The sequence below is a fragment of the Peromyscus eremicus genome, chromosome 9 (genome assembly GCF_949786415.1).
Source record: "Peromyscus eremicus chromosome 9, PerEre_H2_v1, whole genome shotgun sequence".
NCBI lineage: Eukaryota > Metazoa > Chordata > Mammalia > Rodentia > Cricetidae > Peromyscus > Peromyscus eremicus.
In genome coordinates, this window is record NC_081425.1 from 75772620 (window position 1) to 75895267 (window position 122648).

General features: G+C 40.9%; 4 protein-coding genes and 2 long non-coding RNA genes across 10 annotated transcripts; 3 read left to right on the forward strand and 3 right to left on the reverse strand.

Annotated features, from left to right (window-relative positions):
• The first annotated feature begins 18949 nt into the window (after nucleotides 1-18949).
• LOC131919512 (glucosamine 6-phosphate N-acetyltransferase) lies at nucleotides 18950-31565 on the forward strand. 5 transcript variants are annotated; one of them, XM_059273771.1, is made up of 6 exons: nucleotides 18952-19183; nucleotides 23882-24049; nucleotides 25410-25472; nucleotides 27261-27388; nucleotides 28210-28271; nucleotides 30767-31565. In XM_059273771.1, exons 2-6 carry the CDS (start codon nucleotides 23896-23898, stop codon nucleotides 30912-30914), a joined length of 555 nt encoding a protein of 184 aa, XP_059129754.1. In that variant the 5' UTR covers nucleotides 18952-19183; nucleotides 23882-23895; the 3' UTR covers nucleotides 30915-31565. The 5 variants fall into 5 exon arrangements, with proteins under 5 accessions (XP_059129756.1, XP_059129754.1, XP_059129753.1 ...); XM_059273770.1 differs by having other exon boundaries at nucleotides 18952-19173; XM_059273769.1 differs by having other exon boundaries at nucleotides 18953-19178.
• Nucleotides 31566-35951: 4386 nt separating this feature from the next.
• On the reverse strand, nucleotides 35952-38387 carry LOC131920095 (uncharacterized). Its single transcript, XR_009381502.1, has 2 exons — nucleotides 38242-38387; nucleotides 35952-36142 (listed from the first exon to the last, which is right to left on the reverse strand). It is a non-coding gene; the product is annotated as an uncharacterized LOC131920095 (long non-coding RNA).
• Nucleotides 38388-45807: 7420 nt separating this feature from the next.
• On the forward strand, nucleotides 45808-58120 carry LOC131919513 (glucosamine 6-phosphate N-acetyltransferase-like). The gene is made up of 6 exons (XM_059273774.1): nucleotides 45808-45861; nucleotides 50434-50601; nucleotides 51979-52041; nucleotides 54097-54224; nucleotides 55108-55169; nucleotides 57725-58120. Exons 2-6 carry the CDS (start codon nucleotides 50448-50450, stop codon nucleotides 57870-57872), a joined length of 555 nt encoding a protein of 184 aa, XP_059129757.1. The 5' UTR covers nucleotides 45808-45861; nucleotides 50434-50447; the 3' UTR covers nucleotides 57873-58120.
• Nucleotides 58121-59741: 1621 nt separating this feature from the next.
• Styx (serine/threonine/tyrosine interacting protein) lies at nucleotides 59742-94651 on the reverse strand. The gene is made up of 11 exons (XM_059273776.1): nucleotides 94274-94651; nucleotides 84777-84809; nucleotides 83743-83796; nucleotides 79687-79784; nucleotides 75290-75350; nucleotides 74768-74804; nucleotides 74159-74198; nucleotides 74034-74084; nucleotides 71535-71607; nucleotides 67376-67469; nucleotides 59742-63094 (listed from the first exon to the last, which is right to left on the reverse strand). The coding sequence occupies exons 1-11, from the start codon at nucleotides 94328-94330 to the stop codon at nucleotides 63021-63023; spliced, it is 672 nt and encodes a 223-aa protein (XP_059129759.1). The 5' UTR covers nucleotides 94331-94651; the 3' UTR covers nucleotides 59742-63020.
• Nucleotides 94652-94786: 135 nt separating this feature from the next.
• Nucleotides 94787-111229, forward strand: LOC131919516 (uncharacterized). The gene is made up of 2 exons (XR_009381272.1): nucleotides 94787-95354; nucleotides 110838-111229. It is a non-coding gene; the product is annotated as an uncharacterized LOC131919516 (long non-coding RNA).
• On the reverse strand, nucleotides 96656-119198 carry Psmc6 (proteasome 26S subunit, ATPase 6). Its single transcript, XM_059273777.1, has 14 exons — nucleotides 119046-119198; nucleotides 118296-118375; nucleotides 118167-118206; nucleotides 117513-117565; nucleotides 113974-114041; nucleotides 113606-113720; nucleotides 111288-111375; nucleotides 108523-108584; nucleotides 108315-108438; nucleotides 107872-107933; nucleotides 105307-105427; nucleotides 105103-105183; nucleotides 99382-99453; nucleotides 96656-97140 (listed from the first exon to the last, which is right to left on the reverse strand). Exons 1-14 carry the CDS (start codon nucleotides 119170-119172, stop codon nucleotides 97022-97024), a joined length of 1212 nt encoding a protein of 403 aa, XP_059129760.1. The 5' UTR covers nucleotides 119173-119198; the 3' UTR covers nucleotides 96656-97021.
• Between the last annotated feature and the right edge of the window lie 3450 nt (nucleotides 119199-122648).

Here is a 122648-nt window from a genome sequence, read left to right on the forward strand (position 1 = left end):
ACACCTTCAATCCCAGCACTGGGGAGGCAGAGGCAGGTGGATCTCTGTGAGTTCAAGGCCAGCCTGGTCTACAGAGTGAGTTCCAGGACAGCCAGAGCTACACAGAGAAACACTGGCTTGAAAAACAAAAAACAAAAAACAAAAGAAAAAGTCAATTCTCTTGGGAGAGGTAGACCAGGATGCAGGTTGGATGAGGCTTTGGTAAGAGCATCATTTGTTCCTGTCAGAATCTGGCCTCCGTTACCCAAGTACTTTTCCCTCTGGACCATGATGCGGTCACTAACTAAAATACTAACTTGGTCTAGGATTATAGCACAGTGGTTATCCAGCAAACGTAAGAACCTGGGTTCAGTCCACTAAAACAAAACCAAACAACAAAATATTTCACTTTTGTTGAAGTTTTTGACCCAAACAATAAAGCGTGCTTTCAGATTAGCATGTTCTATGGTTCAGAAGTTTAATCATGTCCTTCCACAGATCCATGCGCAGAAGGCTTAGTCCCCAGCTTGATAGTGTTGGGAGATAGTGACAAGCTTTAAGAAGCTGGCCCTCCTGATCAGAGAGGGGAATGGTGAAAACAGGAAGTAGAAACTGGTTAGGCAGTTTAGGGTAGAAAAGACCCCAAAGAGAAGCAACCAGTTTTCTTCTTGGCTCAAAGGTTGTGTGAGACCAAAACAGGGAAAACATACCATGCAGGTTAAGGGTTTGCAATTAAGACAATCAAGAATAAGCTCCTGCTTGTCCTGTGTTTGTCTGACTCTTCTGCACAGATGTGCTCGATCCTGTGGGCGGGAGGTCCGTGGGCAGGAAATGCGTCAGGATGTGTGCTTCCCCTGATGGATGTGGTGGGAGGTCCGTGGGCAGGAAATGCGTCAGGATGTGTGCTTGCCCCTGATGGATGTGGCGGGAGGTACGTAGGCAGGAACTATGCCACCCTGATTAGACTGAAGGGAAATATGGTAGCCCCATGGCTTTGCCTTTTTAAGTCCCTTAAGAAACATGACTCATGCTGGGCGGTGGTGGCACACGCCTTTAATGCCAGCACTTGGGAGGCAGAGCCAGGCGGATCTCTGTGAGTTCTAGGCCAGCCTGGTCTACAGAGCTTGATCCAGGATGGGTACCAAAATTACACAGAGAAATCCTGTTTTGAAAAAACAAAAACAACAACAACAACAAAAAAAAAACAACCCAAAAAACCATAACTTAGGGCCATTTCCTGGGAACCCCAGGATGGTCCTGGCCAGAGCCCATCCTCTTGGCTAGTATTTAATTACAGCTTGCTTCAAAATTTGGCTTAAAATTGTGGCAGTCGTCTTATTCTCCCCCTGTGGGATTAACACCAGAAATGTCCTTGGGCCACTTAGCAGCCTGTTCCTCTCCACAGGCCAGAGATGCCAGAACTGTTTAGGGGCTCTGATCTCTGATCTGGTCCCTAAATGACTTTAGAGCAATCAGACCTCTTTATAAGGGGTAGAACAACAGTAAAGGCCCATAAAGAAAAAAAAAAAAAAAAAAAAAAAAGCTCCTGGGGGGCTGGAGAGATGGGTCAGTGGTTAAGAGCATTGGCTGTTTGTCTAGAGGACCCAAGTTCCATTTCCAGCACCCACATGGCAGCTCACAACTGCCTGTAAGTCCAGTTCCAAAGGATTTGACATCCTCACACAGACATACATGCAGGCAAAATACCAATGAACATAAAATAAGAATAAATAAATCATTAAAAAAAAAATCTGGTGATGGTGGCACAAGCCTTTAATCCCAGCACTCTGGAGGTAGAGGCAGGTGGATCTCTGTGAGTTTGAGGCCAGCCTGGTCTACAGATCTATTTCTGGGACAGCCAGGGCTACACAGAGAAACTCCCTCTCAAAAAAAAATCAAGAAAGAAATGACCAGGTACTCTGGTCAAGACAATAGAGTACCTGGCCTAGGTAGAGGCCTAAGATTCCCATTTGGGCCAGGTCAATCACCTGGGCAAAGGACCACCCTTAGGAAGGCAGGTTCACCTTAAGTCAAGCTAAAGAGATGGGCGGAATAATTATCCCTTTAATAAGACACTGCACTTCCCTGGATTCCCACCTTCAGTTCAGCTTCACTGAGTGCAACTGGCCTAAGAGTGCCCAGTTAACTTCTCTATCTATGCTCTCACATGCTTTTCCTAACTAGACTCTGGGCCTCCTCAACATTTTAGCCTCACTGTCTCTCTAAAGCTCCCCACCATATGACTACTCATCTACCAGCTATCACCTCCATGACATGGCTTTTTTCCTCTCCTCCAGTCTTCTTCCCCAGCAGCTGCCGAGATTTACAGCCTGCCTGCCCTGTTTTTTTTTTAAATTTTATTTTGTTTTGTTTTGTTTCTTTTAAACACTAACAAAATTCCCCTCAAGCTTCAGAAGAAAATGAGGAGGAGGAAGAGGAAAGGCCTCGTAGCACAATGTCCCTGGGTCTAAGGAATGTAGAACAGAGGAGTCTAGAATAGCTCTCAGGGGATCCTTTGGTGGTCCTTCCTGAGAGTTAGGAGAGGAGTGAGCCAGGCTCACTCAGCTTTCTCTGGCTTAGATTTAGCAACATTACTTCTTCTTTCTATGTGTAGGATACCTCTACTGTCTAAACTTTGAGCATCCCAAATTGTGAGTTAAATAAACTTCTTTTTCCTCATCAGTACCCTGCCTAGCGTGCTTTATGAAACTCATGAAAACCGACTAATACACATGTCTTCAAAATATTTTAAATACTTCTAGAGTAGACTATAAATGTCAGGACAATCTGCCCTTTGTCTATTCCTGTCACGACTGTAGTCACAGTGAGACTGTGTAGTAGCATTCCACATATGTTTACTGAATGATTTAATTCTTCAGACAGCTATTCCTCTCTGGAGAGAGAAGGGGTCACCAACAGAGCGCACAGTGCCTCGAAACAAGTACTCTTTGATTCACACAGTTATGACCTAAGATAGTGCTAGCAATCAGAGACTCAATCAGAATATGAACTCGGCAATACTTGAAGACATAAATAAGGTTTAAGAAAGAGAGAGAAACAGAGAGAGGGGGAGGGAGGGAGAGAGAAAGAGAGGAAGAAAGAGAAAAGCAGGGAGTTCACACTCTCACCGGCATGCTCTGCCACACTGCTGCTCCCCATTCTACCTTCGGCTGTGGGTCTAAGGGGACGTGTCTATGACCAAGGGCTGAGGTAAGGGGGAAAAAAAGCCAAGCTTCCTGAGTGGAGGTGTCACAAGCAGCTGGCTAAGGATTCTTTTCCTCTATTCAGGTAGAAATCACAAACAGGGGAAAAAGATGTTACTTAGTGTTCCAGGCTTCACGCTGGGTGCCAGGAGCTTGTGAGCTAGGCTTACAAACCCCAAGGAATACAGCACTAGGGTACAAGGGCCACGGGCCTGTTCCAGGTGTTAAAAGCCAGAGACTAGCCATCTAGGTTTGAAGAAAGGCCAATTTGAAGCCAGCCTGGGACACAGGGGACACACTCCAAAAATAAGGAAGAGAGCTGGAGAGATGGTTAAGAGCAAAGTTGTCCTTGCAATGGACCCAGGTTTGATTCACCACAATGTAAAGTTCAGTGGCATTAAGTCATCATATGGTTGTGCGACTGTCACACATCTACACCTAGAGCTTTTTGTCTTTCCTCGTGCTGAAGCAGAGGACTGGAGAGAATAAAGCTATGCAGAGAAAGAGCTCCCAAATCTATACGGAGACTTCTTAGTCTCTGACTAAATAGCAGTCTTTGCAGTCCTCAAGTGAAATTCTGTGAGCTTGAGCACGGAAAGCAGACAGATGTTGGAGGAGAGCACACGGAGGGCCGCGAGGGCTCCAGATTCCATCCAGCCCGAGGAGAGGCTGCATGGAGCCATAGAGCCTTCAGGAGAAAGTTTATAGAGGCAGTCCAGCTCTGCTGCAGTAAAGGCAATTCCAGCTGTCTGCAACCGAGCTTAAACAGCAACTTTGTGGCCAAAACACAGTAGCACAGGCCTGTAGTCACAACACTCAGAGGCTCAAGTGGGGAGATCACAGGTTTTAGGGCAGTCTGGGCTACACAGCAATATCCTGCTCAATTAAGAAACAGTAACTAAAAACCAATCTTCAAAATTGTCCAGATGACCCACAACTAACCTAACTACTAACCTGTATGTTAAAAAAAAAAAAAAAGCCTTCAAAATTCCATGAGAAAACAAAGTAAAAATATTCAACAGTGTAACCCTTATAAGGTCGACTATCCAGCACAAAACTACTAGAACCATAAAAAGATCTTAAAATTATAAATATGCAAAGATGTGTGTGTGTGTGTCACACACACACACACACACACACACACACACACACGTGTTTATGGGTGTGTATACGTAAGCATATACTTTTTCTTTATTTGAGACAGGGTCTCACATAGCACAGGCTGTCCTCAAACTTGACATGTAACTGAGGATGACCTTGAGTTCCTAAGTCTCCCCTGTCCCGCTTCCGAGCATTGGGAGTGTAACTGTGAACCGCCATACCTGGCTAAAGTCATGTGTTCTTAATATTTAATAATATGTAAGGTATAATGCTCAACTATGTAGTTATATTCCTTTTCCACGTTGGCTCACCGTTAGTACTAATGCCATCAAATAAGAAATGACACTTAGTTCAAGACAGTACGAGGCATTAATGATGTAGAAAAGTACGTGGACCCAAAGTGTATTTTATGCTTGAAATGCGAAAGGGACATCAAGATGCGTTGTGATCCTCCTTGTTTTAAGTTTTAAATGATGAGTTATAGAGGTGACACAGAGCTACCCTTCCGGATGACCCCAGTTCAGTTCCTCGCACCCCCAGATCAGGCAGGTCACAATTGCAGTACCTCCAGCTCCAGGGGATCTGATATTTTCTTCTAGTCTCTGTAGGCCTCCATACTTACATGGCATACACTCACACAGACACATACGCGAGCATATAAATAAAAATATTCTTAAGAAATGTAAATGAGACATCTCCCACTAAAGGATAGATTTTAGGTCAAAAGCCCCAGAAAGTATCCAAGTGCTTAAAAACCTTCTGGATGTGACTATGTTAAAAAAACATTTCCTGCTGTTTGTGGTGGCACGTACCTGCAATCTCAATTGGTAGGCTGAGACAGGAGGATGGCTGGGAGTTCAAGACCAGCCTGAATTGCGTACTGAGTTTGAAGTCAGTCTGATCTGCATGAAACCCTGTCTCAAAAAATAAACCAGACCCCCCAGTAAACAAATGATGAGAAACGTTCTCTCTAATCTTGTATTATAAAATCCTCTATTAATATTTATCTGTGTCATTAACCTCAGCACTCAGAGGAGGAGTCAACAAGATCAGGAGGTCAAGGTCATCCTCAGCCATAGCAACTTTGAAGCTAGCCTGGGCTGTATAAGACCCTGTCTCCACCCCAGAATCACCCCTCCCCCGCCCCCCCAAAAAACTAGTGGATTTCCATTCCCAATTGCTCTTGTAGGTTGCTGTACTACCCCCGCCCCTCCTACAGTGAGATGTCAGAAGCTACTCAGAGCTGAACAGTGCTTCTCAAACCTGTCCTGGAACACTCTCAGCTTTGTGTAGAAATTGATCAGGAATGCAGATTCCTAGACTTCATCCTTCTGAATCCAGAACTCTGGGATTGAGTACCTCGGTCTGCATTTTACTAAGCCCTAAAGAAAATACTGATGCCGGGTGGTGGTGCCACATGACTTTAATCCCAGCACTCAGGAGGCAGAGGCAGGCAGATCTCTGTAAGTTTGAGGTCAGCCTGGTCTACAGAGTGAGTTCCAGGACAGGCACCAAAGCTACACAGACAAACCCTGTCTCGAAAAGAAAGAAAAGAAAAGAAGAGATAAGAAAAGAAAAGAAAAGAAAAGAAAAGAAAAGAAAAGAAAAGAAAAGAAAAGAAAAGCTGGTTAGAAACCAGCCAAGCTAAGGCCAGGCATTTATAATTAAGAATAAGCCTCGGTGTGATTTATTTGGGAGCTGGGTGGTGGGCCCCCAAAGACCAAAGGCCAAAGAGCAAAAGAGTAGGAGAAACAACCAGCACCACCACACCCGGCCTTTTATGTCAGATCTGGAGATCTGAAAACAGGCCCTCGTGTTTGCAACCACACGCGCTCTTGCTGGCCGAGCCGGCTCCTTGGTACCTACGTTCTGCTTTGTTTTATCTGAACCAGGGTCTCACTGTGCAGCCAGGCTGGCCTGAGGCTGGGAGCCATCCTCCTCCCCAGCTCCCCAGCGCTGGGACGACAGGTGTGTACCACCACACTCAGCTTCTATCTGTCTGCATTTGTTGAATTACGCACTAAGTGATTCTATGACCCACTTCAAAATAAAATCAATATATTGGCTGAGGAGAGATTTACGAATCTTAATCCTTTCTTCCAAGAGGCATCATTGGCAAAGGGCCTTGGTTTGGAGGTTGCTTCTTGTGCTTTTGTTTTTTTGTTTGTTTGTTTGTTTTGTTTTTTCCGGACCTGATTTTGAAACCCACTCAGTTATTTTACTGCGTTGTGGACTTGGCCAAGTTTCTTGGTTTGGTGAGTCTCAGCGTGGGCACTAATGTGATCAATATAACAAAGGGGACTTTGTGTGGGCCAAGCACCATCTAAATCTGCCCTGTGCAACTGCCATGGCAACTGTTCTTCTATGGACCCCTGTGCGCTCTGCTACCCATTACTACCAATTATGAGCTGGCTGGTGGGGAAAGGGAGCCTGATACAGACCATCCAACTATAGTACCTACAAGGGAGAGCTAATTCGCTTTAAACATTTTCTAGTAGGTGAGTTTTGAGTGTTCAGGTACAGAAGTTCAAGGGCTTCCTTTCTGTCAGGCTTCTTGAGGAGAGTCCCGAGAGACTAGCTCCATCAAGCCGTTTCCTGTGGTTCTTCCGTCTTAGGTCTGACTCCCCTTTCTTACACTGATCCTTGCATGAGCTCTTCTGAGTAGAGCACATCAGCCTCTTGCCTAGGCTATGCTAGGGAAAACCTTAACTAAAACTGGAACCTGTTAATCTCACTGAAAACAGGCTGCAGCTGATGCCACAGGCCAGGCAGATCTCTGTGAGTTCGAGGCCAGCCTGGTCTACAGAGCGAGATCCAGGACAGGCACCAAAACTACAGAGAGAAACCCTGTTTCAAAAAACAAAAAACAAACAAACAAACAAAAAAGAATCAAATTACCACAGAATGTGCTCCTACTGTCTGTCTCTCAGGAAATCCTGAGACCTGTATGAGTTTCCATGCCATGGGTGGAGGACAAAGACCAAATACTCTACACAGCAGCTTTCAGTTTCACAGGTTTCACATCCTTGGATTAAAACAAACACAAGTTAGAAAGGTTTTGAGGGGCTGGAGAGATGGCTCAGTGGTTAAGAGCACTGACTGCTCTTCCAGAGGTCCTGAGTTCAATTCCCAGCAACCACATGGTGGCTCACAACCACTTGCAATTAGATCTGATGCCCTCTTCTGGCCTGCAAGGATACATGCAGGCAGAACACTGTATACATAATAAATAAATAAACCTTTAAAAAAAATGTTTTGAGACAGTGTGTCTGAGAGCCAGCCAGCTGGCTCAGCAGATACAGGCATTTATGGTGCAAGCCGGGAGACCAGGTAAAGGTGGATGGAGAGAATGGACCCCACAAATTCGTCCTCTGATCCTGCATGCACACTCACATACATCATGCATACAAATACAGTAACAATAAATAAAATTTTAAAGTAATTTGGAATTGTCTGTACTAAATATACACAGACTTCTGGTCATTGTTCTGTAAATGGTATTATATAGCAAATAGTCACAACATTTGCATTTTGTTAGGTATCATCGGTACTCTTAGTGATTTGAAATATACTAGTGAAATAAGTTGTGCAAATACAACCGTATGCAAATACAAGGGAGTTGGTTACTTACGGATTTGGCATTTTTTTTAACTGCATTGACTTATTTTGTGTGTGTCTCTGTGTGTGTGTGTTTATGTGGTGACCAGAGGAGACAACCTATGAGAGTCGGTTCTCTCATCCACCATGTGGGTCCCAGGGATTGAACTCAGGTTGTCAGGCTTAGTGGCAGGTGCCTTTACCCACTGAGCCATCTCACTGGCCATGATTTTGGCATCTTAGGTGAGTCCTGGAACCAATGTCCCTAGGATACCAAGGTTTTTTTGTTTTTGTTTTTTTGGTTTTTTTTTGGTTTTTTTGTTTGTTTGTTTGTTTGTTTGTTTTTTGTGTGTGTGTGTGTGGAGGGGGGGTTTCTTTTTTTTTTTTTTTTTTTTTGAGACAGGGCCTCATTATGTAGCCCAGGCTGGCCTCACAGTTGTGATCCTTCTGCCTCTGTCTCCCTAGTGCAGGGATTGCTCTGTAACTGCATGTCTGACTATACAGATTTAAATTGAGAAGTAGGAATCCTCCAGGTTTGATCATCACTTTCAGTATCATTCTGTCTTTTGAGTTATGCTGATTATGGTGGTGCACACCTGTAACCCCAAGCTTGGGGGTGGGGGGCGAGGCAGTAAGACCTTTAGTATGAGGTTGTCATGTACTGCACAGGGAATCTGAGACCAACCTGGGCTAGGTAATGATGCTGTCTCAAAAAAAAAAAAATTCCTGTCTGACTCCAATGCCATAATACTTTTCCTCTGTGTGTTATATGCATCTGTTTGTATGTGTGTGTATGTTTGTGTTTGTGTATTATGTGATATATGTGTGCTTGTGTGTATGTCTGTGTGTTTGTGTGTATGTGTGTGTGGTATATGTGTATATGGTATAGGTGTGTGTTTGTGTGTGTTATGTATTTGTGTGTGGTGTATGTATGTGTGTGTGGTGTGTGTGTGTGGTGTGTGTGTGTGTGTGTGTGTGTGTGTGTGTGTGTGGTTAGTCGGCTGGCTAATGATTTTGGATTTTCAAAGGCTTAGCATTAATGTTGGCTCAGTACTGGTTATGATTGCCCTGTTAGTGTTCATGGCATCATATTGCAGAAGAAAGACATACATGTCTATGTCTATGTGTCTGGCCTGTCCCTCTTTTAAAGTGACCAGGACTCCGCCATGGGACTCTACCAGAGGCCCTTTCTAATCTGAATCACTTTCTATAGGCCTCACCTAGAAACACCGGGGCTGGAGTAGGTGTGACTCCATTAACAGCAGAAGGTCAAGGAGACAGATCATACTCAGTCTACGGCTGCCCGTTACAAATCAGGTGGGATCTGTTTGGAGTTCCTACTTCGTTTGATTGTTCTCTTCTTCTCCCTCCTCCTCCTCCTCCTCCTCCTCCTCCTCCTCCTCCTCCTCCTCCAGCTCCTCCAGTGTCATGAGGTTCAACCTGTGGGCATCACTCCTACATTATCCCCATCCCTTCATGCTGGGGATGAAGCCAGGCCCTCACACATGCGAACAGACATTTTTACGCTAAGCTACGTGCACCCTGCCTTCCACATCTGTTTTAACACAGCTGCTCAACAAGTGGTGTCTTCCTCCAGACACTGTTTTAGTTGTATTACTAATGGCGACAAGCATGTCTGTGACAGGAGTTCTTCCTCACTAAGTGACCATCCTGTCACCATTGCGTGATCTTTCCACGACACTCCCTGTGCATCTGGGTGTTACTCCACAATGTAGTCAGCTCAGTGTGAGCCAAGCAAACGCCTGGGGCCCAGCCCAGGCTGATCTCATTCTCTGCCTCAGTCATTGCCTTTTAGCTCTTGAGCCTCTGAGTCATTTTAGCCAAATATGATGGAAATTACCAAAATGTTGATGTGCTGTAGCTGATTTCTATGACAACAGAAATCAATTCACGTAAGAACATTTTTAAGTAGAAGAATCATAAATATGTGATATAGATATGATAGGATGAAAGGGTAGATTATTGAATCTACTTTTAAAGAACAACTTGTTTAGAAGTGTTTTACATTGCTATAGATTTCAATTTATTGATACAAATTTAGAGTTGATTTTGTTATACTGTATATATATTTCTACTCTCGTTTGCAGTATTATGTTTATGTATCTCATTTAGATTGTAATGGACAATTAAGAAATACAGATTAACAATTAGTCTTCTATGATAGTCAAACTTATAGTCATGTTAAGTTTTCAAGGAATACATAGATACAATTCAATTAGGTAGGTAATCTTTAAATACTTCAAAGACCTACAGAATATGGCATTTAAAATGTTTTTAAAAATTTAGACTTTCTGGCCGGGCGGTGGTGGCGCACGCCTTTAATCCCAGCACTCGGGAGGCAGAGCCAGGCGGATCTCTTTGAGTTCGAGGCCAGCCTGGGCTACCAAGTGAGTTCCAGGAAAGGCGCAAAAGCTACACAGAGAAACCCTGTCTCGAAAAAACCAAAAAAAAAAAAAAAAAAAAATTTAGACTTTCTGGACAATGAGACATGTCTGCTCCTGGCAGCACCGATTTACTTCAGAGAGGAGGATGGGCATTGAAGATACTCTATATGGAGTTTAACTTCTTCTTGGCAAAAATAGCCATTTGGGCAAGAAACTGTTCTTACCTGGACTGCTTGATTGACTGGACATGCAGGACCCATAGGAAGGTGACCACTGAACTTTGCTAGGCAAAATGGTCCTTCAGGTTCCTGCTTCGCAGAGGAAACTGCCAGACATTCTACAGGACACAGAGAAAAATAACTGGGAGACTCTAGACCTATGGGCTGAAGACAGATGCCCCAACTTTACAAAGGAACTTTGGATAACTGTCCAGGCTGCTGGCTGTCTCTCTCTACTCTTGCAAGACTCTTGAAAGTTGCTTGCATCCTTCTCCCATTTCTCAGGTGGTATTATATCCTTCTGAGGTCTTTGATGTAGTTGAAGACTAGATAGTTATTATTTCCTTAGATATGAAACCTTAGACTCACAAATATAGGATAGATAGGATATCGTCTTTAATTTTGCCAAATACAAATATACTAGACATTATAAATAGACTAGATATTGTAACTGTAATTCTTGCTTGATAATTGTTTTGTTATATGTAATTTTACTATGTGAAAGTTAAAACTTACCTTTTTGAAAAAAAAAAGAAAAGGGGAAGTGCTGTGGATATTGCTCTGTATAAATAAAATGCTGATTGGCCAGTAGCCAGGCAAGAAGTATAGGCAGGACAAGCAGAGAAGAGAATTCTGGAAACAGGAAGGCTGAGTCAAGGAGCCGCCGCCAGCTGCCGCCATGACAAGCAACATGTAAAGATACCAGTAAGCCACAAGCCATGTGGCAACTTATAGATTAATAGAAATGGGCTAATTTAAGATAGAAGAACTAGATAGCAAGAAGCCTGCCACGGCCATACAGTTTGCAAGCAATATGAGTCTCTGTGTGTTTACTCAGTTGGGTCTGAGCAGGATTGGCAGGTGAGAGATTTGTCCTGACTGTGGGCCAGGCAGGACTGGAGAAAACTTCAGCTACAAATATGTGACTAAGAAAAGTTTCTGAGCTGGAAGTGGTGGCGCATGCCTTTAGTCCCAGCATTTGGGAGGCAGAGGCAGTCAGATCTCTGTGAGTTCAAGGCCAGCTTGGTCTACAAAGCAAGTTCCAGGACAGCCAGGACTCTGTTACACAGAGAAACCCTTCCCCGAAAAAACAAAAACCAAAAACAAACAACAAAAAAAGAATACACCTTTATACTCTATGGTTGCACATAGGATTAAAAGAGAGGAAAAGTGCATGTGAGCTGGGGTATAGCCTGAGATCAGGGTCTGAAGAACCTAGCATTGACCTTGACAATAGGCACCAGTCATATGTTAATGGAGGGCCACAAGTTTCTCTTGCCCGAGATAAGGAGAATGACTGCTTTAGCAAGCAGGAACTTTGCTCAAGCCCCCTAGGGAATGGAGACCCTTATCTAAATGCCTGACCTTGAGAAAAGGACTTCTGTAACATGAATTGCTAAATGGTCTTATTAATAAAAAAATTCAGAACCAGATATTGGGGTGAAAGCTGAAAGATCAGAGGAATAGAACAAACCATCCACAAGTTCTTACCACTAGGAAATCCTCAGCCCAAGAGAGCTGCTTCCTGTATACTCATGCCTATATTGTTTGCACATGCGCAGCTCGGGGTCTTGCGTCTTACATCATCAAGGCGCGCTGACGACTACGTATACAAGGCGTGGTCACACAACCTGCACCTTAAACCCCACACTCTCTCTGCTCTCTTTCCTCTGCTCCCTTCTCCCCCCACCCCACCATCATTCTCTCTCTCCAGGCCTGGCTCTCCTCTCTCCCCTCCCCCCTTTCCCTCCTAATAAAGCTCTGAAAACTAACACTGGGTTCTGTTGTGACCGTGACCTTTCCACGCGGTAATCAGCACTGCAAACAGCGCCGTTTATCACCCTTTCATAATATACCTTTCTGCACCCTGCCATCTTACTTCTTCTCTCTGCCCAGCTACACCCTTTCTCTTTCCTCTCAGCTCTATCACTTCCTGTCTCATCCATACCTCTATGGTTAACTAGTGCTGGGATTAAAGGCATGTGCTACCACTGCCTGACTTCTATGTTTAATATAGTGGCTGTCTTTTTTTTCTGATCCCCAGGCAAGCTTTTTTGTTAGAGCACAAATAAAATATCACCACGTTTCCCCTTTCTTTTTTGTCTAAAGCAGGGTGGGGGGTAGTTATAACTAATATAAGAAACACTATATACAATAAGTACAATAACTATATACAATATATACAGGCAATAAATACATCAACAATGCCTAGTCTATTTGCATTTGACAAATTCAGTGAAAATATTCCATTATCTATCCTATCTTGGTGAGTCCAAAATGTACCTAATTCACTTTCTATTCTAACTTCTATTACCAACCAAAAATTATCTTTTGATGTCTTTCAAACTTATATACTTTATACCTCTTTAGTGAGTTTCCTTTTTGAATTTGTTAATAAGGAAAACTATAACGATCTAATCTTCAACTCTCTCAAAGACCCAAAAAGGAAATAATATTACCTAGTTAAACAGGAAGTGCAGACAAGTGACTTCTAAGAAATGCAAACAACGACAGAAACAGCTGGATGCCTGGACAGTCACCCAATTTTTCTCTGCACATTGGGGCATCATCGTCAGCCTATAGGCTTAGCATATCTGACAGACTCATCTGTGAAGCAGGATTTTCTAAAGAGCTTTCTTACCTTGTTTTGGGAATCAGCAGTCCTTTCTTTTGTGTCCTGCTTGTCCATTTTGGACAATATACTGTCAGCAGTTGAGGCAAGGGCATTTTCTTGCCCAATGGCTAACTTTTGCCACAAAGAAAGTAAACTCCATAAGGAGTTTCTTCAATGCCCATCATCTTCTCTGAAGTAGATTGGTACTGACAGGAGCCGACATGTCTCATTGTCATAAAAAAAAATCTATGTTATTAAAACATCTTAAATGGCATATTCTGCAGATCTCTGAAGTGTTTGAAGATGATCTGTATAAAATATATCTCTGCTTGACCTTGAAAACATGTTTAATATGACTAAAAGTTTGATTGTAATGACTACTTTCATTTTCTTATATCCTAATTAATTGGTAATAATAACTTTTAAGGACTAGCAAATTGCATTACATTGTTAAATGAAATATATAGATACAATACCTTGAACAAGATTAGAAACATATGTACAGTATTTTCTAACAAAATCGATCTCAAATTTGTATCAATATACATAATTTGTATACAATATACAAAAATTCAATCCAATGTAAAATATTTAAAATTAGTAGTTGCCTTTTAAAAGTAGATTCAATAATCTACCTTTTTTTTATCTTATCATATCCATAGTCTCTTTTTTCTTTTTAGAGTAGATTCAATAATCTACCCTTTACTCATCACTTCTATATCTGGGGAACAGACACTATACTACAATGTCTTTTAATAGGTTTTCTATACCTCAATATGTAGGTTTCTCCACCGACACAGTAAGCCAGATCAAGCCAAACTGAAAAAGTAAAAGAATAGGCTTTATTTTGAGCAAAGCAACTCCTGGGTGAGTTCTCCAGTCCCAAAGGTCAAGGCGGGAGAAGAGGCAGTAAAAGTCATATGCTCAAACTAAAGCAGGGAGCTTAAATACCCTGTAGGTGAGGGGGTGACAACATGTCCTCCATTAACTGGGTTTGTGTCCAAGTATGGTATGCTTTTAGGTGGGTTCTTGGGTGGCTGGCAACTTCAGAGGAGGAGCTGCCACAGCCACCAAGAATGTCGACCTGGGCTTTTGGGGCCTTTGCTATGTTGGAGATTTTCTGAGAGGATGGGGTTTGGAGAGAGAGAGGTAGGGCTTTCTGGATAAAGCAAGAATGAGATGTTGATTTCCAGCCAAACATCCTGACCTTTTTGGGTATATAGGCACCAGTTCAAATCTGGTTACTTCCTGTTGGCATGGGACAACATGGGGAAGGGAGTCAGGAGTTGGTGGGCTGCCCCGGCCAGCAGGGCTTCAATAGGAACTCGACTACCCTAAGGACAGAATGATAGGGACAGGAGACACAAAAGGAATACACCAAGACAAGATTCTGATCAAGGTGCAACTTTATTTTTCTCCAGGAGAGTTTATATAGTTCCTGCAGGGTAGGGGGAGCAGGAAGCTGTTATCTGCATAGGGTGGGGCAAGCTAACAGGATGTTTATGTAGGATGTTTACAGGGTGAAAGGTCAAGGGCTCTGACTCAATGTCCTGTTGCTAGGCAACCTGACTGTAAGATAATCTAGTTCCCTGTCTTATGGGGGTCTGTATTTTTCCACTAACTAGAGATTCTGTCTTTGTCCCTGACAGTGGGCTAGCACTCAGCAGGAGATATGGGTGAAGAAGCATCTGGTTAACTGCTATCCTGGAGACCTCAGGTACACCATTACAGAGTACAACAGTTTTCGGTATGACTTAGTTTACCAAACTAGCTACAAATTTACAATGTTAGTAAAAGCAAGGAGGTTAGACATGCATTGGTCTTTGTTAGCCTGAATAGACCTTAGGTGGAGAGACCCTTTGCCAGACTGTTTAGGTCACCCTCTTGCTGAATTATAAGATAGGAATACCTCAGTCTCTGGTGTTCAGCTGTAATCCTAAGTTTTTATTTCAAGAAAGAAGACAGAGCACAACCATAATTTATAGAAGGCAAAACCAAGTTTCAACAGTGTAAACAATTCAGTGTCTCTAAAATCAATACCAAGTGGATTACTCTTATGTTACAAAATCTGGCTGCCAGCAAGATACATCCATTTATATGAATGCAGGAGGGACAGCTTTATTACCTCATTAAACTACTCTTGTTTTAAATCCTATCTTTTATAAACTTTACTCTCAGGACAGGACAGGAATTATCATATGGGAATCCATCCTAATCCAAAATATCCTGGAGATCTGTTGTCTCCTTGGTAGGCCCATTCCATGTGGTCACTTTTAATCAAGATGGTGGTGAAATCACACAGCATCCCTCTTCTCCAAACCTAGTCAAAATGGTGACTGCCTATGTAGCTGTACTTAACTAAGGTGGTAGCAAACCCACTTCCTCCAGAAATAGATTTCTGGGGGTTGGAGAGTTGCTTTGCTCAAAACAAACCTGTTCCTTTACTTTTTCAATTTAACTTGATGTGGCTTACTGTGTCAGCTGAGAAACCTACATGGCAAGGTACAGAAAACCTATTCCTTTTGTGCCGAAACACAGGAGGAATTGAGTCTTCTCTGCCAGCCCCTCCTATCCTTTCCCCTCCCTTGCTATTAGCAGTTCAGCTCTTGAAGAGACCAATCAGGTGTTTTGGACAGGCACAGTAACACAGTTTCATATAGTTAAACAAATACAGCATAAAAGAATGCAACACATCTTTGCGTTATTAAATAAATGTCCCACAGCATAAACAAAGTAACACATCTTAAATTAATATTCTACAACACACCATCATCTGGCTTATTATTTTTTATTAAACCATAACATTTATTGCCTCCTAATAGAAAATAACATTTAAAGTGTTTCATTTCTGATCTATTCACAATCTAACAAAGTCTATGAAGGAAACCTTAACAAATGTTCTTTATATTACGCCAGTACTATGACACTTGACATGGAGAGGGCTCAGCAAGTAGTCAGCAGGTAAATGACTGTATTGGCATTGGGGAGGTGTCCATGGTATATTATATGTTTGGGAAAAAAGGAGAAAGCTTGGCATACAGTTTACATATATGTGTCATCCTGAGTGAAAGAGGAGGGAGAAGATTGTAAAAGACATTGAAGGGCTTGCAAATGTTCTATTGCCCATGCGCTAGTAGTTTTGGGCAAAGCTATCCTTTCTAATTACGGCCAGTCAATTGTGAGTGGAATCTCAGCTATGGGTTAGGTTAGTAAAAGTCTACCCGGGATTTTTCTAGTCTCTTTTTATTAAAGACATCATGTATTTCTGAGTCTTCTTATGCATGAATGGCACCTGCCATGAGCCTGGGCCCCTACGGGATTGCACAGAGAAATTACTCAGCTATTCTGTTAAGACATGCAGTTAACAAAGACCTAAAGTGCTGTCACACTGGAGTTTGGGTAGATGTTCATTGTTTCACCATACTGTAGTTTATTCTCTCCACACACAAATATACATACACAAACTAGCATTTCAAGCACATATTATGGGCCAGGAGATATGTTGAACATTTCACATGTATTATTAAACCCTTACAGTGCCAGATGAGGTGGCAGATACACCCCACTTATGAATAAATTTGTTCAAGGCCACAAGTGTAGGCACACTTATCTGTCCTGCCAGCCTGCTCCCAAACAACCACACAAAGACTTATTAATAATTACAAGTGCTCGGTTGATAGCTTAGGCTTATTACTAACTAGCTCTTTCGACTTAAATTCACCCATTTTTTTTTTTTTATCTATGTTCTATCATGTGGCAGCACATTTTTTTTAGCACAGAATGTTCATCTGCTTCCTCTGGTCCAACTGCTGATTCTGCCCTCCTTTCTAGCATTCTCTCAGTCTGGCTCTCCAGCCTAATCTCTTTCTGCCTAGCTATTGGCCAGTTGGCCCTTTATTAAACCAATGAGAACAAAACATCTTTATAGTGTATGAAAGGATTATTCCACAGTACGTAAGTTAAATGGAAACAAGATAAAGGAAACCCAAGAAATCTGAAGAAATATCTACAAAGCTGTTAACATAATCCTAACTCTGCAGGTGAGTTATAGGGACAGATGACTTCTTATCTTGCATTTCTTTAATGTTTCAAAGTTTTGAATAAGCAATAAAAACTCTTAAATATTTTAATGAGTTCAGAGATGGAAGTCAAGTGGACTTTTAGTATATTCTAGACATTTCCTCCTCATCTTGTGTATGTGTATGTGTATGTGTGTGTGTGTGAGAGAGAGAGACAGAGACAGAGACAGAGAGACAGAGAGAGACTGGGTCTCTCTATAAATCTCTGGCTGTCCTGGAACTCACTAAATAGACCAGGCTAGCCTCAAAGTCACAGAGATCTATCTGCCTCTGCTACTCTAGTGCTGGAATTAAAGGCCCACACCACCATACCAGGTTTTGTTTTTGTTTTAAAGACGGCACAGGTAGCCAAGGCCTATCTTCTCAAACAATAACAACAACAAAAACCCCTTAAATTTAAATCTCAAAATAAGAGGAAATACAATTGTGGTTGATAATCTGTCGTGCTCTTTGAAGCTATGCCTTGAGAATAAATACCTTATAATTTTAACAAAAGTTACCCGCTGTGTGACTTTGTAAAATACTTAGGGTTTCCAGATCTCTGCTACCTCACTTGTCACATGGTACTGAGGAAAAACACTTCGGAGGTGGGAGCCCACAGAAGTGTCGTCTTTTTCTCATTATCAGGTTTTCTCAGCTTCCCCAGTCCTGACATTACAGGCCAAGCGCTCTGGGGACTGCACACCATAAAATGGTCACTGCAGTGGCCTGGCCTCCACAGCCCCCTTCACTGTCTGGAGAACCCAGTGCAACCTCTTCCCTAGAGTGAGCTGAAATGCTCCTGATGTGGCCAAGAGCTGCAGTGCAGAGCCCACCATGCTCACCCTAAAAAATACGAGGGAGCCAGGCATGGTGGCACAAACGGTTTTGTTGTTGTTGTTTTTGTTTTTTTGGTTTTTGGAGACAGGGTTTCTCTGTGTAGCTTTGTGCCTTTCCTGGATCTCGCGCTGTAGACCAGGCTGGCCTCGAACTCACAAAGATCCGCCTGCCTCTGCCTCCGGAGTGCTGGGATTAAAGGCATGCGCCACCACTGCCCAGGTGGCACACACGTTTAATCCCAGCATTTGGGAGGCAGAGAAGGCCCAGTCAACCCTGGTCTAGATATAGTAAGTTTCAGGCCAGCCATAGATACGTAGAAAGACCCTGTCTCAAAAAAAAAAAAAAGGAGAAAGAAATAAAAGAACAGTCTAGACGAGGTTGGATGAGTGGTACCAACTCAAGTTTCTAGAAGACAAGAGCCATGTCTCAGACATTTGGCAATCAGAGACCATGATCCCTAGTGAGCAACCTTAGTCCTGATTAATGGACTACATGTGAGTGGAGAGGACAGAGGGGACTAGCCTTGGGGCTCTGAGAATCAAAAGAACCCACAGTGGTCATCGCAATACGCTGCTTATACTCTTACGAATTCATTTTCAGATTAGGAGTGAGGGTGATGGTGGCACAAGGGCGCATTTAGCCAAGGACACGCCTGGAAGGTAAACTAGCACTGCAAGCTTTGTCCTGGTCCTTGCCTCACAGCCCGGAATCACCTAAAAGGCCCCGGAGCCCCGCCCCGCCCCGGAGCCCCGCCCCGCCCCGTCCCCAAAGCCACCGCGAACTCTGTTGTGCCTCGGAGTCACGCCCCGGAGCCCCGCCTCGTGCCCCAGAGCCCCGCCCCTTGCCCCAGAGCCCCGCCCCATCCCATAGTAGTGCGTTGCCTCCCGGAGCCCCGCCCCCTTACCCGGAGCCCCGCCCCTTGCCCCCGGAGCCCCCGAGTGGAGTGCGTGGCTCGGCCTCCGCGTGCGCAGGCGGTGCGTGAGGGCGGGGCAGGACGGAGGCGTTGATCCGGCCACGTTTGGCCCGGCCGTTCCGGCAGCGGCTCGAGGGGGGGTGGTATACAAAAGGGGGTGGTGCTGGCGCTGCAGCCGGATCCGGATGCGGCGCTGTGACCGGCGTGGAGACTGACGCGCCTGGAGGGGAACGTGGATCGCTTCGGTGCGGTGAGGTGACCTGGGGCTGGGACGGGAGGAAGGGCGGGCTTGGGACCGCCTTGAGGCTGCAGACCCCGAGTCCGGGGCGCCCCTGCCCAGGAGCCTGGCTCCTATGCATGGTGGCCCGCGGTCCGGCCGGGCAGGGTCCTGGAGGGCCTAGAGACCGGAGTGTCCGTGGCGTGGGACTTGGGGACTGTGCAGCCTTCGCTCTGAAAGAGCGCTAACCCTGAGTTCCCTTTTACCGGTCCAGCGGTCAGAGCGGCTGAAGAGTCCAGCTCTAAAGAACCCCTGCGCAGACTGTATGGAGCCTGGGGTGAGGGACCTGGGACTTGTACCCCTAGAAACACTGTGTGATTTCTATTGTGTGCAGGAACTAATGTTTATGTAAGGCGAACACAAAATTTGTTCATGTAAAAATACATGGGGTTTCGTTTTGTTGGGATAATCAGCCCTTAATTATTAATCCAAGCATGGGTCTCAGGAAATTGAGGTATTTTAAGGCAGGATTCGTATGGTAGAAACAGATACCATGTTGCAAAGATTGTCATCTGTTGAGTTTTCTGCTGTAGAACTCAATGGGACAAACGAGAGGACCCTCATCACAGGCCGCTCATTTGACCTTCAGGCTGGTCTTGGGAACTCTGTGCTCCAACTATCCAACTAGATTGGAGATAAAAAGATGGTGTAGATCAAATACACTATCGGGAAATACTTCATGCGTTGAAGACACTTGAGAGCTTTCTACCTACCGGTCACCCATCACAGAGAGTTTGATATGGCTGTAGATCATGTTTAGAAATTTGTAAATCTTGGTCTTCAATGTTCACTACTTGTTGCTCCGTTTTGTCTTTCTAGAAGCAGCTGCTTCCCATTTGTATCCAATCTCATTCAGAGGCTGGAAAGCCAAACTTGAAATAGTCTCTAAAATGTATTCAGTTGGGGAAAAAAATAACCCCTCGGTACTATTATAAATATAGTTTGTTGTATGACACTTGTGTTGTCACTAGTGGTAATGTGGCAGTCTTTTTTCTTTGTGCCTTTCTGAAATTTGATTGCTAAACGAGACCTTACGTCATTCATTATTCATTGACTAGAGACTTACCAGACTAGGGCCAAGGCGGTACTCGTGCCTTGTAAATGAACTCTTATTTAGCAGTCACACAAAACGAGTAGGGGGACAGTGCTTTGAATTAGAGTTTACATTTTGTATATTTCTATTCATATAACTAAACTTTAGTTAGCTGGTGATGAATCTTTAAGTGCTCAAGAATGAAGGTTTCATGTAGCCAGGGCTAGCCTTAAATTTGCTCCACCCAGTTCCCGGGTGTAGGGTGGGTGTGGGGATATCTTTAAAAAGAATTTTCCATGTTTACTCCAGTTTCCTTGGTGAGTTTTTGTGTGTGTGTGTGTGTGTGTGTGTGTGTGTGTGTTGTTCTTTGAGGTAGGTGTCACTGTGGTAGCCCTGCTGGCCTTCACCTCCCAGTGTCCATGCCCCAGCCTCCCTAGTACTGGGTCACAGGTATCTGCCACCTCACCTGAATTTTTATTAGATTGTAATGAGGCATGACCTCTGTCAGCATATCTGTATGACTAGGAAGATGGGATTTAGAAAACCTCAAAGAGGAAGAAGCCTGTTTTAAAAGGAGTTTGATTGTTCCTAGATCTTTTGGGTTTAACTGGACCAATGGCTGTCCTCCTCTACTTAGTGATGGGTGCTAGAAACTGATTTAAGGTGCTTCAGGGGTCTGGTATGGTGGGACACTCCTGTACCCTCAACGTGGTGGCTGAGAGGGTAGATCGTTTGCAGTGCAAGACTGAGGACCAGAATTCCTTGACTGATTGCCAGAACCCATGTAAAGAAGTAGGGTGGGCTGGGAATGACAGCACCAGGAGACAGAGAATCCGCTGAGTAAACTGGCTATTTACACCAACCTAAAAAGTGAGTTTGGGGAGAGAGCTGGTTTCAGTATACAAAGTGGAGAGTGATCGAGGACACCTGATCAGCCGTGGGCCGACACGCTCACAGGCATACATGTGCACATGTACCCAACACACATGCAAACATGCCTACACATGAGCACACATACAGCAGAGTGGGAAGGCAACCTAAGCTACATGATGAATCCCTCTTCATAGAAAGTGATGATCATGTGGTTTGTTTAGTTCTTTCTTCATCATTTATGTGGCTTCCTTGTAGATAATGTGCTTCCTCACCCACTGACTTTGGTCATGGGTGGCTCCAAATCACCATGCCTATCACAAGTTGCCTTTTCTGCTTGCTCCTTGAGCTCTGACCTTTGCCAGGAGGGTAGCTTATCTAAAATGGCCTTTCAGCATGGGTGGTAACTGGCTTAGCAAAGGATAAAGGGAGGCGGGGAGTGGGGGCCACGGGGGGAAGGGCCACAGGAAGATCTGCAGAGTGGGGTCACGGGGGGGAGGGCCACGGGGAGAACTGCAGAGTGGGGCTGCGGGGGAAGGGACACGGCATGCATGCCTTCCCTGCAGGCCCACCCCCTAAGAATCTCCATGTGTTAGTTACCTGGGAGCTGCATATTTAACTTTGGGATGATACGAGCTAGGCAGTTTAGTGAGAGTGTAGCTTTATCTGGGAGCCTTCAAGACATTTCTTTTGGAAATCAACTATTGATAACCCTTTGGGGATCTGGTGTCTATCACCTCTTGCCTTCCCTTTCCCAACATCGTTCCTCATCCCCTTCCCTGGGCACCACCAGGGTTTTACTATTTGAAGAGCGTTCAGGGGAACACAAATGTAGCTGCCTCTGTATTGTAAACACCTTAAAACAACCCGATAGTTATTTCTTGGTGCCTGGACAATGGGTTCTTATTTCTATCCAGAACACTTTTTTTTTTTTTCTTTTGGTTTGGTTTTTTGAGACAGGGTTTCTCTGTGTCCCTGGCTGTCCTGGAACTTAACTCTGTAGACCAGGCTGGCCTTGAACTCACAGAGATCCGCCTGGCTCTGCCTCCCTAGTGCCGGGTCTTTCCAGAATACTTTTATTACACTTTTAATTAGTCTGAAATTCTCTTTCCAAAATAGAGATCCTAAGCCCTGGTCTGACTCTTGTACGGCAATGGCTTGAGGAAGGAACTATACTAGCCTAGTAGTTAAGGAGGTGACATCCTTCTGCCTCAGTGATGTAACTTGTGGTAATGTGCAGAATCAAAGGAAGAGCTAGCTCACTGTTAGAAATAGCAAGCATTAAACCGAGTAGCCTCCACACTGGCACCTGTAAAGCCATCTGCTGCCTTGTTATTCCTATTGACCCAGGAGCCTTGAGCAAGCTCCTGTCTACTTCTGGTCTGTTTATTTTGTCCTAGGGATAAATCAGGATACATATTTTATTGTTGTTAAAGAATGAACAAATATAAAGTATTCACCAAATTAATATTACATGTTTTTATGATTATGCACAGAATAGAATAATCTATTTAAAGAAATGTACAGGAAACTGAAACTATTAACTAGTTAAAATTTATTATGACTTCATAAATTTTTTTTTGAGACAAGGTTTCATTGGTCTTATGTGTGTTTTGAGACAGTAATCCACAACATACCTAGATTGGCCTAAAGTACTTCTTCATTCGGTGCCTGAAATTCTGGGATTACAAGCATGCTCCACTCTGTCTGGTACACGCGCACACACACACACACACACACACACACACACACACACACACACACTGGTTATTCTTAAAATGTTTAGAAGCAGCTAACATAGGATTTTTAGAGCTGTCATGAAAACAAAATGCAGACACTCAGTATCTGTCATAGCTAAAGACAAATACTACTGTGACTGCAGAGAATAATGAAGTCATTTGAATAACTGCTCAGTTATCTTGTTCGTGGTTCACATAACAGAAACAAGTCACATTCCTATACTCTAGTGGGTCTTTAGTGCAGGGATACCACATGATTTCCGAGCCTAGTAATAAAATGCAGGATTGGAATTGTGCAAACACGAGTCCACAAGATGTCAGTGTCACACTAGAGCACTGGTTCTCAACCTTCCTAAAGCTGCGACCTTTTAACACAGTTCTTCATGCTGTGGTTACCCCGACCACAAAATTACTTTTGTTCTACCTCATAACTGTAATTTTGCTCCTGTATGAATCGTAATGTAAGTCTCTGGAATACAGGGTACAGGCTTGTCTGGTATGTGACCCCTATGAAAGTGTCACCTGGCTCCCCACAGGTTGAGAACCACTGCACTAGTACCACCAGTTCACAGGGATAAAATGTCTCCAGTGACCTGGAGTTTTAAAGTTTTCTTCTTGTTCAACTCTTTTTTTTTTTTTTTTGGTTTTTCGAGACAGGGTTTCTCTGTGTGAGACAGGGTTTCTCTGTGTAGCTTTGCGCCTCTCCTGGAACTCACTTGGTAGCCCAGGCTGGCCTCGAATGCACAGAGATCCGCCTGGCTCTGCCTCCCGAGTGCTGGGATTAAAGGCGTGCGCTACCACCGCCCGGCTTTGTTCAACTTCTTATTCACCCATTATTTTCACCCTTAGTTTCTGCCCATTTTTCATCTGACAGTAAAATTGTTTTTTCTACATGTTTACAGTTGTAGTCTAGGTAGCTAAAGTAAAGTAGCTCATATAATGGTATAGAATCCACTTATATGAAATTAACTTCCTTATCCAGCACACGTTTTCTTTACTAATAAAGCCTTTTAACATTTGAAATTTTATTTTAGACTTTACTGGGAAGATGAAACCCGATGAAACACCTATGTTTGACCCAAGTCTGCTCAAAGAAGTGGACTGGAGTCAGAATACAGCTACATTTTCTCCAGCCATTTCTCCAGTGAATCCTGGAGAAGGCTTGGTTTTGAGGCCTCTTTGTACTGGCGACTTGAATAAAGGTATGGGCCCAACTTTAGTTTGCAAACCTGACTAGAAATCCATGCTTTCTTCCTAAGCCTGATGCTAACTTAGAGTACTTGATTTTGTCCTTGGAATGACTGGAGCACTCAGGTGTAATAGTTATGTATCATGGAGGCAGGAATACGCCTATGATGTATTTAAAATAACTAAATACAGTAGTGCTCCTTCCAAAAGGATGCCTCCAAAACAAAAATGAAGTTATACTGTCTAAACACATGGAAAAGAGTTTTCTCCAAGAAGCTAGATATGCAGAAATAACATTCACAGACAAATTGAAGGAGTTTTATCTACTCCAATGTAATTCTTTAATATCTAAATTATCATAATGAAAAAATCAACATTTTACCCGACTATTTTCTTCTTCAGAGGTATTTGAGGAAAGTAACTTCGGTTAGAATTACTGCATGTTGAAAAACTAAGACTCAGGGCTGGAGAGATGGCTCAGAGGTTAAAAGCACCGACTGCTCTTCAAGAGGTCCTGAGTTCAATTCCCAGCACCCACATGGTGGCTCACAACCATCTGTAATGAGATCTGACACCCTTTTCTGTGTACATAATAAATCTAAGAAAAAATAAAATATAAAAAAAGAAAAAAATTATGACTCAGAGTTCTAAATGTACTTTTAGCATTATCATTAATTTTTTTTTTTTTTTTTTTTTTTAAGACAGGGTCTATTTAGCCCTGGCTATCCTGGAACTCTCTATATAGACCAGGTTGGTCTTGAACTCAGAGATCTGCCTGCCTTCTGCCTCCCGAGTGCTGGGATTAAACACATGCACCACTATGCCTCGGCTGCATTAACATTAGTAAAATTAGAAATTTAGAAAGCTGTCTCAACATGTTATATCAGTTACATTGTAGCTTACAAATGATATTCGGTGGAGGTGAGAATCCTGCACTTCAAGTGTTAAGGAAAATGGGGTATCCCTTACATAAAACTTTAATAGCAATGAACAATGTACATGCTGGTTCTTTAACTATTGATAGTAAGGTCTGCATTATTCTAAAATCTCATGCAGGCAAATATTGTTGAGGGCTGTCATTTGCTTTCTGATTATAAAAAGAATAGGTTGCAGTTTAAATTTTTAAAATAATGCAATATGTACTTGTATGAAAATGCCCTTATCTAATACAGTAATATGTGCAATGAATGCACACTGCAGACTAAAAATTTGCATGTTTAATTAACAAAAACTTGATTAAGGATTATAATGGAAACATGATTATGGAGTTTTGAAAAAGTAATTTCCTTTAACCTACTCAGTGAACATTTTACTTCTTTGCATATTTTAATCTTTCTTTTGCTTTTCTCTTGACTTGAAATGTTTGAAAACTAGGTTTTTTTAAGTTACTGAGTCAGTTGACAGAGACTGGTGTCGTCAGCCCTGAGCAGTTCATGAGTAAGTACCACGGGGTACCTTGTCTGTATGGTTAGAACTCTGTTCAGTACCCACTTATTCAAAGAGCTGAAAGTTATGAACTAGCAATCCTCATTTATAGAATCCAAATGTTTGAACAATACCTTGATAGTTACTGGGGGACCACTTTAGGGTTATTTTCCTTTTACTGTGGTTATCTCCTTCTGTGTGGTTATGTTAAGCAGAGAAATTTTCATTATGAAATTAAAAACAAAAAAAACAAACTTCAGTGTTTATGTTCTGGCAGCAAAAGACATGGCTCAGTGGGTAAGAGCTCTGACTGCTCTTTAGAGGACCTGGTTTCAACTCCAAGTACCCATATGGCAGCTCACAACTGTCTAACTCCAAGATCTGACACCCTCACACAGATACACATGCAGGCAAAATACCAAATGCAATTAACTACAAAAAAAAATTGTGTTCCTATGCTTTTGTTCTTCAGTGTTTAAAGGTTTGTTGTTGTTGTTGCTTTTATATTGGATTAGGGTTGGCAGGTGTCTTAGAGTTAGTCTAACAATCCCCTTTCTGCTTTGAGACATGAGAAAATGGGTTCCCAGAGAGAAGCCTTCCCAAGATCACAGTTAATCACTGGCAGGGACAGCTGAAACCCTCTTACTTTCTCTTCTTCCTTTAACACAGCCTGTTCCCATTTTCTAGTTTTGCCCTTCCTTTAGTAGGTAACTTCTCCAACCAGGCTGAGTGAAGGTTGACATCTACTTTTACTGTCTAGTTTTCTTCATTGAATTTTTTTTTTCCTACTTCAGACCTATATAGTGTGAGACTTTGAAACTGAACAGTATCTGAGAACTACAAAACTTGGCCTTTAAACTCCTGGGGTTTGCATACATATCAGATTAGATGAAAATTATAGTTTTTTCAGCAATATAAAGTGCTAAACATTATTTGCAGGAACACAGCTTTGCTTTTATTTGTTGTATAACTTTGGAAAAACTGCTTAAGTGGGGACATATCTGTGTTATCTTTGTAAGGTGCTTTCAAAGCAAACAAAGATCCTATTTCTAAAAGAACAAATATGTAATCCTGAAACATTGGAAAAACGGAAAACTGTTTTGTCAAAATATTTTGAAGCCAAGACTATGAATGTGGATATAACAGGCTCATGTAAAAACCTGTAGCTATGTTCTTTGAGGATCTTTGAGTGTTAGTTTTAAATAAATGTAAATTAAATTGGCAGATGTTGACATTTTAATTAGTCCCAGAACTGGCTACATGTACAACTTATCTGTAATACAGTGTTTTTCACCTAAAAGACCCAAGTCTTACTTTGCTAGTAGATTTTATGTGTGTGTTTCTGGGCACAGAGGCAAGCTCTCCCTCTGGGTTCCATCTCCATGATGTAACAACAGATGACTTTAAATGTGTGGACCATTCAGTGCTAATTGTTGGTATTTCAACTCCTTGGTATTTTAAATAACATAGTAGCTTTACGAGTTTAAACTGGCCAGGTGTAGCGGCACATACTTTTAATTCCAGCGCTTGGGAGGCAGAGGCAGGTGGATCTCTTTGAGTTTGAGACCAGTCTGGCCTACACATTGAATTTTAAAATAGCCAGAGGGACATAGTGACACCCTGTCTCAATAAACAAATATCTTATGTTCGATTTACTTCACTTGATTTGTATTAAAAAAAAAAAAAAGTGGAAACTAAAGCCCTATGGCAAAATGGCTTTACTATTCAAAGACAAAGTCAGACACGCCTGGAGCTTTCCTTGACTATCCACCATCTAACACTTTTTTGACATTTCCACAGACTCTTTTGAGCACATGAAGAAGTCTGGGGATTACTATGTTACAGTTGTGGAAGATGTGACCCTAGGACAAATTGTTGCTACAGCAACTCTGATCATAGAACATAAATTTATCCATTCATGTGCTAAGGTATGTGCTTACATTAATGCCTACAAGTAAAGTGCTCAGATGATTTCTAATGAAACCAGCTTAGAAGCTTCATTAGAAAAAATCTTAATTTTTTCTTGCTGGAATTCTTCATCAGAAGACACTTTCCTGAAGTTTCTGTGAGTTACAAATCCAATGAAAATCAGATAGATGAGCTACTGAGATGACTCAAGGGGTTAAGGTCCTGCTGAGTCGAACTACCCAAGTTCCATCCCTGGGACCCACATGGTGGAGAGAGAGAAGTATTACAAGGTGTAGTCTGACCTCCACAGACGCCCCAAGCCACAAACACACACATGCTCTCTGAATGTAGGAAAAAAGGAACATTTAGAAATGTACTCTGGTCAGGTGTGGTGGGGCACGCCTCTAGTCCCAGCACTCAGGAGGCAGAAGCAGGTGGATCTCTGAGTTCATGGCCAGCCTGGTCTATAGAGTGAGTTCCAGGGCAGCTCGGGCTACACAGAGAAACTCTGTCACCCAAAACCGTTGAGAGAGAGGGAGACAGAGACAGAGACAGAGAGAGGTGTGTCTGTAGGTTATGGGTTTTGATTTCTGCATTGAAATTAGTAAATTGTTAGTAAGCAACGTTGGCTATACTATGTTTATGACAAGATTTCATTATGGTGATTAGGATTGGAACTTTAAACAGTACAACAGAGGTTGGGGATATAGCTAAAAATGATTGAGGCACACCTGACTTTCCTGTTTTCTCCATGATAAAGACTATAATTATAACTGGTACTTGTTGCCTTAGTGATAAACAGGCTGAACGCTCATCCTGTCCCACTATGATTTTTTTGTAGAGGGGAAGAATAGAAGACGTCGTTGTTAGTCACGAGTGCAGAGGGAAGCAGCTCGGCAAACTGTGAGTAAGCACCTGGAACCCTGGAAGACAGGACGGCCTGTTTGGTCTCTTGGCAAGAAAAGTATTTCATGAGGTTTTCCTGGTTGTTATTAATGACCTTTGGTTTCTGAACTCATTCTCACTCCATATCTTAGACTGAATTTAATGAAATTTTAATATAGTGTCATTAGTTTTTACGGGCCTCCCCCCCCCCCCCCCCACGAGTTTGAGAATTGAAAACATATTCCATTTACCAGACTAGCAAGTAATCGAACTGTGTTCTACCACGGAGTTATGTTATTAGTAGCCCCCACTTCCACACCATTTTGTTGTAGAGACAAGGTTTATCTATGTAGTCCTGGTTGTCCTGGAACTCACTCTGTGGACCAGGCTGACCTCGAACTCAAAGAGATCTGCCTGCCTCTGCTTCACACTGTGGGGATTAACAGTGTGTACCACCACGCCTGGCTTTTTTCTCTTTTTGAGACAAGGGCCTCATTAAGTTCAGCATGGCTATGAACTTGTGATCCTCCTGCCTCAGCCTCTGGAGTAGTGGAGAATAGGCCTGGCTTATGGAAAGTAAACTCTTATAACTTTTAGTGACAAGATCTGTCTAAATGCACACACAACAGGAGAAAACCCCTTAGTTAGCACCTTTGGTGTATTTAATTTCTTACAGCAGTTAGATCATTATGTTTCTTTTTGGTTTTTCAGATCAGGGTTTCTCTGTGTAGCCCTGTCTGTCCTGGAATTCACTGTGTAGACAAGGCTGGCCTCATCAGTGATCCACCTGTTTCTGCCTCCTGAGTGCTTGTGTTAAAGGGGTGCACCATCATGGCCCACCTTAGATTACATATTTATGCAGGATTCTTATTCCTTGGGCTTTGTAAGATGATTTCTGAATAGTACGTCCACATATTATTCAGACTAATCAAGTTTATATGACCCACATTTTCAAAAATCAGCTTTTAAGATGATTAATGAAGCTCGGCATGGTGGCATACCTTTAATCCCAGCTCATAAGGGGCAGAGGCAGGCATATCTCTGTGAGTTAACCTGGTCTACGTAGCCAGTTCCAGGCCAGCCAAGGCTATACAATCAGACTGTTTCAAGACTATAGCTATTACTTACTCATATTATGTGAACATGGCAAGTGTTTAGTTGGATACATTTAGAACAAAGGCACCCCACCTGCAACCTTACAGTGTTCCATAAGGAATTCAGGACATTCTGCATGTTAGACAAACCTGACCACTGAGCTCCATCCCCTGCCCCGGCACAAACGTATTTTAGGGTTTGTCTTTTGACATAAGCTCTGGTTTGCTATAGTAGAAGACAGGCTTCGATTCCAGACCTTTTGCCTTCAGCTCTTAGGTGCTGTTACAGGTGTAACACCACAGCCAGTTAGAGGCCTTTCATAAAAATAATGCAGGCTATCGTTCTCACAATTTGGTAGTCTTTAGGATTTAAAAAAAAAAAAAAAAGTATTTTTTTTTTTATTTTTTATTTTTTGGCAGTGTTCAGGTTCTCCAATCCCAGTACAGAGGATTGAACCTAGAACTTCACACACATGCTTGGCAAGCACTCCATCACTGCTGCTTTCTCAGCCCTTGGTATTTTTATACCCGAGTCTCTGAGTCTGTGCTTGTCTCAAACATGCTGTGTTGTTAGTTCAGCTGGCCTTGCTTGAACTCACAGCAATCCTCTTGCTTCAGCCTCTCAAATAGTGGAATCACAAGTGTGCCACTCACTATTCCTATGCTCACGTGTGAACTTTTAAAAATTGTTTTCCTTGAGCGGGTATTTCACCTGCATATATATCTGTGCATCACTTATGTTCCCGGTATCTCAGAAGCCAGACGGCAGCATTAGAAGCCCTGAGACAGGTGTTACAAATGGTTGCTGGGAACCAAATCGGGGGTCAGATCCTGGAGCAGCCAGTGTTCTTAGTTTAATGCCAAGTCAGCTCTCTGCCCTGCATGTGAATTTTTTTAAATTTTATGCATATAGGTGTTTTGCCTGCATGTATGTCTGTGTACCACTTGTATGTCTGGTACCTATGTAGGCCAGGAAGCCAGAAGAGGGTAAAAGATGTCACCTGGAAATGGAGATACTATTAGTAGCTATATAGGTACTAGGAATTGAACCCGTCTTCTGGAAAATCATCTCTCCAGCCAATCATACATAAAAATGTTCAGAGGCTGGCTAGATGGGCTAGAGGATGACCACACTTGCAGTGATTCCTAGAGCCCATCTAAGGGAGAGCTGCACAACGGACCCCCACAATGCACTGGAGCCCTCCTCCCATACAGAGGTGTAGACTGAGTTAGTTAATAGGCTGGGCACTGTGTCTCAAACAAAATAGAAATGCTTCAGGAATTTAAATGCTTGTCAACTTCATCATTTGATACTTAAAGGAGTACTTAATAAATACTAGTTTTATTTGTATATAACACTAATCTGTAGCATCATCAAGGCCCATTTTGGTTCCCAAACTTCCTTTTTTAAAATTTTAGGTTATTATCAACTCTCACTTTGCTAAGCAAGAAGCTGAACTGTTACAAGATCACCCTTGAATGTCTACCACAAAACGTCGGCTTCTACAAAAAGTTTGACTATACAGTATCTGAAGAAAAGTACATGTGTCTGAGGAACCAAAAGTAAAGACCACCATCAAGATGATGCTCAAAGGCTTTCCTGTTCATTTTTGTTGCTGCAGCCAGTGAACTCCATACTTGCTAGACTGGAGAACCACTGTAGTGTGCAATGTAGTAGTGACAAGAGCATGCCTGTGGCTGCTGGGACTTGCTCTGAGTTAAGAGTACAAATGATCACAAAGGGGATGATTTTTAACCAAAGGAATATATTTTCAACTTGAATCTTTTCTTGCATTGTATTTTTCTAAAGTTTATCTTCATTTTTGATCGTCAAGAATATGGGCAGTAAGAGTTATGTCTGCTCTGTGCTGCTCATTTTTAAATATATGTATATATATATTGAATAAGGCTGTTTCTTATCACATAAAATTATTTTTGTCTCATACATCTAAGCAGACTTAAGGGTGCACCGTTTCTCACATTACAGGGAGTCAGATACATCTGTTGTTATAACCAGATACATATCTACACATGTAAACATGGTTGAACCTAATACCACACACAACGTGGACAGTCTTTTAAAGAAACAAGAGAAATGAAAACTGACAAGGTACAACAGTTTAAGTAACTATTTTACTAACTGTTTGTAGAGTTCTGTGCAGACACTGCCCACCCACCTGTCTCACCTGTCACATGATGTTAGAATCATCCAAGGGCAGATCTTTTTTTTTTTTTTTTTTTTTTTTTTTTTTTTTTTTTTGGGTTTTTCGAGACAGGGTTTCTCTGTGTAGCTTTGCGCCTTTCCTGGAACTCACTTGGTAGCCCAGGCTGGCCTCGAACTCACAGAGATCCGCCTGGCTCTGCCTCCCAAGTGCTGGGATTAAAGGCGTGCGCCACCACCGCCCGGCTCCAAGGGCAGATCTTGAGACCGGGGTTCATTTCTTCAGTGAGTGAGCAGCTCTCAGTGGGGTACTTTTACCCTGGTTTATCATGGCCATCTGAAGCCTCTGAGTCACAAAAAAACGTATGGTACTTCCTTTGTTACATCCTTAAAATAACAGTAGCTTTTCTATTTAATGTGATTAGAATGGTACTGTTATTCTGATCACTGTCCTGTTTTATTTATTGTAATGATTTTTTAAAGTAGAAGAAATAGATACTTTATTAACAATGGTTCTAATCTTTTGCATTCCATGTAATTACATTAAACTTGTTTATATGAATAGTTTCTCATGTTAGAATCTTGTCTTGTGTTTTCTTGTTTGTTGAGACAGGGTAATCTGTAACCCAGGCTAGCAGGAACTCACCACGCAGTAGAAGATAGAGCCTTGAACTCCCAAGCACGTTCCAAGAGCTGGTATTACAGGCATGCACCACCATGATCGGCTTGAGTCGCTGAGGTTAAGACATGGCTCAAAACAGCCTAATTAGTTTTTAGTATTTTGGGGGTTACTTCAATTGGATTTGGATTTCCCTCTAATCATTAGGTTGATTTTCCAAAATAGAAATACTTTGTCTGCAGACTTTATCTCTGACAGTTAGTTCAGCGAACTAAGTGACCGGTCACTAATGAAAGTAACAGTTTTGTCTTCAGAAATCCTGTAACCTTGACAGGGCTTCATTAAGTTTTACCCATGTCAAATAAGCCTCCCCCAAAGTGAAAATTGAGTACCTTACTCTATTGCTTACCTTTAAACTCTGGGGTAAAACCATCTACTATGTTAGTATTTCAACAATCCCATGGAGTCTTTGAGGTCTTCTCTTAATCCCCCTTCACAGAAACAGTTGTATTATGTCACCGACTGAAAACAGTTTCAATATTAAATGTTCACTCACCCTTCTTAATATGTGGGAGTAAAGCTGGGTTACTTTTACCCAGAAGACAAAGAAGTTTTGAGGCATAAGGAGTATGAATGAGCTTCTCAATCATCTGTTGAGGTACAATGGCACAACAGTTTTAATACAACCACCAGTCTTCACAAAATAATTTTAATACTTTGTGCCCAGGCTAGCAGCATCTTGCATCTGTGACATTCCTATACATACAGAAGCATTTCATCTGAGTACAAATGTTAAAAGCAGAGTAATGTAAACCATTGCCTATACAGAGGTAAAGAGACACTGTATGTTATTTTTCTTGAGTCATTTTTTGCTGCATAGTAAATTGCAATTACATGTCAGTATCACGTTACTGATTGAGAAAACACTTTGAACTGTGAGGTATGGCAGCTCCCTGTGAGAGAGCTTAACGTGTAAACCTGAATATTTTGAGTGATTTTTTTTTTCTTTAGCTGCCATGAATGGGAAAGACAAAGAATATCCAGCACTCAAGACTCTAGAAACTTATTTTCCTAATTAAAAAAATAAATAAAATCCTTGAGTAAGTCTCAGCTATTTCCTATCATTTCCTTATTGGAGTGTTGTTAAATGGACAAAGATAACGTAAATACTGAAGTGAAGCTATGCTTTAGGCTCATGGATTAAACCAGTTTAAAAAAAAAAATCCGTCAGGTAACTGCTCATTTACTTTACATCAAATTGAGATCCTAATATATACATCTCAACTTCATAATTCAAGATTGCACTTAAAAACTTCTAATTAGTTTGAATTACCATAGTAATTAAACAATCAGGAACCTTATGTTTTCTTACAAAGGACATGCTTAGCATTTTCTGACATTTCTTCTAGACTCAGATTAAGCACAACCCCATACCCCTGCAAATGAATTTTCTGCTCTACTAGTGGTTGAAAGTTCGTAGCAAAGCTATCACACTTGAACATTCCTACCACAGAGTTGGTACAAGTCAACATCTACTAGACAAGAAATTAACAGGAATCAGTGAAACTAAGAGAAGACCCACCCCCACTCCAAAGTTTCCAGTATCTATCTCAAAACTTTCAAAATGAGGATAATGAAGTTCCCTATGTTTTGATAAAAATGTACTTTTAATTCTGAACCCAGATGACTAATTTACTGCTGAAACTGGGTGGACATTCATTATTCAGTTCTAGAGAATACGACATGATTGGTTAAGTTTATCACAGTTGGCTGTTACAAAACATCACTGGAAACGGAACCTAAGACAGCTACTTAGTAAACACAGTGGAAGAAAACAAGAAACTTGCAGGCTTCTTAGGAAAGAAGGAACCTCACTGTTCACATCAACTGTGCTCAACATGATGGCAGTCCCGAGTGTCTGAGACTATCTCCAGTATATCGTGTTGGATAGGCACTTCACGTGAGAACATAAAAATGACTGGTTAGAAAAATGGAAGATTACCAGCTACAAATGACTATCAATAGCCTACTCTGTAATTTTGGCCAGACTCCTAAAGAAGAGTATGTATTTTTATGAAACTTAAGAATATTTCAAATGTCTCATCTTGAAAAGTCATTTTATACGGAGATTACTTTAAGCACAATTTCTGTTCAATGAGTCATAGATTATGAGTTGACTGCAAGAGAGATCTTTTGTTGACCTGTCCAGTGATGGTGAGTACATAGGAAGTTTTGAACGCTGAATGTAATCCTGACTCCACTAGCCCAGCACACCAGTGACACAACAGAATAGTGGATCCCAATGCTGGTTTTGGAGGGAAAGGTGAGAGATGGGATGCAAACTCCGAAGAGGAATTACCTCTAGTTAACAGTAACTCTGGTTTATAGTCAGGCTCCCACTGTGCAGGACAGAGCCTTCTCTGTATTGTTACAGTAACTAAGTCTGACAGGCTGCCTGCACAGTGCCTCATGGTACCCTGGAAATGGACAGCTCTCATTCCCAACAGGAAAGCACCTCGAGAGAGGACTGAGAAATGTCAACTATAAAGGAGCTGTGTTTGTGCTACCCTAAAGTCATCAGATACAAAAAGTTAAAAACACTTCTCTCTTCTGCACATCACACTTAAAATAGCAAAATGGGGTTTGTAGAACAACTCTTATACATATAGATTAAAAACATGGAAAACTAAAGAGCCATAAAGTTACTTAGCTAATGCAAATTATGGGGTAAACTTGAATGAATTTAAGAACAAGTCAAAACAGTAATTTATAATACCCTGAAGCCATCCACAAACTGCTTTATCCAATGAATCTCCTAAGCAAAGCTGTCAGCTGAACAACCTCACAGAAGCAAGACAATGTGAAATGAAGAAATAAATGTCTCCTTCCAAATCATTGACTTTCTTCAAGCTTCACAGATTCAGTTTAATTTATGGTTTAAAAACAGATTACAGAAAATGTTAGCTTTTCACTGCTCTAGATACTAATTTAGAGGTCATGAGGATTTAATTGTTGATTCAAGGCACTTTTCTTTTGGGGGTTTCATATTGAAGAAACAGTGCTACATTGGTTTGGTTTCTTAAGAGTCTATTTTGAACCATTTTGGACAAAGGTAAAAAGGGCTAGGCAACTCTGAAAAGACCAAGTCAACATTTGGCTTAAACAAACAACAAAAAGAAAAAAATGGAGATGGAAATAGAACACTACCCTTATATTTGAGTATCTGGTTTTGGAAAGTAAGACCTCTTTCTTCGATCATTACAACTTTTTTTTCTTGTTTAGAATAAGAAAGGCAATTGGAAAGGAAGTATTCATTGGATTAGTAATGTAGTTGATGAAAGTCATGATTTAAAAATAAAGGGCTAAGAAATTTCAAAAAATGGTAATTAAGTTACTGAATTATATTAAAAAATGTGAAAGAGTTCTACATTTTGTTAATGTTTCTGTAAGAGGCTCCATCAGAAAAGTGAACTGTGAAATTACTTTAAATGTAATATATATAACTCAAAATGAGTTTTTAGGAAACATTATAGGAACATTTAGGAAATTTGTTATAAATTATCCAACATTTATAAACAAGTCCCCCTAACTTGCATTTTGCTCTAAGTAAATAACTTTATATCATACAAATAAATTTCAAGTATGAAAAGTGCATTATTGCAATAATACGTCTTTGCAAGTTAAAAATTCTTGGTTTACGATAAAACCGTAAAGTGGTTTTTTGTTTTGTTTTGTTTGTAAAGTAAACCCATCACCCATCATCGCCATCTACTGTAGAAGTCCACCATCTTAAAGTGTTGCTCAACAAGTTGCAGAGAAACATGTCTGGAAGCAACATATAATTGAAAAGAAACTATTTGTGTTTTTACCACTTTACAATTATCACTAGGATTCTCTCCTTTCCAAAAAGAAATTCACATCCGTGGATCAGTCCTCAGAGGTCAGCCATTCTGTGCTGCTGCCACTTGCATGTTTCCAAAATCATCCTCTTCCTCATGTGTTCTCTTCAAACTACCTAAAGTTTACCGAATGATACAAAAGAAAGGCAAAACTTACATGAGTTCATTTCAGACTACAGGCAGCAAAAAATCTGTTCTTTCACTAAGTGATACAGTACAAGTGTTACCAAAATTTCATGCTTGAATTTAGGGCAAACTTTAGTCAATTCTTTATGTTGCATCATGAAGTAAAGTTACATTAGCAACTTAATGTCTAAGGTATTGCACATAATAAACATCAGTTTTAAAATAGCATGAAAAGTAGAACTTTTCAAGAGTGAGTGATACATTAAATCTGCTTATCACCAACTTTATGCTGTTGAGGCAACATAAACATGTCGTAGGACAGCACATCTAGTAGGTGAGTTTGTGTACATATGATTTTTAGTTATAATTTCCTGTTCACACAGTTGCTGTTATGAAGAAAAGCAGTTGAAGATATTTTTCTGCTAAAGCTGTGGCTTTCTCATCCAGACTGATGGGTTGGAGCAAAGAAAGTATATAGATCTGATTGATTTCCTACACCAGAGACCACTGTACAGAAACATCCCACAACGAAAGAAAATTATCTCTACATGCCTGTAGTTACATTCAGAAAAGGGTCTCGCTGGATGGTGGTGGCACAGGCCTTTAATCCCAGTACTTGGGAGGCAGAGACAGGTGGATCTCTGAGTTCAAGTCCAGCCTGGTCTACAGAGCGAGATCCAGGACAGGCGCAAAGCTACAAAGAGAAACCCTGTCTCAGAAAGAGAGAGAGAGGGAGAGAGAGAGAGAGAGAGAGAGAGAGAGAGAGAGAGAGAGAGAGAGAGAGAAAGGGGGTCTCCTGGAGGGAAACCTGAAGGAACAGTTAAACTGGGAGTCAACTGTGCTCTGTGACTAACGACAGCATGGCTGTAGATTTAGAGTTGTGCTAAATCATAATATAATTCAGACTGCAAATTCAACCACGTGATTGCTACACTAGAAGATTAATAAAGATGTAAATATGGCATCAATAGAGTAAAAGTGGAAAGAAACTCCTAAAGCTAAATACAGGTGATAGGAGTTTCAGGCGCAGTGATGCACTTCTCCAGGACTCCCCGACTACGGGTTGGAGAAGAGTGCACTAACCCTGCCTAATTTGAGGAGATGGCATCTAAGCTGTGTGGAAGAACAGCGAAGATGAATCTTAACGCACAGTAAGAAAACCACTGCAGGAGACCATCCATTTAGTTTTTTGGAGGGTAGACACAAAGAGGAGCAATGAAACACAAACTGAAAAGCCAGAAGGGCTTTTACTACATAGGGGAACCTTTGCTACCTGTGGCTCTGCATAAGAACCATTAGATCTCCCAGTTTACACTTCTTTGAGAACAGTCAATGAAGTCTTGGCCAAACCAAAACATCATTACAAGTAAGAAAATAAATTTGACTACAAAGTACAGAATATACCAGGATAATCTGGCTCAGAGGCTCGTGTTGACCTAACTAGCCTTTGTTTAAAGTACTATTTGGAAGGAAGTGTGCTTTAAAGGTTCGGGCAAACATTACAGTGTTGAAACAGTGATTGGAGAGACGGTCAAGATTAAAGAGTCAAGGATAACTGGGAAGCTGAGGCCAAGAAAGGAGCATCTGGCCTGAATGGTGCATTCTCGACTTGTGCTTAAATGCCAGCTCAACAATAGGCCCATAACCTGCTCTAATCTTACAAGAACTGTTACAAATGAGCAGTAAGAACTTGGAAAAGAAGATAAAAAGTTGAGAGTTTGCTTAGACTGTTAACTATGAAATAAGTGGATCAGAGGAGAGAGCAAAGGAGTAGGTGGGTATGGTGGTACACACCTTTAATTCTAGCACTTGGAAGATAGAGGCAGTTCTCTGCTGTACCATGTGGGTCCAAGAGATACATGCTCTTCAAACGGCTATTATAATTGTCTCTGCGTTATAGTTTATGCACATCAGAGGTACATACACTGTTTATTCACTAGACAGCTAATCCTTTGAAACTGTAAATAGTTGGTTCAGCGTTTCTAAACATCTCAGATTGCTCAGTAGTACATTGAATGTTTATCAGATGCTTTTCTACTCCCCACCAGTACCTTTCTCTTCAATCTTCTGAAAAAGAAAACACCCTTACCTGTGGTACCAGAATGAACAGATAAGGACCTTTCTATCTGGAGTGGTGACATCATCTGTATTGTTAATTTTGCTAAGTAGATGGCTTCGTATTCCTAAAAAAAATACCTTAATTAGTTCAGATATACATTTATATTTTTAAATACCCAAACAATGGTTAATGTGGACATTTGTATTCTTAGTTTACAGCCAAAAGGGCTGGTACCATAGTCTCACAAACGGAATGAAGTATGGTGATATTTTATTTGTATGTTAATAAATAAAAGTGCCTGGGGGTCAGAGCTACTAGCAAGCCATAGCAGAAGTCTGGCGGTGGTAGCACACGCCCTTAATCCCAATCACATGACAGGCAGATCTCTGTGTGTTCAAGGACACCACCAGCATGGAGACACATGCCTTTAATCTCAACACCAACCATAGAGACCTGGAGGTCTGTACAGACAGGCAGTGTCGAGGAGGTCATATGGTTGGGCTTACAACCAATGAGAAGGCAGAACAGAAAGTCAATGAAAAGACAGACACACAGGAAGTAGGTCTCTTTCAGAGGGGAAGAACGGCAGCGGCAGCAGTGAGGGGTAAGAAAGGGTTTTAGTCTCAGCTCTTAGCTACTGCTCTGACCTCTTGGGCTTTTAACTCTGCATTTGGCTCTGTGTTTCTTATTCAGTAAGACCGTTACATCCACAATGAAGGTTCACAATTCCTACCTGGTAACTGTCAAAAGGTTACTGATAATTAGAAATTCAATAGTGCCAATAGCTCACTGCCAGACAGAATGGATCTTCTGCCACTGGGGCATTAGCTATAATGGTCTAATTCTATGTTAAAATAGTACAAAGGGTAGAGGGACCTAAACTTAAATCTGTAATCTTATTAAATGGTTCTAAGAATCAACAAAAACAAAATTCTCCTTTCCTAGTTTTCTTTGAACATACTTTCCCACAGGGACTTCAAATTCTTTGAAATAGGGGATCACTCCTTCCTTCTGCAGTCTTCACCCAACACCTCTGAGAGCAGACCACTGGGATCTTCCTTTGTTAGTTTTATTTCCTCATCCTTTGTATGCCTGAGTGCCCTAGTGTTCTGCCTTTGAAATGGTTTTTTTTGTTTGTTTGTTTGCTTGTTTGTTTTGGAGGCAGAGTCGCAAAGAACCCTGGCTGACTTCCAATGTGCCATTTGGTTGAGACTGGCCTTGATCTTCTGACCCTCTTTTCCTGGACTTACAGGTGTATGAGCATGGCAAATGCAACTACATCAAACGCTCCTTTACCCTGCTACTGGAATCTGAACCTGAAGCCCTGTCCATGCCAGCAAGCTAGGTCAGAAGCAGGCTACCACTAGCTATATTCCCGTCTTAACTCTTCATCCACTCCTTACACACAGGAGTCTGTCTCCTGAATACATGTGTGTAACTGTGTACTTCCTCTCTATTCTTTCTAACCTTGATAGAATCAAATTCTCAGAGGCTAGGATAGGAGTGTAGCACTTGTCTAGCATGTACAAGGTTATTAGTTTAATGCTCTGCAACAGAAAACCAAGTAAAAAAGAAAACAAAAAAACAAAACCCCAACTCTTGATTTTACTCTGCAAATCACCCCTTGTTTCCTCTCTAACAGTGATGAGCCATCTTGGAGTTGTTCAATCAAAAGACAGATTCATCTTTATCCTCACACCCTCAGAACCTATATCCATCAAGTATCAAGTCCTGCCAGCTAGCAATGCTTTCCAATAAACCCAGTAGCTCATCTGTTTTTCCTCTGCTACCACTTTTGTTTAAACCAATCTTTTTGTATTTATTATTTTTGTCTATATGTACATGCATGTGGCAGCATACTTGCTACAGCACACATGTGGAGGATAGAGTACCAATGTGTGGAGCTGGTTCTCTTTTACCTTTACAGGGATGAGTAGATGGCAGTGCAAAAATACAGGCAACAACATAAAGACCTATATGACAACATCAGAACCTAGTGATTCTACACCCACAAGACCTGAACATACCAACGCAGAAGAAATCAATCCTAAAAATGACTTTAAGAAGATGATAGAGGCCCTTAAAGAGGAAATGAAGAATTCTTTTAAAGAAATGGAAGAAAAAAAAACAAACAAAAAATTGGAAGAAATGAAAGAAAGCCAAGAATTAAACAGGAGAAGGAAACAGCTCAAGATGTGAAAATTGAAATCAAGACAATAAAGAGGACACAAACTGATGGAATGCTGGAAATAGAAAATCTGACTAAACGAACAGGAACTACAGATGTGAGCATAACCAACAGAATGCAAGAGATGGAACAGAGAATCTCTGACGTTGAAGACACAATAGAGAAAATAGATTGTCAGTCAAAGAAAACGCTAAAGCCAAAAAAGTCGTAACACAAAACATCCAGGAAATTTGGGACACTATGAAAAGTCCAAACCTAAGAATAATAGGGATAGAAGAAGGAGAAGAATACCAACTCAAAGGCACAGAAAATATATTCAATGAAATCATAGAAGAAAACTTTCCCAAACCTAAAGAAAGAAATACCTATGAAGATACAAGAAGCTTACATAGACTGGATCCAAAAAAAAAAAAAGTTCCCTTACCACATAATAATCAAAACACTAGGCCGGGCTGTGGTGGTGCACAACTTTAATCCCAGCACTCGGGAGGCAGAGGCAGGAGGATCTCTGTATCTCTGTGAGTTCGAGGCCAGCCTGGTCTACAAAGTGAGTTCCAGGAAAGGTGCAAAACTACACAGAGAAACCCTGTCTCAAAAAACCAAAAACCAAAACAAAAACAAAAAACAAAAAACAAAAACAAACACTAAACATACAGAACAAAAAAAAAATTAAGAGTCACAAAGAAAAAGGCCAAGTGACATATCATGGCAGACCCATCAGAATAACACCAGACTTCTCAATAGAGACTATGAAAGCTAGAAGGTCCTGGACAAACGTTATGTAGATACTCCGAGACCACGGATGCCAACCCAGACTATTATTCCCAGCAAAACTCTCAATCACCATAGACAGAGTAAACAAAATATTCCATGATAAAACCAGATTAAAACAATACCTGTCTACAAATCCAGCCCTACAGAAAACACTAGAAGGAAAAATCCAACCTAAGGAAATTAAACACATCCATGAAAACTCAGGCTATAGAAAATCCCACACCAACAAATACCAAAGAAGGGAAACACAACACTTCCACCAAAAAATAACAGGAATTATGAATCACTGGTCATTAATATCCATCAACATCAATGGTCTCAACTCACCTATAAAAAGACACAGGCTAAAAGAATAAGAAAATAGGATCCATCCTTCTGATGCATACAAGAAACACACCTAAACTTCAAAGACAGACACTACCTCAGAGTAAAAGGCTGGGAAAAGCCTTTTTTTTTTTCCATCAAATGGACTTAAGAAGCAAGCTGGTGTAGCTATCCCAATATCTAATAAAACAGACTTGAAACTAAAATCAATCGAAAGAGATTGGGAAGGACATTACATATTTATCACAGGGAAAATCCACCAAGATGAAGTCTCAATTCTGAACACTTATACCCCAAATACAAAGGCACCCACATCTGTAAAAGAACCATTACTAAAGCTTAAATTGCACATCAAACCCTACACACTAGTAGTGGGACATTTCAACACACCACTCTCACCAATGGACAGATCTACCAGACTGAAACTTAACAGAGAAATAAAGGACCTAACAGATGTTATGACTCAAATGGACTTAATAGATATCTACAGAACATTCCACCCTAACACAAAAGAATATACCTTCTTCTTAGCACCCCATGGAACAGTCTCAAAAATTGACCACATGCTCGGTCACAAAGCAAATCTCAACAGATACAAAAACATTGGAATAACCTCCTGTATTTTATCGGACCACTATGCCTTAAAGTTAGATTTCAACAACAACAAAAACTATAGAAAGCCTACAATCTCATGGAAGCTGAATAATGCCCACCTAAAACACCAGTGGTCAAGGAAGAAATAAAGAAAGAAATTAAAGGTTTCCTAGAATTCAATGAAAATGAAAGTACAACATACCCAAACTTATGGGACACTATGAAAGCAGTGCTAAGAGGAAAATTCATAGCACTAAATGCCCACATAAAGAAGTTGGAGAAATCTCACCATAGTGACTTAACAGCACACCTGAAAGCTCTAGAACAAAAAGAAACAAACTCACCCAGGAGGAATAGATGCCAGGAAATAATCAAATTGAGGGCTAAAATCAATGAAATAGAAACCAAGAGAACAATACAAAGAATCAATGAAACAAAGAATTGGTTTTTGAAAAAAAAATCAACAAGACAGACAAACTCTTATCCAAACTAACCAAAAGGCAGAGAGAGAGCACCCAAATTAACAAAATCAGAAATGAAAAGGGAGACACAACAACAGACACTGAGGAAATCCAGAGAATCATCAGGTCATACTTCAAAAACCTGTACTCCCCAAAATTGGAAAATCTGAAAGAAATGAACAATTTTTTGGATAGGTAACACATACCAACGTTAAATCAAGACCAGATAAAGTATTTAAATAGACCAATAAACCCTATGGAAATAGAAATAGTCATTAAAATTCTCCCAACCAAAAAGGCCATGACCAGATGGTTTCAGTGCAGAATTCTATCAGATTTTCAAAGAAGAGCTAATACCAATACTCTTCAAATTGTTCCACACAATAGAAACAGAAGGAACATTACCAAACTCTTTTCATGAGGCTACAGTTTACCCTGATACCCAAACCACACAAAGATGTAACAAAAAGAATTACAGACCAGTCTCCCTCATGAACATTGATGTAAAAATACTCAACAAAATATTGGCAAACTGAATCCAAGAACATATCAAAAAAAGTATTCACCATGACCAAGTAGATTTCATCCCAGGGATGCAAGGATGGTTCAGCATAGGAAAATCTGTCAATGTAATACACCATATAAACAAACTGAAAGAAAAAAAAAACATATGATCATCTCATTAGATGCTGAAAAATCCTTTGACAAAATCCAACACCCTTTTATGATAAAGGTCTTAGAGAGACTATGAATACAATGAACATACCTAAACATAAAGGCAATTTACAGCAAGCCAACAGTCAACATCAAATTAAATGGAGAGAAACTCAAAGAGATTCCACTAAAATCAGGAACAAGACAAGGCTGTCCACTCTCTCCATATTTATTCGATACAGTACTTGAAGTTCTAGCCAGAGCAATAAGACAACAAAAGGAGATCAAAGGGATAGAAATTTGAAAGGAAGAAGTCAAACTTTTGCTATTTGCAGACGATATGATAGTATACATAAGTGACCCCAAAAATTCTACCAGGGAACTCCTACAGCTGATAAACTCCTTCAGTAAAGTGGCAGGATACAAGATCAACTCAAAAAAGTCAGTAGTCCTCCTATACACAAATGATAAAAGGGCTGAGAAAGAAATCAGAGAAACATCATCCTTTAGCCACAAATAATATAAAATACCTTGGGGTAACACTAACTAAACAAGTGAAGGACCTGTATGATAAGAACTTTAAGTCTCTAAAGAAAGAAATTGAAGAAGATATCAGAAAATGAAAGATCTTCCATGATCATGGATAGGTAAGATTAACATAGTAAAAACGGCAATCTTACTAAAAGCAGTCTACAGATTCACTGCAATCCCCATCAAAATACCAACACAATTCTTCACAGACCTGGAAAGAACGATACTCAACTTCATATGGAAAAACAAAAAACCCAGGATAGCTAAAAAGAATCCTGTACAATAAAGCAACCTCTGGAGGCATCACCATCCCTGACCTCAAGCTCCACTATAGAGCTATAGTAATAAAAACAGCTTGGTAGTGGCATAAAAACCGACATACAGACCAATGGAATCGAATTGAAGACCCTGACATTAATCCACCCACATATGAACACCTGATTTTTGACAAAGAAGCCAAAACTATACAAAGGAAAAAAGAAAGTATCTTCAACAAATGGTGCTGGCATAACTGGATGTCAACATGTAAAAGATTGCAAATAGATCCATATCTGTCGCCATGCACAAAAGTCAAGTCCAAGTGGATCAAAGACCTCAACATAAATCCAGCTACACTGAACTTGGTAAAAGAGAAACTAGGAAGTACTCTTGAACATACTGGCACAGGAGATCACTTCCTAAATATAACACCAGTAGCATAGACACTGAGAGCAACAATTAATAAATGGGACTTCTTGAAACTGAAAAGCTTTTGTAGGGCAAAAGACACAGTCAATAAGACAAAAAGACAGCCTACAGAATGGGTGAAGACCTTCACCAACTCCACATCTGACAGAGGACTGATTCTCCAAAGTATATAAAGAACTCAAGAAACTAGACATCAAAATACTGAACAATCCAATTAAAAAATGAGCTATAGAGCTAAACAGAGAATTCTCAAAAGAAGAATCTCAAATGGATGAAAGACATTTAAGGAAATGCTCAACATTCTTAGTCATCAGAGAAATGCAAATCAAAACGACTCTGAGATACCACCTTACACCTGTCAGAATGGCCATGATCAAAATCACTGAAGACAGCTTATATTGGAGAGGATGCGGAGCAAAGGAAACACTCCTCTACTGTTGGTGGGAGTGCAAACTTGTACAACCACTGTGGAAATCAGTATGGCGGTTTCTCAGAAAACTGGGAATCGATCTACCTCAAGACCCAGCCATACCACTCTTGGGCATATACCCAAGGAATGCTCAATCATAGCACAAAGATACATGCTCAACTGTGTTCATAGCAGCATTATTCATAATAGCCAGAACCTGGAAACATCCTAGATGCCTGGTCAACTGAAGAATGTATTAAGAAAATGTGGTACATATACACATTGGAGTACTACTCAGCAGAGAAAAACAATGACATCATGAAACTTGCAGGCAAATGGATGGAACTAGAAAATATCATCCTGAGTGAGGTAACCCAGACTCAGAAGGACAAACATGGTATGTACTCACTCATAAGTGGATACTAGATGTAAAGCAAAGGACAATCAGACTGCAACCCACAGGTCCAGGGAAGCTACATAGCAAGGGGGACGTCCCTAGGATGACTGTGGCTTTTAATAAGTTTTGGTTTTACTCAATCACTATTTCACATCAATCACATTTACTCAATCACATTTCACTATTAGGACAAGAATTTGTACTGTATCAAGGTGATGATAGGAAAAAAAAAAAAAAAAAAAAAAAAAAAGAAGACTTGCCTGGAAGGTAAACTGACACCTCAAGCCTTGCCCTGGTCCTTGCCCCAGACCTCAGAGTCGCCTAAGCGCCCCGGAGCCCCACCCCATCCAACTCTCTTGCGCCTCGGAGCCTTAGTGGAGTGTGTGGCTTGCACTGTGCATGTGCAGCCTGTGTGTGAAGGCGGGGCGGGGCTGAGGCGTTGGTCGGGCCACCTTTGGCCCCACCGTTCTGGCTGCAGCTCAGAGGTAGGGTGTGTACAGGGGTGGGGGTGGGGTGGGGGGTTAAGGTACAAAAGAGGGTGGTGCTGGCGCTGCAGCCGCATCCAGATGCAGCACTGTGACCAGCTTGGAGACTGACGTGCCAGGAGGGGAACGTGGATCGCTTCGGTGCGGTGAGGTGACCTGGGGCTGGGACGGGAGGAAGGGCGGGCTTGGGACCGCCCTGAGGCTGCAGACCCCGGAGGCCGGGACGCCCCTGCCCAGGAGCCTGGCTCCTATGCATGGTGGCCCGCGGTCCGGCCGGGCAGGGTCCTGGAGGGCCTAGAGACCGGAGTGTCCGTGGCGTGGGACTTGGGGACTCTGCCGCCTTCGCTCTGAAAGAGCGCTAACCCTGAGTTCCCTTTTACCGGTCCAGCGGTCAGAGCGGCTGAAGAGTCCAGCTCTAAAGAACCCCTGCGCAGACTGTATGGAGCCTGGGGTGAGGGACCTGGGACTTGTACCCCTAGAAACACTGTGTGATTTCTATTGTGTGCAGGAACTAATGTTTATGTAAGGCGAACACAAAATTTGTTCATGTAAAAATACATGGGGTTTCGTTTTGTTGGGATAATCAGCCCTTAATTAATCCAAGCATGGGTCTCAGGAAATTGAGGTATTTTAAGGCAGGATTCGTATGGTAGAAACAGATACCATGATGCAAAGATTGTCATCTGTTTAGTTTTCTGCTGTAGAACTCAATGGGACAAACGAGAGGACCCTCATCACAGGCTGTCACTCATTTGACCTTCAGGCTGGTCTTGGGAACTCTGTGCTCCAACTATCCAACTAGATTGGAGATAAAAAGATGGTGTAGATCAAATACACTATCGGGAAATACTTCATGCGTTGAAGACACTTGAGAGCTTTCTACCTACCGGTCACCCATCACAGAGAGTTTGATATGGCTGTAGATCATGTTTAGAAATTTGTAAATCTTGGTCTTCAATGCTCACTACTTGTTGCTCCGTTTTGTCTTTCTAGAAGCAGCTGCTTCCCATTTGTATCCAATCTCATTCAGAGGCTGGAAAGCCAAAATTGAAATAGTCTCTAAAATGTATTCAGTTGGGGAAAAAAAAAACCCTCGGTACTATTATATAGTTTGTTGTGTGACACTTGTGTTGTCACTAGTGGCATTGTGGCAGTCTTTTTTCTTTGTGACTTTCTGAAATGATTGATAAATGAGACCTTACATCTTTCATTCATTCATTGACTAGAGACTTACCAGACTAGGGCAAAGGCGGTACTCGTGCCTTGTAAATGAACTCTTATTTAGCAGTCACACAAAACGAGTAGGGGGACAGTGCTTTGAATTAGAGTTTACATTTTGTGTATTTCTATTCATATAACCAAACTTTAGTTAGCTGGTGATGAATCTTTAAGTGCTCAAGAATGAAGGTTTCATGTACAGGGCTAGCCTTAAATTTGCCCCACCCAATTCCCGGGTGTAGGGTGGGTGTGGGGATATCTTAAAACCAGCTTTAAAAAGAATTTTCCATGTTTACTCCAGTTTCCTTGGTGAGTTTTCGTGTGTGTGTGTGTGTGTGTGTGTGTGTGTGTGTGTGTGTGTGTGTGTGTTGTTCTTTGAGGTAGGTGTCACTGTGGTAGCCCTGCTGGCCTTGACCTCCCAGTGTCCATGCCCCAGCCTCCCTAGTACTGGGTCACAGGTATCTGCCACCTCACCTGAATTTTTATTAGATTGTAATGAGGCATGACCTCTGTCAGCATATCTGTATGACTAGGAAGATAGGCTTCTTCCTCTTTGAGGTTTTCTAAATCCTGTTTTAAAAGGAGTTTGACTGTTCCTAGATCTTTTGGGTTTAACTGGACCAATGGCTGTCCTCCTCTACTTAGTGATGGGTGCTAGAAACTGATTTAAGGTGCTTCAGGGGTCTGGTATGGTGGGACACTTCTGTACTCTCAACGTGATCAACGTGGGGAAAATGGAGACAGAATCAGGAGTTGGAGGTAGGCCGGGGAGGTGGCTGAGAGGGTAGATCGTTTGCAGTGCAAGACTGAGGACCAGAATTCCTTGACTGATTGCCAGAACCCATGTAAAGAAGTAGGGTGGGCTGGGAATGACAGCACCAGGAGACAGAGAAATGCGCTGAGTAAACTGGCTATTTACACCAACCTAAAAAGTGAGTTTGGGGAGAGAACTGGTTTCAGTATACAAAGTGGAGAGTGATCGAGGACACCTGATCAGCCGTGGGCCTCCACATTCACAGGCATACATGTGCACATGTACCCAACACACATGCAAACATGCCTACACCATGAGCACACATACAGCAGAGTGGGAAGGCAACCTAAGCTACATGATGAATCCCTCTTCCTAGAAAGTGATGATCATGTGGTTTGTTTAGTTCTTTCTTCATCATTTATGTGGCTTCCTTGTAGATAATGTGCTTCCTCACCCACTGACTTTGGACATGGGTGGCTCCAAATCACCATGCCTATCACAAGTTGCCTTTTCTGCTTGCTCCTTGAGCTCTGACCTTTGCCAGGAGGGTAGCTTATCTAAAATGGCCTTTCAGCATGGGTGGTAACTGGCTTAGCAAAGGATAAAGGGAGGCGGGGAGTGGGGGCCACGGGGGAGAACTGCAGAGTGGGGCTGCGGGGGAAGGGACAGGGCATGCATGCCTTCCCTGCAGGCCCACCCCCTAAGAATCTCCATGTGTTAGTTACCTGGGAGCTGCGTATTTAACTTTGAGATGATACGAGCTAGGCAGTTTAGTGAGAGTGTAGCTTTATCTGGGAGCCTTCAAGACATTTCTTTTGGAAATCAACTATTGATAACCCTTTGGGGATCTGGTGTCTATCACCTCTTGCCTTCCCTTTCCCAACATCGTTCCTCATCCCCTTCCCTGGGCACCACCAGGGTTTTACTATTTGAAGAGCGTTCAGGGGAACACAAATGTAGCTGCCTCTGTATTGTAAACACCTTAAAACAACCCGATAGTTATTTCTTGGTGCCTGGACAATGGGTTCTTATTTCTATCCAGAACACTTTTTTTTTTTTTTTTCTTTTGGTTTGGTTTTTGAGACAGGGTTTCTCTGTGTAGCTTTGCGCATTTTCCTGAACTCACTTGGTAGCCCAGGTTGGCCTCGAACTCACAGAGATCCGCCTGGCTCTGCCTCCCTAGTGCTGGGTCTTTCCAGAATACTTTTATTACACTTTTAATTAGTCTGAAATTCTCTTTCCAAAATAGAGATCCTAAGCCCTGGTCTGACTCTTGTACGGCAATGGCTTGAGGAAGGAACTATACTAGCCTAGTAGTTAAGGAGGTGACATCCTTCTGCCTCAGTGATGTAACTTGTGGTAATGTGCAGAATCAAAGGAAGAGCTAGCTCACTGTTAGAAATAGCAAGCATTAAACCGAGTAGCCTCCACACTGGCACCTGTAAAGCCATCTGTTGTCTTGTTATTCCTATTGACCCAGGAGCCTTGAGCAAGCTCCTGTCTACTTCTGGTCTGTTTATTTTGTCCTGGGGATAAATCAGGATACATATTTTATTGTTGTTAAAGAATGAACAAATATAAAGTATTCACCAAATTAATATTACATGTTTTTATGATTATGCACAGAATAGAATAATCTATTTAAAGACATGTACAGGAAACTGAAACTATTAACTAGTTAAAATTTATTATGACTTCATAAATTTTTTTTTGAGACAGGGTTTCAGGGTTTCATATCACATTGGTCTTATGTGTGTTTTGAGACAGTAATCCACAACATACCTAGATTGGTATGAACACTTGTTCATTTGGTCCCTGAAATTCTGGGATTACAAGCATGCTCCACTGTCTGGTGTACACACACACACACACACACACACACACACACACACACACACACACACACACTGGTTATTCTGAAAATGTTTAGAAGCAGCTAACATAGGATTTTTAGAGCTGTCATGAAAACAAAATGCAGACACTCAGTATCTGTCATAGCTAAAGACAAATACTACTGTGACTGCAGAGAATAATGAAGTCATTTGAATAACTGCTCAGTTATCTTGTTCGTGGTTCACATAACAGAAACAAGTCACATTCCCATACTCTAGTGGGTCTTTAGTGCAGGGATACCACATGATTTCCGAGCCTAGTAATAAAATGCAGGATTGGAATTGTGCAAACACGAGTCCACAAGATGTCAGTGTCACACTAGAGAACTGGTTCTCAACCTTCCTAAAGCTGCGACCTTTTAACACAGTTCTTCATGCTGTGGTGACCCCGACCACAAAATTACTTTTGTTCCTACCTCATAACTGTAATTTTGCTCCTGTATGAATCGTAATGTAAGTCTCTGGAATACAGGGTACAGGTTTGTCTGGTATGTGGCCCCTATGAAAGTGTCATCTGGCTCCCCACAGGGGTTGTGACCCACAGGTTGAGAATCACTGCACTAGTACCACCAGATCACAGGGATAAAATGTCTCCAGTGACCTGGAAAATAGAGTTTTAAAGTTTTCTTCTTGTTCAACTTCTTATTCACCCATTATTTTCACCCTTAGTTTCTGCCCATTTTTCATCTGACAGTAAAATTGTTTTTTCTACATGTTTACAGTTGTAGTCTAGGTAGTTAAAGTAAAGTAGCTCATAAAATGGTATAGAATCCACTTATATGAAATTAACTTCCTTATCCAGCACACGTTTTCTTTACTAATAAAGCCTTTTAACATTTGAAATTTTATTTTAGACTTTACTGGGAAGATGAAACCCGATGAAACACCTATGTTTGACCCAAGTCTGCTCAAAGAAGTGGACTGGAGTCAGAATACAGCTACATTTTCTCCAGCCATTTCTCCAGTGAATCCTGGAGAAGGCTTGGTTTTGAGGCCTCTTTGTACTGGCGACTTGAATAAAGGTATGGGCCCAACTTTAGTTTGCAAACCTGACTAGAAATCCATGCTTTCTTCCTAAGCCTGATGCTAACTTAGAGTACTTGATTTTGTCCTTGGAATGACTGGAGCACTCAGGTGTAATAGTTATGTATCATGGAGGCAGGAATACGCCTATGATGTATTTAAAATAACTAAATACAGTAGTGCTCCTTCCAAAAGGATGCCTCCAAAACAAAAATGAAGTTATACTGTCTAAACACATGGAAAAGAGTTTTCTCCAAGAAGCTAGATATGCAGAAATAACATTCACAGACAAATTGAAGGAGTTTTATCTACTCCAATGTAATTCTTTAATATCTAAATTATCCAAAATAATTTTCTGAAACTTTGGTAATGAAAAATCAACATTTTACCTATTTTCTTCTTCAGAGGTATTTGAGGAAAGTAACTTCGGTTAGAATTACTGCATGTTGAAAAATTAAGACCCGGGCCTGGAGAGATGGCTCAGAGGTTAAAAGCACCGACTGCTCTTCAAGAGGTCCTGAGTTCAATTCCCAGCACCCACATGGTGGCTCACAACCATCTGTAATGAGATCTGACACCCTTTTCTGTGTACATAATAAATCTAAGAAAAAAGAAAAATACAAAAGAAAAAAGAAAAAAATTATGACTCAGAGTTCTAAATGTACTTTTAGCATTATATTTAATTTTTTTTTTTTTTTTAAAGACAGGGTCTATTTAGCCTTGGCTATCCTGGAACTCTCTATATAGACCAGGTTGGTCTTGAACTCAGAGATCTGCCTGCCTTCTGCCTCCCGAGTGCTGGGATTAAACACATGCACCACTATGCCTCGGCTGCATTAACATTAGTAAAATTAGAAATTTAGAAAGCTGTCTCAACATGTTATATCAGTTACATTGTAGCTTACAAATGATATTCGGTGGAGGTGAGAATCCTGCACTTCAAGTGTTAAGGAAAATGGGGTATCCCTTACATAAAACTTTAATAGCAATGAACAATGTACATGCTGGTTCTTTAACTATTGATAGTAAGGTCTGCATTATTCTAAAATCTCATGCAGGCAAATATTGTTGAGGGCTGTCATTTGCTTTCTGATTATAAAAAGAATAGGTTGCAGTTTAAATTTTTAAAATAATGCAATATGTACTTGTATGAAAATGCCCTTATCTAATACAGTAATATGTGCAATGAATGCACACTGCAGACTAAAAATTTACATGTTTAATCAACAAAAACTTGATTAAGGATTATAATGGAAAAATGATTATGGAGTTTTAAAAAAGTAATTTCCTTTAACCTACTCAGTGAACATTTTACTTATTTGCATATTTTAATCTTTCTTTTGCTTTTCTCTTGACTTGAAATGTTTGAAAACTAGGTTTTTTTAAGTTACTGAGTCAGTTGACAGAGACTGGCGTCGTCAGCCCTGAGCAGTTCATGAGTAAGTACCACGGGGTACCTTGTCTGTATGGTTAGAACTCTGTTCAGTACCCACTTATTCAAAGAGCTGAAAGTTATGAACTAGCAATCCTCATTTATAGAATCCAAATGTTTGAACAATACCTTGATAGTTACTGGGGGACCACTTTAGGGTTATTTTCCTTTTACTGTGGTTATCTCCTTCTGTGTGGTTATGTTAAGCAGAGAAATTTCATTATGAAATTAAAAACAAAAAAAAAACTTCAGTGTTTATGTTCTGGCAGCAAAAGACATGGCTCAGTGGGTAAGAGCTCTGACTGCTCTTCAGAGGACCTGGTTTCAACTCCAAGTACCCATATGGCAGCTCACAACTGTCTAACTCCAAGATCTGACACCCTCACACAGATACACATGCAGGCAAAATACCAAATGCAATTAACTACAAAAAAAAATTGTGTTCCTATGCTTTTGTTCTTCAGTGTTTAAAGGTTTGTTGTTGTTGTTGCTTTTATATTGGATTAGGGTTGGCAGGTGTCTTAGAGTTAGTCTAACAATCCCCTTTCTGCTTTGAGACATGAAAAAATGGGTTCCCACAGAGAAGCCTTCCCAAGATCACAGTTAATCACTGGCAGGGACAGCTGAAACCCTCTTACTTTCTCTTCTTCCTTTAACACAGCCTGTTCCCATTTTCTAGTTTTGCCCTTCCTTTAGTAGGTAACTTCTCCAACCAGGCTGAGTGAAGGTTGACATCTACTTTTACTGTCTAGTTTCCTTCATTGATTTTTTTTTCCTACTTCAGACCTATATAGAGTGAGACTTTGAAACTAAACAGCATCTGAGAACTACATAACTTGGCTTTTAAACTCCTGGGGTTTGCATACATATCAGATTAGATGAAAATTGTAGTTTTTCCAGCAATATAAAGTGCTAAACATTATTTGCAGGAACACAGCTTTGCTTTTATTTGTTGTATACTTTGAAAAACTGCTTAAGTGGGGACATATCTGTGTTATCTTTGTAAGGTGCTTTCAAACCAAACAAAGATCCTATTTCTAAAAGAACAAATATGTAATCCTGAAACATTGGAAAAACGGAAAACTGTTTTGTCAAAATATTTTGAAACCAAGACTATGAATCGTGGATATAACAAGGCTCTTGTTTTCTTCTTCCTTCTTCTTCTTCTTCTTCTTCTTCTTCTTCTTCTTCTTCTTCTTCTTCTTCTTCTTCTTCTTCTTCTTCCTCTTCCTCCTCCTTCTTGAGATTTATTATGTATAGTGTTCTGTCTGCATACATTCCTACACGCCAGAAGAGGACACCAGATCCCATTATAGATGGCTGTGAGCCACTACATGGTTGCTGGGTATTGAACTGAGGACCTTTGAATGAGTTGCAGGTGCTCTTAACCTCCCAGCCATCCCTTCCACCCATAATAGGCTCTTGTAAAAACCTGTAGCTATGTTCTTTGAGATCTTTGAGTGTTAGTTTTAAATAAATGTAAATTAAATTGGCAGATATTGACAATTAGTCACAGAACTGGCTACATGTATAATTTATCTGTAATACAGTGTTTTTCACCTAAAAGACCCAAGTCTTACTTTGCTAGTAGATTTTATGTGTGTGTTTCTGGGCACAGAGGCAAGCTCTCCCTCTGGGTTCCATCTCCATGATGTAACAACAGATGACTTTAAATGTGTGGACCATTCAGTGCTAATTGTTGGTATTTCAACTCCTTGGTATTTTAAATAACATAGTAGCTTTACGAGTTTAAACTGGCCAGGTGTAGCGGCACATACTTTTAATCCCAGCGCTTGGGAGGCAGAGGCAGGTGGATCTCTTTGAGTTTGAGACCAGTCTGGCCTACACATTGAATTTTAAAATAGCCAGTGGGACATAGTGACACCCTGTCTCAATAAACAAATATCTTATGCTCGATTTACTTCACTTGATTTGTATTTAAAAAAAAAGTGGAAAATAAAGCCCTATGGCAAAATGGCTTTACTATTCAAAGACAAAGTCAGACACACCTGGAGCTTTCCTTGACTATCCACCATCTAACACTTTTTTGACATTTCCACAGACTCTTTTGAGCACAAGAAGAAGTCTGGGGATTACTATGTTACAGTTGTAGAAGATGTGACCCTAGGACAAATTGTTGCTACAGCAACTCTGATCATAGAACATAAATTTATCCATTCATGTGCTAAGGTATGTGCTTACATTAATGCCTACAAGTAAAGTGCACAGATGATTTCTAATGAAACCAGCTTAGAAGCTTCATTAGAAAAAAACCTTAATTTTTTCTTGCTGGAATTCTTCATCAGAAGACACTTTCCTGAAGTTTCTGTGAGTTACAAATCAATGAAAATCAGATAGATGAGCTACTGAGATGACTCAAGGGGTTAAGGTCCTGCTGAGTCAAACCACTCAAGTTCCATCCCTGGGACCCACATGGTGGAGAGAGAGAAGTATTACAAGGTGTAGTCTGACCTCCACAGATGCCCTAAGCCATTCACACACACACATGCTCTCTGAATGTAGGAAAAAAAGCAGCAATTAGAAATGTACTCTGTTCAGGTGTGGTGGGGCACATCTCTAGTCCCAGCACTCAGGAGGCAGAAGCAGGTGGATCTCTCAGTTCAAGGCCAGCCTGGTCTACAGAGTGAGTTCCAGGACAGCCTCGGCTACACAGAGAAACTCTGTCACCCTAAACCACAAAGAGAGAGAGAGAGAGAGAGAGAGAGAGAGAGAGAGAGAGAGAGAGAGAGAGAGAGAGAGAGAGACACAGACAGACACAGAGAGACAGAAACAGACAAAGAGATCTGTAGGTTATGGGTTTTGGTTTCAGCACTTAAAAGTGGTAAATTGTTAGTAAGCAGTGCTGGCTATACTATATTTATGACAAGATTTCATTATGGTGATTAGGATTGGAACTTTAAACAGTACAACAGAGGTTGGGGATATAGCTAAAAATGATTGAGGCACACCTGACTTTCCTGTTTTCTCCATGATATACACTATAACTGGTACTTGTTGCCTTAGTGATAAACAGGCTGAACGCTCATCCTGTCCCACTATGATTTTTTTGTAGAGGGGAAGAATAGAAGAAGTCGTCATTAGTGATGAGTGCAGAGGGAAGCAGTTGGGCGAACTGTGAGTAAGCACCTGGAACCCTGGAAGACAGGACGGCCTGTCCCAGTTTGGTCTCTTGGCAAGAAACGTATTTCATAAGGTTTTCCTGGTTGTTATTTCTGACCTTTGGTTTCTGAACTCATTCTCACTCTATAGCTTAGACTGAATTTAATGAAAAATTATAGTGTCATTAGTTTTTAACCTCCCCCCCCCCCCCCCCAGTTTGAGAATTGAAAACATATTCCATTTACCAGAGTAGCAAGTAATCGAACTGTGTTCTACCTCGGAGTTGTGTCACTAGTAGCCCCCACTTCCACACCATTTTGTTGTAGAGACAAGGTTTATCTATGTAGTCCTGGCTGTCCTGGAACTCACTCTGTAGACCAAGCTGACCTCGAACTCAAAGAGATCTGCCTGCCTCTGCTTCCTGACTGTGGGGATTAACGGAGTGTACTATCTCGCCTGGTTTTTTTCTCTTTTTGCGACAAGGGCCTCATTAAGTATGGCTATGAACTTGTGATCCTCCTGCCTCAGCCTCTGGAGTAGTGGAGAATAGGCCTGGCTTATGGAAAGTAAACTCTTTTAACTTTTAGTGACAAGATCTGTCTAAATGCACACACAACAGGAGAAAACCCCTTAGTTAGCATTTAGATCATTTTTTTTTCCCTGCCTGCTTCTGCCTCCTGAGTGCTTGTGTTAAAGGGGTGCACCATCATGGCCCACCTTAGATTACATATTTATGCAGGATTCTTATTCCTTGGGCTTTGTAAGATGATTTCTGAATAGTACGTCCACATATTATTCAGACTAATCAAGTTTATTTGACCCACATTTTAAAAAATCAGCTTTTAAGATGATTAATGAAGCTCGGCATGGTGGCATACCTTTAATCCCAGCTCATAAGGGGCAGAGGCAGGCATATCTCTGTGAGTTAACCTGGTCTACGTGGCCAGTTCCAGGCCAGCCAAGGCTATACAATCAGACTGTTTCAAGACTATAGCTATTACTTACTCATATTATGTGAACATGGCAAGTGTTTAGTTGGATACATTTAGAACAAAGGCACCCCACCTGCAACCTTACAGTGTTCATAAGGAATTCAGGACATTCTGCATGTTAGACAAACCTGACCACTGAGCTCCATCCCCTGCCCCGGCACAAACGTATTTTAGGGTTTGTCTTTTGACATAAGCTCTGGTTTGCTATAGTAGAAGACAGGCTTTGATTCCAGACCCTCTTGCCTTCAGCTCTTAGCTGTTACAGGTGTAACACCACAGCCAGTTAGAAGCCGTTCATAAAAATAATGCGGGCTATCGTTCTCACAATTTGATAGTCTTTAGTATTAAAAAAAACAAGTGTTTTTTTTTGAGGGGGGGTTTTGGGGGCTGTGTTCAGATTCTCCAATCCCAGTACTGAGGATTGAACCTAGAACTTCACACACATGCTTGGCAAGCACTCCATCACTGCTGCTTTCTCAGCACTTGGTATTTTTAAAACTGAGTCTCAGCCAGGCGGTGGTGGCCCACCCCTTTAATCCCAGCACTTGGGAGGCAGAGGCAGGTGGATCTCTGTGAGTTCGAGGCCAACCTAGTCAACAAAGCGAGTCCCAGGAAAGGTGCAAGGCTACACAGAGAAACCTGTCTCGAAAAACCAAACCAAAACAAAAAAAAAACAGAACTGAGTCTCTGAGTCTGTGCTTGTCTCAAACATGCTGTGTTGTTAGTTCAGCTGGCCTTGCTTGAACTCACAGCAATCCTCTTGCTTCAGCCTCTCAAATAGTGGAATCACAAGTGTGCCACTCACTATTCCTATGCTCACATGTGAACTTTTAAAAATTGTTTTCCTTGAGCGGGTATTTCACCTGCATATATATCTGTGCATCACTTATGTTCCCGGTATCTCAGAAGCCAGACGGCAGCATTAGAAGCCCTGAGACAGGTTTTACAAATGGTTGCTGGGAACCAAATCGGGGGTCAGATCCTGGAGCAGCCAGTGTTCTTAGTTTAATGCCAAGTCAGCTCTCTGCCCTGCATGTGAATTTTTTTAAATTTTATGCATATAGGTGTTTTGCCTGCATGTATGTCTGTGTACCACTTGTATGTCTGGTACCTATCTATGTAAGCCAGGAAGCCAGAAGAGGGTAAAAGATGTCACCTGGAAATAGAGATACTATTAGTAGCTATATAGGTACTAGGAATTGAACCCGTCTTCTGGAAAATCATCTCTCCAGCCCCTCATACATAAAAAAAAATGTTCAGAGGCTGGCTAGATGCGCTAGAGGATGACCACACTTGCAGTGATTCCTAGAGCCCATCTAAGGGAGAGCTGCACAACGGACCCCCACAATGCACTGGAGCCCTCCTCCCATACAGAGGTGTAGACTGAGTTAGTTAATAGGCTGGGGACTGTGTCTCAAACAAAATAGAAATGCTTCAGGAATTTAAATGCTTATCAACTTCATCATTTGATACTTAAAGGAGTACTTAATAAATACTAGTTTTATTTGTATATAACACTAATCTGTAGCATCATCAAGGCCCATTTTGGTTCCCAAACTTCCTTTTTTAAAATTTTAGGTTATTATCAACTCTCACTTTGCTAAGCAAGAAGCTGAACTGTTACAAGATCACCCTTGAATGTCTACCACAAAACGTCGGCTTCTACAAAAAGTTTGGCTATACAGTATCTGAAGAAAAGTACATGTGTCTGAGGAACCAAAAGTAAAGACCACCATCAAGATTGCTCCAAGGCTTTCGTGTTCATTTTTGTTGCTGCAGCCAGTGAACTCCATACCTGCTAGACTGGAGAACCACTGCAGTGTGCAATGTAGTAGTGACAAGAGCATGCCTGTGGCTGCTGGGACTTGCTCTGAGTTAAGAGTACAAATGATCACAAAGGGGATGATTTTTAACCAAAGGAATATATTTTCAACTTGAATCTTTTCTTGCATTGTATTTTTCTAAAGTTTATCTTCATTTCCTAGTCGTCAGGAGTATGGGCAATAAAGAGTTATGTCTGCTCTGTGCTGCTCCTTTTTAAATATATGTATATATATATATTGAATAAGGCTGTTTCTTATCACATAAAATTATTTTTGTCTCATACATCTAAGCAGACTTAAGGGTGCACCATTTCTCACATTACAGGGAGTCAGATACATCTGTTATTATAACCAGATACATATCTACACATGTAAACATGGTTGAACCTAATACCACACACAACGTGGACAGTCTTTTAAAGAAACAAGAGAAAAGAAAACTGTGACAAGGTACAACAGTTTAAGTAACTACTTTACTAACTGTATGTAGAGTTCTGTGCAGACACTGCTCACCCACCTGTCTCACCTGTCACATGATGTTAGAATCATCCAAGGGCAGATCTTGAGACCAGGGTTCTTTTCTTCAGTGAGTGAGCAGCTCTCAGTGGGGTACTTTTACCCTGGTTTACCATGGCCATCTGAAGCCTCTGAGTCACAAAATATGTACAGTACTGCCTTGCCTTTGTGACATCCTTAAAATAACAGTAGCTTTTCTATTTAATGTGATTAGAATGGTACTGTTATTCTGATCACTGCCCTGTTTTATTTATTTTAATGATTTGTTTTTTTAAAGATTTACTTATTTTGTATACAGTGTTCTGCCTGCACACATCCCTGCAGGCCAGAAGAGGGCACCAGATCTCATTGCAGATGGTTGTGAGCCACCATGTGGTTGCTGGGAATTGAACTCAGGACCTTTGGAGGAGCAGGCAGTGCCCTTAACCTCTGAGACATCTCTCCAGCCCCTTAATGATTTTTTAAAGTAGAAGAAGTAAATACCTTATTAACAATGGTTCTAATCTTTTGCATTCCATGTTATTACATTAAACTTGTTTATTTGAATAGTTTCTCATGTTAGAATCTTGTCTTGTGTTTTCTTGTTTGTTGAGACAGGGTAATCTGTAACCCAGGCTAGCAGGAACTCACCACGCAGTAGAAGATAGAGCCTTGAACTCCCAAGCACGTTCCAAGAGCTGGTATTACAGGCATGCACCACCATGATCGGCTTGAGTCGCTGAGGTTAAGACATGGCTCAAAACAGCCTAGTTAGTTTTTAGTATTTTGGGGGTTACTTCAATTGGATTTGGATTTCCCTCTAATCATTAGGTTGATTTTCCAAAATAGAAATACTTTGTCTGCAGACTTTATCTCTGACAGTTAGTTCAGCGAACTAAGTGACCGGTCACTAATGAAAGTAACAGTTTTGTCTTCAGAAATCCTGTAACCTTGACAGGGCTTCATTAAGTTTTACCCATGTCAAATAAGCCTCCCCCAAAGTGAAAATTGAGTACCTTACTCTATTGCTTACCTTTAAACTCTGGGGTAAAACCATCTACTATGTTAGTATTTCAACAATCCCATGGAGTCTTTGAGGTCTTCTCTTAATCCCCCTTCACAGAAACAGTTGTATTATGTCACCGACTGAAAACAGTTTCAATATTAAATGTTCACTCACCCTTCTTAATATGTGGGAGTAAAGCTGGGTTACTTTTACCCAGAAGACAAAGAAGTTTTGAGGCATAAGGAGTATGAATGAGCTTCTCAATCATCTGTTGAGGTACAATGGCACAACAGTTTTAATACAACCACCAGTCTTCACAAAATAATTTTAATACTTTGTGCCCAGGCTAGCAGCATCTTGCATCTGTGACATTCCTATACATACAGAAGCATTTCATCTGAGTACAAATGTTAAAAGCAGAGTAATGTAAGCCATTGCCTATACAGAGGTAAAGAGACACTGTATGTTATTTTTCTTGAATCATTTTTTGCTGCATAGTAAATTGCAATTACATGTCAGTATCATGTTACTGATTGAGAAAACACTTTGAACTGTGAGGTATGGCAGCTCCCTGTGAGGGAGCTTAACATGTAAACCTGAATATTTTGAGTGATTTTTTTTTCTTTAGCTGCCATGAATGGGAAAGACAAAGAATATCCAGCACTCAAGACTCTAGAAACTTATTTTCCTAATTAAAAAAATAAATAAAATCCTTGAGTAAGTCTCAGCTATTTCCTATCATTTCCTTATTGGAGTGTTGTTAAATGGACAAAGATAACGTAAATACTGAAGTGAAGCTATGCTTTAGGCTCATGGATTAAACCAGTTTAAAAAAAAAAATCCTTCAGGTAACTGCTCATTTACTTTACATCAAATTGAGATCCTAATATATACATCTCAACTTCATAATTCAAGATTGCACTTAAAAACTTCTAATTAGTTTGAATTACCATAGTAATTAAACAATCAGGAACCTTATGTTTTCTTACAAAGGACATGCTTAGCATTTTCTGACATTTCTTCTAGACTCAGATTAAGCACAACCCCATACCCCTGCAAATGAATTTTCTGCTCTACTAGTGGTTGAAAGTTCGTAGCAAAGCTATCACACTTGAACATTCCTACCACAGAGTTGGTACAAGTCAACATCTACTAGACAAGAAATTAACAGGAATCAGTGAAACTAAGAGAAGACCCACCCCCACTCCAAAGTTTCCAGTATCTATCTCAAAACTTTCAAAATGAGGATAATGAAGTTCCCTATGTTTTGATAAAAATGTACTTTTAATTCTGAACCCAGATGACTAATTTACTGCTGAAACTGGGTGGACATTCATTATTCAGTTCTAGAGAATACAACATGATTGGTTAAGTTTATCACAGTTGGCTGTTACAAAACATCACTGGAAACGGAACCTAAGACAGCTACTTAGTAAACACAGTGGAAGAAAACAAGAAACTTGCAGGCTTCTTAGGAAAGAAGGAACCTCACTGTTCACATCAACTGTGCTCAACATGATGGCAGTCCCGAGTGTCTGAGACTATCTCCAGTATATCGTGTTGGATAGGCACTTCACGTGAGAACATAAAAATGACTGGTTAGAAAAATGGAAGATTACCAGCTACAAATGACTATCAATAGCCTACTCTGTAATTTTGGCCAGACTCCTAAAGAAGAGTATGTATTTTTATGAAACTTAAGAATATTTCAAATGTCTCATCTTGAAAAGTCATTTTATACGGAGATTACTTTAAGCACAATTTCTGTTCAATGAGTCATAGATTATGAGTTGACTGCAAGAGAGATCTTTTGTTGACCTGTCCAGTGATGGTGAGTACATAGGAAGTTTTGAACGCTGAATGTAATCCTGACTCCACTAGCCCAGCACACCAGTGACACAACAGAATAGTGGATCCCAATGCTGGTTTTGGGGGGAAAGGTGAGAGATGGGATGCAAACTCCGAAGAGGAATTACCTCTAGTTAACAGTAACTCTGGTTTATAGTCAGGCTCCCACTGTGCAGGACAGAGCCTTCTCTGTATTGTTACAATAACTAACTAAGTCTGACAGGCTGCCTGCACAGTGCCTCATGGTACCCTGGAAATGGACAGCTCTCATTCCCAACAGGAAAGCACCTCGAGAGAGGACTGAGAAATGTCAACTATAAAGGAGCTGTGTTTGTGCTACCCTAAAGTCATCAGATACAAAAAGTTAAAAACACTTCTCTCTTCTGCACATCACACTTAAAATAGCAAAATGGGGTTTGTAGAACAACTCTTATACATATAGATTAAAAACATGGAAAACTAAAGAGCCATAAAGTTACTTAGCTAATGCAAATTATGGGGTAAACTTGAATGAATTTAAGAACAAGTCAAAACAGTAATTTACAATACCCTGAAGCCATCCACAAACTGCTTTATCCAATGAATCTCCTAAGCAAAGCTGTCAGCTGAACAACCTCACAGAAGCAAGACAACGTGAAACGAAGAAATAAATGTTTCCTTCCAAATCATTGACTTTCTTCAAACTTCACAGATTCAGTTTAATTTATGGTTTAAAAACAGATTACAGAAAATGTTAGCTTTTCACTGCTCTAGATACTAATTTAGAGGTCATGAGGATTTAATTGTTGATTCAAGGCACTTTTCTTTTGGGGGTTTCATATTGAAGAAACAGTGCTACATTGGTTTGGTTTCTTAAGAGTCTATTTTGAACCATTTTGGACAAAGGTAAAAAGGGCTAGGCAACTCTGAAAAGACCAAGTCAACATTTGGCTTAAACAAACAACAAAAAGAAAAAAATAGAGATGGAAATAGAACACTACCCTTATATTTGAGTATCTGGTTTTGGAAAGTAAGACCTCTTTCTTCGATCATTACAACTTTTTTTTCTTGTTTAGAATAAGGAAGGCAAGTAGAAAGGAAGTATTCATTGGATTAGTAATGTAGTTGATGAAAGTCATGATTTAAAAATAAAGGGCTAAGAAATTTCAAAAAATGGTAATTAAGTTACTGAATTATATTAAAAAATGTGAAAGAGTTCTACATTTTGTTAATGTTTCTGTAAGAGGCTCCATCAGAAAAGTGAACTGTAAAATTACTTTAAATGTAATATGTATAACACAAAATGAGTTTTTAGGAAACATTAGGAAATTTGTTATAAATTATCCAAAATTTATAAACAAGTCCCCCTAACTTGCATTTTGCTCTAAGTAAATAACTTTATATCATACAAATAAATTTCAAGTATGAAAAGTGCATTATTGCAATAATACCTCTTTGCAAGTCCAAAATTCTTGGTTTACGATAAAACCGTAAAGTCGTTTTTTGTTTTGTTTTGTTTGTAAAGTAAACCCATCACCCATCATCGCCATCTACTGTAGAAGTCCACCATCTTAAAGTGTTGCTCAACAAGTTGCAGAGAAACATGTCTGGAAGCAACATATAATTGAAAAGAAACTATTTGTGTTTTTACCACTTTACAATTATCACTAGGATTCTCTCCTTTCCAAAAAGAAATTCACATCCGTGGATCAGTCCTCAGAGGTCAGCCATTCTGTGCTGCTGCCACTTGCATGTTTCCAAAATCATCCTCTTCCTCATGTGTTCTCTTCAAACTACCTAAAGGTTACCGAATGATACAAAAGAAAGGCAAAACTTACATGAGTTCATTTCAGACTACAGGCAGCAAAAAATCTGTTCTTTCACTAAGTGATACAGTACAAGTGTTACCAAAATTTCATGCTTGAATTTAGGGCAAACTTTAGTCAATTCTTTATGTTGCATCATGAAGTAAAGTTACATTGGCAACTTAATGTCTTAGGTATTGCATATAATAAACATCAGTTTTAAAATAGCATAAAAAGTAGAACTTTTCAAGAGTCAGTGGTACATTAAATCTGCTTATCACCAACTTTATGCTGTTGAGGCAACATAAACATGTCGTAGGACAGCACATCTAGTAGGTGAGTTTGTGTACATATGATTTTTAGTTATAATTTCCTGTTCACACAGTTGCTGTTATGAAGTAAAGCAGTTGAAGATATTTTTCTGCTAAAGCTGTGGCTTTCTCATCCAGACTGATGGGTTAGGAGCAATGATTAAGAGATCGGATTGAGCCGGGCGGTGGTGGCGCACGCCTTTAATACCAGCACTCGGGAGGCAGAGGCAGGCGGATCTTTGTGAGTTCGAGGCCAGCCTGGTCTACAGACCAAGATCCAGGAAAGGCACAAAGCTATACAGAGAAACCCTGTCTGGAAAAACAAAAAAAAAAAAAAAAGAAAAGCAAAACAAGAGATCGGATTGATTTCCTACACCAGAGACCACTGTACAGAAACATCCCACAACGAAAGAAAATTATCTCTACATGCCTGTAGTTACATTCAGAAAAGGGTCTCGCTGGATGGTGGTGGCACAGGCCTTTAATCCCAGTACTTGGGAGGCAGAGACAGGTGGATCTCTGAGTTCAAGTCCAGCCTGGTCTACAGAGCGAGATCCAGGACAGGCGCAAAGCTACAAAGAGAAACCCTGTCTCAGAAAGAGAGAGAGAGGGAGAGAGAGAGAGAGAGAGAGAGAGAGAGAGAGAGAGAGAGAGAGAGAGAAAGGGGGTCTCCTGGAGGGAAACCTGAAGGAACAGTTAAACTGGGAGTCAACTGTGCTCTGTGACTAACGACAGCATGGCTGTAGATTTAGAGTTGTGCTAAATCATAATATAATTCAGACTGCAAATTCAACCACGTGATTGCTACACTAGAAGATTAATAAAGATGTAAATATAGTATCAACAGAGTAAAAATGGAAAGAAACTCCTAAAGCTATATACAGGTGATAGGAGTTTCAGGCGCAGTGATGCACTTCTCCAGGACTCCCCGACTACGGGTTGGAGAAGAGTGCACTAACCCTGCCTCATTCGAGGAGATGGCATCTAAGCTGTGTGGAAGAACAGCGAAGATGAATCTTACGCACAGTAATAAGAAAACCACTGCAGGAGACCATCCATTTAGTTTTTGAGGGTAGACACAAAGAGGAACACAAACTGAAAAGCCAGAAGTGCTTTTACTACATAGGGGAACCTTTGCTACCTGTGGCTCTGCATAAGAACCATTAGATCTCCCAGTCTACACTTCTTCGAGAACAGTCAATGAAGTCTTTGGCCAAACCAAAACATCATTACAAGTAAGAAAATAAATTTGACTACAATATACAGAATATACCAGGATAATCTGGCTCAGAGGCTCGTGTTGACCTAACTAGCCTTTGTTTAAAGTACTATTTGGATGAAGTGTGATTTAAAGATTTTGGCAAAGTGAATGCCCACACACTCCAGAAGAGAATTTGACATTGCTGCTGCTGTTGTTGCTGTTATAGGAGAGGCAACCACTGCTGCTACTGTTTCTGGGATTACCATTTCATAATTGGTTACTACAGCTAGCACAATGGAAACCCTGGCAGCAAAAGTAGCTACCACAGTTAATCTTTCATTTTATTGGGCATGATAAATTTAATTCAATAGTTATATACATTTCGATTGGCTTTGAAAATTATAAATTTATAAACTCAAGTTCCATTTGCTTTTGGGATACCATCTTACAAGGACTCCAATTTTCAGTAAGGCTCGTTAAGGAAGGGAATGGCTCAGTTGCCTTTAGCCTACTGGTGGGTGGGATAGGACCTCTGTTGGTCTTTTCTGTGTCGAACACACAGACCGCAAGCCCAGTGCCACTTTGAGATCTTTGGCAGCAGTTAACTCTGCAGCTCACACACGATTGAGCCTGTATGATAATGAGTATTCAGAGAAGGGTAATGTGTGGTGGGGCGCTCACCACCCTAAGACAGAGGGCCTGTGTGGCCTGGGCAGGCGTCTCCATGATGGGTAAGGTGACCTGCTGATGTCCCACGCAACCTAAGTCAGAAGCTCATTTTTTAGTAAAAGGGGGACCTGTAGGTCCCTGGCCCCCTTTTTGGGTAACTGTTGCCTTGCTTGCTGACACTGACCTTAATATCCTCCTTATGCTAATTCCCTGCCGGGTTCCACCCTCCTGAATACTTCAGGGAAATTCCTTGTCTGCATATCCTGCATAATGGGCATTAACAGCTTAGATGCAAGATTGTAAAACATCGGTAGCGAACTTCTGCCCTCCGGGGTTCTCCCATTGTGCTGTAAGCCTGTACCTTCAGACCTCCTCCCTCCTTCAATAAACTGCATTCGGCATAAAACAAACAAACAAACAAACAAAAAACAAACAAACAAACAAAAAACAAAAACAAAAAAGATTCTGGCAAACACTACAGTGTTGAAACAGTGATTGAAGAGAGGGTCAAGATTAAAGAGTCAAGGATAGCTGGGAAGCTGAGCCCAAAAAAGGAATGTCTGGCCTGAATGGTGTGTTCTGGACTTGTGCTTAAATGCCAGCTCAACAATAGGCCCATAACCTGCTCTAATCTTACAAGAACTGTTACAAATGAGCAGTAAGAACTTGGAAAAGAAGATAAAAAGTTGAGAGTTTGCTTAGACTGTTAACTATGAAATAAGTGGATCAGAGGAGAGAGCAAAGGAGTAGGTGGGTATGGTGGTACACACCTTTAATGCCAGCACTTGGAAGATAGAGGCAGTTCTCTGCTGTACCATGTGGGTCCAGGAGACGAGACAGGTTGTCAGGTTCAGTAGCAAGCACTGTAACCCACTGAGCCATTTCACCAGCTAAGTTCCAGGTCAGCCTGGTCCACACAACCAGTTTTGGGACAGCCAGTGCTACATAGTGAGACCCAGTCTCAGAGCAACCACCAAGTGGAGGGATGGCTCAGCAGTTAGGAACACTAGCTGCACTTGCAGAGACCTAGGTTTGATTCCTAGTATTTACTTGGTGGCTAATACCCACCTATAACTGCAGTTCCAGGGATCTGCTGCCACCTTCTCATCTCTTCAGAAACGAGACATGCATATGTGCATATAGGTACATACATGCAGGCCAAACACTCACACACATAAAATAAAAAAATAAAGCTTAAAAACAACAACAAAAGCCCAGAATAGTAGTAGTGAAAAATTGAGGTAGCTTGCATTAGTTAATACTGTTGAACTTTAAACAGTTTCATGCATAAATCATTTCTTTCATTTTGTTCTGAGGCAAAGTCTTATATGATCTTCCTGCCTCCGTCACCCAGTGCAGGATTATAGGTATATGCCACCACACACAACAACCACTTTTTTTTTTGTTTGTTTGTTTTGTTTTTGGAGACAGGGTTTCTCTGTGAAGTTTTGGAGCCTGTCCTGGTTCTCGCTCTGTAGACCAGGCTGGCCTCGAACTCACAGAGATCTGCCTGGCTCTGCCTCCCCAGTGCTTGGATTAAAAGCATGTGCCACCACTGCCTGGCCACTTTTTATTTTTTTAAAGCTTTATTTATTATGTACACAGTGTAGTCTGCATGTATGCATTGCAGGCCAGAAGAGGGCACCAGACCTCATTACAGATGCTTGTGAGCATCATGTCGTTGCTGAGAATTGAACTCAGGTCCTCTGGACGAACAGCCAGTGATCTTAACCAGTGAGCCATCTCTCCAGCGCCCCCAATAACCACATTTTTTGTGTCAGACAAGTCAGGCAGACTGTGCTTATTTTAATCTGTACAAGTTTTACAACTTAACAGTCTGAAAATTAAACCAAGTAGATACATACTCTTCAAATGGCTATTATAATTGTCTCTGCATTATAGTTTATGTACATCAGAGGTACATACACTGTTTATTCACTAGACAGCTAATCCTTTTGAAACTGTAAATAGTATATTCAGCGTTTCTAAACATCTCAGATTGCTCAGTAGTACATTGAATGTTTATCAGATGCTTTTCTACTCCCCACCAGTACCTTTCTCTTCAATCTTCTGAAAAAGAAAACACCCTTACCTGTGGTACCAGAATGAACAGATAAGGACCTTTCTATCTGGAGTGGTGACATCATCTGTATTGTTAATTTTGCTAAGTAGATGGCTTCGTATTCCTAAAAAAAAAATACCTTAATTAGTTCAGATGCACATTTATATTCTTAAATACCCAAACAATGGTTAATGTGGACATTTGTATTCTTAATTTACAGCCAAAGGGCTGGTACCATAGTCTCACAAACGGAATGAAGTATGGTGATATTTTATTTGTATGTTAATAAATAAAAGTGCCTAGGGGTCAGAGCTACTAGCAAGCCATAGCAGAAGTCTGGCGGTGGTAGCACACGCCCTTAATCCCAATCACATGACAGGCAGATCTCTGTGTGTTCAAGGACACCACCAGCATGGAGACACATGCCTTTAATCTCAACACCAACCATAGAGACCTGGAGGTCTGTACAGACAGGCAGTGTCGAGGAGGTCATATGGTTGGGCTTACAACCAATGAGAAGGCAGAACAGAAAGTCAATAAAAAGACAGACACACAGGAAGTAGGTCTCTTTCAGAGGGGAAGGACAGCAGCGGCAGCAGTGAGGGGTAAGAAAGGGTTTTAGTCTCAGCTCTTAGCTACTGCTCTGACCTCTTGGGCTTTTAACTCTGCATTTGACTCTGTGTTTCTTATTTACTAAGACCGTTACATCCACATGAAGGTTCACAATTCCTACCTGGTAACTGTCAAAAGATTACTGATAATTAGAAATTCAATAGTGCCAATAGCTCACTGCCAGACAGAATGGATCTTCTGCCACTGGGGCATTAGCCATAATGGTCTAATTCTATGTTAAAATAGTACAAAGGGTAGAGGGACCTAAACTTAAATCTGTAATCTTATTAAATGGTTCTAAGAATCAACAAAAACAAAATTCTCCTTTCCTAGTTTTCCTTGAACAAACTGTCCCACAGGGACTTCAAATTCTTTGAAATAGGGGATCACTCCTTCCTTCTGCAGTCTTCACCCAACACCTCTGAGAGCAGACCACTGGGATCTTCCTTTTTTAGTTTTATTTCCTCATCCTCTGCATGCCTGAGTGCCCTAGTGTTCTGCCTTTGAAATGGTTTTTTTGTTTGTTTGTTTGTTTTGGAGGCAGAGTCGCAAAGAACCCTGGCTGACTTCCAATGTGCCATTTGGTTGAGACTGGCCTTGATCTTCTGACCCTCTTTTCCTGGACTTACAGGTGTATGAGCATGGCTAATGCAACTACATCAAACGCTCCTTTACCCTGCTACTGGAATCTGAACCTGAAGCCCTGTCCATGCCAGCAAGCTAGGTCAGAAGCAGGCTACCACTAGCTATATTCCCGTCTTAACTCTTCATCCACTCCTTACACACAGGAGTCTGTCTCCTGAATACATGTGTGTAACTGTGTACTTCCTCTCTATTCTTTCTAACCTTGATAGAATCAAATTCTCAGAGGCTAGGATAGGAGTGTAGCACTTGTCTAGCATGTACAAGGTTATTAGTTTAATGCTCTGCAACAGAAAACCAAGTAAAAAAGAAAACAAAAAAACAAAACCCCAACTCTTGATTTTACTCTGCAAATCACCCCTTGTTTCCTCTCTAACAGTGATGAGCCATCTTGGAGTTGTTCAATCAAAAGACAGATTCATCTTTATCCTCACACCCTCAGAACCTATATCCATCAAGTATCAAGTCCTGCCAGCTAGCAATGCTTTCCAATAAACCCAGTAGCTCATCTGTTTTTCCTCTGCTACCACTTTTGTTTAAACCAATCTTTTTGTATTTATTATTTTTGTCTATATGTACATGCATGTGGCAGCATACTTGCTACAGCACACATGTGGAGGATAGAGTACCAATGTGTGGAGCTGGTTCTCTTTTACCTTTACAGGGATTTCAGGGATCAGGATCATGGCCTTAGGCGTGTACTGTAAGGTGGCAAGTGCCTTTCCTCACTAAACCATCTCACCAGCTCCTAGGATTCTCTCTTGACTTCTCTTAATTCCTTTAAACTGGTCTACTTGCTTCTGGCAGTTGTCCTCAATTTTCTCTATAGTCCACATTGAAGATATTAGCCAGAATGACCAGATTTTCTCATAAGAAAGCACTTCTCTACTTGAATGTCAACTATGGCAGGAAGGTTTCTACCAGCATCACCACAAACCCAAGAGTAACAAGTTGTGGGGCTGGAACGAAGGCTCAGCGATCAGTACTGTCTGCTTTCAGAGGACTGGAGGTTCAGTTCTCAGCAACAAAATGGTGGTTCACAGCCATCTGTAACCCAGTCCCAAGGTATCCAAGGGCACCAGGCACATGCCCATGTACACAACACACCCATACACATAAAAAAGTAACACACTGCACTGAAATGGTATGATGACTCTAAGGTCGTTATGTAATACAGTACACCTTCAGCTCTACTGTAGTCTTAGGAGACCACCATTGTATATGTGGTCCATTAGCATGGAAACATTTTGTGATCAGTGACTGTGTATTACAAAAATATGCTCAAGATATATTATCTTCTAAACACATTCATTCAAATATACTTAATTTCTATATATAATTTTTTTAAGATTTATTTATTACGTATACAGTGCTCTATCTGCATGTACACCTGCAGACCAGAAGAGGGCAACATATCTCATCACAGGTGGTTGTGAGCCACCATGTGGTTGCTGGGAATTGACCTCAGGACCTCTGGAAGAACAAGCAGTGCTCTTAACTGCTGAGCCATCCCTCCAGCCCCTGTAATATTTTTGTGGACAGTCTCTGCTATGCAGCCCTGGATGTCCTGACTTACTATGTAGACCAGGCTGACCTTGAACCTGCAGTGATCCTCCTGTCTCTGCTTCCTAAATGGAATTATAGAATATGACCTCACACATGGTTTCTTCAAGATATATTATTAAAAGGACTTACTTTACATCTGATTCTTACACACTGCTAAATTTTTATTTTATCATATTATATCCTATTTTTTCAAGTACAACAATATGCTGTAAAATGAATGTTTTCTTACAAGGCCAAAAAGAAAAAAAAAAGCAAAGAAACTTATAACGTATGTATCAAGTTCAGCAAGACCTGAGACCCACCAGGCGGTGGTGACACATGCCTTTAATCCCAGTTCTCGAGAGGCAGAGGCAGGCGGATCTCCACAAAAAAACAAAACAAACAAATGTAAAACAAAATAAAAAAATTTTTGAAGTTTTCTGTACTGTAAAATTGGTGTGTGTTTGGGGAAGCTGGGCAATGGTGGCACACGCCTTTAATCCCAGCACTCGGGAGGCACAGCCAGGTGGATCTCTGTGAGTTCCAGGTCAGCCTGGTCTACAGAGTGAGATCCATGATAGGCACCAAAACTACATGGAAAAACCCTGTCTCTAAAAAACAAACAACAACAATTAAAAAAAAAAAAAAAAGGGCGGAGTTTAACACATTTTCTACCCTGTATATATTTTTGCTTTGCTTTTAGTTATTCATTTAAATTGACTGACTGGGAGAAGGAACACATTTGCAGTGTATATGAAGGTCAGAGGATAATTTGGTTCTTTGCTATAAGTACCTCAACCTTCTAAGCCATCTCCCCAGTCCTTCTCCATGTAGCCCTGGCTGTTCTAGAACTCACTCTGTAGACCAGGCTGGGCTCAAACTCAGAGATCTGCTTGCCTCTACCTCCTGAAAGCTGGAATGAAAGGTGTGGACCACCACCGCCCAGCTCTACCTTGTATTCAACAACACACTTTTAACCCATTTTCTTGATAATTTCAACTGCAGCCCAGGCTTGCCTGGAATTCATGACAATCCTCTAGGCTCAGTCTCTTGAGTGCTGGGATTTCAGACATGAGCTACCAGGGCTGGTTTAAGAAAAAAATACTTTTAAGGGATGAATGAAATGGTACATGCTTTTAATCCCAGTACTTGGAAGGCAGAGGCAGACAGATCTCTGTAAGTTTGAGGCCAGCCTAGTCTACATAAGAGTTTTTCAGGACAGCACCTATCTCAAAAAACCCAAACCAAAAGAAACCATTTAAGATGCAAATTGGAATAATCATCAATTTAATCATTATAGTAATATCAAGTATTTATAAAGTAAATTCTACACCAAAGATATATAGACAAGTCATTTTAATCCTTAAAGAGACTAGACATATTTCATTACCTGGAGTTGGTGGACAAATCCAGCATTAGGATTAATACAAAATCTCCTTTCTTGGACATAAGCAAATGCATCTCTGAAAACAGAGAAATTAAATTAATGTAAGGGAACTAGTTCATGAAATAATCTAATATTTTTACATTAAGAATTTGAAATTTCTCCTAAGGCTGGGGAAAGAGCTCTGTAGCATCTTAGCCATGTAAGGGCCTGGGTTCAATCCCCAATATAGCTGAAAAAAAAAAAAAAAAAAAAAAAACCCACATTAAAAATCACCTAAAAAGTGTGCCAAAGTAGGAAATCATAGTCATACAGTTTAATACTATAGAGTGGTGGTACATTGTAGTCGACAGACGCTAAACCAACTAACTTCTCAGTTCCTAGGCTCACCACCTATCACAGGGAAGTTGCTCAACTTTCTCGATGGTAAAACAGGTATTATACTGCTGATTTTGGAGGACTACTGTGAAGGTGAGAGAAGTGTAAAGCACTTTGTGCACATAGCATACCTGTCACATGCTCCAAAAGATTATGGACATTACTGATTCCAAATAATAAAGATAACATCAAATATAGTCTATTGATGCATGTTAAATATTTTTTCAAGTACTTTGTATTCAAATCTTTAAAAACTTTATCAATCAATTATTTTTGACAATTTCACACATGAATACAATCTCCCCTACCTCCTATCACCTCCCCATCACTATCATCCCACCCTGATTGCACTCTGGGGCTCTAGACCCTGCCTCTTCAGTCTACCAGTCCCTTTCAGGGAGTAATCATTTGCTGTGGGATGTTCTGTATGGCAAATGTGTTGCTAATTAGTCAATAAATAAAACGTTGATTGGCCATTGGCTAGGTAGGAAGTGTAGGCGGGACAAGGAGGAGAATAAAGCTGGGAAGTGGAAGGCTGAGTCAGAGAGACACTGCCAGCCACCACGATGAGAAACAGCTTGTGAAGATGCCGGTAAGCCACGAGCCACGGGGCAAGGTATAGATTTATAGGAATGGATTAATTTAAGCTGTAAGAACAGTTAGCAAGAAGCCTGCCACGGCCATACAGTTTGTAACCAATATAAGTCTCTGTGTTTACTTGGTCGGGTTTGAGCGGCTGTGGGACTGGCAGGTGAGAGAGATTTGTCCTGACTGTGGGCCAGGCAGGAAAACTCTAGCTACAATCATTTTTGGTGTTGTGACACTGTTGTGTAACAATTTCCTCCAAGGTTGAAACATTCCTTCCTGCAGGGAAGCTAACGCAAAAGACTCAACAGCTTCAGGAAGTCCCTTAAACTGATCAGACTCACTAACTCCTAGCTCCAAAGAGTCAAGACTGTTGAGAGTCACTCTCAGACAAGACAAGGTGCCTTGAAGAAGCAGATAAGTATTGAGCTGCCGGAAAGAGGTTTACACAGGAGGACAAAGTCACATGGGAAGTACAATCTCCGACCTTCAGTGTTCCAGGTTCCCAGCTTTTGTGAGCTGTCACCCAGGCTGGGGTGGGCTTTAGCAATGCAGCTCTTTGGTTCATTTTTGCTTCTGTAAGTAAGCCCTCACCCATATTTGTGTTAGTAAAATTCACTGGTTCACCAAGTTGGGTTGTGGTGATATCCATGCTTTTATCTGTCGTGGGCTCCATATCTGAGGTGAGTAGATGTGTGTTGCATCTTCACAGGAATAACCTTGTCATACGACATTTAATGTGTGACCCTGAGTTGGAACTATGTATTGGAGCCTGGTTGGGTCATTAATAGGTATATAACTGAAAGCCATGTTTTCCACTCTCCTTAAATCTATCAGAGGCAATTACTTAAAAAAACTGTACATGAGAGCTTTGCTTGTGTCATGTCTGTGTGCATGCAGGGCCTCCAGGAGGCCAGCAAAGTGTTCAACCCCTTGGAACTGTTAACAGACAGTGCTGGGTACTGAACCCGGGTCCTCAGCCATTTCTATAGCCCAAAGAGGTAAATACTCTTCAGTTTGGAAGGGATATAGAGCTGACAGGATTCTCAGCTTTCCTAAGACTAAGGTAATATTCTACACTAGCTTGGTTTTTATTACAAAGGTCCTAAATCTTTAAAAATCTATGTACTATGATTGTAAAAGATGGGTGATACAGACAATTTCTAATTAATTTTTCATTCAGTTCTTAATAAGAGTGGGACTTAAGGTATTTTTTTTCTTAGACACAGTCTCAATTTGTAGCCTTGGATATGCAGGCCAGGCTATGGCTTAAATTTTCAGTAATCCCTTTACTTTAGTCTGCTGAGTATTTTGACTACAGGCATATTCTACCACACCTAGTATACATCAATTGAAATAAAGTAAACACCAAAATTTGTATCCAGAGTTTTAAAACTGAAACAAGTTCCCTACTGGCAAATAGTTTTCCAGTTTTGACTAATCAATAACGACTATATTAAAAAAGAGAAATACTTAGCCGTAAAAGCCCAACTATTTCTATGAAGTCCACTTAAGTGAGGGTGAGTGAAGGTGCTCCCTTACCTGTACTTCATCCCGAATGTCTCCATGATGTATGCAATAACGAAGGCAGCACTGAAGACAGAGAAACAATTAGAAAAGACAGCTCACAACTAAACATAAAAGACAAAGATTGGCTACCTTCATACCTTCTGGAGATACCTGCATTCCCATGGACAAGAACTTTTCCTGAAAAAGTTTAAAAAATAGTTAATAATCTGAAAAAAACAGAGTTCGGGCATAAAATATACTAAAACCACATTATAAGGCTGCAGTGAGTCTTCCTTAAATATTCTATATCATGTACATGCCACTTAGCTATTAATTTTCAAGTCTTTATTTTAATTATGTAGAGAATACAATAGATTGGGAGAAATTGAAAGTAGTTCAGTGGAAACTTTTAAAAAGCATAACAAGATGTAATAGTGGGAAACACTGAAAATTGTCTAACATATAAAAATAGAATCTCCCTATCCTACATTTTGAAAAAAGTATCAACTAAAAAATAACAAACACTACTGCCTGGAGACATAGCTCCGTAGTTAAGAGCATTGTAGCTCTTGCAGAAGACCAAGTTTGATTCTCAGCACCCACATGGCAGCTTAAAACTGTCTGTACCCCAATTCCATGGGGTCAAGTGACCTCTTCCAGCCTCTGCAGGCACCAGGCACACATGTAGTGCACATACATACATGTAGGCAAAATACTCATACACATAAAATAAATAAATCTTTAATAACAGAAAAACTATTTTTTACCTCCATTTTGTAAGCTTCCATCAATAAACTCTTTAGTCTGAGGGCAAGAGACAACACGTTACAGTAAAACATGTGGAGTAAGATAAACATGTAATACAGTAAAACAAAAACAGGCTGAGTTTAAAAGATTCAAGTTTAATGTCAGCCTGAGTTATAGAGCAATACCTAATCTTTAAAAATCAAAACTCTTGGGCTGGCTAGATGGCTCAGCAGGTAAAAGTACCTACCACCAAGCCCAATGACCCGAGTTCCATCCTAGGACCCATGGTGGAAAGAACAGACTCCCAAAATCTTTCCTCTGATCTTCATATGCACAACAACAGTGTTCATGCATGAGCACACACACATAAAATGTAATACAATTATAAAAAACCTCAGTGATATTTTTGAAGTTTAAGTAATTCACTGTCTTTTTAAAGTAAACTTGCATTTTTTCAGCCATTACAACATAAAAGTAGTTTAAGAATCTAAATTAATAGGCCTAAATCATAAGTTTTAAGATATTAAAATACTTATACCTACCATAGGGAAAAAACGTATTATGTTTTCAACTGGATTATCTGCAATATCCAAAACTAAATATCTGAAAACAAAATATTTATGGTAAGTATACTCTCAGATAAATCTTCACACAAAAACTTGATGTTTTAAAACCAAAATAACATCTTATCTCTTTATTATAAAAAGGATAAATTATAATCATTATATTTCTATTGATCTTCATGCAAGCAACTCATGTATGTGAGGTCTGTGTATTAACAATTTGACTTTTTTGTTTGTTTGTTTTTGTTTTTGTTTTGAGACAGGGTTTCTGTGTGTGTAGTTTTGGTGCCTGTCCTGGATCTTGCTCTGTAGACCATGATGCTGGCCTCAAACTCACAGTGATCCGCCTGGCTCTGCCTCCCGAGTACTGGGATTAAAGGCGTGCGCCACTACTACCCAGCTAGTTTGACTTTTTTTAAAAAAATATTTTATGTTCACTGGTGTTCTGCCATGGGTGTTGGGTCCCTGGAACTGAAGTTACAGATAGTTGTGAGCTGCCATATGGGTGCTGGGACTTGAACCCGGGACCTCTAGAAGAGCAGTCAGTGCTCTTTAACCGCTGAGCTAGCCCCCAGTTTGACTTTTTAAGCTATTCTGTGAGCTCCACTTTCCTGTATATTTTTAATGTGTGAAGCTTTGTAATTTCTTTGAGAATTTCATACATGCATACAGTATATTTAGAGCATATTCATCCCCTGTCTCCCCATACACCTCCCAAATACAGACTCCACATCCTCCTCCAAACTTTACATCTTTTTAAAAACACTGCTTATTTCTTTTTTCCCTTTCATTTTCTTTTCTTTCCTTTTCTTTCTATGTAGCCCTGACTGTCATGGAAATTTGCCTCCCCAGTGCTGGGATTAAAGACGTATACTATGCCTGGTCTGATAATTATTCTTTAAAAAGACTTTATTATATGTATGAGTGTTCTGCCTGCATGTATGTATGTTACCACATGCGTGCCTGGTACTCGAGAAGGCCAGCGAGGACACTTCAAAGTGAAATTATGATGGTTGTGAGCCACCACGTGGCTTCTGGGAACCAAAACCAGGTGCTCTGCAAGGGCAGTCAGTGCTCTTAACCACTGAGCCATCTCTCTAGCCTCTAATAATTTTTCGATAATCACAAAAAGTACAAAATAATTTTTAAAATATCACATCTCTAAGGACTGTGCCATAGATTTATGTTGTCTGAGGACATTTAAAGCCTTGCAACACAGCACCTGAATTTCAGTATAAAATGTTTATCTAGTTAAAACAAAAACCGTAAGCAGTCAAAAGAGCCTCAGAAAGGAGCTAAAAAATTTATACAACAAGTAGATATACTCCTCATTCCCATTTCCCATTTCTATCTGAAGAGCAGAAGATGGTTCTCCAGAGTTCTGAAGGTGTTCCTTGCATCTGAAGGTTCAAGGACATGTCAAAGGAAGTCTAATGTTTGACTGAGGGAGAGGAGCAAAACAACAAAATGGTGTGGTGGTTCAGGCCTGTAGTTGTAGCATTTGGGGGGGGGGGGGGCAAGGCAGCAAGACTGCTGAGTTCCAGACTAGCCTGAGCTACTGAGATCCCAGTTTCAAAAAACAAAAAAACAAGAGGGTGGAGGGATGACTTAGCAGAAAGAAAAAAAAAATCTAACCGTGGAAAAGTTGTATAGGATGAAAAACAGATTCCTTACCATCCTGGACCATGATTTTCCCTTCTCAGAAACAACTACTCAAGCTTCAAGGGTGTTGATTCAGGACTTTTCAATGTACGTATAAGAATATATATAAACTTGGGGTTGGAGAGATGGCTCAGCAGTTAGGAGCACTGGCTGCTCTTGCAGAGGACCTGGGTCTGATTCCCAGCACCAACAAGGCAGCTCACAACTTTAACTCTAGTTCCAGGGGATCTGATGCCCTCTTCTGACCTGCACAGGCACACACATGGTACACAGATATACACACAGGCAAAACACCTATATGCATAAAGTATAAATATTTTAAATACTGAGACTATACATCTACATGTACCCTTCTTTGCTCTTGTAATCACTAAGATCAACACAAATGTCTATTTCACTCCTGTTTAGTTACATAATATTCTAATAGATGCTCATACATTTGAGTGCCTTATGTATATAGGTTACACTCATTTTTACAACCAGTAGAACAAGCATTAAGATATTTTTAATATTTGGCTTACATATTCCAAGTTTTAAAAAAAGATATTTTTAACAATTACTTTTATATAGACACAGAGTATCTCTATAAAGATATTAAAAAACATTGGTAATAGCTATCTCCCAATAACCAGGGGGCTCATTTACCTTTTATCTTTAGCATATGTAATATAGTCTTTTACCAATCATCTGTCTTATGAGTCAGTCTCAGTATGGAGCCCAGGCTGGCACTGAATTTATAATCTTCCTGCCTCAGCCTTCTGAGTGGTAGGATTATAGGCATGTACCACTAAGCTCAACTTTATTTTTAAAATGAATCTAAAATAACAAATATTAAGACCATTAATTATTCAACTGCACTTATTAGAAGATAAATGATAAGCTGGGTGGTGGTGGCGCACACCTTTAATTCCAACACTGGGAGGCAGAGGCAGGTGGATCTCTGTATGTTCAAGGTCAGCCTAGTCTACAAGAGTGAGTTATAGGATAGCCAGGGCTGTTATATAGAGAAATCCTGTCTCAAAAAATGGAAAAAAAAATAATAAAAATTTTAAAAAAACGAGAGAGCTAAAATCATATGAAGAAGTATTATAACTCCATCAGACTGGAAACAAATTTCCATATTTTATAACTTTGTCCTGGAGAAGTGCTAAGAGAATAGTTCCTCATCCTTGACAGTGAAATGTAAACTGATCTATTGCACTGGAGGGCAGTCTGCAACCTATTAAAATGTAATGTGCTCATATTCTTAGATACAACTGTACAAATTTACCCTATCAGTATATTCATGTATAAATTAAATGGCATGCACAAGGATAGTAATTAAATATTATGTAGACAAACGACATATATATATATATATATATATATATATATATATATATATATATATGAAAATCTGCAAATACAGAAATATCCAATAAGACATTGATTAAAGTTGGGCAAAGTGTGCATATAATCCCATATAAACCTTTAGGAAGCTGAGGCAAGAGGGTCATTCATTTAAGATCAGCCTTGGCTACACAAGACCCTATCTCAAAAAATTAAAAGAAAAGGAAAGGAAAGAATGGGTGGGTTTGGGGGAGACTGGGGAGATGGCTCTGTGGGTAGTGCACCAGCCATGCAAGTGTGAGGACCTGAGTTCAAATTCCCAGAACCATATAAAAAGTTGGGTGTGGGAGCTAGAGAAACAGCTCAGTAGTTAAGTGAACTGGCTGTTCTTCCAGAGGATGGTGGTTTGATTCCCAGCATCTACATGGTAGCTCACAACTGTAATTTCAGTTCCAGGGGACTTGATGTCCTCTTCCTGAAGTGTAAGTAATAAAAATTAAAATAAAATAAAGCTAAGTATGGGGGCTAGAGTGACGGTTCAGTGGTTAAGAGAACAGATTGCCCTGGAAGATGACTTCAATTTGATTCCTACATCCAAATATGACAGATAACTATCACCTGCCCCCCCCAAAAAAGGAAAAAAAAAGTGAGTTCCAGACTATTATACAGAGAAACCCTGTCTTGAAAAACAAAAACAAAAAAACAAACAAAAAAACAAAAACAAAACAAACAAATAAAACCCCAGTATCTTGAAAAGTAAAGCCAGGTTTAGAAGCTCACTTCCGTAAGTCCAATACTTCTATGGCAAATGGGAGGAACAGAGAGGAAACTCCCCAAAGCCTGTGGGCCAACTAACCTGGCATATGCTGCTGCAAACAAAAGACCAAGTCTCAACTCAGTTGTTCCTTGACCTCCATGTATAAGCAGGGGTGGGGGTGGGGAGGAAGAGCAGACTCAGAAACTATTAAAACAGCCTCATTTATAGGAATTAGCTTATATGCTTCTGAATGGACACAATGAAGAGATAACAGGAGATGCCTTTGGGGAAGGGGACTGACTATCTAGGAGGTAAGAGTACAGAAACATATATTTTAGTATATACCCTTTAAACTTCTAGAATTATGAACATGATTTAAATATTTTTAGTAAATTCTATCAAAATATATACCATATAGCTGATACTTACAAAATAGGTGGGTACAGAGGAAAGTTATATCATGTAATAAACTTGAAACAAGGACATTGCGGGACAGGCAGAATGCTTGCCTAACATGCTTGAGGCTCTGGGTTCAATCCTAAACACTTCAAAGATCCGCAACAATAATAAAACAACATTACATGCTTTGACATTAACATTTTTCTCTAAATCATAGCATAATTCTTACCTAAACAACTGTTGAAAGTTTGGTTTAATAAAGTTTGCTTCAATATTTTGTCGTATGCAAATTATATGAGTTATCCCATGTTTCTGTAATATAGGTAGCTATAAAAAATGGGGAGAAATAATAGTTTAAAATACAAAACATCACCTTACAATAATATGTGAGTTTGGAAACAGACAAGACTCATATCTAATCTTTAAGTACAGAAGATTAAAACTAATTTTATGGTAATCAACCTGATGTGATCCACACAACAATTCAATGATTCAAGATTAACACTCAAAATGTTCAAAATAGTTTAACATGGACACTATTTATGTTTAATTCTAGCACTTGATGACAACTTAAAGATAATTTGTCAAGAAACCAGTACTATTAACAATCGTGGCTGAAACCATTGAGCTTAGAATCATGAGAACCTAAGCTAGAAATCCCCACTCTGCCAATGACTTGTGGCTCAGTTCTGTTATGTGAGAATGAGGAAAACACTACCTTACCTGAGCAGTTATAATTATACAAGGAAAGAAAAGAAGTGTACTATAAAGTCTTAGTTTAAAAAGGCCGTGAGATGGAAATCCCATGTTGGAGTATGACCTCTCTCTATATGACAAAGAAAACCTTCTCACTCTGTGCCCATGTGACTCTAAAACAAGGAGACACTGTCAAAAGGCCAAAATCAGGCTCCCAGAAGCACACTGTGTGATTGGAGCACCACAACTGTAGGAGCAAGTAATCCATGCCACGGTATTTTATCAGAGGTGTCCAAACTGACTAAGACCATATCATTTTCAAAGTCTTAAATGTTAACTGACAGCAAATTTTCTTGTCAGTGTAGATCAGAGTTCAGTTATCTTTGTACTTTCTGAGTATACTCTGGGATATAAGCAGTAGTATTTAATGAATTACTGAGAAGTGTTTGACAGGATTAATAATAATCCAATGTTCTATATTCACAACCCCCAAAATTAATTCAGCATCCTTAATTTACACTTAATGATCAAGATGGGGTTTCTGCATCTATTTAATTTTACTTATATGAAAAACCACAAGAGGACATGAAGAAATCTGCTATAACTGGACATGGTGGCAGAATCCTTTAATCTCAGCACCTGGGAGGCAAAAGTAGGCTGTACATGTATCAACTTTGGTAAGAGAAAAGGTAGACTTTTGAATCTACTCAGCAAAGAGAAAAGAGAGAATATGGATATGATAAGATAAAAGATAGATTACTGAATCTACTTTTAAAAAGAAACCACTTGTTTTAAATAGGATAAGAAATGAATTTTTTTTGTCTGAATTTGTCAAATGTTAATGGACTGGACATTGTTAATGTAGGTAATGGAGTTTTTTTGTATGAATCTGTCAAATGTGAATGGACTAGACACTGTTGATGTAATTCTTGACTCTATATATTGTATATACTTAATAACTTTTTTTAATTTTAAACAAAAAAAGGGGAAATGTGGTTGACATACTGTGCACCCCAATAAACTTATCTGGGGGTCAAACAACAGAACAGACACTATATTAAACATGGGTTTAGGCAGTGGTAGCACACGCCTTTAATCCTAGCATTCCAGAGGCAGAGATCTACGCAGATCTCTGTGAGTTCAAAGCCACACTGGAAACAGACGGGCATGGTAACACATGCCTTTAATCCCAGGAAGTGATGGCAGGAAGCAGGTATACAAGGCATGAGGACTAGGAACTAGAGCCTTTGTTAAGCTTTTAGGCTTGTAGCAGCAGTTCAGCTGAGATCCATTTGGATGAGGACACAGAGGCTTCCAGTTTGAGGAAATGAGATCAGCTGAGGCACCAGCGAGGTGAGGTTAGCTGTAGCATGTTCTGTTTCTCTGATCTTTGAGCATTCACCCCAATACCTGGCTCCAGGTTTGTTTTTATTAATAAGACCTTTTAAGAGTCATCCTACACAGCTAAACACAAGCTAGAGAGGAAGGAGCCTCAGCTGAGGAAAGGCCTCCTCGAGATCCAGCTGTAAGGCATTTTCTCATTTAGTGATCAATGTGGGAGGGCCCAGCCCATGGTGGGTAGTGCCATCCATGGGCTGCTGGTCCTGGGTTCTATAAGGTGGGTTGAACAATCCAGTAAGCAGCTCCCCTCCATGGCCTCTACATTAGCTCCTGCCTCTGGGATCCTGCTCTGAGTTGCTGTCCTGACTTCCTTCAGTGATAAACAGCAATGCTAAAGTTAGGTTTCCTTCCCAACTTGCCTTTTGGTCATGTTGTTTTGTTGAAGCAATAGAAATCCTAACTAAAACACAGGCGGTGGATCTGAGTGAGGTCAGCCTGGTCTACAAAGCAAGTTCCAGGTTGGCTAGAGTTACATAATGAGACCCTGTCTCAAACAACAACAAAAAGCAAAGCAAAGCAAGAAATCGCCTTTAAAAGCTTTGAATGCACATTAGACTAAGTAAAGCAAACCTTATCAGAATGAATTTCTAATGTAATAGCGCAAAGAGTATTTATACCTCTCAATAGATGCATTTATATTTAAAAAAACTTAAATACAAATAGACAAAAATTATAAAAAGAAATAAATCAGTGGTTACCAAGCACCTGAATTTATCTCTTTTATTTAAATGGTGTTTGAATGTAGTAAAGAGATATGCTTTAAGTAAATCAATCTTGAAAAAGGATTTTATTCCTCTGGGTTTCTTTATCCTCACTATTTTTATTGTTGAAAAGTACTTTTTTGGAGGTCGTATGAGAAGAAATTTGGGCTATATTAAGGTAACTCAGATTGAGCTATATAAACACAAACACAAAGACCTGAGTTGGGAAAAGGATTAACGGGAGTCAGTGGGGGACAGGAAAGGGTAACAGATAAGTGTTTGAATATGATCAAATGTAACATGTAACAAAATGTCATTGTGAAACCCATTATTAGGCATAATTATACATTCTAATAAGGGCACAACCAGCACTGGTCAACATTACATTATTATGGCAATAGCTTTGCTGACACCATCTTCTAGGAAATCAAACCTTTATTTGCTTATTCACTTTTATACCACCTACCCTTTCCAGCTTCTTTGTTGGTCACCTCAACTCTCTAGAACCTTCCAATTTCAAGATGACTCTGAAAATTATATCATGGACTATCAGACAGAAGTATACTGATTGATACTGACAGAAGTATCCTTGGGGAAGTATTTGCTACACAATGGTCCACACTGTGTAACACTAAAAAAGAATTAGCATCATCCCCATAATTCATACAGCTGAATCCCTTAGGAAATGGCAAGAACCACACTATATACTAAAATAAGACAACCCCTCCCCCATTTTAACTGAGCAACTACAAAAGTCCATTTCCAATCTGTAGTCTAGACTCTAGTCTTCTAAAAGAAGATGAAATATAAAACATGCACTCTTATTTTGATAAAAGCCAACAAAATGTTCTATTTCCTCCTCTGATACTTTGCATGTATCTGATGTTGTTCAGAAGATGTCTGGCAAAAACAGATGTACCATTTATTTATTTAACTTTTATTGATTCTTTGTGAATTTCACATCATGTATTCCAATCCCACTCATCTCCCATCCCCTCACATCCACCCTGTGCCCTTGCAACCTCTTCAAGATGTAACATTTTAAGATGGTAAATAAATTACTAAAGATTGTAGGATTGACAAATCTATCAAAAACAAAATTTCATGAGAAAAATTAATTATAAAAACTAACTTGTAATTTGTGTTGAAACACTTCAAAACTTTTTTTTGTTGTTGTTGTTTTTTGAGAAAGGGTTTCTTTGTGTAGTCTTGGTTATCCAGGAACTAGCTCTGTAGACCAGGCTGGCCTCAAACTCACAGAGATCTGCCTGTTGCAGCTTCCAAAGTGCTGGGATTAAAGGTGTGTGCCACCACTGCCTGGCTCAAATCAAAACTATTAATGTCCAGTAAATGTGGAAGTAGGTACAAGTAGTATGAACACAGTTGTATATAAATGTTCCTTAGTATAAACTCTTACTGTTAAAAACTTAACTGATAAAAAGTTGGTTTACTAAAGCCTCTTGGAGAACCGAAACTAAAGTTCATACCTTGCTTTTCATAGCAGAAGAGTATGGGCCTAAGAACAATCCAGGCAAAACTTCCTAGGGGAAGAAAATACATATGTAAAGTTTAAACCTACGGCAAATACATAACATACAACTGGATTTGTCTGTGTGTGCAGGGCTTTGCAATATTCTGGTTCATACTTTATTCAGGGAGTACTCATTTCCCAGCCACATTTAGCAAATTGGTATGAGAAACACAGGTGTACATTTATAATTCAAGTGAGATGTTCCAAATTTAAATTTTATTCCAAAAAGCCAGATATTTGAAATCTTAAATTGCTTTTTATAAGCAGGTTGGATAGAATCAGCACATATTATTGATGTTTGCATTAATAAAACCTCTAGCTTCTACCCTCTGCTACAACCTAAAAATAAAACAATCATAAAGAAAATCCTCCCTTTAGAATTACATTTACACTAAATTTTATTTGGCCAAAACAAAAGCAATGCAAGAGCCAGGTATAGTGGAACATATTTATAATCCCAGCACACAGGAGGCTGAGGCAGGAGGATCCCGAGTTTGAGCCAGGCTGGGTAACATAGTAAGTTCCAGGCCAGCAGGAACTCACACTTAGACCCTGTCCTCCTGTCAAAAACAAGCAGTACAAGATAAAACAGGATCCAACTGTCATCACAGGAAACAAACGCAAAAGTAACTGTAATTAATCACCATAGACAGCACTGTGCCCACTGATTTCTTTTGTTTTGAAATAGCATCTTATTTCCACAGCTAAGGCTGGCCCTGAAATCCAGGCAGTCCTCCTACCTCAGCATTTTAAGTGCAGAGATTACAGGAATGGCCAACAGCATTTTACAACTATGAATTATATTTTACTTATGTTTACATTCCTCATAGCATCAACTTAGTTCTCATATGTACTCAGATATTATATAATATTCATAACTAGGTAAACATGACAAACCTACAGATCATGAGGCAGCAGGTCTCCTTTGTGAAGTAAGCATTAGTTATTTAATAATGGGGGGCGTCTTGAATAAATTAAAAGTTGTCATACCTGCATCTCTCGTCTCATAGGATAAGTCCACTCCTTGAAAAGGAAAACAAACAAATAAAATAAATAGCATGAAAAATATCACGAGCTAGTAAGACAACCTAAGCCTGATAATCTAAGTTTGATTCTTGGAACCCAGGGGATAAGAGACCAGAATCCTAAAAATTATCCTCCAAATGTTCCCTGAGCATGCAAGGACACAACTCAAGTACATGTACACATGTACACCCACACACAAAATGCAAACAATAAAAAAAAAGTAGCATAAATATGTGACCAAAAAATGAGATTCATGGTCAGCAAGATGGCTAGCCTGTAAAAGGCACTTGCTACATGCAAGCCTGACAACCTGAATTCCACTCCAGCACCCACAGACAGGTAAAATGAGAGAACCAACTTCACAAAGCTGTCTTCTGATTTCCACATATACATGAGTAATTTTTTAACACAGATTTTAAAAACATACTGTGTGTGTGTGTGTGTGGTGCTGGGAAAGCAAACCCATGGCCTTGTGCATGCTTGGCAAGTTTTCTACCACAGAGCTACCCCCTAAAAACAAACTACATTAAACTTGCAAACATTTACAACACTGGACATACAGCTCAGTGGTAGAACTCTTGGCTGACATGCACGAGGACACAAGTTCGAAGCCCAGCACTGCAAATCAATAAAAATAGTCTGGTATGGTGGTCTATGTCTACAATCCCAGAATTTAGGGGGTAGAAGCAAAAGGACTGCCAGTTAGTTCTAGGACAGCCTGGTGTCCACACATGCACCCCTGTAAACAGATATCCTTGGTGACAGAAGTCAGATTACAATTCACCTGGTATATCTGGTGGAGTGAATGCCTATAAGTAGACACGGGATACATTTCTTCTTTTACTTTTAGTAAATTTAATTTTCTTTTGCTTATGTTGTCTGGGCATTTTGCCTGCATTATGTCTGTGTACCACTTGTGTGTCTGGTTCCTCAGAGGCCAGAAGAGGGTGTTAGATTCTCTGGAAGCAGAGTTACAGATGGTTATGAGCTGCCATGTGGTACTGGGAATCAAACCCAAGTGTGCTAGAAAAGCAGCCACCACTGAACCATCTCTCCAGTCTCAAGGAGATACATTTGTATACTTATCTAAATATTCTCCAATCTTGAATATTGATACAGCAGTAGTCAGTAGTAATGAGTACAGTGTACCTACCAAAACTCATTGAGTTACACATTTAATACCTGTACAGTGCACTCTAAACAGAGCACTTAAGCTGGGCATGGCATGGTGGCACATGCCTTTAATCCCAGCATGTGGGAGGCAGAGGCAGGTGGATGTCTTGAGGCCAGCCAGATCTGTAAGATTAGTCCAGGGTAGTCAGCCAGAGCTACAGAGAAACTCTGTCTCAAGAAAACCAACCAGCTAAACAAACAAACAAAAACCAAAAAAACATAGCACTTAACCAAAATGACACACTATGTAACAAAAAGAATTAGACTAATCCATGATAGGAAAAATTCAAACGTGAACCTGTCTTAGGGTTTTCATTGCTGTGATGAAACACCACACCAAAAGAAACTTGGAGGGAGAAAACAGTTTATTTGGCTTACATATCCTGAGTCATAGTCCACTGAGGGGAGCTGAGGCAGGAGCCTGGAGGCAGGAGCTGACACAAAAGCCATGGAGGAGTGCGGCTTACTGGCTTGTCCTCATAGTTTGCTCAGCCTGCTTTCTCAGCTGACTACAGCTTGTATCAAGTTGATATAAAATTAGCAGCACAGTAACTACTGTGCTACAAGCTCAGAAAACCCACTTTCCAAGAACAAGAATAAACAGAAGGCAATGCCACCCAAAAGCATCCCTGGAAAGGTAGCTCAGCACCAGAGCTCTGATCCCAGTTCTCATGTCATAGGCCAGGAAACCCACAAATCCATGTAATTCCAGCTCTGAGGTAGGTAGACACAGGAGGACTGCTTGGGTTTCCTGGCTTCCAGCTTTGCCAAGAAAACATGAGCCCCAGATTCAAGGCAGTGACCCTGTTCAGAATAGGCAGAGTGATAAAGGACAGTGTGTGCATACACCCTGCGTCCTGACGTAAAAGCCTCATTCTATGGAAAAATTCCTCTTCCGCTTTTCCTCTCATGAGGTGTGCACCCTCTCTCTCTTTTCTTCTCTGTCTCTCTCTTCATCTTTCTATTATAAAAAACTCTCCATGTGGATGCAGCGTCTGGGTTGTGAGTTACTGGCCACTCCACCATTGTGTGCATCTGCCCAGCATGTTTCCCTGCACGCGTGGGATACTGCCCCCCCCAACAATAATTCATAACAACATCCACATGGTCTCTGGTGACAATACAGACAATGGACATCAACATGGCCCTCTGCTGAAGCACGAGCCACAGACATCATCATAGTTCTCTGTGGCAACACAGCCCAAGGACATCAATTTGGTTTCTGGGGCAATACAGGCTAGGAACACCAATATGATTCCCTGCAGAAATCCAGCCCATGGACAGCAACATGGCCCCTGGCAGCAGCATGGCCCACAGACATCTGCATGGCCTTTGGACAAGTCCCCAGCTGCAGTAGGACCCTGTGCATCCAGACACTTTGGCAGCATGGACCATGGACATCAACATAGCTTCAGGCAGCAGCACAGACCATAGACATCCTCATGGACCTCGGTGGTAACACGCAGGCTTCTCTCAAATCTGTCATCACTATAGAGTCTCGCCAGTTTCCACTGCACACACACCTCTCCATCCCTCCACCTTTTCCACCTCTCCATTTCATATTCCTTCCTCATAATGGCACTGGAAACTGTGTCGCATAGTACATCCTTTTTCCCAAACAGTTTTACATACAAATACTGACTACAAGTCGCTGGTCTGGTTCAAGGTGTCTGATTTCTGACACACGATAAATACTGGCCCATTGCCAGAACTCATCATGGATATTCTGCTGCTGCCCAGAGTCAGGGCGATCCTGCTCTACCTTTGTGCTTGTAGCCTGCCAGTACCACTGCCTCCACCAACATCTCCAAAAAGGGCAGGCTGCTCTAAGCTGGAAACCAGCCAGCAGGCCCAGGACCACCCTATTCAGTGATGACATCTGGTTCTGCAGGACCGGCTCCTCCATGTACTCCAGCAGCTCCTAGACGGAGATGTTGGGGTGAACCAACTCAAACTGTTGGATCTGGGTCTGGATGGCAGCAGAGTTGTCAGCCTTCAAGAGGCTTCCACCCTCCAGGGGCTCCAAAATTTTCCATTTATTTATTTATTTGTTTGTTTGTTTGTTTTTGAGACAGAGTTTCTCTGTGTAGCCCTGGCTGTTCTGGAACTCACTCTGTAGACTAGGTTGGCCTGGAATCCAGAGATCCACCTGTGCCTGCCTCTACAGTGCTAGGATTAAAGGCATGGGTCACCACACCTGGTTATAAAGGCCAATTATAGCTGGGCGGTGGTGGCGCACGCCTTTAATCCCAGCACTCGGGAGGCAGAGCCAGGCGGATCTCTGTGAGTTCGAGGCCAGCCTGGGCTACTAAGTGAGTTCCAGGAGAGGCACAAAGCTACACAGAGAAACCCTGTCTCGAAAAACCATCCCTTCAGCCTTAAAGACTAATTTTATAAGCAGACCCTCCCTTATTAAAGAATGTTTGCTGTATTCCAAGACAGGGTTTCTCTGTGTAGTTTTGGTGCCTGTCCTGGATCTCGCTTTATAAACCAGGCTGGCCTTGAACTCAGAGATCTGCCTGGCTCTGCCTCCCGAGTGCTGGCTTAGAATTTTATTTTTTAAAGATTCATTTTTATTATTTTGTATGTATTAGTGTTTTGTTTGCATGTTTGTGTGTGCATCATGTGTGTGCCTGGTTCCCTCAGAGGCCAGAAGAGATCATCTATTTCTTGGAACTGGTGTTGACAGTTGTGAGTGGCTACGTGGGTGGTCCTCTCCAAGAGCAGCAAGTGCTCTTAACTGCTGAGCCTTTTTTCCTGAGTCTAGATAACCTGGATCCAGACTTTACTCTTATGGAAAATGTATCTTAAAACAAAGACTGATTGCACAAAATGACAATTATGACTCATGAGGTTAGCAAAATAGAAGAGCATGTGATTTTTAAGTCAGTACAAAATAATATAGCCAAACTTCATGTTCACCTGCTTCTTCATTTACCAGTAGATAATGGTTATCTTTTACATAGAAAAGTTTTAATAATTCAGGTCAAAGACTCTGTCTTTTTTAGTGATAGTGTCCTTAATATCGAGTGTGATGTGTTACAATAATAAGCACACAGAGGGTGGCCATTCTGAAGATCACTGACACTAGGCTGTAGACACTGTAGCAGTGGCTGGCCTACTAGCCTGGAACTCAGAGACCCACCTGTCTACCTCTGATCCAGAGTTCTGGGATTAAAGGCATATACCAAAGACTTTTAAGTCATCTAAGAGCAAACTTATTTTCTGAAGCAACTTGTTACAATCATAAAGAAAGCAATTAAAGAAATGAGTTACTGACAGAGTGAGTTCCAGGAAAGGCACAAAGCTACACAGAGAAACCCTGTCTTGAAAAACCAAAAAAAAGAAAAGAAAAGAAAAATCAAAATATGAATGAATAAATAAATAAGAAAGAAAGAAACGAGTTACTAAAAATGAAAACTATTGTGTGTGGTTAAAGAAACAAAACAGATTAAAGGTGGTGGTGGCACACACCTTTAATTTCAGCATTCAGGAGGCAGAGGCAGGTGGATCTCTGTGAGTTCAAGGCCAGTCTGGTCTACAATGCTAGTTTCAGGACAGCCAGGGCTACCCAGAAAAATGCTGTCTCGAAAAACCAAAAAGAGAAAATAAATAAGAAACAAAACAGCATATATAGGAATGGTGTACAGATGTTGAGGGGTACTTTTGTAAGAGGGAAGACCTCTCTATCCTCTAGAACAGTGGTTCTCAATCTTCCTAATGCTATGACCCTTTAATACAGTTCCTCATGTTGCAGTGACCCCAACCATAAAATTATGTCATTCCTACTTCATAACTGTAATTTTGCTACTGTTATGAATTATAATGCAAATATATGATATGTGACTTCCCCCAAAGGGGTTGTTACCCACAGGTTCTAAACCACTGCTCTAGGGTGTGATAAAAATGGAGACTATGAAATAAACTGACAGTAAATAGACTAATAGGAGAAAGGTACACAAATTTATTATGTGCACAGGGTAAACATCCAATACAAGTGATATTTAGGAGCATAAAGCTGAGCATGATGGCACCTGCCTGCAATCACAGTCTGAGGTAGGACAGTAAGAGCTTTAAGGTGTGTGTGTGTGTGTGTGTGTGTGTGTGTATGCATCCTAAGAGAAAACACAAAAAGATATGCATGGACTCTTGGAAGAACAGGTGATAGCTTGTGATAAATCTGGGTGTGGTATCCACTTCTTTTCTTCTGTAAGTTACTTTTCTGTCATTTACTAAACTCCCTGATGGCCAGGCGGTGGTGGCGCACGCCTTTAATCCCAGCACTCAGGAGGCAGAGCCAGGCGGATCTCTGTGAGTTCGAGGCCAGCCTGGGCTACCAAGTGAGTTCCAGGAAAAGGCGCAAAGCTACACAGAGAAACCCTGTCTCGAAAAACAAAAAAACAAACAAACAAAAAAACCTAAACTCCCTGAGAAGGAACTAAATTCCTTTTGCAAGATCTATCTAAAGGCAACTGAGGGGCATTCAGAAAGCCTCTTCTACATCTGCTGTTTTTATATTATCAAAGCAATTAGTATGTCAAACAGTATTTTGGGGTGGACTTTCCTGAAACTAGAAGAAAGAACTCAAAGCTACAGTACTTTCCTCGAACTCAAAGGCATATGTCGCCACCACTGCCTGGCTCTTTGCCTCAATTTTTAAACAAAACCAAGATTTCAAAGTCATTTCAAACTCTATGTAAGTTTGTAGACAACAGACCATAATACACCATCTCCATATTTATATGAAAAAGTTATTAAAGGAGGGTATGGTGGCATATATCTTTATTCCCAGCATCCAGGAGGCAGAGGCAAGTAGATCTCTGAGTTTGTGGCCAGCCTAGTGAGTTCCAGGACAGCAGGGCTACCAAGAGACCTTGTTGCTATTAATAATGATATTAATGATAAAAATAAATCACAAGAGTGAAAAGCAAATTGTATAGCAGGAAGAGCATAGAAAACTATTTCCATTCACAGGTCACATACATACATAACCTTATTTGAAGAACATCAAGCCTCGCTGTAATAAGTATGAATCTTTGAAACCTAGAAATGTTCAGAGAAAATTTCATTTGAAACTACTCCTGTTGCCATCATCAGATCCTGATCTTCAAGTGTTGTCTTAACCTAACCGTACAGGTGTTTCAGATGTGTCAGATATGGTTTGAGTGTATTTCCCAAGGACCAAGTGTTGAAATGTCTAGGAAGTTACAAGGTGGAAAATCAATACAACTATAGTGTGCTGGAGGGGCCTCTGAAAAGTGATTAGGCTTAAATAATGTTATTAAGCATAAGCCTCATGACCATATCATAAGAGGAAGACCAGATGGCACGGGCACGGGCACGGGCACGGGCACGGGCACGGGCACGGGCACGGACACGGACACGGACACGGACACGGACACGGACACGGACACGGACACGGACACGGACACGGACACGGACACGGACGACACACCATTCTTTGTCTCTTGTAATATGATACCATATACTATCTGGGGACTCTACCAACAAGACCATTGCTAGATGAAGGCCCTGGACCAGCCTGCCTCTGACTCCTGAGTGTTAGGATTAAAGGTGTGCACCAATCTGACTATTTTGTATTATTTATTAAGGTAGGGTCTCTTGCTGAACTTGGAACTCCTACTCTGGCTCCTGTTGCTAGCCAGTTTGCCCCTGGATCCCATCTCTCTACCTCCAATGTGCTGAGATTACAGGGAGCAACCATACCTCCCTAGATTTTAGCGAGCTCTGGGGACCCAAACTCTAGTCCTCATGCAACCATATACCATTATGGAAGGTTCAGCCTATCATGAAAAGAGACAATGACCAAAAATTGTAATAATTTCTATGAAGGTAGGTATAAAAGAACCAAGTGCTGTTGTAGTAGTATGGGGAATTAAACTGGTCCGGAGGCAAAGAGAAGGTTGAGAGGAGTTGGCAAAAAACCAGGAAAATCTTCTCAGAAGTATTGCCTAAGCCAGGTGGTGGTGATAGTGGTGGTACACGCCTTTAATCCCAGCATCTGGGAGGCAGAGGCATCATCTTTAGGCCAGCCTGGTCTACAGAGCAAGTTCCAGGTCAGTCAAGGCTATACAAAGAAACCCTGTCTCAACAAAACAAAACAAACAAACAGAAATTATTGCCTAAACTTAAGCCAAGTTAAGCAGTTAAGACCCCTCCCCACATTTCTCTATGTAACCCTGGTTGTCCTGGAACTCATTAGAACTATGTAGACAAGGGCAGTCTCAAAACTGGTAGAAATCTGCCTGCCTCTGCTTCAAGAGTAGAGAATACTGGGATTAAAAGTGTGCACTACCATGCTGAACTTAAAATCTCTCTTCTTGAATTTCACTTTTACCAAAACAGGATTTGGTTTGAAAGCTTGGTTTTCTATGTGGAAGAAAATGTTCTTGGTGCCTTACATATATTACTGGGAAATAGTAAATTGATGCTGTTAATTAGATAAAAGTTATTCCAGTAAGAAGTTACAGTTTTTTTCCAGGGGATAAATATACTATAAACAGAATAAAAGATGAAAAAAATTAAACCAGAACTTCTAAGAATAGGGGAGGGAAGAATTAAGGGTATTTAAAAAGCCTAAAGAACTAGGAGTCAAGATTCCAAGGTCACTCACTGTGTACTATGGCATGCCTTATATAACTCTTATTCTAAGTAAACCTCAATCTGTGTGTGCTCCAACACACAATGCCTGAGTGGAGGTCAGAAGGCCGTGTGTGGGAGCTGGTTCTCTTCTTCCTTCATATTCCCACAAGGGAATTTGCTTGCAGAACTGACATTATTGCTAATTGAAGACAAAAAGTATACCCCCTTATTCACATTACTGTATGTTAAAGAAAAAAGTGCAAATTCTTCTTTATGATTCAACTTAAAATATATTCAAGTCTCAAGCATCACTACTACAAACAAGAGAGAGAAAACTCCAAACCCTGTGATTTACTTGGGAGATCAGGAGTTAGAGGACATCCTTGGATACAGCAAGTTTCAGGTGAGCCTGGCTACACAAGATCTTGTTTTAAAATTAAAAATCATTTTTAAAAAGTAGCTAGGTTTGGTGGCACACACCTTTTATACCAGTACTCAGGAGATTGAGACAGGTGTACTTCTTTGAGTTTTTAAGGCCAGACTGCTGCACACAGTGTCCCAGGACAGCCAGGGCTACAAACACCCACCACCACAACAAAACAAACACCAAAAAGTGAACATCAAATGGAGGCATTCAATAGAACTGAGTATTTGGTATAAACTCAATCCAAAATATAGCAATTCCTTTTTTGAGACAGGGTCTCATTGTAACAAACTGGCCTCAAACTTGCTATACATGGCTCAAACCATGGCTGCCTTGAACTCCTGACCTTTCTGCTTCCACTTCCCAGGTCGTGGAAATACATGAGTGTTGCAGCTATGCCCAGTTCCAAATACCTTTAAAGCACTTAGGAGGATTAAAGGGTGTACACGTTAAATCTCATTACTTGGGATGTAGAGGCAGGAGGATCTTTGTGTGTTCGAGGCCAGCCTGGTCTATATAGTGAGTTCCAGGACAGCCAGGGCTCTGTTGACAGACCCTGTCTCAAAACACAAACAAAACTCTAGAATCCTTTCTTGAGCCTATTAAGTGTCACAGTTAAGAATCTTTGTCTTGTTACTAACAGCCTCTAGTGAACTCCAAGTTAACTGTGTCTATAACATAAAATAAATCCAATGGGGTGGGGGGCGCGAAATCTCTGCAAATGTTAGGTAAAGAAAAATCAAGGTGGAGTGAAAAAGAACCCTGAAATACAGAATCAGGAGAAAGTAAAGGTATTTTGCTCTCAACAGTAACTTTCCTCCAAGGGCAAGATTTGTGATTAAAAGTTTTAAAATTCAAAGAAGCTAGCTTTGTGACTTTTTTTTTTTCTGTTGGTCATAGTTTTTTGTAGGTTTTCTTTTGGTTGATTTTTTAACTTGGAGAACTGTTAAGAGAGTGCAATTCCAGAGTTCACGCCTCCGGTCTATTCCACACGTGGGGCCATGTGTCCCGCGTGTGAACCTAACATCAAGCTCGGATTAAAAACAACTCCACAGCGTGTTGCTTTGGCAACAAAAATGAAACTGTCTTCAAGTAAATCCTCACCGCCGAGGCGAGAGGCCAGGGGTAGTCTCCAGGTTGGGTTCTCCACCGGGACCTCACGGATGCCCCCCAGAGGAAAGGGAAGCGTCTACGACCGTTGGGCCGGAGTCGCGGCTCGGCCGAAGTCCCGGGGGCGGCCTGCGGCGAGGCGGGCACTCACCTCGGCGTCGTCTTTGCACTGCGGGAGCGAGGGGAACTCCAGCTTCACGTCCTCCATGGTCCCAGGGCCCCGGCGGGTGGGCGCGGCGCGAGGGACGGCGGTGCGCCCGGCCGCCCCCCGGGCTGGCGGAGGCAGCGAGGGAAGGAGGGCGGGCGGACGGCGGGCGGACGCGCGGCGGGCTCACAGCGAACACTGGCGGACCACGGGGTCCCGGCGGCTGCGACAGGAAGGCGGAGGGCAGGGCGACGCGCGGCGGGCCGCCATGCTGCGGCCGTCTCCCTCCCGCAGGTCTTGGCGCCCCTCAGACAGCCGGGATCCGGCCCAGGCACGAGCCCATAACCGTCTCCTCCCGCCCCCACCCACGCGCCACAGCCAATCGCAGCCCACGCTCGCCGACGGCCCGCCCCCCGCCGCCGCCAGGTGTCAGCGCGCCTCCGCCCTGCCCGTCCGCGAGCGCGCAGACGCGGGGGGCGGGGCCTCCCGCGGGGCGGGGCCGCGGCCGGAGGAAGGGAGGGGAGGTCCCGGGCGAAGGCTGCCCGCCGTCAGGCCAGCTAGGCCTTCCCAGGGATGAGTCCCTTTGGAGTGCCCTCCAGGACTCGCACTCAGAAGGAATGCTGCCCAATCCGTGGGGGAAGTTATAACCCAAACCGGAAGAGTTCAGTTTAAATTCATGTTAGACTATGCAGGAAAAGGAGAGACCCGTCTCCTTAAAAACAATTTAAAGTGGCCTCTTAGGAATACTCTCGAGTGTAACAACTCAGACTATCCAGGAAATGATAAATACAAACAGTCATCAGAAATGATAGCTCACTTACTAAGATTTCTCCCTTTGAGTCAGATTTCAACACATAACATGCTTGTATGTGTGCATATCTGAGGAGCTTATGTTGGCGTTCATAGTTTTTAAACGTTAAGAATATACTTTCTCAGGATCTCACTATGTCCACCAAGCTGGTCTTTAAACTCACAAGAGAACTACTTGCCAACCTAGTCCTGGGATTAAAGGTGTACACCATCAGGCCCGGCTAGAACTCCTGGACAACCTTGAGTCTCACTGAAGGGAACACTGCTTGGCTACAAGGTGTGTAACTAACACTCTTACTACTTTTTATTGTATTTTTAAGAGTACTCTCTAGAGACCTTGGGACTTACTATTATAATTAAAAATCATCCTTTAAAAAAAGTGGAAGGATGCCGGGCGGTGGTGGCCCACGCCTTTAATCCCAGCACTCGGGAGGCAGAGCCAGGCAGATCTCTGTGAGTTCGAGGCCAGCCTGGGCTACCAAGTGAGTACCGGGAAAGGCGCAAAACTACACAGAGAAACCCTGTCTCGAAAAACAAAAACAAAAACAAAAAAAAGTGGAAGGACCATATGGGTACTTAACTTAGACTTCCTCTCATCTTGTCATGTACATGGATGGTCAACATACAGAAGTAGAATTGTTCAATAAAGTAGATGGCCAGTCTGATTATTCCATGTTCTCTAGCACTACATAAACTATCATTCAGCTTTAAAAATTAATCAGATGGCAGGTATAGTGATACCTTTAAAGGCAGCACTCGAGAGGCAGAGGCTGGAGAATGTCTGAGTTGAGGCCAGCCTAATCCGCATAGTGAATTGTTCCAGGTGAGCCAGGGCTACATGGTAAAACCCTGTCTCAAAAAGAAAGAAAGGGAAAAATTAAGAATTACGTAGCTAGCCAGGTCATTTATAGTCGGTCCTTTGGTATTTATGAAACTGAAGTTTGGATGTCTTTGTTTAAACAATCCTTTAACTATAAGTAATCTCAATCTTTAGGCAATGATGGTTTCCTTATACAACTTTGATTGCCACATGAAATTAGAAAGAATTGTGTACAAGTAACAGAACTTCTGTTCTAAACATTTCTGACATTAACATTGCCTAAAGCAGACACTCTCAGCCTGGTATCCACCCGCAGGTAATTACAGAATCCATTGGTGAGCCTAGGAAATAATACATCTCTGGAAATCATGTATATGCAAAACTATGTATCTATGTAATACAGATGTTTCCTGGCTTCAGACTGTAACAGCCTCAAAAGGAAACTATTTTTTCCACATAAACCAAATTAACTGTAAGCAGTACTTCTAATCATAAAAAAGTTAAAATTAACTATCAAAGTTCTAACTGCAGTAGGTGAAGAGTAAGTACTTCTTGGAAGATACAAATACATGTATGTACCCCCACACCCACACCGCTAAGATGTATATAAGAAGACAATTTTGTGAACTTTGTGAGTACTGTTTTAAGAAAATTCAAAGCCCTATCTTAATTTTCAATTTCATCCAGGCTCTCAAATCATTTACTTACTAAACCAGAAAGACTAGAATAAATGGGCTCTTAGAAAAGACAAGAATATATGTAGGATAACTAAAACAGATTTTATTCCATTTTTTCAGGATGAAGAAAACAAATATAAAATAAGTCATAAGAAATGCTCTCCTGTACTATCTCAAACCATTTGAATGTTGTACAAAATGCTCACAAAGCAAATAGGAAAGCTTCAACATGTCTTTTGTAAATACTGCTGCAGTAAATGCAACATTAACAAACATACAACTTCTGTGTCAATTTTGAAAGAATTACTAAATTACATACTATTATGTTGCTCATACATGTTTATTCACTTTTAATGAGATCACTGCCAATACATACATTATTTTCCTTAACTTTATTTTGACATTAAGCCAGTGTCTGTCATGCAGCCATCAAGACCTGAGAGGAAATCACACAGGCTTGTAGTCCAGTTTGGACTCCAGCTTCTTGGAGTCAGCCACTTTCCTGACTGCTTTCATGAAGTCTTCCTGAACGACAAAGTCATGATCCGCACGAATGGCAAACATACCTGAGGAAAACAAACAAAACCACTGCTGATCATGTGAATTACAGATGCAGAAGAAAACCAAGCTGGGAACAGTGGCACATGCCTATAATCTCAGCCCTTAGGGGCTGAAACAGGAGGATTGCAAGTCTGAAACAAGCCCGGGCAACATGTCAAGGCCTGCTCTCAAAAGGAAAGGTGAAAGAAAACTAACTAATCTTAACTCTGTGGAGTAAATGTGAAGATGTGTAGATTTATTGCTTCTGAGCCAGTAGTACTAGCATATTAAAATTCACTATCTCCAAATCATTTCCATAAGTAGAATAAGCATTATTTTTTTGTTTTTCTTTTTCTTTTTTGGTTTTTCTGAGACAGGGTTTCTTTGTGTAGCTTTGCGCCTTTCCTGGATCTCGCTCAGTAGACCAGACTGGCCTCGAACTCACAGAGATCCGTCTGGCTCTGCCTCCCGAGTGCTGGGATTAAAGGTGTGCGCCACCACCGCCCGGCTAGCATTATTTTTTAAAAGAAGCAGATAACATAATTATCTGAATAGTTAAATCTGGATTGCATAGTGTCTGTGTCCAATGGTAATTCTTTTTTTTTCTTTAAAAAGAAAAGATTTATTTATTTATTATGTATACAGTGCTCGATTTGCATGTTAGACTTTATGCCAGAAGAGGACACCAGATCTCTGAAGTTTCTTAACAGCACATGCAGTGATTCTCCAGAAGAACAAAACCAGTGGGCTAGGGATGTGGAACAGGTTGGGTGTTTGCTTAACATATGCAAGGCCTTGGGTTTGATCTCCAACAATGCAAAACTAAACAACCAACTTCCAATAATTTTGGTAATGATTACCTGTCACTAAGCAAGGCTTAGGGTTGGAGATACAGATGTCAGTGGAGTATACTGCCTAGACTGCAAAAGGCTGGTTCAACCATTAGCACTACATGTTCTAAACCTTTTATAATCCCAGCGCTTGGGAGGGAGAGGCAGGATAAGCACTGTATACCATGTATTTCAAAAAATTAGAATAAAGGATTAGATTGTTCTAATTGTAGGTGTTTTCACCATGAAGAAATGGTTATGTGTTTGAGGAGACAGGTAAATTAAATCTGATCTAAGATTATACAGTATATACATGTATAAACATATATGGTTCCCATTAATATGCAATTTCCATCTATCAGTTAAAACAAAAAAGGTTTTCAACGTGAGAGAAAAAAATGCACCTATCAAAATCCGATGGCATCAGCCTTTAAACTCACAGTACTGCTTCTGACTCCAGTTTCACCAAAGCCATCCTTGATAAAGCACTCTGATACAGATTTTGGAATATGATAAATTATCCTAGATAGTTCAAGTCATATATTAGCTGCTTTATTAACTTTGAAATAGTAACTACAAAAACTACTGAAGACATGTCTTAGATTTGAATATTCTGAATGGAAAGTGAAAACTAATGATTCTGGCTAGGTGGTACTTCAAAGTCACTTGTTACCAAAACTAAAACTAGTATCAAAAAATCCAGAATTGTATTTAAAAACTTCATTTTAAACAAATTGCAGGACCACAAACTTTTAAAGTAAATCTTTCAAATACCCATAGAACTGGTCCACTTTTAATTTAAAAGTTTTTTAAAGTTAATTTTTAATTTAAGTCTTTTTTTTTCCATTTTACATACCAACCAGTTTCCCACCACCACCACCCCAGCACCCATCCACTCCTTAGAGAGGGTAAGGCCTCCCATTCGGGGAGTCAACAAAGTCTGGCATATCAAGTTGAGGCAAGAACAAGCCCTTCCCCCAATCAAGGGTGAGCAAGGTATCTCTCCATAGGGAATGGGTTCCCAAAAGCCAGGAACTGGTCCATTTTGGTTCCAGCCAGTGTGCCAAACAGTCCTGCAATTCAGTCTTCCCACATCATGCCCGAGGCCATCAGGAAGTACTTGGGAGATAACAACCCCAAGGGCAGATTTCATCCACTGGGAGAGGAATGCTGGTAAATAAATGTTCCAGGCTCCATCTTTTAGCCACACAATCCTCAAAGGAATTCTGTGGGTTTCCCTAAGGCCCCTTACAAGAAATCAAAATGGACTACTACAGTGGTACTTCCTCCCTTGTGCTGTTTCAACCTGCTTCTTGAAGTCAAGTCTCAAAACCAAAACAAAACACAAAACACTGAAACCCTGACAAGGTGTAGCTCTGCTTTTAGGTAAACTTACAACTCTGTTATCAATGATAAAAACATGCTTTGTACTCTCACCTGCTTCAGTACAGACATTTCTGAGGTCTGCTCCATTAAAGCCGTCTGAAAGCTTTACAATTGCTTCATAATCTGTTTAGAAAAAAAAAAAAAAGAAGAAGAAATAAACAAGATAATAGTAATAATAAAGACCCAATCTTGATTTTTGCCACAGAGAAAATGTAAATGGACTAGTTCATTTGAATTTGATTAGCATTACCCTTGCTATTTCACAACATTAACAACTAAAACTAAATAAAAACGTTGCAAAGTAAGCCAGAATCAAGGAGACATACTTCTGAATCTTATTTATAATTAATGTATTCTAAGAAAAATTGGCTCAATGGTAGAGTACATGCCTTTCTAAAGTCAATCACTGCCCACAAAACAAAAAAGTCAAACAATAAAAACCAAATACTAGCCGGGCAATGGTGGCACGCGCCTTTAGTCCCAGCACTTGGGAGGCAGAGCCAGGCTTATCTCTGTGAGTTGGAGGCCAAAAACTACACAGAGAAACCCTGTCTTGAAAAACCAAAAAAATCAAACCAAACCAAACCAAACCAAAAGAAATACTTTGGTGGCTGATGAGAAGGCTCAGCTAGAATCACTTGCTGCCCTTGTAGAGGACCCATTGTTTGGTTCTCAGTACCCACAGGACAGCTGACAACTGTAACTCCTACACACATGTGCACAGACATACACTTTGGCACAGACACATAAAATAAATATATAAAACAGTAACCATAAATGGAATGTACTTTAGTCATGGAGATCAAATGTAAACTATACTAAAAGCAGACGTTATTTTATCAAAACAGAACCTTTAAATGCTAAAGTAAGCATTTATTAGCTTTCTAATTTTCTTTGCTAACTCCAAGTTGTACCAGATCTGGAATAAGAGTAATAGTTAAAAGTGAAGTCTCAGGCCGGGCGGTGGTGGCATACACCTTTAATCTCAGCACTCGGGAGGCAGAGCCAGGCGGATCTCTGCGAGTTCGAGCCCAGCCTAGTCTCCAAAGCGAGTTCCAGGAAAGGTGCAAAGCTACACAGAGAAACCCTGTCTCAAAAAACAAAAACAAAACAAAAAAAAAAAAAAAAATGAAGTCTCTATTTCCTCACAAAATAGACATGCGTTGAAGAGCTACAGTTTGTGCTAGTTAGGAGTCTGACAGAGATCAGTGAGGGAAACAACAGAGCACAGGCTACTGGGTATGAACAAATGATGGAACACCTTTGTCAGGCAATACCGACAGAACAATCTCTGTGCAATCTCTGGGTGATTAGTTAGTTAGCACTTAATCATGTTCATGTCACTGTAAGCTTCCTGAGAGCAGGGATTCCCAAGGATATCACAGCATCTAACATCTTGAGAGAGCTCAGCATTTGTAGAAGATACTTAGAATCTGGCATTCTTTGTTTAGATCAATCTCTCTAGTTTAAAATCCTCATAGAAACAAAAAATGAGCAGTAACAGTCAACTATTTGTAGCTATTTGTAACTATTAAGTTGTAAAGAGTTTTTCTTTGTTGTTTGGAGACAGGGTCTTACTTTGTAGCCCTCGCTAGCCTGAAACTTTCTATGTAGACTCAGCAGACCTCAAATTCTCAAGAGATCTTCCTGCCTCTGCCTCCACAGTGCTAGGATCAAAGCTGGGTGACACTATGCCTAGCTCTAAGAAATTCTCTTGTTTTAGTGGGAATGGTGATTGAACCCAGAACCTCAAGCACTCTAGACAAGCAATCCGATGCTGTGTTGCCTCCCAGCCCATTCTAGAGGGTTTTAAAAGCTGTCAACCAACTAGACTAGATTCCCAATTATGAAGTCAACAAGCATTTTGTGCAAAAGGACAAACAGTAAGAATTTGTGCTTTGTGGGCTATCTGTCCTGTCAAAACTACTTCATCTACTGTTGTGGTGGGAAGACAGACATAATGGTATATAAATGGATGGTACAGATGTGCTACAACAAAACTTTTATTACAAAAAGAGCGGGCAAGTAAAATTCAACTCATAAGCCTCATTTTGCTCTAGTCCAGCCCCTCATTTACACAGGCACTTAATAATATTTACAAATTTTAAATGTACTTTTATGTGTACAGGTGTTGTGCCTGCATCTCTGTCTGTGCACCAGATGCATGCAGTACCCTCCGAGGGCGGAAGAGGATGTCAGAGCCCTTGGAACTAGAGTTAAAGGCAGTTGTAAGCCACCATGTGGGTGCTGGAAATGGAGTCCAGGTCCTCTGGAAGAGCAGCCCGTGCTCTTAACTGCTGACCATCTCTCCAGCCCACTCATGTAACCATCTTATACTTTTCCCTCGGCCTCAGATTTGTGACAAGACTTCCCCATCTTCACTCGAGTTTGCATTTTCTTTTTCTGAGAAGAGGAAAGCATTCCAAAGAGTTTGTAAAGTCCTAGCCTGACTGAGAGCCTGTCAGCAGCAGCCTAGATTCAATCTGCTCCTCCTCTAGGCTCGGAAAACGAAAGGTACACTCAGACAGACAAAATGCCCTGTCAGTTCCTTTCTTTGTTGATCTTTCCTAGCTGCATTTCAAGTGTGGAAGCCAGGCGGTGGTGGCGCTTGCCTTTAATCCCAGCACTCAGGAGGCAGAGGCAGGCAGATCTCTGTGAGTTGGAGGCCAGCCTGGTCTACAGAGGGAGATCCAGGACAGGCACCAAAACTACACACAGAAACCCAGTCTCAAAAAAAAAAGAAAGAAAATGTGGTAAACCTTTTCATCATAAAAAAAAAAAAAAACCCTCTGGGGCTTCGGATGTAGATTGGCTGAAAAAGTTCCCTCCCATCTTGCACAAAGCCCAGAGTGTGATCACCAGCATCACATAAACCAGCTGTGTGGACACAGCCTTGGGAAGTAAAGGCCAAGAGGTTCAGCAGTTCAAGGTCATCCTCAACCACACAGTACATTCTAAACTAACTACACTACATGAAGCCCTGTCTTAGGAAAAAAGGAAGGAAGAAAATAGAAAGCTCGACCAAACACTCATCTCTAATTCCTGCCCAGCTACAGCTATATTTCTTCTGCCTCCTTTGCAGAACTCCGTATATGAAATCTTGGGATTGGAGAGGTAGCTAAGAGCACTTACTGCTCTTGCAATGGACCTAAGTTCAGGTTCCCAGCACCCACATGGCAGCTCACAACCACCTCTAACTCCAGTCCCAGAGGATCTGATTCCTTCTTCTGATCTCCAAGGGCACCTGGATGCATCAAGTAAACATAAACTCAAACAGGCACACATACACAAACAATAGATAAATAAACCCAGCGGCCTCTCCTCATAAGCACAATGAAAAAAGTGTAGGAAACTTTTACTGCCACCACTCCCAAATCCCCTATGACAGACTACCCGAGCCTGCGTAACCAGACCTTGAGGTCCACTCCCAGAACGCTGTATCTGCTCTACTGCCAGCACAGGACATCATAGCTCTTATTCTTCCACCTCTAATACTTTTGTTTGTTTGTTTGTTTGATTATGTGTGTCTGTTAGTATAGGTATGTAATGCCAAGGATTATTTATTTTGCTTTTTTTGGAGGAAGTTTCTCTGCATAGACCAGGCTGTCCTGGAACTCAGAGATCTGCCTGCCTCTGCCTCCTGAGTGCTAGGATTAAAGGTGTGCACCAGCACTGCCTGGCTTCTTATTCATTACATGTGTCTGTTAGTATGGGTGGACACGCCAAGGATTACATGTGGAGGGCAAAGGAGAACTTGCAGGAATTGGTTCTTTCCTTCCACCACACAGTGCTGGATCAATCGCAGGTTGTCGGGCTTGGGGACAAGCTCCTTTACCTTTTCCATAGTCTGCATCGTACATTGTATAGTTCTGATATCTTACCTCCATAAACTATATCCAGAGTCTCTTTTGTTTACTGATGAAATGACTGACTGAATCTTGGTCTCACGGAGCTATGGCTGTCTCAGACTCTCTGTAGCTGAGGCTGATCTTGAATTTCTGACCCTCCTGCCTCTACTTTCCAAGTGTGGCAACACAGGCCTTTGCCATCATGTTTGACTTCCAAGTCTCACTATTTTAAAGGACTTTAATGATATCTTAATAAGTCTGGGAGGGAAGCTTTTACCACATCCCCACCATTTTTTATCTCTCTTATTGAATAACCTCTAATTTCTTTCTCTGTTGCTCTCCAGTGTGTCCCCAGCAGGCTATCAAAACATTTTTTTTGGGAACTGACGTATGCATACAGGAAATGGTATACCTAAAATTCATTTGCTTTTTAAACATGCAACAGGCAGCCGAAGTTACAGATGAAACAAGCCTGGCCAAGCCAAGAATAATACTGAAAGCAAAAATCGAAATCCAATTTTCAAATTAACTTAAACATGTGCCTTTGAGAACCAACTAAACTTTGAGGTTGGCATCACAATTTACAGTCAAAGTTCCTACCTCATGGCCTCCATTGGCACTGCACAGTCTAGTCCCCGCCATCCCTTCCAAGGCTTCTGCTACCATCCACTGTGCCCTACTCTTCCAGAGCCCCTAGTCTCTTGCTTGCTCCTTGAACGTGCCGGGCACCCATCTGCGCAGGGGTCTTCCTCCAGTATCTATATCTAGTTCTCTCATCTTTTCGAGCCATAGCTTAAACATGACCTCCTTGGGGACCAGAGAGATGGCTTAACAGTTAAGAGCCCTTGTACATACTGCCCTTGTAGAAGAACCAAGTTTGGTTCCTATAACCCACATCAGGAAGCTCACAACTACCTGTAATTCTAGCTCCAAGGGATCCAACACCTGACACCTATGGTCTTCTGTGGGCTCCTGCTCTCAGGTGTACATGTCTATCCACAGACACACATACAAACACTTTTTATATATATATATATATGGCCCTCTTGGTAAAAATCTTCAGTCTGCTAACCTTTCCCCTATTTCAGAATCTCCTGATACTTCCCATCTCCTTCTCCTTGCTTTACTTTTCTCCACACCATTTATCACCATCTAATCTGCAATATCTTTCACTTACTTCATCTGTTTTTTTTTGTGACAATAATGAAATTTTTCTCAAGGCCAGAATTTGTTTCATTCACTACCATGTCACTCTTAGCACTTCTAACTCCTAGCACTCACTGTAAGCTCAGCAAAAATTTAGTCAATTAGAACCACCATGTTTATTTAATGTAAAACTAGGTTCAAGCCGGGCGGTGGTGGCGCACGCCTTTAATCCCAGCACTCGGGAGGCAGAGCCAGGAGGATCTCTGTGAGTTCGAGGCCAGCCTGGGCTACCAAGTGAGTCCCAGGAAAGGCGCAAAGCTACACAGAGAAACCCTGTCTCGAAAACCAAAAAAAAAAAAAAAAAAAAAAAAAAACTAGGTTCAAGATGGGTGGGCGTGGTGGTGCATGCTTTTAATCCTAGCACTCAGGAGGTAGAGACAGGCAGCTTGTCTACAGAGCGAGTTTCAGGACAGCCAGGGCTACACAGAGAAACCCTGTCTTCAAAAAACCATGAACAAGCCGGGCGGTGGTGGCGCACGCCTTTAATCCCAGCACTCGGGAGGCAGAGCCAGGCGGATCTCTGTGAGTTCGAGGCCAGCCTGGGCTACCAAGTGAGTTCCAGGAAAGGCGCAAAGCTGCACAGAGAAACCCTGTCTCGAAAAACCAAAAAAAAAAAAAAAACCATGAACAAACAAGCAAACCAAGAGCAGTGTCCCATAGTGCTGTGCTTTCTTTATTCACTAGATGTATGCACAAGCAAAACACTCGACATTCTTACCTATTTCACCGTGCTTTGTAATAGGGCCTGCGTGGATTTTCAATATATCTAATCTTGCTTGTTCATTTGGTAAATCAATATCTGAAAATAATAAGAAATTATTTTGTATTCCAGTTGTTGGTTTAATAAGGTAAGAGGAAGGTGGATAAGAAGAAAAAATTGACAAAGACGGAGAGAAACAGAGCAGATAAGAAATTAACTCACGTATTTTTCTATCTAATCTTCCTGGACGCAGCAAAGCAGGATCCAGTGTATCTGGTCTGTTTGTAGCCATGATCATCTTAACTCTATGCAGAGTATCAAATCCATCCATTTGATTTAGTAACTAAATAAAAAAATCAAGAGACAGACTTTACCAAACACATCCATGTATGTGTACATACACACAAAATTTAATGAAATAATAAAATTATTAAAACATAAGTAGCTAACAGACGATGCCTGCTAGTTGATAACATTATCAGTTATATGAATAACACTAATAATTGTGTTGTTCTAAAATACTTCTGGTTTTGGTTCTTGTTTTGAGACAGGGTCTCATATACCCCAGCCTAGCTTCAAATTTACTATGCAGCTAAGGATGACCTTGAACTTCTGGTGGACCTAAGTCTACCTCCAAGAGCTGGATTACAGCGATGGGCACCTAAATTTGTTTATTTGGAGCTAGAGACCAAACCCAGAGCTTCATGCATGCTAGCCAGGAACTCTACCAACTGCACTATATTCCCAGGACCCCAATTTAAGGTTTCTAAGACTGTATTTTAAGTCTAAAATACTGCATATACAGTCCAAAGTGAATGGTCTGACTGGTCCGTACAAGCTCCAAGCTAGTCAGGCTACACAGAAGATAGCCTGTCTAAACCTGCCAAAGCGGAACTCTCATCTTCTGAGTAGATCAATGTATTTGTGAAGCAATTTTCACACCACAACACAAAAGGGTTCCAATCGAATGCCCTGCGCTACCTAGTTTCCGTTGGCAGCGAGGGTCTTGCTTTGTGTGCCCTCTTCTTCACTTCACCACCTATCTCCCCAGTATTAAACTAGTCTGCCCGCCAGGTGACTCCAGTGTGAAAGACACGGGGTGGAAAAGAGCCAGAGAGCGCGATCTTCTGGATGTGAAGGGGAACTGCAGTCACGAACTCACAAACTACCTGCCCAAGATCAAGCCACTCAATAATTCCACCACCACTGGTGGGCTCCTGAGGAGGTGCTGGTAACTCATGGCAGCTGAGAAACACTAACCGACTATGAAGGTGGGACAGTGTTGGGGGTGTCTGGGAGGGGTGGGAAGGAAGGAGTGGTAGACGTGAAGATACACTGTATGTATGTATGAAGTTGTCAAAGAATAAAAGATTCTTTTAAAATCTCTATTTTAGTTGCCACAATCTTAGCAATAAAAAGAGTGGTTTTGAGAGCAACCACAAGCATAAATGTATCTTATTTACTACTAACAATCTTAATTCATGTTATTCAAACCACCACCAAACTAGCACAAAGCCATATGCTTAAGAAATGATATAATTTGTGCATCTGAATAGCTGATCTAGTAAAAAACAAACTATAGAATGGTGCAATTTTACCAAGTAGAATTTTGCACATAACTTTATTTATTTGTTGGATTTTTCAAGACAAGGCTTCTCTGTACAAGAGCCCCGACTGTCCTGGAACTTGCTTTGTAAACCAGGCTAGCCTCAAACTCAAAGAGATTCTCCTGTCTCTACCTCCTGAGTGCTGGGATTAAAGGTGTGTGCCAACACACCCAGCCCAATAACTTTGCTTTTTAGTATCTATTTTTCTCTTCATTTTCCCTCTTTAACATTAAAACTGCACATTTGGCGGAGGTGGTGGCACATGCCTTTAATCCCAGCACTCAGGAGGCAGAGCCAAGCCGATCTCTGTAAGTTCAAGGCCAGCCTGGTCTACAGAGTGAGATCCAGGACAGGCACCAAAACTACACAGAGAAACCCTTTCTCAAAAAACAAACAAACAAAAACACTCTGCACATTTAGATGGTACCGTATATTTTAATACATGTATAACACTTAAATCAGGTGAAACATATGTATTTCCTCAATTATCATTTCTTTAAGGTGAAAACATTACTTTTTCTTACTGTTCTGAAATACACACTACTTGATTTTTATAAAGACACCCCAATACCTAGCAGACAACACAATTGCTTGTTCTCGTCTACTTGGTGACCACTATCAACCTTTCCCATCTTTTCCTGTTCTTCAGTAATAGTTACTTCCTTCTTTGGTGTATGTGTGTAGATGTAATATGTATGGGGGGGGGGGGCGCGGTCATTTTGGAGGCCACAGTAGAAGGATGTCAGTGTACTGCTCTGCCGCTCTGCCGCTCTGCCTTATTCCCTGGAAACAGAGTCTCTCACTGAACCTGGAGTTACACCGGCAGTAATTGAGTAAGCAGGTCCTGGTAACTCTCCTGTCTCCACCCCTCATTATGCTGGCGTTATAGGTGCACAACTGCCAAGCAAAGTCTTTTAAATGAGTGCTGGGGATTTTCTCTCAGGTCATCATACTTCCAAAGCAATCACTCTTCCCCACTGAGCCATCCTAACAAACAACAGACTAGTCATTTTTCTTACTAAGAATTATGGCATATGAATGTGTTCATTCCTGGCAACATTTCAAATTTCATGTTTAACTCTCCATCTAAACTGCTATAAACATTTTCAACTTCAAATACGCAATCCTCACTTTTTCATTAATAAGTTTCTTTACATATATCCTCTTTACCAAATATTACCTCCATTAAAGTTCTCTGAATCTCTCTGTCAGCTGATGTACCCTCAGAAAACCGACGGCCACCTAAAGTAATAAATTTGGAAACACATAAACATTACTCTTTTGCTCTGTGCCCATCATTCAATAAAACAGAACATAATAGTACCCAGGTTAAAAATACTACACAGAAATTAAACAGAATTATACTAGGTGAGAAATGACTTTGGAATATTTCTTGTTTTATTAATGTTCAAGGTTACTTACTAAAACTGGTCCCGCTCTCCAACCTCTGAGAAGTCCTATCCAGGCAGGTAGTACTCTGAGAATGCCCACTCACTGTGCTACCGATTTCGTACAAGTCATAACTACTGGTCAGGCAGGAGGTTCTTTCAGTTTTTAAACAACTTCCTCTAACATTTACAAAAGATAAAATTTAAGATAAAATTTAAAAGGTGTCATTCTTACCAATAGCATCTATTTCATCCATAAAAATGATGCATGGCTGGTGGTCCCTGGCATAATTAAACATTTCTCTAATCAAACGAGCACTTTCACCAATGTATTTGTCTACAATAGAACTAGATACAACCTGATTAAAAGAAAAATAATAATATGTAAATTAGACAGTTCAAATACATTTCATTTCAATAATTATAAAAGAATTTCCCCATACCTTTAGGAAGTTGCAGTCTAGCTGGCTAGCAACAGCTCTGGCCAAGAGTGTTTTCCCAGTGCCTAGAAATATCAAATGTAGTTAGGTTAAAAGCAGAACCATTTTTAAAAGCCTTTCAACAACGTAGTCTTGGAGATGGAGAGATGGCTCCGTGGTAAAGAATGCTTGCTGCTCTTCCCAAGGCCCAGAGTCCAGTTCCTAGCCCCACGTTAGACAGCTTATAACTGCCTGCAACTCCAGTTCCAGGAGAACTGGCCTCAGTGGGCACTCACCTACATATGGCCTTCACACACCCAGATACACAGACACATAAAACAACAACATATCCTACTGGCAGTGAATCTTCTAAAACTGAAGCTAAATCCCAAATAGAATTTCCATTTAAAATTCTAAAGTAATTTACTTGAAATATTAAAACTTTTAATTTTAACTTGAAATATCACTGATTTTAATTGGGAAATAACTGTAAACATTAAAAGTATGATATTGGTATATATTGTAGAAAGATTAAATCAAGCTAATTAACATGGCTATTAACCCATATGTTTATTACTTTGTAGTGAAAACAATTAAAGTCTATTCTTTCACCAATCTGGAAATATCTAATACAGCAACGGCTATATTTTTTTGTAATCTGTAAACTCAGTTCATCTCTTTCCTCAGCGCCCCTTTAAAATAAACTCTTCTCTACAATTTCAACTTTCAAAACTCTCCCACCCAAGTGAGATCAAGTGGTATTTGTCTTTCCAGGCCTGCTTGCCTCACTCGGTGTCACTGCAAGACCATCCACGGTGACACAAACGACAGGACTAACTTCTTTCTCAAGACTAAACCATATTCTACTGTGTACATAATCCACATTTTCTTTTCCCTTTCATCAATTGATGGATATTGAGGTTTTCTTATCTTGGCTATTGTAACTACTACTACAATGAACATGGGTGTGCAAATGTCTCTTCAACATACTCATTTCAGCTGCTTTTACACACACATGCCTGCGCGCGCGTGCGCGCGCACGCACGCGCGCGCGCACACACACACACACACACACACACACACACACACAAGCAGGATTACTAGGTTATATAGTAGTTTTATTTTTAATTTTCTGAAGAACCCCATACTGTTTTCTAAAATGACTGTATCAATTTACATTCCTATCAGTAATGTAAAATTTCTTTTTTCTCCATATCTTTGCCAACACCCTTATTCATTACATTCATTCACTCATTCACTCCTTTTTTGTTTTGATTTTTGTTTTTTTGAGACAGGGTTTCTCTGTGTAGCTTTGCACCTTTCCTGGAACTCGCTTTGTAGACCAGGCTGGCCTCGAACTCACAGAGATCCACCTGCCTCTGCCTCCCAAGTGCTGGGATTAAAGGTGTATGCCACCACCGCCCGGCTTCATTCACTCCTTTTTTGATAACAGCCATTCTAACAGGTGTGAGAGAGTATCTCATCTTGTAATTTTAAGCATAATGAATACAGAACTTTAGAAATAAATAAAAAATTATTCTTACAATTATGGGATATGCATACTAAACAAATATTTTTTTAAAAAATTATTTATGCCGGGCAGTGGTGGTGTACACCTTTAATCCCAGCACTCAGGAAGCAGAGCCAGGCGGATCTCTGAGTTTGAAGCCAGCTTTGGTCTACAGAGTGAGATCCAGAACAGCCAGGGCTACAGAGAAACCCTGTTTCAAAAAAACCAAAACATAAAGAAAGCAAGCGAGCAAGCGAGCAAACTAAGTTAGCCCTATGAAGAGGCCAGTAAGCAGCACTCCTCCATGGCCTCTGTCTGCATCAGCTCCTGCCTTCAGGTTCTTGCTCTGTTTGAGTTCCTGCCCTGACTTCCCTAGGCAACGGACTGTGACCTGAGAGCTGTAAGCTGAAATAAACTCTTTCTTTCCTGAATTGTTTATGGTCATGGTGTTTTATCACAGCAACAGAAACCCTAAGACACACATATTCAAAAATAAATTATTTTTAAAAATTCTAATTTCACTTGATATCTCAAATTTTGTGACTAACAAGTTGTACCACTCATCTCAATCATTCCAGAAAAACTGTAGGCTAAATAATCAATTACGAGTCTGAATAATCAATATTTAATCACCACAAACTGTCCTTTCAAGTAAAAACTATTTCATGTAAAGCCTCTCACTTAGATGGCACTCAAATAACTAAATGTTTCTCCTAAACACTTTATATTTTTCAGCATGCAATCACATAACATACTTTATTTTTCCTATTCCATTACACAAAACACTCCTCAAGGATGAAAATTTAATCAATCCTTTCTACCCCTCTAGGAGCAACATTTCAGAGTGAAACTGCACTTCTGCTGACACTGCAGGTACATGGCATTCAACAACAGTGACTACTAGCAGTGTCGAATGCCAGTGTTGAGCAACCCAACCTACAGTGCCTCTGTACCATCAGGAGATGTCAACACTAGGAAACAGTCAAATAATCTATCAGTCTGATGACAGCAGTTCTGACTTGAAGGCGCCAAAGTGTCTTGGAAATATCCATATCCATGAATTGCAGTTTAAGGACTATCGTCTATAGAATTACATGCCTGGGACAAGGCACAGAGGGACTCCGAATGCCTGAGGGACCAGCAGATACACAACCCTTACCTCACTCTCAATCTCAACAGAGTGGAGACTGGAACTGCCTACATTAAATTCCTATCTGACTACTTTTTCATTCCTTCATCTACTCCTTTATTGAAGAGGTAGAGACAATTTGATACCAACCTGGTGGTCCATATAGCAAGCAGCCTTTGGGAGGTATTATTCCCACACGCTGGAATAACTCTGGGTTTGTAAGAGGTAATTCTATTACCTGAAAAAGAAGTTGCATGTTTCTTAAACAGTAAAAATTTTAATATATTTTAAAATATTTAAAGTCTAATACCATGCTATATAATCTATAAGGAAACTACACTTCCCATGCTGTACAAAATGACTTAAATAGTTTTGGTTTTATTTAAGATGGAGATCTCTTAAAATTAAAAAATAGTTGGCTTTAGCAAGCTATATTAGATTATACACAGGTATATACTTCGTAAAAATGTACTAGAAATGCATACTTAAAACCTGTGCATTTATCAGGTTCACATTTTGCCTTAATAAAAATTATACTATAAAGAAATCAGAGAAGCTGAGCCTGGTGGCATCCACCTGCAGAAGGCTAATGCAGGATGACTGCCCATTCAAGTCCTGAGTGGGTGATTTACTGAGACCCTGTCTCAGGAGACAGTGAAAAAGAACTAGAGTGCAGCTCAGTGGTGGAGCACCTGCTGGCACATGGGAAGTCCTAAATTGAATTCCCAGTATTAAAGAAATAATATTAGCCAGGTGGTGGTGGCCCATTCCTTTAATCCCAGCACTCCGTTGGCAGAGGCAGGTGGATCTCTGGAGTTTTCAGGCCAACCTGGTCTATAGTGTGAGTACCAGGACAGCCAGGGATATACAAAAAAATCCTTTCTCAAAAAAAAAAAAACCAAAATAAATAAAATAATAATAATAGTAATAATCAGCAAAGAATAAAAATGTCTTTAATAATTACAGAATATGACGCAAAATAGTTATAAACTAAGGAATGTTTTTGATGTCATGAATGGTCACCGAGAGAAAAGATATAAATATCCTCTGTTGGCACTGTGTCACAGCCTTAAACAAACACCAGCTCTGTTTTCTACTCTTCAATTCACATCAAGAAAAATAAAGAGCTGGACAGAGACTCGGTTGGTAGAGTACTTGTCTAACATGCCCAAGGCCCTGAGGTCTATCAAGGAGGAGGAAGAGAAGGAAGAGAAAGAAGAGGAGAAAGAGAGGAAGAGGAGGAAAAGGAAGAAGAGGATCTAGTCATACAATTTATTTATAGTACCAACTACAGGAGATAACGTCTATGTGATAACTATGCCTGTAAAGCATGGTTAGGACAAACAAAGGTGTGAAAAAAACAAAAAACATCTACATCTAAAATATCTGAAGATAAAAAGCATGAGCGTGTGTGTGTGTCCTCACGTATGTATGTGTGCACTTGCACATGATGGGGAGGAGGCGCATGTGCCACACTACACTTGTAGGCATCAGAAGAGAACTTCATGGAGTCAATTCTGCGTTCCTCTTTTATCTGTACCCCAGAGATCACACTCAGGTTACTAGGCTTGAATGGCAAGCACGTTTACTGGCTAGGCTAGCTTAACAGCTCAAGGAGCCTATACCTTAATAACTGTTTCAGAAAGGTTAATGAGCTGAGGTCTAAGGATTATGAACCACTATGAACCACTCATCCAAGAACTACTTCCAACCCTTCTCAGTCATTCCTAAACACTTGGGCTTGCATCAGGAAAAATGTATCAGCACAACAACAGAATTTCCTGGGTTATGAGACAAGGCAATCCTAATCTGATTCGTCACTTAAAAGCCAGATGGTGCTGGGCAGTGGTGGCACACGCCTTTAATCCCAGCCCTGGGGAGGCAGAGCCAGGCGGGATCTCTTGAGCCCAGCTTGGTCTACAAAGGGAGTTCCAGGACAGCCTGGGCTACATAGAGGAAACCAAAAAAGTCGAAAAAAAAGGAAAGGAAAAAACAGCTTAAAAACTTTAAGTCACTTCTATAGCCAGTATTTTCCTAATGAGCAACAAATAGTTTGAATAAAATAAAAACATTTACAGCAAAGGTAACGACAATTTCCTATTGTGCCGAGATGTTAACATCACTGGCTTTATGGAAAAACCACACAGCATGTTGCCCGACATGCTGACCTAAGCACACTAAAGAAGTGAAAACTATACATGGCAAGGCCATTAGATTATATCAATCCTTCTTCACTCTCCCCTACCTTTATTTTTTTCCACAAAAGGGATTTTCCTAACACCAAACATCTCCAGGAAAACACATACCAGCTATGTCTATAGCTAGAAATTCACTGCTACTTTAAGTCAGAGTTTCAAATGTAAAATATACAGAAACTAAAAAAAAAATGATTTTATATCCTGTTTCCCTCTTCAGATATCCTAAAAGCAGTAGTGCAGTAGTCTTAGATAAAGAAATACAGCACTTACCTCTCTTAACTCCCGAATCTGTTCTGATAGCCCTCCGATCTCAGAATAAGAAACATTTCCAGGATCCTCATGAGACATGTTGTAAACCAAAGGATCCACCTCCCTTGGCAAATACCTAAAATGGAAAGAAAAAAAAAAAAATCAGGTACTTTTCTTTCAAAAGATTTATTTTCTCTCAGCTTATATAGTAAGTATAAACAATTTACTTATGCAAGCACCTATAAGTACCTTAAAGACATTTAACTTAATAAGAAATAAATAAATAAATGGTAAGTAGTAAAATCTCTGATGACTCTACAAGTCATGTGTTTTCAGAAAACCTTCCCTTTGAAAATGAAAGGCAAATTAAACAATAATAAGAAACTCACCTCATTATGGTTAGTGTAGTCATATCCAAAGCAACTCTCGTTCCTGGCTTCAGTTTACTTTTATCAAGCTGGTTTTATAAAACAAAAAAATTTTACACCAACATTTAAAAAAGGAAACATTACTCAACATTTAGTCACTGACTAAATTAATTAAAAGTGTCTAGTTCTTTATTACTTGTATACATCATCCAAGACACAAACATCATATTATAAAGGCCCTGTCAATGGAAGAGCTAATAAAGCAGTAACTCTACAGTTATTTCTATATGATCCTCATAAGAGTGTCCTCTGTGAACCCTCAGTATGAAGTCAGAGATCACTAATACATAAAACCTGAGTGGAAGATTGTCTTTATAGTCTTGTAAATTTTTTTTTACGTGTGTGTGTGTGTGTGTGCGCGCGCGCGCGCGCGCACGCGCGTATGTATAAACAACAGTATGCATATACAGTCAGAGGACAATTTGCAGGAATTGGTTCTCTTCTCCTACCATTACCATGGTTCTTGAGATTGAATTCATGTGGTCAGGCTCGGTGGCAAGTGTCTTTATCCACTGAAATGGCCATGTTTTTGAAGAAAGGATGGACTTTGGAATTTTGTTCTCAAGGCTCATTACTGAATATAATTTTGTTCATTATTTTGATTCAAAATCTATAGAAAAAAGTTACTTTGGGAACTGGTACCAGAATATATACAGGAAAACAAAATTCCCTTAGTGAACATTTTTGGGGGAAAAGAGAAATAGTTTGTATCCATTAAATATATTTTGAAAATCTTCTAGAAGGAAACATGTATATGCATAATCATAAAAGATAAGGAAACCATTGTTTTCTCTTAAGAGATTTTCATCAACATACTAAGGAAGGCAAGCCTGTGATGGTGGTGCATGAATTTAATCCCAGGCCTCAGGAGGTAGAGGCAGGAGGATCTCTGAGTTCGAGGTGGTGAGCCTGGTCAACAGAACGAGTTAAACAACAACAAAAAAAACCCCTCAAACTACCTTGCCTTTGGATACAACAGACCTTATACTGAGTACATTAGGTTGACTATCAGCACACCTTTGCATGGTAACTTACTGGATATTATATTCAACTGAAGCACATTACACTTAAGATGTCACTTGTCAGAAATAAAGTTACTTTCCAATAGTTTCAAAATTGTTTGCCAATACATTTTGAGAATCATAACTTACTTTGTATAAGACTCCACAATGAGCTACAAATTTAGGAGATTGTGCTCTTTAAAACTGAAATGACCCATCCATGCAAGATAGTCACTGATAATGTCACTGACTAAATTAATTAAAAGTGTCTAGTTCTTTATTAATGACCAGACCAAGAGTGGGCTCTCATCTCTGGAAAGTTTCTTGGTGCCCAAGCTCAGGGGTAGAACATTTTGAGACAAAACCTTAACTACATCAGTGCTGGGGGATGAGGGGGAGGGAGACTAGTGAGGGATTTGGAGTTGCCTAGTAACATCTGCCTCTTTTGCAAGGCCCATCAGTATCTTCCAGACACTACATAATACATTCAAACCATGGTCAAGGTTGTGGACCATCGGGGAAGCATCGTGGAAGTGAATGTGGCTGTTAGGGGTGGAAGGCTGAGAAATGACCAGGCAGGCACAAAATAACACCAAGAGAGGATGGTGTTACCTTAGTTATTTCAAAATGAAGTGATGGGTAAGGAAATGGCTCAGCTTGTAAAAGCACTGTTTTCAAGAGGGAGGACCCAAGCTCATATACCCCTCACTTCTGTAAAAAGCCAGACATGGCTACTGGTGCTTGTTAGCCCAGTGTTGGTAAGTGGAGATAGGCAGATCCCAAGTTCACTGGCTGGCCAGCCTAGCCAAGACTTCCAGTTCTACATGAGAGTCTGTCTCAATGCAGTAACACGGAGAACGATGTCCTGCTCTGGCCTTCCCATAGGTGCATCAAAATTACATGCATATCTCTCTCTCTCTCTCTCTCTCTCTCTCTCTCTCTCTCTCTCTCTCACACACACACACACACACACACACACACACACACACACGAGACAATGAAGTAAAAACAGGCAAAACATTAAATATTAAAGCATTAAAAAAACAGTCTTTATAGGAAGCTATTTCAACACAATCAAGAAATAGCTTAGAAATGCCAAATTTTGGTATCTAGAGGGCCTTAAAAGAAATACAAAAGCCCTCCTGATTAGGCTATAACAAAAATACATTTTCATTACTAGGAATTGAACCTCAGGTCTCTCACATACTTGTCATGTATTCTGCTACTGAGCTACATCCCCAACCCTAGGCCTGTAAAATTTCAAAATGTTTATTTTACGTATATGGGTGTTTTGTCTGCATATACACCGTTAACACGTGCATGCCTGGTGTCTGCAGAGACCAAAAGAGGGTGTCAGATCCCTTAGGAATGGAGTTCCAGATGGTTGTGAGCCCCTTTGTAGGTGATCAGAATCAAACCTGGTTTCTTTGGAAGAGCAGTCAGTGCTCTGAACCGCTAAGCTATCTCTCCAGCCCCTAGACTTGTAAAATTTGATTAGAATATTACTCAGTTATATGCTGAAATCCTAAGATTAGATTTACTCTCAATGTTAAATACTATTCTAGACTCTTGCTATATCAATGTTTTAAAACCTGAAATTGACATGATGGCATATACCTGTTACCCTGGCACTCAGGAGGCTGAGGCACCAGTACTGTTAGCTTAAAGTCAATATGGGCTACACAGCAAGATCCAGTTGCATAAAACAAAACAACAATGAAAACATAAACTCAACATAAAATACTCAGAAAAGCCGGGCGGTGGTGGCGCATGCCTTTAATCCCAGCACTCGGGAGGCAGAGCCAGGTGGATGGATCTCTGTGAGTTTGAGGCCAGCCTGGGCTATAGGAAAGGCGCAAAGCTACACAGAGAAACCCTGTCTCAAAAAAAAACCAAAAAAAAAAAAAAAAAACCAAAAAAAAAAAAGAAAAAGAAAAAAAGAAAAGAAATACTCGGAAAAAGTCTTCCAGTCAACACTTAAAACACTTCCTAAAGAATAGAATGGTATATAGAGTGCATATGCTACTAGATCTAAGCTACTTGTTGGCATTTTCTAACATCTGCAAAATGAAATTCAAAGGTATTTCAACTTGCCTATTCTGGTCTAACTGACCTCCTATAAAATTAACTACAGTAGAGTCTCTAAGTAACATTTTTGAATATTTTAAATGTAAAACACAGGTAACTGATAGCCAAACACTTTTAACCCTCTTCAAGAAAGACATTATATTAAAGCAATTTTTTCTAGTTCTAAAATGATTTGATTTCTAAATACTCACCTCTGACTTAGACAATGTGAAACGGTAGGGACTAAGAAATTCCAGGAGCAAAATCTATGACTTCGATCCAAGCTTTGCTAATCATTTGCTGTGTCTGAACAAACCACTCTTGGGAGTTACCAGCACAATGCCTAACCAGCCTATCTTAAGAATTAAGTGACTTTCATGAAAGTACTCCTTTCAGTGACAAAGCCTTATGCAAGCAGAAAGTATTTATTACCTGACGTCGACAACCTACAACATATCTTGGTCCATTTGTTGCTTTAACAATGACTAGAAGAAGAAAGAACAAATTGAAAAACAAATTTAGAAAACAGATATATCTACATCCATGGTGGGCGTAGTTTTATTTCTGGCCTCCAAGAACACTACATACGAAATCTAGCTTATGGAAAACACCACCTTCCTGCGTTGCTGTCGCTAGAATAACAGGCACTTCAGGGCTACCCTGACAGCTCATGAAATCAAGGCAATGACAGCCAAGCCCACCGGCCTGACTGAGTCCCAGTTCCCGGGTCCCACTCGGTGAAAGGAGAACGCCAACTCCCCCACGAGTTGTCCTCCGATCTCCACAAGTGTGCTGTAGCACATGCACACACACCCTCACACACATTCACAAACAAAGAAATGTAACAAAAATTAAAACAGCTTCCCATGGTGGCGCAGGCCTTAAACCCTGGCACTGGAAAAGCAAAGGCAGGCAGACCTCTCGTTGAGTTCAAGGCCACCCTGTTCTACATAGTGAGCTGCATCCAGAGTTACAAAGTGGTATCTGGTCTCAAAAATCAAAATAAGATAGGCATTTCAAAAGTTGGGAAGGAACTGGGGCTTTTTGTTTTTGCTTTTTAACTGATTAGTAAGTTAATCCACTTACATTTTTCTTCTGTTAACTGTTTAAGCACTTCACCCACAATCTAAGAAAGAAAAAAAGTCACATTACCTTTTGCCAACAGCTTAAAAAAAAAAAAAGGCAACTTACTCACTTTCAAACTTTATAACCTACCTGCCCAACACTTTGTAGTGCCTTGAGATCATTTTCAGACTTTTCATACTGCTTGGTAAGTTCTTTTAATTGTTCCCTTACTGAAATAATAAGATGCCAACATTTTAAATTAAAAAATAACTGCGTTAAAATGTTTAGGATAATCCGTAAATCAGACCTTTTACTGCTACACGGGATCACCTGGCTTGCTCTCTGGTTGCCTACACTATAACATAAAGTCAACCAAGGCAATTCTTCACCGAATCATACAGGCTGCGGTCTTCTCTCATCTAATTTAACTATGCAGGCTTTTCAAAACGTAAATGCTCAGGGCGAGCAAACCAGGCACCTAGTATGAAGCCCAAGGAAAGACGAGAAAGGTTATTACGGCCACTCTTTTAGGCTTCACGATTGGCTCTCTGCTCAGGGAGCTGCTTTGACCCAAGCGTCTTCCCGTCCCCGGGTCCGGAGACTCCAATCCTGCTTTCCTTGCACCTGGGCTATGTCTCCAGCTGACTTGACCCTCACTCCTCTAGTCCTCCCCTCCCCTTCCACCTCAGAACTGTGCCTGTTCCCTATGCCACTGGGACTGGGACTGGGCCATTTCCACGGTCGAGGCGGTGCTGCACGGGGCGGGATGACAAAGCGCCTTGTCCCTGGACTCAGGCCTTCCCAAGCCGGGCGCTCTGTTTTCGGGCTCGGCCGAAGCCTCCGCTCTACCGGAGGTGGAAGTGGATCCAGGCATGAGAGACTTTGGAAAGGTTCACTCACGCTCCTTAAGACGGCCGTCAATCTCCTTGTGCTCTAGCAGCTTCTTGCGGTAGTCCTGAAGCGCCTTATCTCTAGGGTCCGCCATGATGAGAAGCCGTCGCTCATAGGGGATGCCGGGAATGGCCATGGCAGCCCGGGCGGGGGAGGGGGCGGGGCGAGGGCGCAGAGGCGGTCCGGGGGCGGGATCGAGGCTGGCTCCGCCCTTTCCGGTTGGCCCACCTCTCGCTCCCGGCGCACCTAGAGCGGCGCAAAGCCAGGAAAGCGTTGAAGGAGGCCTCCGGCCACACTGTCCCCTACAGGCCAGAGTGGGCAAAGCCGAGCGCTTCTGTGAATGGCCTTGGTATAAAGTCACTGCTTTTTCCTAGAACCACCGAAGGCTCTGTAATAAACTGAAAACGAAGAGGAAGTGACAAGTGACAACCTTTTTTTTTTTTTTTCTGAGACCATGACTTGTAACCCAGGGTGACTTCGCACTCACCCCGTAGCTGAGGACTTGAACTCTGGTCCTCCTGCTTGGGACTACAAGCGTGCCTTGCACATCAAGTATATGCTGCATGCAAATAGAATCCAGCGTCTCTTGCATGCTAAGCAAGCACTCTTCCAACGAATTACATTCCTAGATAACCTCCTTTTTCTTTCCCAAATAATTTATTTTTATTATGTGTCTGTGTGTCTGTGTGAGTGAATGCCACCCGAGTGCGAGTGCCCACAGAGGCCAATAGAGGGCATGGGATCTCCTCGTACTAGAATTACAAGCAGCTGTGATATTTTAAATTCTTATTTATTTTATTTTATGCATATAAATGTCTTGCCTGCATGTATGTATGTATGTATGTGCACCACGGTGTGCCTGGTGCCCGAGGAGATCAGAAAAAGCTCCATGATCCCCTGAAACTGGAGTTACAGATGGTTGTGAGCCACTAAGTTGGTACTGGGAAGCCAACCCACATCCTCTGCAAATAGCAACAAGTATGCTGGGGGGGGGCGGTGGCACATGCCTTTCTTTAATCACAGCACCTGGGAGGCAGAGGTAGGCGGAGCTCTGTGAGTTCAAGGCCAGACTGGTCTACAGAGTGAGTTCCAGGACACCTAGGGCTGTTACACAGAGAAACCCTGTGACACAGAGAAACCCTGTCTCGAAAAACAAAGCAACAACAAAAAAGAGCAACAAATATGCTTACCCTCTGAGCTACTCTATTTTATAAATTGTTATTCGCCAGCTGGAAATATAACATTGGTAGAATACTTGCTTAGCATGCAGAAGGCCCTGAGTTTAACCACCCTAAAAGTAAATGAATACACTCTACAAATACAGCCTTTTGATATCATCTGCATGTACAGAAGTAGGCAGTTTCCAGTCACTCAATAAAGTAGTGACCTGCTTATGATCTGGTAAAGAGATTAAAAGGGATTTAGGTAGGGGCCAGAGAGATGGTTCAGTGGGCAAAGGTGTCTCTCATGGAAGCCTGGTGGCCTGAATTGGATTCATGGAATACACTTAAAGGTGTCATGAGGGCTCACATGTACAGATGCATAAACAATTAATCATAAAATTATTTGAATGGAATAAATGCTACAATGGAAATAAAAGTACTATTATGGGATAAGGAGGAGAATGAATTTTGAACACATCTAAGATCAGAAGGTGCCCACCAAGCCACTGACTGGGGAACCTTCTGAACTGAATAAGCAGCAAATGCAAGGTCCTGAGGTAAAGAGCTTGGCTCACTTCTAGTAGTGAAAGGAGGCCAGCAGGATTGGAAGGAGGTGGGCTAGAGATGAGGAACATAAGGTGAAGTTTCTGCAGTGACTGAGGTAGGAACTTTGTAGTCTGCTGGGACCATCTCAGTTTTCTTCGGTGGGGCGTGGTGATACCTTTGTAAAATCAGCATAGTTGTGCATACTTTAAAAGGTTGTCATGACTGTAAATAGACTGTAAATAAACATAACTAAAGATGTTAATCCAACATGGGGCATATGGCAATTGTGTTCTTTTACATTGTTCTTAGGCCAGGAGTATAACATTGATAGACCACTTGTCTAGCTTACAGCTGGCCTTAACCCCCAGCACCCTAAAAATAAATGAATATGCTTTACAAATACATATAGAGTTATATGAATTAATGTCCAAAGTGACAGAGGCCTCCAAATGTATTAGGATAAGATGATGTGGCTATTCTGTTAAGTGTTCTGTTATATTTTTTCTAAATATGGGTCTTGAAATAGACAATAAACAAAGATAACTTAGGCATGGATTGTCCTTTTTCCCACCCCGTTACAACTATTCGGATCAAATGAGGAGGTTCATACCAATCTGTGTCAACTCTAACATCAAGAAGAAAAGACAAGGCAGAGTATAAAAGGCAGACTAATTCGTCATAGTTCAACAAAAATATACGCACACAGAGGCTGGACAGATAGCTCAGTGGTTAAGAGAACTGGCTACTTCCAGGTCTTCCCAGCACCCACATTGTGGCCCACAAACATCTCCATAACTCTAGTTCCATCCAATGACCCTTTCTGGCTTTGATGGGCACCAGGCATGCTAGTGGTACACAGACATACAGGCAGACAAAACGTCCATACACATAAGATACAGTACAAGTTGCCGGGCGGTGGTGGCGCACGCCTTTAATCCCAGAACTCGGGAGGCAGAGCCAGGTGGATCTCTGTGAGTTCGAGGCCAGCCTGGGCTACCAAGTGAGTTCCAGGAAAGGCGCAAAGCTACACAGAGAAACCCTGTCTCCAAAAACAAAAACAAAAATAAAAACAAAAACAAGATACAGTACAAGTTTATTCTCTGGGTTTAAAAAAATATATGAGCATAAATTAGGATATAATTTTAATACCACTTTCCTTAACCTTTCAACTCCTGATTCTTTTTTTTCTTACCCATTTGGCAAAATTCCAACCCCACAGTAATCCCTTAAAGAATTGATGTATACTTATACAGAGAAAATATGTAAGTGAATATGCCAAGCACTGTGACAGCTAAGCAGAAATATTTAACAAAAAAAAAAAATCTAGATACTGGAGAAATGGCTAAGAAGTATGTACTGTACTTTGAACCACAAACATTTCATCCCACAGTTTTGCTGTCTTAGGAACTTAGGAGCAAACCCAAGTTTACTTCCCAGTATCCACATCTGTGGCTCACAACATCCTATAACTCCAACTCCAGGGCATCTGGTGTCCTCCTCTGGCCTCCACAGGCAACTGCATTCATGCATGTGTGCACATTTGAGTACACACACATACACACACACACACACACACCACACACACACACACACACACACACACACACACACACACACACACGATTAGAAGAATAAATCTCAAAAATAGTCTAAGAAATGTCACCAATACTCAAAGAAGTTTAAATATCAGAGTAAAATAGAAGAGATATGAAAATATAGGATCGTCTTAGTTTATTTGAGAGTCATTGAAAGTGGTATAACAGAGGACTAAAGAAATGGCTCAATGGTTAAGAGTACTGGCTGCTCTTGCCAAAGATTGGGGTTCGATTCTCAGCCGTCACATAGCAGCTTACAACCATCTGTATTCCAGTCCCAGGGGATTCGATACTCTGTGCTTGCCCCC

Bases quoted from the DNA above. Each gene is read 5' to 3' on its own strand.
- LOC131919513 (XM_059273774.1), top strand. From the start codon at position 50,448: ATGAAACCCGATGAAACACCTATGTTTGACCCAAGTCTGCTCAAAGAA. The intron at 50,602-51,978 runs GTATGGGCCCAA...TTTGAAAACTAG, and splicing joins TACTGGCGACTTGAATAAAG to GTTTTTTTAAGTTACTGAGT. The intron at 54,225-55,107 runs GTATGTGCTTAC...ATTTTTTTGTAG, and splicing joins TTATCCATTCATGTGCTAAG to AGGGGAAGAATAGAAGAAGT.
- LOC131919512 (XM_059273771.1), top strand. From the start codon at position 23,896: ATGAAACCCGATGAAACACCTATGTTTGACCCAAGTCTGCTCAAAGAA. The intron at 25,473-27,260 runs GTAAGTACCACG...ACATTTCCACAG, and splicing joins CAGCCCTGAGCAGTTCATGA to ACTCTTTTGAGCACATGAAG. The intron at 27,389-28,209 runs GTATGTGCTTAC...ATTTTTTTGTAG, and splicing joins TTATCCATTCATGTGCTAAG to AGGGGAAGAATAGAAGACGT.
- Styx (XM_059273776.1), bottom strand. From the start codon at position 94,330: ATGGAGGACGTGAAGCTGGAGTTCCCCTCGCTCCCGCAGTGCAAAGAC. The intron at 79,785-83,742 runs GTATGAACTTTA...CATTTTTTATAG, and splicing joins CTTCTGCTATGAAAAGCAAG to CTACCTATATTACAGAAACA. The intron at 67,470-71,534 runs GTAATGAAATAT...TTTTTTTTTTAG, and splicing joins GATTTGTCCACCAACTCCAG to GAATACGAAGCCATCTACTT.
- Psmc6 (XM_059273777.1), bottom strand. From the start codon at position 119,172: ATGGCCATTCCCGGCATCCCCTATGAGCGACGGCTTCTCATCATGGCG. The intron at 111,376-113,605 runs GTAAGTGCTGTA...CTTCTTTTTCAG, and splicing joins AGATTCGGGAGTTAAGAGAG to GTAATAGAATTACCTCTTAC. The intron at 105,428-107,871 runs GTAATATTTGGT...TTTTTTATTTAG, and splicing joins TTCAGAGAACTTTAATGGAG to TTACTAAATCAAATGGATGG.